The sequence below is a fragment of the Dasypus novemcinctus genome, chromosome 14 (genome assembly GCF_030445035.2).
Source record: "Dasypus novemcinctus isolate mDasNov1 chromosome 14, mDasNov1.1.hap2, whole genome shotgun sequence".
Taxonomy (NCBI): Eukaryota; Metazoa; Chordata; class Mammalia; order Cingulata; family Dasypodidae; genus Dasypus; species Dasypus novemcinctus.
The window spans coordinates 25,679,347-25,823,525 of NC_080686.1; the positions used below are offsets into that span (position 1 = coordinate 25,679,347).

The 144,179-nt window shown below is 38.2% G+C and overlaps 2 protein-coding genes, 3 long non-coding RNA genes, 1 other non-coding gene and 1 pseudogene across 14 annotated transcripts; 3 read left to right on the forward strand and 4 right to left on the reverse strand.

Moving 5' to 3' along the window:
• Positions 1–12,071: 12,071 nt before the first annotated feature.
• Positions 12,072–42,269, reverse strand: TTPA (alpha tocopherol transfer protein). Its single transcript, XM_058275572.2, has 5 exons — positions 42,008–42,269; positions 32,063–32,216; positions 18,984–19,177; positions 17,241–17,351; positions 12,072–14,300 (listed from the first exon to the last, which is right to left on the reverse strand). Exons 1-5 carry the CDS (start codon positions 42,209–42,211, stop codon positions 14,127–14,129), a joined length of 837 nt encoding a protein of 278 aa, XP_058131555.1. The 5' UTR covers positions 42,212–42,269; the 3' UTR covers positions 12,072–14,126.
• LOC105746635 (uncharacterized) lies at positions 40,365–41,947 on the reverse strand. The gene is made up of 2 exons (XR_011645628.1): positions 41,710–41,947; positions 40,365–40,562 (listed from the first exon to the last, which is right to left on the reverse strand). It is a non-coding gene; the product is annotated as an uncharacterized lncRNA (long non-coding RNA).
• Positions 42,270–47,176: 4,907 nt separating the features above from the next.
• Positions 47,177–65,964, reverse strand: LOC139436400 (uncharacterized). Of its 2 annotated transcripts, none has more exons than XR_011645630.1 (3): positions 65,454–65,958; positions 60,628–60,712; positions 47,177–50,857 (listed from the first exon to the last, which is right to left on the reverse strand). It is a non-coding gene; the product is annotated as an uncharacterized lncRNA (long non-coding RNA). The 2 variants fall into 2 exon arrangements; XR_011645629.1 differs by lacking the exon at positions 47,177–50,857 and adding an exon at positions 58,563–58,860 and having other exon boundaries at positions 65,454–65,964.
• On the forward strand, positions 61,589–62,320 carry LOC111765469 (large ribosomal subunit protein eL8 pseudogene; annotated as a pseudogene).
• On the forward strand, positions 65,700–67,838 carry LOC101446696 (uncharacterized). The gene is made up of 3 exons (XR_001118949.4): positions 65,700–65,964; positions 66,181–66,263; positions 67,533–67,838. It is a non-coding gene; the product is annotated as an uncharacterized lncRNA (long non-coding RNA).
• Positions 67,839–99,364: 31,526 nt separating this feature from the next.
• YTHDF3 (YTH N6-methyladenosine RNA binding protein F3) lies at positions 99,365–141,497 on the forward strand. Of its 8 annotated transcripts, none has more exons than XM_071207829.1 (7): positions 99,691–100,053; positions 100,549–100,573; positions 101,935–102,002; positions 103,824–103,969; positions 106,243–106,328; positions 113,657–115,255; positions 138,378–141,497. In XM_071207829.1, the coding sequence occupies exons 4-7, from the start codon at positions 103,912–103,914 to the stop codon at positions 138,399–138,401; spliced, it is 1,767 nt and encodes a 588-aa protein (XP_071063930.1). In that variant the 5' UTR covers positions 99,691–100,053; positions 100,549–100,573; positions 101,935–102,002; positions 103,824–103,911; the 3' UTR covers positions 138,402–141,497. The 8 variants fall into 8 exon arrangements, with proteins under 8 accessions (XP_004463970.1, XP_058131556.1, XP_004463971.1 ...); XM_071207831.1 differs by having other exon boundaries at positions 99,741–99,960; XM_058275573.2 differs by lacking the exon at positions 101,935–102,002 and having other exon boundaries at positions 99,659–100,053.
• On the reverse strand, positions 118,924–119,027 carry LOC111765472 (U6 spliceosomal RNA). The gene has a single exon (XR_002797800.1). It is a non-coding gene; the product is annotated as a U6 spliceosomal RNA (small nuclear RNA).
• Positions 141,498–144,179: the final 2,682 nt, after the last annotated feature.

A 144,179-nucleotide genomic window follows, 5' to 3' on the forward strand; every position in this document is an offset into this window, starting at 1 on the left:
TAATATATTTATAAAAGGGACAATCCACCAGGAAGATATAACTGTCATAAATATCTATGCACCTCACCAGGATGCCCCAAAATACAGAAGACAAACTCTGGAAAAATTGAGAGGAGAAAAAGACATGTCTAATAACTGTTGGAGACTTCAACACCCCACTCACATCATTAGATAGAACAACTAGATAGAAGATCAGCAAGGAAACAGAGAACTTGAACAATATGATAAATGAGTTAGACTTAACAGACATATACTGAACACTGCATCCAAACTCAGTGGCTCTCAAGTGCCCATGGATCTTTCAGCAGCATAGACCACATGTTAGGGCACAATGCAGCTCTCAATAAATATAAAATGATTGAAGTTATACAAAGCACCTTCTCAAATCATAATGGAATGAAACTGGAAGTCAGTAATAGACAGGAAAAAAGTAAATTTGCAAATGTGTGGAGGCTGAACATCAAAGAGGAAATTGCAAATGAAATCAGTAGATATATTGAGACAAATGAAAATGAGAACATAATGTATCAAAACTTATGGGATACAGTGATGGCAGTCTTGAGAGGAAAATTTATAGCCCTAAATGCCTATATTAAAAAAGAAGAAAGAACTAAACTCAAAGATTTAACTGAACAATGAAAGAAACTAGAAAAAGAACAGCAAACCAATCCCAAAGTAAGCAGAAGGAAAGAAATAATAAAGATTAGAGCTGAAATAAATGAAATTGAGGGGAAAAAAACAGTAGAGAAAATCAGCAAAACCAAAAGCTGGTTCTTTGAGAAAATAATAAAATTTGACAAACCCCTAGCTAGACTAACAAAGGAAAAAAGAGGAAGATGAAAAAAAAAAAAAAAAAAAAACAATCAGAAATGCAAGGGAAGAAGTTACAACTGACCCCACAGAAATAAAAAAATCAAAAGAGGGTATTATATGAAAATGTATGGCAACAAACTAGATGAAATGGATGAATGGATGAATGCCTAAAAATGCACAACCTACAGTGATGCTACAAGAAATGCAAGAACTTAACAAACCAGTCACATTTAAGGAGATTGAATCCATCATCAAAAATCTCCCAGCAAAGAAAAGTCCAGGACCAGGTGGCTTCACAGGTGAATGCTATGAAGCATTTCAAAAATAATTAACACCAATCCTGTTTAAACTCTTCGAAAACATTGAAGAGGAGAGAAAATTACCCAACACACTTTATTAAGTCAACATCACCCTAATACCAAAGCCCAATAAAGATACTATAAGAAAAGAAAATTACAAAAAAATACTTGCAAATCGAATCCAAAGGCATATCAAAAGACGTGTACATTACGACCAAATGGGATTTATTCCTGATATGCAAGGCTGGTTCAAAATAAGAAAATCAATCTGTGTAATACACCACATTAACAAATTGAAGGAAAAAAAGTACATAATCATCTCAATCAATTCAGAAAAGACATTCAACAAAATTCAGCATCCTTTTTGATGAAAACACTTCAAAATATAGGAATAGAAGGAAGATTCTTCAATATAATAAAAGGCTTTTATGAAAAACCCACAGTCAAGATCATACTCAACAGGGAAAGGTTGAAAGCTTTCTCTCTAAGATCAGGAACAAGACAAGACAAGAAAGCCCACTGTCATCATTGTTATTCAGTATTGTACTAGAAGTTCTACCTAGGGCAATTAGACAACTAGGAAAAGAGGAAGTAAAACTCTCACTGTTTAGAAAATCCTGAAGTATCCATGCCAAAGCTACTTGAGCTAATAAATGAGTTCAGCTATGTGGCAGGATACAAGATCAACACGCAAAAAACAGTAATGTTTTTGTACACTAGTACTGAACAATCTGAGAAGGAAATCAGGGGGAAAATACCATTTTCAATAGCAACACAAAGACTCAAATACCTAGAAATGAATTTAACCAAAGAAGTACAGGACCTATATGCAGAAAACTACAAAACAATGCTAAAAGAAATTTTAAGAGACCTAAATAATGGAAAGACATTCCATGTTCATGGATTGAAAGAATAGATATCATGAAGATGTCAGTCTTACCCAAACTGATTTATAGATTCAATGCAATACCAATCAAAATCTCAACAGCTTACTTTACAGAAATAGAAAAGGCAATTACCAAATTTATTTGAAAGAGAAATGCACCCAAATGCCAAAATCATTCTAAAAAACAAGAGTGACATTGGAGGAATTTCACTGCCTGACCTTGAAACATATTACAAAGCTACAGTATGCAAAAGAGCATGGTACTGACATAAAGATAGACACATCGATCAGTGGAATAGAATTAAGACCCAAGAAATGAACCCTCACCTATACAGTCAACTGGTTTTTGACAAACCTACCAAGCTAATGTTAATGGGACAAAACAGTCTCTTCAACAAATCGTGCTGAGACAACGGGATATCTATAATCAAAAGAATGAAAGAGGACCCCTATCTTGCTCCCTATATAAGAATCAACTCAAAATCAACTCAATCAAAGACCTAAATATAAAAGCCAGGACCATAAAACTACTAGAAGAAAATGTAGGGAAACATCTTCAAGACCTTATAGTAGGTGGTGGTTGCTTGGATCTCACACCCAAAGCACATGCAACAAGGAAAATATAAATAAACGGGACTTCCTTAAAATTAAACTCTTTTACGCCTCACAGGACTTTGTCAAAAGGGTAGTCAACTCAATGGGAGAAAATATTTGGAAATCACATATCCAGTAAAGGCTTAATATCCAGGATATATAAAGAGATGTTATAATTCAACAATAAAAAGAGAAACGACCCAATTAAAAAATGGGCAAAAGACTTGAATAAACATTTGTCCAAATAAGAAATACAAATGGCAAAAATACACATGAAGAAATGCTTAACATCACTAATGATTAGGTAAATGCAAATCAAAACTACAATGAGATATCATTTCACACCTATCAGAATGGCCACTATTAAAAAGACAGAGAACTCCAAGTGTTGGAGAGGATGTGGAGCAATAGGAATACTTATCCACTGTTGGTGGGAATGCAGAATGGTACAGTCACTGTGGAGGACTATTTGGCAGTTCCTAAAGAAGTTGATACAGATTCGCCACGTGACCCTGCAATATCACTACTGGGTATATACCCAGAAGAAGCAGTGAGACAAACAGACGTCTGCATGCCAATGTTCATAGCAGCATTATTCATGATTGCCAAAAGTTGGAAACAACACAGGTGCCCATCCACAGATGAATGAATAAGCAAACTGTGGTCTATTCACACAATGGAATGTTATGCAGCTATAAGAAGAAATGAAGTCATAAAGCATATAACAACATGGATGAACCTGGAGGACATTATGTTGAGTGAAGCAAGCCAAACACAAAAGGACAAACACTGTATGATTGCATTACTATGAACCAAATTTATTGTGCAACATACTGCATGATTTTTAAAAATTGTATGTATCCAGTATATTTAATTGAGAAATGTATGTTTTTATTCAACTGTGTTTTCTTTTTAGTTTTTAATTGTTTATATTTTCAATTATTAAATGTACAAAATAAAATTTAAAAAAAAAATCTCTCCCACAAATATATATATATATATTTTCTCTTCCAAATAATCAGAAGTGCAAGTCAACATCAAAGATGGGATTTCAAAAGATTAGAAACAATAGGGGAGCTAAAAATTATACCAAGCTTAAAACAATAATACATGAGCCTAACTGAGGACCAATTTGTGCTGTACTGAAAGAATGGAAACAGTGTTCAGCACTCTGTCAGTGCTAGAACAGGATTCCTAGCTCCTTCCTCCAAGCTTCTCTACCTTTTCATCTGAAGTTCTTTGAAGTAGGCCCATGGTTTTTGCTGTTATTGTTTGGTTGATTTTTTTTGAAGAGGCTTTGGATTGCATGAAAGTTATGTAGGGAATATGGGGGAATCTCCATATCCCCTACCCTCTCCCCTTCCCACACTTCCCACATTGGCTGCGTCCTTCTTTGATGTCCTACATTTGTTGCTGTTGATGAGCGCTTAATGGAGCATTACTACTGACTATGGACTGCAGTTTATGTTGTATTAATAGTCTGCACTCTGTCCTGCACAATTTTGTAGGTAATGGCAAAATATATAATGTAGGCCCATAGGTTTTAATCAAAAGAGAGCCTTGGGAACATATAATCAGAATTTCAGTTTGAGTTTTATAAGGAAAAGAGATGGGACTTTTTTTCAAATGCCTGGAAGTGGGAGAGCTGGCAAGCAAAGCAAAAGAAGCAAGAGGAAAGAAAACCCTCAAATGAAATTCCTGTTTAGAAACGTTGTCCATTTAGAGTTAGTCAGGTTGACTTAAACAGGATGATAGTTTTTATATAACATGTAGGGGTATATGGTATATAGAGTGACTATGAAATTTTTCCCTTGCAATTCTTTTTTTTTTAAGATTTATTTATTTATTTATCTCCGCCCCCCCCCCCAGTTGTCTGCTCTCTGTGTCCATTTGCTGTGTGCTCTTCTGTGACCACTTCTATCCTTATCAGTGCCACCGGGAATCTGTGTTTCTTTTTGTTACATCATCTTGTTGTGTCAGCTCTCTGTGTGTGCGGCACCATTCTTGGGCAGGCTGCACATTCTTTTGCGCTGGGCAGCTCTCCTTACGGGGTGCACTCCTTGCACGTGGGGCTCCCCTACATGGGGGACACCCCTGCGTGGCACGGCACTCCTTGCATGCATCAGCACTGCACATGGGCCAGCTCCACACGGGTCAAGGAGGCCGGGGGTTTGAACCACAGACCTCCCATATGGTAGGCGGACACCCTATCCATTGGGCCAAGTCCACTTCCCTGCAATTCTTGCTAATCCTGCTAACAGCAATTGTACTCCCTGTAAACCTCTCAAACTTATCATGTTTGTAGCATACTTTCAAAATTTAGGGTTGCTCTGGAGCACATTAAAAATATAAACACCTGCAAAAACAAAACAAAACAAAAAAACAAACAAAACCTCTCCCTAATGTACCTTAAGCACAATGCCTCATTGTTTCATATATAACTTCAATGCAAAACTTATACCACAGGAGGCTCCCATTTTACTAGTACCCCTGTTCCCAAGGCAGTAAATATTATATATTAGAAAACAAATAAAACAACTCAGTCAAAACTTTATTATGATTATTATGAAAAGCAAATATTAAAAATGGACAACCTAAAGTAAAACACATTAAATGTAAAAAAAAAAAATCAGAGAGAAAACAAAAACAAATGATTGGAATTTTAAAGAAAGAAACGAAGACAAACACTGCTAACCAAAAAAGCAAACAAAAAGCTGAGTATATTGACTCATCAATGAAGAAATTCACTGAGTAGTTTGCTGAGAAGGAGCTGTCTGGGATTTTAAGTACTGGGAAGAGGTTGGTCCTTATGGTTCTTTTATTTAAGAACTGGAAACTAGCACTAAGGAGAGGAAGAGTCTCATTGTTGGTTGTCTGGTCAGAGTTGTCAGTAGGCCCAGTAAAATTCCACTGAGAGCTTGAAATCAGTCTATTTCTCAGGATATGAGCATGGTGAATTAATTTGCAGAAGCTCTAAAGTCCACAAGTTTCTCCAAAGTTTACAAATCTCGTACAAATGCCAAATGTATAGTTGAGATCTCAAGCCACTTTTTGAATGATACCTAGTTCTTCACATATATAGATATTCAGTGATGGTAAACAACTTTTCCAGAAGGACATTTACCTATGGAGCTGTTTAAGAACCACTCAAAATTATGAAGTCCATTTTCAACAATTTGTTTTTCTTCAATAACCTAATGGTATTATCACCTCTGACTGAGTGTATGATATATTTTTTCCCATTCTCAAGAAGGACAACTCTTTATTTCTCTCTAAGTATAGATCTATTGGTTTCTTGGATGTCTGATCCTACTTTTGCACCAACTATTTACTTAAAATAATTCAAGGATGAGTCTCTTAGGCTTGTTTTACCTAAGAGATCAAGGAATTTTTTATCACTGGCCACTTTTATATTCTTGACTTCCTCTGGGACAAACCACCAGCAACAAGAGTTGACAGCCCATACTTACAGGCCATTTGTTGCTGTTAGAAACACTACCCCACTGTCAACCACACAGAATCTGGCTCTTCATCTAAATGCTAGGATATGTAGTCTCCAATCACATGTGGCTCATCAAGCAGAAGGGGGCTTGGCTGCACCCTGGAATTTGCCTAGCCCCCTCTGAACCTCCCTGTTTATATAATTCTTCCTCTCCCCCTGCTCCTGCTTCTGCTTCTTGTAAGCCTTGAGATCCAGAATAGTAATGGTTTTGTGAATAGGAATGTTCCAGCATTAATCCTCACGTAGGCCTGGGAAGTGGAAAAACAGCCTTCTCATTACAAGTGCTTTGGACTCACCCTCAAATCTGAGGAAGGTTGGGGAGAAATGGCACTGTCTGACTGCACCTATTAGGATCACATGCCCATCTCATTAAAGGGAGAGAGCTCCCCACTCAACAGGGCCCCAGTAAGGAACTAAGAGAACATTGGAGGAGGACAAGAAGAGGAGGAGGAGAAACCTGAATAAAGTTAGGAGCATTACCAATGAGACACATATCAGGGCTTCAAACGAGTCACTCTTTAGGTATTGGGATATCTTCAGTATACCATCAATTTCCATTTAGTGCAACCAGATATGTGTAGTGACAACAGGAAATAAATGGGACAAACCTTTCTGGGCAAGCCATGGCTCATTAATCACAAAATATAAGGAGCCTCTCTAGCATCATCCCAGCAAGGTTCTATTGCTACAAACAGGACTCAAAGGCTTAGGAGAACCACCGGCCAAAGGGACAACTGCCAGTCCCTTGAGCTAAACCGTGCCTTATTTTGTTCTCCTTGTTTCAGAGGAGGTTTGGAGAAAGCTGGTTGGCACAAATGCCAAAGATTTTCTCCTGCGGCCCTGCCAGGAGGATGAAATAAGCCATCATAGCATTTAGTAAGATGAGAGTAGCAGAAGTTCTCAGAACCTTGCTACAGAATCTCTACTGTCACCTCCCATAAGGGCCTAATGGAAAGATGAAACCAAGTGTTTTCTCCTTAAGTCAAGCCAGGAGCATTTCTTTGCAAGTCCTTCACCTATTATGATATCCTCTAGGTGACAGGAAATCAATGTAGTTTGCCCCAAATCCAGGGGAAATATATGGAAGGGAATCAAAGGCTCAAAAAGTGGAAAGGAAAACCCATCAAAACTAGAACTTGAAATTATATAATGTCTAATGTGGCTTGAAGGAACGAAAAAAAAAAATAGGATTGAAGTGAGCTACACACAAAAAAACAAATAAAAGCGCATAAGATTAGAATTAGTTATTGTCAATCCATCCTACCCTATTTCTATACTTTTTAAGGAGAGTGGATCCTGGAAGAGATCTTTTGTTTTGCTAAAGGGATGAGGGCTATTATGAGTGGAGACTAAAATTGGAGAAGTTTGAGGAGTAAATTATTGTGCATGAAAGAGGGGTAGAGAAACCCAAAGGAAAAACATAAGGTAGTAGGTAATAAGAGATGAGTGGAAGGAGAGAGAGACTTAGGCAAAAGAGAAAGCATGTTGAAGAGGTATATTGAGATTTTGCCAGGTGAGCAGCAACTTAGCCTTCTTTTCCATTTTTGCATGAAAGCTATACTAGAAGTCTACATTATTCATATTTTCATAGTTAGATGGTGTATCTGTGTATGCATGTGTGTGTTTGATGAAATTTTGTTTCAGTAGAGGGACTGGGTGAGAGCAGGGCCTACTCTCTGGTTATGTGGAGGCTATCTGTCTAAAACATGCACGTAGCAAGGTGCTGAGTAAAGATGGTGTATGATGGTAGGTCACTACCCTTCCCGAAATTCCTCTGCTGATCACAGACAGAGAAGCTGCCCAACTGCCAGAGAATATTTCGATGACTTTTTTCAAAGACAAAAGCTGGACAGTTCAAGAGATTGATGTTGTTCTGCCTATTGCACTAGGGAGAGGACACTAGATCTGAAGATCAGAATGTCTCAGCAGGGTGGCGATGCTTAGAAGGAAGGTAAACACAGTACAGGTTGGTGGTTTACAGTTGGGTTGGTTTTTACAAGCACAAGAAGTCTCAGTTATGTGAACAGGAAATGTTTGTATCTGTATTCAGGTAGTTTCAGATAGTAAAGAGTTTTCTAACCTTAGCCAATCGATCATAAGAAAAAAGGGAAATTTGGAGGATCTGTGTCTGGTCTTGTCACTTTTTAACTCCCATGGAATATTTAAACAAGAAAACTGATACTCAACCATTGTGTGTGTGTGTGTGTATATATACGTATATATATATATGAAATTGAATATCAATTAAAAATAAAAGCCAATTAGTGAAGGTATTTAAAACAGAAAAGGAGAGACATTTGAGGCAAAAATAAAGCCCAATAGGAATGAACTTAAAGCTGTAAGACACCCCTCTCAATCTGAAGCCAAGTAGGCATTACCATCCGAAAATCCTCAAAATTGAGGGGTGAATAAACGTAAGAGAGGAATGCAACCATGGACCAAAATAGACTTATTATTATTGTACTAATGGAAGAACTTGTAATATTGATATAAAGATAGTGGTTATCAAAGGTTCTGAAGGCACTAGGTGGGAAAACGGCATTTTTAGGGCCTATGTTCATTTTTGGAATGATTCTGCATGATACTGCAATGATGGATACAGGCCATTACACATTTTGTCAAAACCTATAAAACTGTACGGTACAAAGTGTAAACCGTGATGTAAGCTATAAACTATGGTTAGTAGCAAAACTTCAATATGTATTCATCAATTGTAACAAATGTGTCACACTAATGTAAAATGTTATTAATAGGGGAAAATGTGAGGGGGATGGGGTATATGGGAATCCCCTATATTTTCAATGTAACTTTTCTGAAATCTGAAACTTCTTTAGAAATGAAGTTTTTTTAATGAAAATTTTTATTGTCTTTTTTTAAGGTATATAGATCACACAAAATGTTATCTTAAAAAATATGAGGCTCCCCATTCCCCCCTCCCCTACAAATGAAGTTTTAAAAAAAAATTGTAAGACAGCTCACATTTAGAATTGGAGAGAAAGAGAGAGAAAGTGGAAGGAGGAGGCCAAGTCTGAGGCCTTGAAAGGAGGAGGCTGAAGTCAGCACGCAACTTCCCAAACAACAATATTCCATTTAGCAAGGGTTAGGGCTTCATCACACTACAGACATGGGCCCGATGTCCCTCTGATGGCTACTACCCAGTCTGGCAACAGGAAATACCCCTGGGTCAGGTCCTCACTCCATGATCACAGACCGTGTGGACACTGGGTTAGGTACCTGTTATACAAAGATGAAAAAGACATTGTCTGCCTTTAGGAAGTTCACTGTCCAGTTGGAGACAGGCAGGTGGGCAGCCATCAGTTCAGTGTCATCACGGCTGTGTACTGCCAGAAAAAAGCAGTGTAGCTGAAATGCTAAGGCATTGTACTGTACCTTATAATGTTAGAAAAATCCAGTGTAACTCTTTCTCATGTGTCGGGAGGCACGCCAGATATAGCTCCACCAAAAATGTGTAACTATGCACTTCCTTATGCACTGTCTTTACTCACATCCACGGATATCTGTACCTTCTGTAACGCCCCTCATCCTTATCACTCCAGGATTGCCCTGCGTCTCACCAGGTACCACATATATTTTAAGATTGGCTGAGAAAGAAAACAAAACCAAAACCTAATTTTTGGAGCCCTCCTTAAAAATGTCACCCCAATGATTAACTTTGTTTCAACCCTGATGATTAACTTTCTTTGTCTCAACAGGTTTAAAAGGTGTGAGAAAAACCCTTAATGGGAAGGCTGACTTGACACTTTTGGGTCCCACCAGTGAATAAAGCCACTTTTCCTTCCTAGCCTAGTTCTGTGTGTCCATCCATTCTGCCGCGCTGAGTGAAGACCCCCGCCCATCTTCAGCTGTATGAGTCAACACCTAAGGGGTGTATGAACACCCAAGGGGGAGAAAATAATTCTAAGAGGCGTTGGAGAAACCTTCCAAGAGGTGACACTTGAGCCACTCTGGAGACCAGCAGAGAGAATGTGGGGAAGGGCAGGTGGCAGAGGATACAAGAGCAAAGGTCTAGAGTAAACCCAGATGACGCTTCTCACTTCTGTCCCCACACCCCTCCACTCCCTGCTACAGATTCTTATCTTATGGGAAGGGGTGCAGTTTTTCAAAGTGGTGAGCAGTTTGGTGTGCCTGGAGTTTAGGTGGGGTCAGGAGTCCTGTAATGTGAGCATGGAAAAGCAGGTTGGGCCTGGGTGTGCAGAGCCTCGGATGCCAACTAGTAACTTACTCTGCTTGCAGTGCTGCCCTCTCCACAGTGCTGGAAGATCTTGCAGAAAGGGAGCTCCAGCAGCAGTGCGGGGGGCGGGGCAGGGAGAGGGGTTAAAGGGAGGAACAACAAAGGGAAGCTGGCAGTCCTAGGAGGAGGCTGCTGGAGCAGGCCAGGTGAGAGATGAATAGCTCAGAAATGGTTCAGGGCCAGACATTTCTAGGGAGGGAGGACTCATGGAATCTGGTGGTCATTGAGCCCCATGGCCTGTGCAATCAGGGCGAATAGGAGCATCGCCAGGTCATGAGGGTATAGACAATACAGCTGGACCAGCAGGTTCAATCTGATTCTGGCCTGGACTAGCTTGGTGACTCCAAGTTCAATTTCTCCTCACCTATAAAACTGGGCATAATGCCATTACCCCTTTCTCGGCAAAGATTTGATGAAGCCAGGTATGTAAATCTAATATGGTACCCTGCACATAATAACTAATGGATACACTCTTTGTACCCCTCAGCTGACATTCAAGGCCTCCCAAAATTGGATCCACATCACTTTCTAGGCAAATGGCCAACTCTCTGGTACTCATATGCTCTCTGCAAAGAAATAGGACTACTTACTGTTTCTCACACAAGCCCTCTTCTTTCTCATCTCTAAGTCTTTTTGCTCAGGCTATTTCTTTTCTCGGGATATCTTCCTTCTCCTCATTTCTTGTAACTATCTAGGGAAACCTAATTCACCTTGAAGGCTTGCCTTCACACAGTGCCTCCCCAAAGAAGTCATCCTCAGTAATCCCAGTTGGAAATTATCTTTCCTTCTGTTAAACTCCCAAAGCTCTTCATTCAAATCCATTCCCATGACCCTTACAATACACTGCCCTTTAACTATTTTGCATATATTTTATATTTTCTCTCTCCTAGGTGGCATCTGATTAAGTCACCTGCTCACTATAGTACTTAGTTCAATGTACGTGTTGTCAAGGGTAATAGTCAGCTTGATAAGACTGACAGAGGCAGAGAAGAAAGAACCGTCCGGTTGTGAGTTAACTATAGAGGAGAAGGAGAATGGCACATGTTCTTGTTAACCAGAAAACTAGTGGGAATGTACTGTTGCCAACCTAATTTTACTGCCATCATTTCCAGTCCTGTCTTTGTTATGGAAAGTTCCTCCACAGCACACAGGTATGGCAAAATGTAACAAATAAGGCCAGTGAACAATGCTTCAGAAACCCCATCTTACTAGTTTGCTGGGTTTTTTATTTATTTGTTTGACCTATTTTGTGATCTGCAGACTAAATTTAGGTGAGCGGCGGAGATGATACTTGCTCTAGACTTCAGCGCTATTTCTGTAACAATATTCTACAGTTTAAAAAATTAAGTCATGAATCTAGGCTAGTAGCAGATTGTTTCAAAATCAAATTATCTGGTTAAGTGGTGCACTATGGCTTTTTTTGTTTTTGTTTTTGGCTTAGAAGTTTTAAATTCTTATGTTTGCATTGCTTAGCTTTATGTAATTATTTGGGGTCTCTTTTTGCACAGTAAATGATATTGGGAGAAGATGGTGTTGAACTAAGCCGCAGGGAAAACCAGTCTGCTATTAAAACTTTAAAAAAAAACAAAACTGGAATTTGTATAATAATCAGATGCAGTAAAATCTTTTATTAGATTTTTCTGTAAGGGAATCCTTAGCAGATTTTTTAAAAGAATGCCTATTATTATTTATTACTAAAAATTAGAAAGAAACAGCATACCATTGTTTAGGTGAAAGACGTTTATTTTCTTTTGAACTATATTAAAACAAATACATTACTGGACAATTCAGTAACACAATGAGCACACAAAAGAGTTAACCTTTTAAAAGGCACTTCTGGATAAAAATGATCATGTAAACACTGGGAAAAGCTATGTAAATTTTTCTCTATTTGTAGATTTTTTTTCAGAAAGGCTATCACAGTAAAATAATATAGACAATTAGAGATTTTTCTTGCCACCTCATAAAATTTCCTGCCCTTTTCACATTGTTCTTCTAATATTCTTCAGTGAAATGTTGAATTTTATAAAAATTTCAAAGTCCCATTCATAAAAATTGATTAAAAATGATTTTAATTCTATTTACTATTAGTTAATCATACCTCTGAAGAGTTAGATTTAAGCAACATTTTAAAATGTTCTTCTTTATTCCTGTGGTAAACTAATCATCTGTATTTATTCACAGAGTTATAAGAAAGCGTTTTAAGTACCCAAAAGTAAAAGAAGTGGAATTTTGTGATATAATTTTTCTTCTGGGAATGAAAGCTGGATAAACCAAAAAGGTTTTTGTTATTGTTATTGTTCTTTTAAACTGATTCTGTTCTGTTATTTTAATTGTACAATTTTAAATTTCTTTTAAAAAGAAAACTTTACAAAATTTTTAAAAGGCGGGATCTTTTTTAAACAAAAATTGTAATAACTAAAGTCAGCTTTCCAATGCTAAGGCAAAATCAAACTCATTCTTTAAAGAACTTTCACAATTACTCTCAGTTTTATCATAGACATATGTACAGAAAATCAGAAGTATCAGCGTATCTGATTAGATTAATTTCTTATAAAGAAAATACCCTTCACATATCCTTTCACAAAGATATAATTGCATGAGTAAGAGTGAAACACTACTGAACAAACATTCAACCAATGTTGAACCCCTTGATCTTTCATTTTCACATTTAAAATAAAATTAAGAAATTGCAAAACACTATAAAATCAAGGCATAAATTGAAAGCTATATTGAATATAAGGGTTGAGATTATATTTTTCTCAATAAATTAAATATTTTAGACATAAACTCCAGTACAAACAACATATTTTACCTACTAATTTTCTTTTAAGTAAATATGAATTACAAGATTTGGCTAGACTGTTCTGAATATAATAATAAACCCCAAAATTATATAGTACATAATTTGAAAAATACCACATGTAATTGACAATGATTTTAAAAATGTAAACATTCATTTTCCCTTCTGTAGTTGTGTTATTTTTCAATTAATAGTACAGTTCACACCTAAGACTACTAAATTTCAGTTGTAAATCCCTCCCATAGTCATGATAAGAAAAACCAAAATAGAAACAAAATTACATCCTTGATTTGTCTGAAAATGTAAAAACAGTATTAAGAAGCCATCAACTGTACCTAAATATTTTCTAAATTATTTTTATTAATTGAGTCAACATGAGTAATTTCATAGAGACCTACAGTTACTTCATATAATTGTTTATGGGGTATTGACTCTACATTCAAAAGTTTCGATTATATAAATGTGCTAAAATAGAACTTTTCTGAGATGAACTATCTTGCTGGATCACTGGCATTCAGATTTTAATCAATTTTAATCCAATCTGACATCTACTCAAAATGAGTTTTAAGAGTTTTTTTTTATCATTAGTCAACTTTTATTTCTTTTCAATGGACTTATATTATAAATTTATTACTAAGCCAATGTAATCAGAGAACTTGTTTAAAATGAAACTTTCTAGAAACATATAAGACATACATGGATAGCTACTTTAGAAGTAACCTTGTACATAATCTCTCAGGTGCAAAAATCAGGAATCTTTTTGATGCTTTTAAGTACTCACATTTAATTCCTCCAAAGCTAAAAAAAGTGCATTGAAAAATAAAAAACTTCCCAAATACCCATGTTGCTCATGTCTGAAGATTCTGACATTTTTAAAGGTCATTCAGACAAGCATTATTTGCTTTCTTTCATGTAACCAGGCAAGGTTTCACTCACATATTTTTAATTAGGAAGCCATTCAATTAAATATCTTCTAGTTATTGCTTGGTCTGAGAAATGCTGAGGAGATAATCTTCAGACTTCATTATAAAATTTGTCCACTCCTGACAAATGTCCTCCATGGAGAATTCTTTGCCACCATATTCCAGAGGAAGAATGTCTGGAAAATGCTGAAGTAAGCTTTGTTTGAAATTGTTCCCATGCAAATGGATCTGAAAGAGCCAAAATATTTTAGAATGTATCCCTGTCCATCTCAATACATTAAATGCATTTCCAGTGGAAAATCAACATCACAAAACAGTTGCTCTAATAGCTTCCAAGATAGGAGGACATAGATACCATATCTTTTATTCCTCTGCTTATGAATCTAAGGATTTTACTTATGTTTAGATTGTGCTGCCTATTAATCTTACTGTTTTCTTAGATTTGTATTCTTATAACTGTACAAGATTTATAAAATGATACCCTTCTCCTCTTTCAAAAGTAGATTTTAAAACTCTAAATAAAATCATTTTATAAATTCTAATCTCTTACATAAAGGCACTTTTTGGAAAAATATCTAATATCCTGGAACTATTCTGTAGACGCTAAAAATGTATTGCCTGTTTTTAGTTCACACTAAATAGAGGCACATACCTGAGAAAACAATTAGGTATATGAGGAATAGTTTATGTGGTGTCATTGATGGATACTCTTGGTTAGTAAAAAAATTAAGAGGCCATTAAGGGCTCTCTCTGCCTAGAGGAGCCCATACCAAATCTTAGTGTGTATTTATATTTTTCTCGCCCATTTCTCAGCAAACTCTGTTCTTTCTCCCATTTCCCAATAAATTCTTTTTACTGGCTTAACTAAAAAAAAAAAAAAAAGACAATTATGATGGTTGGAAATCTCAAATTTTCAGATATTTTAGATTTATGAAAATTATCATTTAACATTTTGAAGTTAAGACGAAGATTTGGAACCTTGAATCAAAAGAACATCTTGCTAAAAAATAATAATCTTTCTCCATTGGCTAGGACAAAATTCTCATCTATGCATTCAACAATCATTTAATAAGTACCTACTATGTCCTAGGATGTAGGGACTGAAAGATGAATGAAACAAGTTTCCTGCACTCTGGAACCTTATAGTTTCTATTCTTGATTTGTTCTGAAATATTCAAAATATCATCAGATGATTGAGAAGAAATTCTATTATCTCTTCAAGAAAGGGGAAGTAAGAACAATCATAGACCAGATGGTTGAAAAGGAGAAAGCAGCTAGACAAGTTTGTTCTTCTTATTAGGGCAAGTCTGTTGCATGTCCATTAACTTTCACTGAATTGCTATATCTAATTTCTCATTTCTTTTTTCATGTTTGCCCATAGTCTCCTATTTATTAGATGCAATTTATTCTTGTTTTGTTTTTGTTTTCATTTAGAATATAACAAAAAACAGAAATATTTATTTTTAGATCTTTCAGAGATACACAGAGGGTGGCCAGCTGCTATCAAGCTACAGTAAAAAAGAGGGAAAAATAAACATGTATACAAAAAATGGACTTTAAAAAAAAACACCAGAAAGAAAAGTAACTGAATCATTTCAGTGAAGGAGATTATAGGGTGGTCTTCTTGAAGACAGACTGAAATACCATCTCAAAAGAAATTCTAGGATCATTCTTACCAGGTATACCATGTTGCATTTTCTTATTAGGAAACAATATACTTCCTAAAATTCTGAATCTGCTCTTATAATTCACATTATCACTATTTACATTCAAATAATTTCTAAATGTAAATTGCCAAAACCTTTCGGAAACTTTTTTGTGTTTGCCAATGTTTATCTGAATAAATGCTCTAAAATTCTCCTCCACAGAATAAAGAAGAATGGATACCATTCTTGGGAAATTAGGCACTATTTTCAACACTTGAAAAATCCTAAGAGATATTAAATTGTACAAAGCATGGTACTATATAACACAGTGAATCCTGAGGTGGAAAGTGGACTCTGGTCAACAGAACAAATATGAGAACATTCTCTCATGAACTATACCAAATATATAATACTAATCCAGGGTGTCATTAATTGGGCAGGTTAGGGGAAAAGTATACCAAATGTAATTTAGTAGTAATAATACTCTGGCAATGCTTTCACAGTTTGTAACAAATGTTTCACAACCATGCAAGGTATTGGTGGTGGGGTAGTATATGGGAGCCCTGAATGATGATATGCATGGTTGTTTTGTAAGTTCACAACTTTTACTATATCCTTACTGCTTACGTATATTCCTGTAAGAATGATATACTTCAATACATTTTTTTAAATGAAAAAAATCCTAAGAGATATTAAATAATCACCTGAGATAGTTCTCCACAGGTTAGGGAAAAACATCAAATTCCTTTGCTCTTAGCTAACACAGCATTAACTGACATACCTCAAGTTTTCAGATACACGTTTAATTGAAAAAAATATTTCTTTTTAATTCTTTTATTTGCATAGATAATATATAGACATGGTTAGAAATCAAAATAATGTAAAAGATACACATTGAAACATCTTGCTCCCATCCCCATTCTAGTCCATTCCAACCTACACCTCTACTCTGTTCTGTTGATAACCACTCACATTATTTTTGGTATACCCATGTAGTAATTTGTATATAAATAGAACAATATTTTTTACTTCTCCCCATTTTACACTAAAGGTAGCATATTGGAAATCCTATTTTACTTTTGCTTTTTTTGCTTTGCTATACAACCTGAGAATGTATTCCATTCTCTGGATGTACCATAGTTTATATACCATGCATACTTAGTAGTTTCCAGTCTCTTGCTGCAACGAACCACTTGTATACAGAATTTTGCTCATGTGCAGATATTTCTCTAAGATAAAGTCCCAGAAGTGCAAATGCTGCAATTTTGACAACAGTTGTCACACTACCCTCTATATGGAATGAACCATTTTATACTCGCTATTCCCCACAGTCTCACTAACCTACTATATGATTGATATTTAAAACATAGAAGTAAATTTTAATTTAAAGAAATAGTTAGCTTGTTAAGAAAATATACAAAATATTGGGCTAGTGGAGGGAAATAATAAGGCAATCCTTAAATGAAAAAGGACTGGAATCCTTGGTATAAAGGAAGAGTGATTTGAATATGTTTTTACTCACCCGTCCCTTAATTTTTTCTGTCAGGAATGGTTTAATCATGGAAAAGACAGCATGGAAAACAATCGGCTCATTTATAAAGTGGATGCCACGAACTTTTAAAGGGAAGGAATCCTTTCAAAACGAAGAAAAAAATTTTACTACTAATGAAGCATAAATAAATATTACCACTATATTCCTCATGACAAATCACTCTGAGCACTTGCTAAACTTGCAGGACTACCTAAAGTGTGATTTTATTTTCAAAACTATTTATTCCTTCAAAACAGCAGCCTACTTTACAATTCATTGACACTAGATTAAGAAAAGTTATCTTAAAAGATTTCTCCTTGTAGCTTAGACAAACCATTTTAAGACTTAAACCTTTCATAAGTAAGACCCAGAAAATCTGTTCCTCAATCACATTCAATGTTCTCTTAAGGAACCAATATGTAATTTGAACATTTATATTACATTTCCCCCCCAAATTTTTACTTTGGAAAAAAATTCAAACTTTCATTAAAGTTGAAAGAACAATACAATAAGCACAAACTGTTTTAAACTTTTGGTATGAATATTTAACGTCAAAATAATATAGGTTTGTTTAGAAGGTTTAAAACTTAAAGAGTTGAAAGACAAAAACCTCATCAATAGCTTCCCTAGCTAAAGATGTGACATTAATATAGAGGCTTTTCTTTCCAGATTCTTTTCAGGTGAAGCTTTTTACCTAAGCATTGCTTTTATTAATAGTTATTAATTTGCAGTTTTTCCTTCCTTTCTATACATAATTTTATTTTAAACATAATTGCTAATATGCTTTCTCTAGAATGTGCATCCTGTTTTGTCCTATTGATATAATACAGTTTTTGCAACCATCATGAGTTGCAATGTACAGTTGTAATTATCCACTAAATAACGTACCATAATGTAAAAACGATTTTCCTATTTCTGGGTACATAATCTGTTACCAATTTTATTCTATTAAAAGTGATGCCACAGTGACTATCTTTTTATATAAGAGGTAACGGTGGTTCTAAGCACAACTTTTACATTCAGAAGACCATAGCTGGGGTCCTTGCTTCACTGCTTCCTAACCACGCTTGAGCCATGCAATGTCACCTCTCTGACAGTTTATTATTCTGCACAATGGGAAAATACCAGGCATACCTCATTGGCTTGGTGTGAACAGTAAATGATACTGCCTTTGAAGTGCTTAGCAAAGTACTTGGCACATAGTAAGCTATTATTAATATACATAAAGCCTTTACCATATTTATCATTATTCCTTAGCCAGGTTTCCAGAAGCAGAATTCCTGGGTAAAAGATAATGACTGATTTTAGAACCTATGGATTTTTTAAAGAAAGGGATCAATCTGAACCTACCAAAACTTAGGTGACAGTTTTATTGCACTATTGCTATAAATATTATTTTGTGTCACGTTTTTAAATTAAGAAGAAATTTTTAATAACAGAAAGAAGAGGCCACCTCATGGTTGTTTAAATGTTTAAATTCTGTGGTTACAAATTTTGAACACATTTTCGTAGGGTTTGCCACCAAGATATTTTCTTTTATGAATTAATATTCTTTGACATTTTACTTCCTCTCAGTATTATTGAATTCTATGTGTCATTTAAAATATTTTTTTAAAATTTTCTAGTAAATGTACTATTTCCTCTCTTTGCTTAACTTAGAATGAAATTAAAACCTTTTATTTAGAAATACTATACCTAAGAGTTAAAATAAAAAGGTATTCATAGAACACTTACTGTAAGTACAGCAGCAATGTTCTTGGCTACAGAAGGGGTAATTTGCAAAGCATGAGAAAACTGCCAGCCTTCCAGATCAAAGACAGCCTTGATTCCGTTCCTTTGAGTTTCTACCTCCTGGACAATAAGTTCTGATGTGATTAGACTCACACGAAATACATCATAAGCCGTGAAAACTTTTGGGTCCCAGTGTGCTAAAAAAATTAAAAGATATCATCTCTCAGCATTATCTAAAGGATCAGAAATACTTGCAAATACAAACCAATTCTTTTTCAACTTAAGGGATCAGTAGACATAAAAACACGTCCAAAGCTCATGAATTGAATATTAGAACAGACAACAAGCAAGATGGCAGCAGAGTAAGGGGCTCTTAGAGTCAGCTCATGCTACAGGGCAATTAGTAATCACCCAGCGCTACCTAAAGCACCTGATAAGGGGCTCCAGGAGACCAGAAGAGCACCCTGCACCATCCTTGAAGGAATGGAAGGAAGAGACTGCCCATCTGCAGAGAAGACTCATAAGTAGAGTGCTCCACTCCTCGGAGGCCAGTGCCCGTCCTCCACTGGAGGCACAAGCAGCCTAAGGAGCTATTCTGCAGCTGAAATTGGATACACCACTTCCCAAAAATGGAAGGAGGAAGAAACAGTTGGCTTCAACTTCAGCTACTGATTAGTAAATTTGGCAGGCTAAAGTATAATCAAAGAACAACGGAAGTGTGACCCTGTCCAGGTCAGAAAGAGGCCAATAGCTCTCCATTTTAACTCCACCCCTAGCATGAGGGAAAGCTGGACAGACTGAAAATCACCATGCTGGTAGGGACCAGCCTCTTTCCATCCAGATCAGTTTGCAACTCTAGCCTAAGCCCTAGCCCCACATCCAGCAGGGAGGAAACTAGGGGTACCTGTGCCAGCCTCTCTGGGAAAATACAGGCTACCCCACAGAGGCTAGCAATCATTCTACTCTGGTGGTACGAGATGCCTCGGGAGCTATTCTGTGGCTGGAGTTGGAGGTTCTATTTCCCAAAAATGGGGGAAGAAGAGATGGTGGCCACTGATTTTAGCTACTGATTAGTAAATTTGGCTGGCTAAAGCATAACCCTAAGAATAGCTTAAGCTTGAACCTGTCCAAGTTGGAAAGAGGCCAGTAGCCACCATTTTTACTCTGCCCTGGCATGTGGGGAAGCCAGGCTGACTGAAAATCACAGGGACAGTAGGGACCGACTTCTTTCACCCAGATCAGCCTGCAGCCCTAGCCTAGGCTTCTGTTCCAACTCCAGCAGGAAGAAAGCTGGCGGAACCTGTGCCAGCCTCTCCAGGTAACCGCAGGTACATTCCCCCAATGTCGTCTTAATACCCTTAATCTTTTTAGCCATCTCACTGAATTTATTAAGGATATTTGATTGTGCATCTATGGTAGTTGTCTGAACTCCTTTATGTCATCTGGAGGCTTAGCTTCTTCCTTTAACTGGGCCATATCTTCCTGTTTCTTGGTGTGGATTGTAATTTTTTGTTGGTGTCTTGGCATCTGGCTTACTAGGTGTATTTATTCTGGGTGCAGTTTCTCTCTTTAGTTTAAAGCTTTCTTGCCCTTTCTCCCTTGCTGGTTGTGTAGTAGGAGCCAAGGATTTAGTTGGTGCTGTAAGCTATGGAGGCTCAAGCTGCCTGCATTGCCTGAGGGACAGATGAAACTTCTCCCAACTTTCTCCTTTGCCAAGGATAGAGACAGAACCATAGCCATGTGTAAAAATCCAAGTCATGCAGGCCTAGACAGTAGTTGCCCAGAGAGAATGATGAAGCTTCATACCCCTCCCTCCCCATATGGAAGGTCCAGGGTTCAACTCCTGAGGCCTCTTGTTGAAGGCAAGCTGGCCTGAGCAGGGAACAAACTGACCCCCTGGAGTGCTGGCTCATGCAGCAAGCTGGGCCTGAGCAGAATGTTGGCCTGCACAGGAGTGCTGGCCTGTGTGGCAAGCAGGTCCGAGTGGAGAGCTGGCATGGCAAGATGACACAACAAAAAGAGACAGAGAGGAGAGACAATAAGAGATGCAGCAGACCAGGAAGCTGAAGTGGCACAAGAGATTGAGCACCTCTCTCCCACTCTGGAAGGTCTCAGGATCAGATCCCAGTGCTGCCTAAAGAGAAGACAAGCAGACATAGAACAATGCATAGTACATGGACACAGAGAGCAGAGAAGGGGAGAGTGGTAAATAAATCTTTAGGGAAAAAAATAAAAGAAGACATTGGATGAGCACAAAGAAAAAATCTGAAAGCATACATAGAAAAATAGCAGATCTTATGGGAATGAAAGTTGCAATAAATGAAATTTAAAATATACTGGAATCATATAATAGCAGATTTGAAGAGGCAGAAGTGAGGTTTGGTGAGCTAGAAGAAATGGCCTCTGAAAGCAAACATACAAAAGAACTGATGAAGAAAAGAATGGAAAGACTGGAACAAGGTGTCAGGGAACTAAACAATGGCAAAAGATGTGCAAACATACATGTCATGGGTATCCCAGAAGGAGAAGAAAAGGGGCAGAATGAATATTTGAAGAAATAATGGTAGAAAATTTTCCAGTCCTATTGAAGGACATAGGTAGCCATGTCCAAGAAGCACAACATACTCCCATCCAAATAAATCTGAATAGACCAACTCTGAGACATTACTAATCAGAATGTCAAATGTCAAAGATAAAGAGAGAATTCTGAGAGCAGCAAGAGAAAAGCAATATAAACATACCAGGGATGCCCAATAAGATTAAGTGCTGGCAGTGGACTTGGCCCAGTGGTTAGGGCGTCCATCTACCACATGGGAGGTCCGCAGTTCAAACCCCAGGCCTCCTTGACCCATGTGGAGCTGGCCCATGCACAGTGCTGATGCGCACAAGGAGTGCCATGCCACGCAGGGGTGTCCCCTGCATAGGGGAGCCCCCCACACAAAGAGTGCACCCCGTAAGGAGAGCTGCCCAGCATGAAAGAAAGTGTAGCCTGCCCAGGAATGGTGCCGCACACACGGAGAGCTGACACAGCAAAATGACGCAACCAAAAGAAACACAGATTCCCATGCTGCTGACAACAGAAGCGGACAAAGAAGACACAGCAAATAGACAAAGAGAACAGACAATTGGGGTGGATGGGGGAGGGGAGAGAAATAAATAAATCTTAAAAAAAAAAAATTAAGTGCTGATTTCTCATCAAAAACCATGGAGACAAGAAGACAGTGGTATGATATATTTAAGATACTGCAAGAGAAAAACTTCCAGCCAAGAATCTTATATCCAACAAGACTGTCTTTCAAAAATGAGGGTGAGGTTAGAATATTCACAGATAAACAGAAACTAAGAGCGTTTATAACTAAAAGACTGGCTTTGCAAGAAATATTAAAGGATATGCTACACTCTGAAAAGACAGGAGAGAGTGGCTTGGAAGAGAGTCTAGAAATAAAAATTATATCAATAAAAGTAACTAAAAGACTCAAAAGTGTGCTGAAAATAAAATATGAGATAAAACCCAAAGGTCAAAATGGGTGAAATATGTCCCCAAATAAGACTGCCTTTACAGTAATAACACTGAATGTTAATGGGTTAAAGTCCCCAATCAAAAGACACAGACTGGGAGAATGTATAAGAAAATATGAGCCACCTATATGCTGTCTGCAAGAGACTCACCTTAGACCTAAGGATACCAATAGATCGAAAATGAAAGGCTGGAAAAAGATATTCCATGTATTCAGTAAAAAAAAGTCCATACCTATACTTATATTAGATGATATAGACTTTAAGCGATACTATTAATATGCAATCTGAGGAGGAAGTCAGGAAAAAATTCCATTTACAAGAGCAACTAAAAGAACCAAATATTTAGGAAGAAACAACCGACGATGTAAAGCAGTTGTGTTCAGAAAACTGTAATTCGTCATTAAAAGGAAAAAAAAAAGATCTAAATAATTGGAAGAACATCCCATGCTCATGGACTGGAAGACTAAATATCATTAAGATGTCAATTCTATGCAAATTGATATACACATTCAAAGCAATCCCAATAAAAATTCCACCAGCATTTTTAAATAAATGGAAAACATGATTATCAAATTTATTTGGAAGAGTAAGGAGTCCCGAATAACCAGAAACATCTTAAAAAGCAAAAATGAAGTTGGAGGACTCTCATTTTCAGACTTTAAATCGTATTACCTTGTTGCAATGGTAAAAACAGCATGGTACTGGAATAAAGACAGACACATAGACCAATGGAACCGAATTGATGGTTAAGAAACAGACCTTCACATCTATGATCAAGTGATATTTGACAAGCTTGTCAAATCCACCCAGCTAAGACCGAACAGTCCATTCAACAAATGGTGCAGAATTGATAGCCAAAAGAAGGAAAGAGGACCACTATTTCACACATTATACAAACATTAACTCAAAATGAATCAAAAACCTAAATAGAAAAGCAAGAACCATAAAGCTTCTAGAAGAAAATGTAGAAAAATATCTTCAAGCCCTGATGGTAGGTGGTGGATTCTTAAAGGAGATAAGAGGAAGACTGAGATGAACTACTGATGTTTAACGTATGTAGAACTTTTAATTAACTTTTTTGTAAAAGTGTGGAAATGTATAGAGTTGATGGTAAAACATTATAGTGAGTAACAACTGGTTTATAAATTGGAATGTGGCTGAAAAGAGTAGTCTAGGGATGTGAATGCCAATTGAAAGAAAGCTAGAGAATAATCTAGGGACTGAATACACAGTAAACCCAGAGGTGGATGAGAATTGTGGTTGTGGTACAGATGCAAGAGTGTCCTTTGTAAGCTAGAGCAGATGTAAATCCCTATTGCAGGGTGGTGGGAATGTGGAGAAGCATGAGAAAATACAACTGGAGTGACCTGTGGACTGTGGTTAACAATGATAATGTAATATTCATGTATCTATGCCAAATACGTACTCTGTTGATAATGGCAGAGTACGGAAAAAGTGTGCTAAATGTACTCTATGGACCTGGTAATAGTCTGATGATACTATGTCATAATTTGTAACAAATGTTCCACCATGATGTGACGTATTAATAGAGGGATGTTGTATGGGAATCCTTCATATGTGCATGATTGTTTTATAAGTTTACAATGTCTGTCATAAAAAAATATATTTAAAAAATAATAGGGTGGGTTGGGGGAAAATACACCAAATGTAAGATAAGGGCTATAGTTAGTAGTAAAATTTTGATGATATTCTTTCATCATTTGTAACAAATGTCTCACAACAATGCAAGGTATTGGTAGTGGGTTGATGTATGTGACCCCTGTCTGATGTTATGCATGTTAAGTTCACAACTTTTACTATACACTTGTTGTTTATGTATGTTCATATATAAATGATATAAAATAATAATAATAGAGTGGGTTGGGGGAAAAATATGTCAAATGTAAGATACTTTGGTTAGTTGTAATATTTTGAGGATGCTCTTTAATCATTAATTTAAAATGTTTTACAACAATACAAGGTATTGTTGGTAGGGTGAGGTATGATGTCCCTCTATGATGTTTTATGAGTTCTCAACTATTACTATACACTTACAGTTTATGTATGTTTATATATGTATGGTATACTTCAGTAAGTTAAAAAAAAAAAAAGAATATTAGATCAAACTGATGGTCCAAGAACATGTGACTATCTCCTCAAATCCCTAGAAAAGAACAGTCTTGAGAGTATGGGGAAATAGGAATGGGTATAGGCTAGATTTGATAGGCAGATGAAACCATGGCCCAAAATGGGCAGAGAGAGCTACAGCTGGAGATGGGAATGCCTCTGCGGGTGCTCCAAGGTTAGAGTTGGTAGAAATGGAAGAGAGGATGTCTGTATTACTAAGAGCAGTTAGGCCCTAGAGTAACCAAAGTGGTTGCTAAGGGAAATGCATGAAGAGCAGACAGGCAGGATGACCCCTCCAAAGTCCCTCAGTGACAGGTAATGAATGACAAGGTCATTTGCCTACAGGCTGTAATGGGAAGGGTGGGCTCTGAACAGAAAAGCCCGGGAAGCATCCAGGTGGCCACCCACACCCAGGAGACATAGGGAGACCCTATGCAAAGAAGAGGAGTTGCTAACATTCTCGTCCACACATCTTACTCTTCCCCACCCATGCCTGGGACAGGCCACGGCATATAGAAATGACAATAATGGAATGGTTAGTAAGTAATCCTAAAAAAAAAAAGCATTCATTAATAATCATAATATTGAGAAAAAAATGACAAAGACTCAGACTCAATAGCCAAAGTATAATTAATAAAGTATGAGACTTTAAAAGAAGTACAAAAATTTCCAAGAGAAAATATATATACTGCAGACAATTATTATAAGGACAAGTTCTTGCTAAAAAGAATCACTTGAGATCTAGAAGTCAAAATATGATAACTAAAGCTAAAAATTCAGTTGATGGGATAAATGACAGAAAATACACACCCAACAAGTGACTAGTGATTTGGAAGATCAAGCTGAGGAAGCTTCTCAGAACTCAGCCCAAGATATCCAAGAGCTGATATGCATGATAAAAAGTTAAAAGACAGGCAGCTAGCTCCATAGGTTACCGGGGGATGAAGTGGGCATAGGGCGTAGGGAATAAGCTTAAATGATATAGAGGTCCTATTTGGAATGATGGGAATGCTTTGGTAATGGATGGTGGTAATGGTAACTCAACACTGTTAATATAATTAGCAGCACTGAAATATATATCTGAATGTGGTTACAGGGGGAAATGTTAAGTTGTGTATATGGTAATAGAATAATAATTTAAAAATTAAAATTTCATGGAACTGCACTACACAGTGAACCCTAAGTTAAACCATGGACTATAGTTAATAGCACAATTATAAAAATGTGCTTTCATCACTTGTAACAAATGCACCACACCAATGCAAGGTGTTAATAATAGGTATATAGGAATCCTGTATTATATGCACAATTGTTCTGTAAAACCACAACTTCTCTAACTAAAAAAAAAAAAAAAAAATCAGAGAGAAGTAGCTAGATCCAGAAGTTTCAACATCTAACTAATAAGAGCTCCAAAAGATAATAAAACAGAGAACAGAAAAAAGAGGAGAGGGACAGTAATAGAAAGAAAAAGAAAACTTTTCAAAGCTGAAGAAAGACATGTCTTAGAATTAAAGGGTCCATAGAATAAGTCACATAATAGTAGATATATATACGTATCTTTAAATACTGATAAATTTTCAAAATACCAGTTTCTGGTACCATTTATTAAGAAAAGGGACACTAGCAGAGAAATGTTTTTGGAGGAAAAAGTCATCAAAAATTTTAGACGTGTTAAAATGGTGGCTGTAAGACATCCAGTTGGGTACAGATGGAATAAGGAGCTGGTCATGTAGGTAAGGATTCCCAAGGAAAAGATGGGAGTGAACTTATAAATCTGGAAGTTGTGCATATGTGATCAACTAAAACAGGGAATGTGTGGGATACAGGGTTGTCTTATGTTACAGTACGGAGATAAAGTAGCATAAAAAGAAGAGGCTAAGGCCGAATGTCTTAAGGAGCTTCAGAATTTAAGAATGAGTAGAATAGATGATGCCAGCAAAGGAGAACAAGAAGGAGCATCCAGGAGAATAAGGCACCAGAAAAGCCAAGGCAAGAGGGTATTTCAAGAATGATAGAGGTCAAGTAAGATAGGGATATATGTCTATTACATTTGGTGAAAAGAAAGTACTTATAATTTTTTAAGGTTATTTCAGTAGAGAGGGAGCATGAAACCAGACCAAGGTGGGATGAGGAGGAACTGTGAGAAAATGTAGATGGAGAATATAATGAATTTGAGGAATCTGGCTGAGAACAAGAAGAGAAGGGAGAGGTGGAGGCAGGAGGGTCTTATAGAATTGAGAAGGGGTTTTGTTTTCTTTGGATAGGAGATCACTGACAGATTTAAATGTTGGTGAGTAGTGCTAATAGCAAGGAATAAGATGAAGATAGAGAAAGATAAGTGATAATCCGAAATCCAATATCCCTAATAAAGCACAGTGGGATTTCTCTCACTTTTTAAAAGTCCCAGATAATGGCAAGAATTTGAAAAATCAATTCATGTATAACACTACTCATAAATAAGATATTACATCATGCATTAGCTGAATGTTACAATGATAAAAAATATGTATATGAACAGAACAACTGAAAGTCTGCAGACCAGAAAATAGTTAATGAAGTAAATTTCTGAGCCAGTTGACCTAGGGCTCTAGAACTGTGCTGTCCAATATAGTAGCCATTAGCCATATGCAGCTATTTAAATTTAAATAAATTAAAATTAAATAAAATTTAATATTCAGTTTCATAGACAGAGAAGCCACATTTCAAGTGATCAGTAGTCTCATCAAACAATTTCATCTTAACAGAAAGTTCTATTGGACAGTGCCAGAATAGACTTCAAGCTCCTTTAAGGCAAATTTTTTGCCTTAAAATTTTAATTTTTTTTTAATTAAAGTAGTAGGTTTACAGAAAAATCATGAAGAAAATACAGTTCCCATATAATCCTCTCACTCATGTAGTTTTCCCAATTAACACTTCGTATGAGTGTAGTAGCTTTGTTACAACTGATGAAACATTACTTTAATACTATAAACTAAATTCCGTAATTTACATTAGGGTTCACTTTTTGTGTTGTACATTCCTATGTTTTGGGTTTTAAAAAAAATTTTTATTCTAATAGCATATATACAGTAACCTAAAATGTCCCCTTTAAACCACATTCAAATCTTTAATTCTGTGGTATTAATTACATTCACAATGTTGTGCTGCCATCACCACCATCTATTAATATTACCAAAGTTTTTCTATCACCCCAAACAGAAACTGTACCAATTAAGCATTAACTCCATTCCCTATCTCCAGCCTAGCTCCTTATTCTAAATTCTGTGGTAGTTTCTACATGCCTGGATTCTAAATTCTGACTATTAAATTTGCTTGTACTAATTATTTCATATCACTGAGATCATATCACACATTTGTCCTTTGGTGACTGCCTTATTTCACTCAGCATGATGTCTTCAAGGTTAATCCATGACATTGCATGTATCAGAACTTCATTCCTTTATCTGGCTGAATAATAATCCATTATTACGGATATACCACCTTTTCTTTATCCACCCATCTGTTGAGTTGCTTTCATCTTTGGGCAATTGTGAATAACATGCTTTGATCATCAGTTACAATGATCTGTTTGAATCCCCACTTTCAGTTATTTTGGGTATATACCTAGAAGTGGGATTGCCAGGCCAATATGGTAATTCAATACTTAACTTTCTGAGGAACTGTCAAACTCTTTTTCACAGTGGCTGCACTATTTTACCTTCCCACCCAATATGAATGAGCATTCCTATTTCTCTGTATCCTCTCCAAAACCTGTAATTTTCTGTTTATTTTTAATAGTAACCATTCTAGGGGGTATGAAATGATATTGCACTGTTTTTTTGTTTGTGTTTTTTTAAGCATTCAGGTTTAAGAAAAGTATTTTATTTTTAGAAATTTTGGGTTTACAGACCAATCATGCATAAAATAGAGAATTCCTATATACCACACCACCACAAACACCTTGCATTAATGTGGAACACTTGTTGCAACTGATGATAGAATTTTTTTTGTAATTGTACTAAATTTTTAACAGTAATCACCTTTGTTAAAATTGATGAAAAATTATTAAAATAGTACTATTTCCCATAGTTTATATTTGCTATATTTTTTCCATATACTATGCTATTATTAACAACTTGTTTTAGTGTCATATTTGTTATAATTCATAAAAGAACATTCTTATACTTGTACTATTAACTATAGTCCATTAGCTACATGGGTTCATTATGTTTGTTATACAGTCCTATGTTTTACCTTTTAATTTTTATTCTAGTAATATATATGTTATTGTGGTTTGATTTGCATTTCCCTGATGGCTAATGATGTTGAGCATCTTTTCATGTGATTTTGGCCATATGTATATCTTCTCTAGAGAAATATTTGTTAAAATTTTTGGAATATTTATCTTTTTGTTGTTGAGTGTAGGATTTCTTCATATAGGCTGGATATTAAACCCTTATTGGATATGTGGTTTCCAAGTATTTCCCCCTATTCTGTAGATAGCCTTTTTACTTTTATAATGAAGTCCATTGATGCATAAAAGATTTAAATCTTGATGAGTCCTATTTATCTATTTTTCCTTTGGTTGTGCTTTCATCATAAAGTCTAATAATCTATTGCCCAACAGAATGTCCTAGAGATGCTTTCTTGTTTTCTTCTAGTTTTATAGTTTTTTAGGTCTTTGATCCATTTCGAGTTAAATTTCATATATGGTATGAGGTAGGAGTCACCTTCATTCTTTTGCATGTGGATATCAATTTTTCCCAGAACCACCTGTTGAAAAGACTGTTCTTTCCCCATTGAGTAGATTTGGCTTTCTTGTAAAAAACCAGGTGGCCATAAAACCAATACTTAATCTTATTAGGCATTTCTCCTGCAGCTCTCAGAACTCTTTCCTTATCCTGGGAACTCAACACTTTCACTACTATGGGTTTGGGTGTGGTTTTCTTTGAGTTTATACTGTTTGGGGTTCAATGGGCTTTAGACCATTATAGACTCCAGGAGAAAGCATGACCTGGCAGTACCTTAATGTCAAATTTCTAGCCTCCAAACTGTGAGACAACTTCCTATTGTTCAGGCAATCATTTTGTGGCCTAGCAAACTAAATCATCATTCTACATTTTGATAAAATATAGGTTTATTTGCTAAATAAAAGATAGGTGTTTTGCTAATCTGACAACCCTACCCCTAAGGAGCTCAAGGAACTTCAATGCTATTAGCTCATTCAACTTCCTATGACAATGAAAGAATAGAAAAGGCATTATGTGTGTTTTATAGATAATGACTTCAGGATTAGCCCAGTTTGACACATAAGCTGGAGCAAAAAAATTAGAATCATTATATGTCTATTTGCAAGATAGCAAATGGTTAAAGAGTTACATGCTGCAATCTTATCTATAAATTTGCAGGAAACACAAATATACAACTATTTTTAAAGTTCCACAGAATCCTTAAATAAGTAAACATTTCTGGAAGATTATCTTTCACAAAATTCTGCTTATGAAATATTGATTACCTTTGACCTTTCAACTAGACCATAAGAGTGTGCGGGAGGCAGGGTGAGCCCTTCCCATTTACATATCAGTTTTAATCACACACATGTCTAGGGAAGGGATAGAAGTTATAAGTCGCAACCTTCTAGAAATACCTAGTGGTGAAAAGGAAAGCCATGAGAAGAGGTGCAAATGGGGAAGCAGATTTGGCTCAACTGATAGAGCATCCATCTACCACATAGGAGGTCCAGGGTTCAAATCCAGGGCCTCCTGACCCATGTGGTGAGCTGGCCCACACACAGTGCTGATGCACACAAGGAGTGACGTGCCACGTCCCCCGCATAGGGGAGCCCCATGTGCAAGGAGTGTACCCTGCAAAGAGAGCTGCCCTGCATGGAAAAAAGCACAGCCTGCCTAGGAATGGAGCTACACACACGGAGAGCTGACATAGCAAGATGATGCAACAAAAAGAGACAGATTCCCAGAGCCCCTGACAAGAATGCAAGCAGACACAGTGAATGGACATAGAGAGCAGACAATGGGGGGGGGGGGGGGGGATAAATCTAGGAGAAAAAAAAAGAAGAGGTGCAAATGGAACACTGCTTCCTCAGTGCACACTGCTCCGTCCAGAAGAGTGAGCTGCTTCCTCCTCACCTGGGGCGTTATTCAACTAGTCATCCATTCATCCCACAATTATTAATGAGTAACTATGATGTACCAGGCCCTGTGTTAGGTACTTGGGGTACATCAGTGATGAGAACAAGCAAAAAGCCCAGCTCTCATGGAGCTTATATTATTATAGTTCAGAATTCTTACTTGCATTTCCTAACTAAGGATTTTTAAAATACATGCCCTTGAACGTTTTCATCTTTTCCCCACATTCTTCTTCTTTATTTTAATTTTCTCTTATTTTATGCAGTTGACTGTGTGGAAGAATGGAAGTAGGATTTTCATTGGTTTTTGTTAATTTTCTCACACTGGCAAAGTTTTATTATATGTGGGGGACATGGATTAAAACCTAATTCTTAAGGAGTTAATGCTTAAATTGTACAGAGTTTCTATTTAGGTTGATCATGAAGTTTTAGTAATGGATGGTGGTAATGGAAGCAAAACATTATGAATGTAATTAACAGCACTAAATTATATACTTGAATGTGGTTAAAAGGGGAAACTTTAAGTTATATATATGTTACTAGAATACAATTATTTTTTAAAAACCCATAGGACTGTACAGCATAATACAGTGAACACTATTGTAAATGATAAACTATAGTCAATAGTACAATTATAAAAATGTTCTTTTATGAATTATAACACATATGCCACCACACTAATGTAAGGTGTTAAAAATAGGGTGGTTATGGTGGTTTGGACTTGTATGTACCCCAGACAACCATGTTCCTAAAGCTAATCCATTCCTGTGGGTATAAATCTATTGTAAGACTTTTTGATGAGGCTACTTCAATTAAGGCATGGCTCAGAGTGGATCTTATTCCTCTTACTGGAATCCTTTACAAGGGAATGAAATTCACACAAAGAGAGAGAAAGCCATGGAAGCAAGAACCTGAAAGCAATGAATCCTGGAAGAGAAGGGAGAGACCAGCAGATGCTGCCATGTGCCTTACGATGTGGCAGAGGAGACAAGGATTGCCTGCAAGCAGTCTTAAGGTAAAAAACATCACCTAGATGATGCCTTGATTTGGTCATTTTCTAGCCTCAAAACAGCAAGCTAATAAATTCCCATAGTTAAGCCAACCTATTTCATGATATATGCTTTCAGCAGCCTAGCAAATTAGAACAGTAGTATATGAGAATTGTGTATTTTATGCATGATTTTTCCGTAAACCTACAACTTCTATAATTTAAAAACAGAGGGAAAAACAGAATTCTTAAAAGTGGGATCTTCAAGCTTTTTTTAGGACAGATGGAGAAGGAGAAGGAGAAGAAGAACCATGTATTACTTACCAATTCTGTAAATAAGAACTTTGCTGCCAGTGCGATCCCTGGATCTCAAGATTCCGAGGTAGCCAGCATTCAGAAGGCCAAGAATACTTCTAGGATGTAGATCTGCACTTATTTCTGGACATTCTGCTCTCCACTTATAATAGTTTTTTAACAACTGAAAAATAAAATAAGAATTATCTACAGATCGGTTTTAGCATGCATGGTAAACATTTTGTGAAAAGGAAAGTCTTGGCATCATGTATGAACCTTGACACCATTATGTCATGATTTTCCTCTGGGATATCTTTTTATCTATAAAAACCAAAAGTTCCCTTTATCAAGGATAGGAGTTAATCACAGAGTCAAGCTTGAGCAATTTTCATTTGCTACCTGTGGTAAAGAGTCTCCAAAGATGGCCACCAACAATTCCTCCCCTTCTAGTATGCGCATGCCATTCCTCCCACTGAGAGGTGGACTTAATGTCCCCTCCTCTTGACTCTGGGATAACCTTGTGCCATGCTTTGGCCAACAAAATGTGGCTGAAGTGACACTGTACCAGTTCCAGGATTAGACTTAAAGAAGCCTGGAACCTTCTGTTTTCATTCTTTTGGAGATGAGACATCACATAAGATTACTAAACAGTAAGAGCCCATGTGGAGAGAGCCCTGGAGGAGGGGAGGCCGGCTTAGACATTCGAACCTTAGCCAAGTTCTCGGCTGACACCATGTGGAACAGAGATGAATTATCCCTCCTGAACCCAGCCCAAATTGCTGAATGACAAGCAAATAAATGTGTCATAAGCCACTAGGTTTTGGGGTGATTTGTTATTCACCAACAGATATCTGAAGCACCAGTTTTAGTCTTCTCTTTATAGCAGTGCACAGAGAGAATCTCAGCTCTCATTGGTGCAACTGCATCACCCAAGCCATGCTGCGTACTATAAAGGCCCCAGACTTCAGAAAAACCTTGGCCCTGCCATTTTTATCTCTGTGATCTCAGGTAGTATTTAACTCCTCTGAGTTTTGTTTCCTCTAACATAAAATACTAATACCTGCCTGTAGGGAAGCAGATTTGGCCCAGTGGTTAGGGCGTCCGTCTACCACATGGGAGGCCCAAGGTTCAAACCCGGGCCTCCTTGACCCGTGTGGAGCTGGCCCATGCGCAGTTCTGATGCACGCAAGGAATGCCGTGCCACACAGGGGTGTCCCCCACGTAGGGGAGCCCCACGCACAAGGAGTGCACCCCGTAAGGAGAGCCCAGTGCATAAAAAGTGCAGCCTGCCCAGGAATGGCGCCGCACACACGGAGAGCTGACACAGCAAGATGACGCAACGAAGAGACACAGATTCTCGGTGCTGCTGACAAGAATACAGGCGGACACAGAAGAACACACAGCGAATGGATACAGAGAGCAGACAACTGGGGGGGGAGAAGGGGAAAGAAATAAATAAAAAATAAAAAATAAAAAATAAATCTAATACCTGCCTGTAGTGTTACAGTAAAGTACATGTGGGCATAATGAGTGATAGTTAGCATTGTTATTATTAGAATAAGAAAATTATGTGGATTAACTAATCATTTAAGTATTTAGTCCAGGTTTATATTAAAAATAAATGAAATCTTTTGATTTATAGTTTCATTCATACAAAAGGACCTAAATCAAAGATTAAAAGGCAAACCTCTATACTACTGACATACTTTCTACCAGTAACACACACACAAAACCTGACTTTAACTGTTTTAGTGTTATGCATTCGGAGACCTTGAGGAACATTACACCTGGATATTAGATCCTGACAAAATATAGCTTGAAGACTTCCCACTCACTTTTCTTCCAAAAGAACCAAAAGGAAATGGCTAATCAACATATGCAAACAATACAAACATTGCCAGTATATTGTGGAAAATGCTCAAAGAAAACTGTACATTTAAAACTTGTTATATTTTAATTTTCTTCTTTACAATTTTCAGCATTCCCAATTTTTCAAAAATGACAAAGTATTTGTTTTGAGTTTGAAGCACTCTGTGACATCAAATGCATCAAATGCATTCAGATGAAAGGAAAGGAAAATTTTATATTTGAGAGTAGCAGAGGCATAAACGTGATATCTTTAACCACACAAGTGGTAATGATCTCAAGGAGAAACTACAAATGGTAAAGGAAAGGAGGAGAGGGTGGAATATTCTGAGTCTTGGGAAATGTTTCTTGCTGGGGGAAGAGAGAAGCTGGCTGGGCCCAGAGCTTCCATGCAAGAGAAGTGAGGGCAAAGTCATGCACTGTTCTGCTCTCTTTCTCTCATTTTGTCTCCCTCTCTTTCTCTGGCTCTTAAGTTCTTTCATTTCTGCATTTAATAAACTTTTTGTAACAATTTTGAAAAAACTGAGTGTTGCTAAAGAGTTAATGCAACAGAGAAGAAAGAAAAAAAGGCAATACACTTGTCAGCAAAGAAGTAATCGGTGACCTAAATAGCAGTTTTCAAAAGCAGTTAAGAACAAAAGGCCCATTGTAGAATCTGATATATTCGTTTTCACTTTTATATGATGAATTTCTCCTCCTCCCCCTGGCACACTCTTCTTCCTTCAGGTGTACTCAGAAGGCATGCTACTAAAAAAACTTCACGTCAATATTTTTTTGTGTGGTTAGAAGAACGTTAAGTCGGCAGCATAGAGACTAGAGATGTTCTTTTGTATCTTTCCATCAGAATAAGGCTCACAGCATTTTTCAATGTTCATTCCATTTTTCATAGTTCCCTCAGATGTAAAAAGTCTTTTAAATTCTGATTCAAACAAAATGCTGGAAGTAGCATATTAGCCCCCATATAGAAATAGATGGTTTTATTTGCCCATAGAATGTTAGAAGTAGTGGCTTCCTTCAATGGGATCCTTTAGGTAATAGATGTCCAGCGAATTCATCTACAGAGCTCTGGGTACCAAAGTGGAGGTAATTATATAAAAGATGTAAATAAACTGCTTCTGAAAAACTCTCGAACAAACGATTGAATGTCCTCAACAACAATAAATAAATAGGCTACTAATGAATATTTGTGATTGTGCTTGTTTTCTACAATTAGGAGCATAGCTATTAAAATTTTTGAGTTTTCCTTTAAGTATTCTTTATAATAGCCTGGGTTTCTTCTTATATATTGTATGCTTTCAAACAAAATAACAACCACTATATTTGTGCCAATTTTAGGGTTTAATATCATCATTTCAATTCCTCCTCACATCTAGCCTGCGCAGTAACTATTGTTGCCCTATTTTACAGATAAAAACTAAAGCTTAGAGGAGTTACACATTTGTCCAAGGGCAATAACTATCAGCAGCAGAGTGAAAAGTGAAACTGACATGATAGGCTTAATTTTTATTTAAGAAGCTGCATTTCAAGAAATACAAGCAGGAACAGTGAATGGAATTTTGAAAGCTTAGAAGTCTTTGGGAAATCATGAAAATAATTAAAGGATAAAAAATTTATCACAGATCAAAAAATAGTAGGAACTGTTATTCATTTTTGAAAGACAGGAGTTCATAAAAATATGCTGAACAGAGAGAGGATAACTGTTGGTGGCTTTTTAAAAAGTTCATTGTTTTAAACAGAAGGGGCAAGTGTAGCACGATAGAGAACATGTGCTCTGGTACAACACAAGTTCAAATCCTGGCTTAGATTTAGGAGCTATGTGATTTTGGACAAGCTACTTACTCTTTACTTCTCAGTTTCTTCCAAAAGGAGAAATGATGTAATCCATAGATACGTTACTTACCAGAGTGCCCAGTATTCCATAAGCATATTGGCTAATTACAATTATACAGCCTCATTAATTCATTATAACTTCAGGTACCAAAATTAGAATACTAATAGTGTCCTCTATAAAATAGTATCCAGTGAGTAAATGAACAAGATATTCTGGAGTAAGTAAAGATCATTTCTATCAGGAGTTTTCAGGGAAAGTCTCATAAATGAAGCAAAATTTCAGCTGGTCTTGACAGATGAACAGGACACAAAGAATGAGGAAATACATTAAGTATGTTCCAGGCGTGACAATGGCATATAGACAACTGGAAAATGAGGAACACATAAGGCATATTTAGAGTGCATCCGAGGATAGTGAGTATATATGGCATACAATGATATATATATGCCAATGCCTTCTGTTTCTGTTCATGTCCTAGTTCCATTTTCTTGACTGTGACACTGTTTAACTACTTAACCTTGGATAAGTTACTTAAACTCTCATAGTCTGTTTCCTTAATAGTAATATGGAAATAATGATTGTACTACCTTATTGAATTTTTGTAACAGAAAAATGAAAGTAAACATTAATAGACTTGAAAAAAACTAGAATAACTCAAAATTGCATTATACCCAAAGTACTAATTAAGGTTTCTTCTTCACACACTGAAACTAGAGGGTTTGGTGGGTTGTTGTTTTTTTTTTTGTCTTCATTATGAAAAATGAGAGTTTGAGTTTAATTGCCTTTGTGGAGTTTTACCTTCTTACCCTTTCTTTTCCAGTTGGCAGAAAAGTCAGGCAAAGAGGTCACAGACAGAAACTTGATTTCTATCCAGTGGATTTAGACACTGTCCTGCTAGCCAATTCTTCAACAGCATGGTGCAGTGAAAGCAATTCAGTAAAATAAAGAATGCAGAAAGAAATATGTCACAGAGGCTAGAAGTAAATTTTATTTTTCTATTTAGATAATACTTTTAAAAAGCAGCCAAAAGGAAGTCAGCAAATCAGACAATTTTTATTATTAGTTATCTCTACACATATAAATGTTTAAGGCCTCTCTCTATGTACTTGCCATAGAACCTAAGATTGTCTACCTACTCAGTAACTGCTAATTACATATTAGTTTATTACTAACGATTTTAGGACACGTGGGCATCCATCTGATCAAGTCAAAATAAATAAAGCTGGATTCCTGTTTCACTTATTACATCAAAATAAATCCAGATACAGTGGGAAATGTTATGATGTATATATGTTACCACAATAAAAACTTTTAAATAATATTTCTTAAATAAACCTATGTCATATAACTAAGGCTTGCTCAGAGGAAAATTTATATCCTTAAACATTTATAATATTAAAGAACTAGTAAGTGAATATGTAAGTTAAACAAATAAACAAAAACAAATCTATGTAAATTGATTAAAAAAAGAAGCCAAAATTACCATAAAAGATTCTGGGATAGAGGAAGAACTTATAAAACCCAGAAGCAATCAAGAAGCAATCAAATCAATTGCATATGATTATATAAAAAGGCTTAAATTCTGAACAGAAAGAAAACTGTATAAATAATGTAAAAAACCAAACAACTATGACAAAAGGCTATTTTCCTTAATAAAGATATTTTATGAACCAATAAAAGATGATAATATCCCAACATAAAAATGAACAAATGGCCAAACAGGCACTTAACTGGAAAAGAATTATTTTTTTAATATAAAAAGATGATTAACCTCACTTGTAATTAAATAAATGCATATTATAATAACAGTGAGGAACTATTTCCAACCAAGCAGCTTGACAGAGCAAGTTTGATAACACTATGTAGGTGGTAATATAGAGAAAAATGGTACCATCACGTAATGTCAGAGTGAAAATTGGAGACAGCTCTTTGAATGACAGTGTGGTACAACTGTCAACCTTGAAAATGTGTGTCCCACTTTATCCAGCAATTGTGCAGACTGAACATATCTGATAAAGATATATTCCTATTTACCCACAAAAATAAAATGTACAAGGACACACTACCTTAATAAAATGCCCTAGTTCGGTGACAGTAGAAATCTCATTCATCCTGTTTACTGTATCTGGTCCTGTGCATTGCCAGACTAATTATAGGAGTTCAAAAATAATCACTGATTTAAAGTATTAAAAGCAAAACACTACAAACCAAGAATTTGTTGTCTTGGCAAAACTGTCTTTCAAAAATGATGACGATATTAAGACATTCTCAGATAAACAAAAGCTGAGGGAGTTCATCACCACTAAACCAGGCCAGCCAACGAGGCTAAAGGGAATTCTGCAGGTTGAAAGGAAAGGACAATAGACAATAAATTGAAGCCTCATGACGAAAATAAAGATCTCTGGCAAGGGTAATGACAGGCGTAATTATAAATGCCAATACACTTGTATTTTTTTTTTTTTTTGGTTTGTAACTACTTTTTACTTTCAACAGGATCTAAAAGATCATACACAAAATGTAATAATAAATCAGTGGGTTTAGACTCATAATGTATAAACAGGAAATTTATGACAAGAATTACATAAAGGCGGGGGGACAGAGGCATATAGGAACAGAGTTTGTGTACACTATTTAACTTAAGTTGGTATCAAAGTAAATACGATTTTTATAGTTAGATTGTTAAATTTAAGCTCCAACTACAAAGAAAATATCAGATAATATGTAAGCTCATAGACACAGAAATTAGAGTACAGGTTGCCAGGGCGAGGTGGCAGGGGAAATAAGGTGTTAATGCCAAATGGGTGTAGGGTTTCTTTTTGGCAAGATGGGAAAGTTTAGTAAAGGTGGTGAGGAGACCGCAGCATGATGTATGTGATTGATTTCACTGAATGGTATGCTTGGGAATGGTTTAGATGGAGAGTTCATGTTGTATATATGTTTCCATAATTGAAAAAGGAAAAAACAACTAGAGACAATGAAAAATAAAGGGAATACATGATCCTGGATGGGATTTAGCAAGAGAGGAGAGAAGACTCAAAAGGACATTATTAGGACATATGAAAAAAATTGAAATATAGACTAAAGCTTTATAGCAATGCTAAATTTCTTTAACCTGATAACTGCATTTAAGGTGGATACATAAGTTCATATCCTTGTTCCTAGGAAATATACATGCAGTATTAAGTGAACAAGGAATCGGATGTATTCAACCTACACTCAAGAGTTCAGAAAATGGATAGACGAATGTATGGATAGGTGGATATTAATAGATAGCTAGATAGATGAAATGATATGGCAAATGTGGCAAAATGTAAAAATGGATGGTTCTGGGTATCTTGGAGGATAGGAGTATGTAATTCTCTGTTTGGGGTGTGTATTATTTTTGTAACAGTCCAATAAGTTTGAATGTATTTCCAAATAAAAAGCTTAAAATTAAAAAAAATAATAATAATTGATTTTAGGCAAAGGGAACATGATGAAAATCTAGACATGGCAGCTATGCAGACCTCAGCTCCTGGAATCTTAAAAGAATGTGACAATGCCAACTCATAATCAGAAGAACTCAGCTCTGGTATTAACAGTCACTCCCTTCTTACAATAGCTAAGAGGCTCTTCTTCTTAAGTGGATTCTAAAATATATGCATACCTAGTTGCAATTTAAAAAGGAAATATTTTTCAATATTGTAGTGGTTTGAAACTGTACAGCCCCCAGAAAAACATGGTCTTAAGTCTAATCCATTCCACTGGATTAGACTTAATCCAGTATGAACCCCTAGGTTACTAGGGGTATGAACTCCTAGTAAGTAGGGCCTTTTGTGGAGGTTACTTCAGTTAGGGTATAACCCACTTCAATCAGGATAGGTCTTTTTTTTTTTTTTTTCAGGGTGGTCTTAATCCTTTTACTGAAGTCCTTTATAAACAGAATGGATTCAGACAGAGAGAGAAAAAAGCCAGGAAAACAAGAAATTGAAATAAAAACCCTGGAACAGAAGGGAGGGACTAGCAGATGCCACCATGTCCCTTGCCAAGTGACAGAGCCAAGTACTGCCTGCAGCCCATCTAAGCATTGCTTAGAAGATGCCTTGATTTGCATATTTTTCCCGACCTCATAACTGTAAGCTAATAAATTCCCACTATTTAAGCTGATGTAGTATTTTGGTATTTGCTTCATCAGGTTAGGTAACTAAAAGAAATATATTGGGAAGTGGACTTGGCCCAGTGGTTAGGGCATCTGCCTACCACATGGGGGGTCCGCAGTTCAAACCCCGGGACTCCTTGACCCGTGTGGAGCTGGCCCATGTGCAGTGCTGATGCGCTCAAGGAGTACCCTACACAGGGAGTACCCTGCGCAAGGAATACCCTGCGTAAGGGGTGTCCCCTGCGTAGGGGAGCCCCAAGCGCAAGGAGTATGCCCCATAAGGAGAGCCACCCAGCACAAAAGAAAGTGCAGCCTGCCCAAGAATGGCGCTGCACACAGGAGAGCTGACACAGCAAGATGACGCAACAAAAAGAAACACAGATTCCCAGTACCGCAGATAAGGATAGAAGCGGTCACGGAAGAACACACAGCAAATGGACACAAAGAGCAGAGAAGGGGGGAGGGGAGAGAAATAAATAAAAAATAAAACAAATATATTATCTCTGGCAATATTTGACATTTAATTATAATTTTGAGTATTTTCATAATATTTAATATTTATTAGAAGGCAGCCTGTGGTTGAACGCACAATCTTTCTGTACAGGAAAGTTTCCTTTTATTCCCTGTTCTGCCATTTCCCAGCAGGTCACTCTCCAAGCCTGGACAAGTTTTCCTCTGTGCTTTATTTTCCTCATCTGTTAATTAAGGAAGATATTTTCATCATAAAGTTTTTGAGAGCAACATACAAAGCAGTACATGTAAGATTTTAGAACAGTCTCTTGCATAAAGTAATACTTAATAAATGTTGCTATTATTAATAATAATAATAATTGAATGTAAGAATGAACAGCATCTACACCTTCACTACCATTGGTTGGTAACAACCCTGAGGTCCAATAACAAGGGGCTGGTCAGATAAATTTTAATACAACATACCCATACATGAAATTATACACACAGTCCACCAAAAGAATAAAATGTGTGCACACATGGCTAATGTAGGATGATCCCTAGGAAAAGGCAGGTTAAGAACGGCAAAGTATAAAACACACACATATGCTTGTGATTATATCTAGAAATGACAAGCCACAACTTCTAGCAAACCAAGAATTGGGGTGGGGAAAGTTCACTTTTTACCGTTTTGTATTATCTGGATTATTTCTACCACCTGTACTCAATACTGTTTCAATTTAAAATTAGTTAATAACAAAAAAAAATCTTATAGGAAGACACGTTGGAATTCTGAACTATAATGATTTTCCTGCCGCCCAGCTCACTGGGTGACAGAGACCAGTCGCTTGCAGAAACCTAGATCAGGTCTAGCTGTGAAGTGCTTACTTTGTGCCAGGCGTTGTGCAGCTGGCGCGTCTTGCTCCAATCTTAACTGGCACATGTTCAGTCCTCACAACCAGTTGGTTGAGGTAGGTTCTTCCCATTAAAAGCGACGAGGACTCTGAGCCCAAGTAACACAGCCAGTAAATCGGGAACTCGAGCTCTAATCCCTCTTTCCCTTCCCTGCCCATCCCGCCTCTCCCAAGCAGCTGTAACATTCCGGGAAACACAAAAAAGCAGCCCCATCCCCTCTCCCAGACTCAGAATAGACTGGGCAGCTTTACTGTGTTGACACTTAAGTATTAGGATCAACAATACTATTTTGCTAGGATAGGGCTTAAAAACGTCCGCTGTACCGGTAATTTCATTCCCCCTCAGCCCTTGAGCTATCCGCCCTAATATCTAATAAAATAACTTAGCAGATAACCGAGCAGGGTCTGAGCTTCCTACTTCTCAGCTGTTACTATGTTGTGTATCACAGGCTTTCTTCCAGGGAGAGAAAAACTTTACCATCTGGGGAGGCTCCTCAAGGGCGCGTCAGACAGTTCCCACGTTCGGAGAATTCCCGAGTTCGCGACCAAACCCGCCACCCCGCAGCGGGACCAGCACCGTCTAGGTGTCCAGTTCCCAGGACTAGGATGAACCGCACCGACCCGCGCCCGACTTCTCAGAAGCCCCGCAGCTACCGCGCGCTCCGCCGGGTGCGCCGGAGCGCGCTCCGCGGCAGGGTCCTCCCAGCACTTGGGCTTCACCCAGCTCCCGGGAAGCCTGAGGCGCCCCAGGGGGGCGCAGCTGGGTGGCCCCTTACCCGCCAGGCCAGGTCCAGGTCGAAGTCCCGCGCGCGCAGGAACCGCAGCAGGAAGGCGTCCGAGAGCGGCTGGGGAGTGGGCGGGACGCCCGCCGCGCGCGCGCGGCGCCGCAGCTCGGCCAGGCCCGGCTGCAGCAGCGGCGAGTGGTCGGGCAGCGCGTTGAGCTGCGGCCCCGCCGGCGGCCCGCGCGGCTCCTCGGCCATGCCCGCCGCGGCGCTGGGCCGCCGCCGCCCGCCGGCCGGGAAAAGCGCGGGCCCGCGCCGCCCTGCGGGCCCTCCTCCGCGGCCGCTGCCAAGCGCACACCCACCCCCGCCCCGCGGGGCCGTCACGCCAGCGCCTGGCCCGAGCGGCCGCCTAGGTGGAAACTTAGATGGAAACGGAGGCTTGCCCCAGGGAGGGAGGAAGAGGTGTTCCACGCCAAGGGGGCGATGTCAGAAAAAGTTAGCTGGGATAGTGGCATGTCTTAAAAATAATCTGCTAAAAAATTGTTTTTTCCCCTTCCTTCCCTTCCCTCCCCTCCCCTCTTCCATCCTTTTTTTCTTTCTTTCCCTCTTTCTATCTCTTTCTCTCCCTCCCTCTCTTCCTCACCGTCTTGGAGCTGGAAAGAGCCTTAAACAGCCATTGGGTGGCACTGGGGCAGGCGTGCTGCTGAGCCCTTCTGCTCCCTCCTCCCTCCACTGAGCCCCAAACTTTCTGAAATACAGGTAGTCCGTCGTCCGTGATGCATCTTCAGCAGCCTGACTACTCCCCGCCTTCAACCTAATTCAGGCAAACCTTTCTCAGTTCCTGGTACCTACGCCTGCCCACAAGTGTCAACCTTATTGTAAACACCCTGACCTCCGTTACACTCTGCCACCCCTGGAATTGAAGCACCCCTAGTCTCCCAGGAGACAGCCCCAAGCCCTTGGTGTAAGGCATCCAGGCGACTCTGGGCAAGGAAGATGAAAGCAGGGAAGTGATGTGGAAGTCAGAAAGGGGTTCAGTTGAGCTTTTCTGGATCTCTACTCACTGAAATTATGAACAGCATTGACCTGTCTTCCCAAGGGAGAACTACTGAAACTAATTTTCATTGCACGTGTGGGGTCCTGGGTTCGGTTCCCAGTGCCTCCTTAAAAGAACGAAGATGAACACACAATGAACAGACACAGAGAGCAGACAGCAAGGGCAAACAATAAGGGGGCAGGGGTGGAGAAATAAAAAAATAAACCTTTAAAAAATATATTGCAAATAAGAGGGAGACAGTCAAAGCTTTTGGCCTTTACTCAGAGTGACATGGAAAACTGTGGAGTAAAGATATACAATCCAACATGAAACTGCAATGAAAGAGATACAGAGAAAGTGCACAGAGAACAAAAATGAAGTCTACCTACCTTTGCCTTGATCTGGGAAGACCTCCCAAAGGGAAAACATGGGATTGGCTTTAGTGGATACACTTGGAAAGTTGGCTTGGTAAAGAAAATAGGGAAAGCTCAGGGAGAAGCTGATCTAGTCAAAAGAGGCACCTAAGGTAAGGCTTTACTTGATGAGCTGAATAATTAAAAATACCAGGGAAGTCAGTCTTTAGCTAAAAGTAAATTCATGAGGGGGGGAGAGGAGAATGTGGTGCAAGGATATGAGGGGGTTAACAGTGCTGGAGTGGGATTGGGAGGGGAGTTTGGTTGGGTAACCCATGGAACTCAGGCAAGGGCTGGGTGAAGGAACAGGTGAATGTGTGGCTTGGTGAACTCATGGGGAGGCTAAAGACTGGTGAGAATACAATGGTGGGAGTGCTCTTGCAGCATCTATGGCAGTGGAGTGTGACTGGTGCAGGGGGTAAGAGGATGTGTGGAGATGGGTATACCTGGGGCATGCCACTATGGAAGATGAATGTGTTTATGCTGTCATAGGGTGTTTTCTCAGTGAGTGGAGACCCACACAATAACCAACAAAATCTTGAGATACCACCCTAGGAAGTCCTGCTATGTTCTCAAATAGAGTGGCTAAAATCTCTGAATATATAGGCAGTTCTTCGTAAAAGAAAACTGACCAGTATGCCAGGCATTTGATATTAATGCTTGTACTTATGAACCTTATTCTTTGTAAAAGTGAAACTTATCCTAATAACAACTAATGCCCGAAAGCTACCTCATGAAACCCTCCTTGTTACTCAAATGTGGCCTCTCTCTAAGTCAAACTCAGCAAATAAACTCACTACCTTCACCCTGGCATGGGACATGACTTCCAGGGATGAGCCTCCACGGCACTGTGGGATTATGACCAAGTGCTAACCAGGGATGCATTTGGAAAAAATACCTGGACCAGAAAGGGGGGAAACATTAGCCACAAAAGAGTTTATGGCTAAGAGATTTCAAAATGAGTCAAGACATGCATAGGCTACGCTTATGCATGTCTTAGACAGATACCACTAACTGCCACAATAAACAAAACCTCATACCGGGGTGCTTCTGAGGGCTCTAGAAACATCTGGTTACTATAGGCAAGGCACACAGCCTCATGAAATTAGCACCCTGTTGGTGCTCCTTACCCTGGAATATATAATGTTTCCCCACTATAACAGAATTAGACATTTTCTAATTTCCCTACTCATGATTCTTCTACTCCTTTTATTTGAACCTATAATTAGCACTATACCCATTAAATATGTATCCCAGAGACTTAAATCTTCAGTCTGTTCATGTGCTGGTTGAGTCCTGAAACTCAGCAAATTTGCAACCAGTACCTGCTCTCATTGGACTCATCTAGGACAACTAATAACAGAATGATAACAGGCAACTCCCACCCCCCAAAAACAAAAAGTAGCTACAACTGCAAGCAACATGGTTCCTTCCATATGCTGTATAATATCTAGCCCCCTCCTAGTCTGAAGCACAGTGGGCAATATCATCCCAAAAGCCTCAAAATTAAGGAATGAACAAATATAAAAAAAGGGACTGCAATCATGGACCAAAGTAGACTTATTAGTTTTGTAGTAATGGAAGAACTTAATTAATACAAAGATATAAAGATATAAAGATAGTGGTTACCAGATGTTCTGCGGGGAGGGAGAGGGAAGAACAGGTGGAACACAGGACATTTTTAGGGCATTGGAATTGTTCCGTATTATATTGCAATGGCAAATACAGGCCATTATGCTTTTTGTCAAAACCTATAAAACTGTACCGTGTAAACCGTAATGTAAACTACAGACCTTGGCTAGTAACAATGCTTCAGTATTTGTTAATCAATTGTAAAAAGTGTACCACACTAATGTAAGATGTTATTAATAGGGGAAAATGTGAGTGGGGAGGGGGTGGCATATATGGGAATCCCCTATATATGTATATATTTTTAAGGACAAATGGGGAATTGAACCCAGGACCTTGTACGTGTGAAGCAAGCGCTCAACCACTAAGCTCTACCCATTCCTGTCTCCTATACTTTTTTCTTAAAGATTTATTTTATTTATTTCTCTCCCCTTTCTTCCCCCCGCCCATTGTCTGCTCTCTGTGTCCATTTGGTGTGTGTTCTTCTGTGCCTACTTGTACCCTCGGTGGCACCAGGAAACTGCATCTCTTTTTTTTTTGTTGCATCATCTTGCTGCATCAGCTCTCTCTGTGTGGCGCCACTTCTGGGCAGGCTGCACTTTTTTCACACGAGGCAGCTCTCCTTGCAGGGTGCACTCTTTGTGTGTGGGGCGCCCCCCCCCCCCACGTGGCAGGGCAGCTCTGCGCGTGGGCCAGCTCACCACACAGGGCAGGAGGGCCTGGGGATCAAACCCTGGACCCTCCCATATGGTAGGTGGACGCTCTATCAGCTGAGCCACATCCTCTTCCCTGTCTCCTATAATTTTGATGTAACTTCCCTATAATCTAAAGCTTATAAAAAAATAAGGTTTATAGTTAAAAAGTAAATTCACAAGAGAGATTATATATCATGTTTTCTTTCAAAAATTTTTTCCAACATACTCTTTGGCTCTTCTTTAGTTATTGGCATCTGCTTTTTTCAAATTTGGCAGTTTGGTGAGAGGCCATGGATGTTACCAAGCTAGAGCTACAGTAACCTTGCTAAAAATGAACTATGTGTGGGTGTGGAGTCCAAATTTATTATTTCAGCAACTGCTACAACTCTCATAAGACAAGTTCAAAACAACATAGATTGATTGCCATTGAACTTGGTGATAATGGAGCCAACTCAAAGCCTAGGTGGTTGTGAGAGATGGATCCTCAAATAACCAAGAAGTGGCAGTGGTAGTGGTAGATGCTTATAACTAGAATGTGAAGCAACTCCCAATTTCTACAGTTAGTCCAGTTGAAGTAAAGAGTGTGTCCTTAAATGAAAGAAAAAGAAGGAAAGTTGAAAAAGTAGTGGCATACACCTACAAGGTGAGAGTCATATACTAAAACTTGTCTACTTTTTTCTTTTGTGTGTGTGTGTCTTTCAACAAAGTATTTTGGATCTATATAAAGTTTTTAAAATTCTTGGAAGAAGTTTTCAATTTTTGTGTGAAGTGTTTCCAAATTTGCTATTCTCAAATTTTACTCTGGTGAGCTCTCATGCTTACTGAAAGTACATCTGGGACTCTAGAATAAAAATTTCAAAGGCGGGCGGCAGACTTGGCCCAGTGGTTAAGACATCCGTCTACCACATGGGAGGTCCATGGTTCAAACCCAGGGCTTCCTTGACCCGTGTGGGGCTGGCCCATGCGCAGTGCTGATGCGCGTGAGGAGTGCCCTGCCATGCAGGGGTGTCCTCCGCGTAAGGGAGCCCCACGAGCAAGGAATGTGCCCCATAAGGAGAGCCGCCCAGCCTGAAACAAAGTGCAGCCTGCCCAGGAATGGTGTCACACACACGGAGAGCTGACACAACAAGATGACACAATAAAAAGAAACACGGATTCCCATGCCACTGACAACAGAAGCAGACAAAGAAGAAGATGCAGCAAATAGACACAGAGAACAGACAACCGGGGTGGGTGGGGAAAGGGGAGAAAAATAAATAAATAAATCTTTTTAAAAAAAATTTCAAAGGGGTTCTGGAAGTATTGGTATGAGAAAATAAGAATAAAAATGGAAAGGGAAGTTAGTATTTGTATAACTAACTTATAATTTACTCTGAAATTACTTAACAGTGTGTCCTTTTCAAATTCAATTATTCATTAACACATACTAAGTCATAAGTATGCCAATTAATTTATTTGACTTACAGTTTCAAAGACAAGGCATAAATACTTTTTATTGCTGTTAAAACTAACTTTCAAAAAAGGTTAAAATTTTGCTTGCCATATGAATACAAAAATGAACGTGTTAAAGATTTTATTTTACTCATAATAAAGAAACTATGCAGATGTTAGAGCAGGTTTGAAGATGTTAGAACATGTTCAGATTTATCTGGCGTAAAACACTGTTGGGATGAATGTGCAAATGGAAGCTAGTTTCTTTTGCAGAGGGAACTTCATTGACCATCTTCCAGGCAGGACAGAATTTACGTGTTCTATAGACGAGAATCATTTGCCATTGCCGTCAGGCCTCTGCAACTGGCAGAGTTCTGAAATAGCATCTGTGAGAATCAGAACCAGATAATCCTGACAGGCGTCATGTACAGTGTAAATAATAGTTTTCCACTGAAGCACTAATTTTTCGCCCCCATCACTTAGGTGATCTTATTTAAAATTAAAAAAAATAATATTTATCTTGGGAAATTTCAAACACACATATGGGAATAATAATGAATACCAATGTACAGCCATATACAGCAATCAAGGATATTTTGCCAATCTTTGTTTACTTACCTTTCTCACTTTTTTACTTAGTTGCAATATTTAAAGCAATTCCAGATATCATGTCATTTTACTGTTAACTTAAATGTGCATTTTTAAAAATATTGCCACAATACCATATGCACACCTAACAAAATTAGCAACAATTCCCTAATATCATCTAATACCCAGTTTATCTTCAAATTTCCCGGATGGTCTCAAAGAATCTCTTTTAAGTTGATTTGTGGAAATTAGAGTCCACATAAAACCCATACATTACATTTGGTTGCTATGCCTGAAATATCAAAAATAGTAATCTTCCCTCCCTTCTTTTATTCCCCAAGGTAATAAATTGTTGGAATAACCAGTCAATATTTCTTAGGATTTACCACATTCTGGATTGGGCTTATTGCTTCTTCATGGTATCATTAAATTGTCCCTCATGCCCCTACATTTCTGATAAACTGGTTGTTAGATCTAGAGGTTTGATTAGCCTTAGGTTCAATTTTTTTTCATGGGGTGGCTTCATTTTGCCTCACAGCAGGAAGTACATGCTGTCCATCTTTTCCCCTGTTAGTATACTAATATTGATTAGTTGGCTTGGGTTACTGTCACCCAGATCCACCCACTTCGCAAAGTTTTCCATTTCTCTCTTACCTAACGGCTCTTGGGTACAGTTGATCTTTGCTTAGGTCGGTTAGTTATTAGGGATTGCAAAATGGTTATTATCGAACACTTTTTCCCTCCTCATGTATTAGAAGGGATTTCTCTAAAAATAGAAAGGTTTCTTTGAAATTCAGCTTGTATAGGTAAGTATAATAGGATAAAAGATTGTCTGTTTTCATGAACTGTTCAGCAATCTCTAAAGCCGAACACAGCAATGCTTTCTTTCTTTCTTTCTTCCTTTCTTTCTTTATTTATTTATTAGTTTTTATAAAGGATATTTATTTAGGGTAGGAGCTTACAGATACCAGGCCATAAAGCATAAGTTACTTCCCTCACCAAAGTCTCTTTTCAGGTGTTGGAGCAAGATGGCTGCCGACGTCTGCAGGGGTTCAGGCTTCCTGGGTTCCTCCCTTCCGGGATCTTGCTTCTCTCTCCTCTGTGAGCTTACTTCCTGGGACTCCAGCTTAAGTCTTCACCTTCAAACTCCAACATCAGAAACCCTCGACTCTCGAAGAATGTCAACCACCACACCATGGAGCCAAGAGTGCCTACAACTGAAAGCAGGAGGATTGCATCCAGTATCCATGTGGAATCTAAGCCCCCTCTTGACATAGATGTGGAATGGACACAACCAATCCAAGGTCCACAGGAAGGAGGAATACAGTAAGGATTAGAGTGGACTTACTGATATTCTGTTCATGAACTATTGTGGTTAGTAATCGAGAAAATGTGGCATTGGTGTGGAAAAAGTGGCCATGGTGGCTGCTGGGTGCAAGGAATGAGAGGAAAAGATGAGATGTGGAGGCATTTTCGGGACTTGGTGTTGTCCTGGGTGGTGCTGCAGGGACAATTACCGGACATTGTAGATCCTCCCATGGCCCACTGGGTGGAACATGGGAGAGTATGGGCTATGATGTGGACGGACCATTGACCATGAGGTGCAGTGATGCCCAGAGATGTACTCATCAAATGCAATGGATGTGTCATGATGATGGGGGAGAGTGTTGCTGTGGGGGGAGTGGTGGGGTGGGGGCAGTGGGGGTGAATGGGGACCTCATATTTTTTGAATGTAATATTTTTTAAAAATGAATTAAAAAAAAAAACCCCTCGACTCTGTCCTTGCCATGCCTTTTATTTATTTTTCTTTTTTTTTTATATTGAAATTAACAGATCACAAAGAACATTACATTAAAAAACATATAACCCACTCCCCATCCCCCCACTCCCATCATTATTGTAAATTGTATTTTTTGGAAGATATATACATCTCAAAAAATGTTACATTAAAAAACGTAATAGGTTCCTGTATATGCCCCAACTTCCCACCCCCCTTCTCCCACACCATCAACCTCTCCCATTACCGTGGCACCCTCATCACACTTGGTGGACACATTCTGGAGCACTGCAGCATCACATGGATAATAGTTTACATTATAGTTCACGCTCTCCCCCAGTACATTCAGTGGATTATGGCAGGATATATAAAGGCCAGCATCTGACCCATAGCAATGCTTTATGATCAGCAGTTTCAATGGTCCTACATATACACCCAACAGAAATGTAACATATATCCACCAAAAGATATACACATCTTCACAGGAGCTCTATCTGTTATATCCCAAACTGTAAACAACCAAAACGTCTACCTACAATTGTCTGGATAAATAAATGATGGTGGATGCTCGAGATGAGCAAGCTCAAACCTCACACAAGGTGGACACCTCTCACAAGAACAATCTTGACCTAAAGAAAACAGTAATATTTATACTGGATTTATAAATACAATTTATGAAAAGCCAAAATCAGGCAAACCGAACCCAAATCTAGATCATGGTAACCCTTGGAAGAGGTTAGTGATTGGCAGGAGATACGAGGCACCCCTGGAGCAGAAGAATGTTTCTTGGTCTGGATGCTGACTACACAGATTTTATGCTTGGTAAAAAGATATCAAACCGAACGCATATTTTGGACTTTTTTCTACATGTATATTATACCTTAATAAAAAGCTTACATTAAAAAAAAATCCCAGCCTCCTCCAAGGAAGGGCCTGGTGGCAGCGTGTAACAGTCAGCGGTTGCCACACCTCCCGGGACACCCCAGGCCACGGAGTCCCTGGTATCGCCCAACTTCTTGTAGGTCTCCCCCATGGCGCTCAGTGTTGGACATGGAGAAACGCGTGGTGGGCTTGGGGCTCATGGCTAGGCGGCTGGCCAGGACTTCCGGGGAATGCTGCCAAGTTCCACGAGCTCATCCTGGTGGTCAGCTGGTGCTGCTTGTGTGAGGCTTGGATATCCATCCCTTCTGGCTGCCCCATTGTTATGTCTCCACCAAGCAGCAGTTCTGCCAAGGATGCTCTATCTCAAGAGGTGGGCCCAAAGAAATGCATTTCTTCCCCAAAGCAACACAAAATAAGGCTAACCCACCTCATTCAAAATGCTTCCAAATGTTCCTGAAAGAGAGACGGGACTACAGTCAAAAAAAGGAAGATTTAAAAGCATATCAGGGAGGTGAGGATGGTCAACAACCACACCAGGAAACCCAGAAAGCCTACAACCACAAGCAGAAGACTTCTATCCATCAGGCAGGTGGGATCTAAGTCCCCTCTCAAATTAGAGGTGGAGTAGATATCACCATCCCAGGGTCCTCAGGATGGAGGAATAAAATATGGATTAGAGTGGACTTACTGGTATCCTACTATAGAACTACTGTGACTCTAGCAATGGAAGAAATTGTAGCATTGATGTGGAGACAGTGGCCAAGGTAGTTGCTGAGGCAGGGAGAGGAAAGAAGAGCTGTGATATGGGGGCATTTTTGGGACTTGGAGTTGTCCTGAATGATACTGCAGGGACAGCTGCAGGACATTATATATCCTGCCGTAACCCACTGAATGTACTGGGGGAGAGAGTAAACTACAATGTAAACTATAATCCATGCTCTGTAGCAGTGCTCCAAAATGTATTCATCAAATGCAATGATTGTGCCACGCTGATGAAATAGGTTGTTGATGTGGCAGGAGTGGGAGGGGGTGGGGAGTGGGATATATGGAAACTTCATATTTTTTAACCTAACATTGTGTGTGATCTATGTATCTTAAAAAAAAACAAACATATTTAAGAAGGAGGGTTGTGGGGAGATGGCGGTGTAGGAAGTCCCTCCAACAAAACAACTATTGAACTGGCAGGAACTGTCTGAAGCAACTATTTTGTAACTTCAGGGTCTACTCGAGCACTGTGCAGCATATGGGGCAATCAGAAGGAAGAGGCTGGTAACATGTAATTTATACAGTGAATTTCACCCTCCCTACAGTGGCTACCACCTCCCACCCCCTAGGCTGGCAGCTGGCAGCAGTGGAGCCTGGAGCTCAGACTCCTGTTGAAGCTTGCTGGTGCCAGGACGGGTTATAAAGACCTAGTCTTCCAAACGCCAGGGGTGTGTGCTATGGTCACAGATCACTACCTTTGGTCAACTACTTCAGCTCTCTGGAGTTAGGCTCTGAAGATGGCATTGTTCCAAGCCCCCTCCAGCAAAAGCAGCAGAGGAATCTCTGAAGACAGCAACCTTCCTCAAAACTACAGAAAACAGTTACCGCATTGCATTACCTGGGCAGTGCTGCATCAGGAAAATACAGCTTCAAAACCCATAGAGGAAGCTCCTTGCTGATCCCTCCCTCACTCTCTCCACAAGGCAGGTGGAGCCATCTTTCTCTCTCATTGTGGGTACCTGGCCCTGTTCCAGAGGAAGCTGGGTAGCCCCTGCATGCAAACTGCATGCATGTATGTCAGTGCCAATCTGTCGAAGGGAAGTCTCAGTGACTGAGCTGGAAAAATGTCTCTGGCTCCCCTGGTTGGAATCAACTATTTTGAAACTCTGGCATCCCGTAAAACAGTCACTGTACAGCATCCAGGGAAGAGTAGGAGGAAGAGGCTGGTAAATCATGATAAATACCAGTGAACTGCTCTCTCTGCACTCTCACAGCAGGGAGTAGTGGGGTCTGGACCCTGGCGCAGCTTGCCAGTACCAGAGAGGGACGTAAAGATCCAGTTCTCCAAGATCTAAGATGCCAGGGAAGGGTTCAAACCTGATCACTGCTTTTGATTAGCTACACAAGATTGCTGGGGAGGAGGTGGGGGGTGGACGACTTGGCCCAGTGGTTAGGGCATCTGTCTACCACATGGGAGGTCCATGGTTCAAACCCCGGGCCCCCTTGACCCGTGTGGAGCTGGCCCATGCGTAGTGCTGATGCGCACAAGGAGTGCCCTGCCATGCAGGGGTGTCCCCGCTTAGGGGACCCCCACGCACAAGGAGTGCGCCCTGTAAGGAGAGCCGCCCAGCGCCAAAGAAAGTGCAACCTGCCCAGGAATGGTGCTGCACACATGGAGACCTGACACAACAAGATGACACGACAAAAAAAAGAAACACAGATTCCCGTGCTGCTGACAAAAACAGAAGCAGACAAAGAAGACGCAGCAAATAAACACAGAGAACAGACAACAAGGGTGGGGGGGGGGAAGGGGAGAGAAATAAATAAATCTTTAAAAAAAAAGAGAGAAGACCAGCAGAAACAGAAGAATACACAGCGAATGAACAAAGAAAGTAGACAGTGAGCACAAAACAACAAGGGGTGGGGGAAGAAATAAATCTTTAAAAAAAAAAGACTGAAAGGAAAGGACACTAGACAGTCGTTCAAAGTGGCACAAAATAATAAAGACCTCTAATAAAAGTAACCATTTGGGTAATTATTTTTTTAAATCCCATCTTTAGGAGGTAGGAACCCCTTCAAATGGATTCCTTTGGATTGGACTTCTTTAGTTTTTGAGAACTTCCTTGATAATATCCTACATTTCCTGCTCCAAGTCTGAAATTAGTCATTTCTCCAAGGAGCCCTGGTTCCTTTCAGTGGGAAATAAAACTTTGAAAACACATTCTGGACCCAGGGGTGTGCTCAATTCTACTGGGTTGTCACCGTTTCTAGATGTTTTTAGTGGACAGAGCTACAAAAATACATGTAGAAAGTACACCATGAGTTCATAATATTTCCAAACCAAACTTGAGGTTGCAGTGTTATTAACTCTCTTTTATTTTGTATTTGTATTTGTTTTCATACCCTGAATATCTTACAGCCTAAAGATATTAGCATAATTACTTATCTGCTTCTGCTTCAATAATGTACATGTGATAGATTAAAAATAGCCATATTGATAGTAATACTAAAATAAAATTATTGGGAAGCGGACTTGGCCCAGTGGTTAGGGCGTCCGTCTACCACATGGGAGGTCCGTGGCCTCCTTGACCCGTATGGAGCTGGCCCATGCGCAGTGCTGATGCGCACAAGGAGTGCGGTGCCACACAGGGGTGTCCCTCGCGTAGGGGAGCCCCATGTGCAAGGAGTGTGCCCTGTAAGGAGAGCCGCCCAGCACGAAAGAAAGTGCAGCCTGCCTAAGAATGGTGCCGCACACACGGGGAGCTGACACAAGATGACGCGACAAAAAGAAACACAGATTCCTGTGCCGCTGAAAACAACAGAATAGACACTGGGAGGCGTAGGGGAGAGAAATAAATAAATAAATCTTTTTAAAAAATAAAAATAAAAAAAATAAAATAAAATAAAATTATTGAATGCTATTAAAGATTTCTTTGTGGTACTTTTGTCCTTAGGATATATGTCAGGAAATAAAACTTTTTGCAGTTTGTTCAGTGCTCCTGTAAAAGCCTTCTAGAAACATCTTCACATAGGTTGAGAATCAGACCTGTAGCCATGCTCTAATTAATTTCTCTGACCTGAGAGGATAGTAATGCTTCTCATAATTCCTAGAGAGGGCCAAGTGGTCTCAGCCCTATTCCTAGTTTAAGTCCTCAAGGTGCCAGAAGAATGGAGTGAAATATTTACATTTCAAGGAGGAAGGAGGCCACAGGAATTTGAAGACAAACTCTAGGTCTGAGCTGAGACAAGCTCTCTGGCTTCTGGAGAGATTTTATTTACATTCAAAAGGGCTGGAATAAATAAGAGACATCTCGAGGAGAGGAGGTAGACAGCTGCCTCCTTCCCCTTTACAAGCAAAGAAAAATCATTTTCCTCCACACCAGCCTATGAGGGGTTGGACCACTGGAGGAGGGAAAATTCTCCTCACACCGCCCTAGGGGTACGTACTACAACAAGGGTGTCAACACATTCATTCCCTGTGAGATATTTATTAAGAAATCTGTCTCTGACCCAGAACACCTCATATGTACATTCAGAGTAAAATTAATAAAGATGGATGTTAAAAATATCTTATTAAGAGTACACAGTCAAAATACTGTGTTTTAAATTCACTTGAAGAAATGCTTTTCTCTGTTGGGTTATGTAACCCACTGGATACATAGATTCATCTATGTCAGGGTTCTTTTGTGTTTTTTTAATTTTACTTTAAGGGTTTACTCCCACCTTTTTATAATCTGTTTTTCATTTCTAATTTTGTGAAACTGGTTTCAGAGTTAAAAACATATATAAATGAAGGTATACTTGGAGAAGTTGAAATTTCTTATCTGTCTTCTCTGTTCCTTCCTTTGCTATTTTCTTAGTATTGATTGATGCTTCTATTTTCTCTTTTTGAGAATAAAAACAAAAATATATAGCTAGTTATATTCTTCCCCTTTTACATAAAAGGTAAAATAATATAAATACTTTTTTTTACCTCACTTTCTTTACTTAATACTTGAGAGACTGTGTGAATCAGGGTCCCAGGAAGAAACAGATAGCAAACTCAAGGAGTGTCTGAATGGAATTTGAAGAAGGAGCCTAACTCATGTGGGTGGAAAAACCAGCAAGGAAAGGTGAGGCACAGCAGTGTCCACACAGCAGGAAACTTTATAGCCCCTGACCTGAAGGCACAATGGGAAGGAATAGTTATGAAAGCTTTAGGAGAGAAACACCTCCAATTACAATAGAGTCATCATCCCACTCTGTGCCCGTGCCTTTCACCCTATGACTGGCCAGTTTCTCTCACAAGAGAAGTGAAGTCCATGTTCTCATTCTTTGCATCCAAGCAGGTGAAGAGAAAGGAACTGTGTGATATCCCAGATCTAAGCAGAGATCTCAAACTCCTTTTGTGCTCCCATTTGCTCTCTTGGGTCTCTGCCCTCACCATGAGAATGTGTCCATGCCAGCCTGTTGGAGGATGAGCGGTACATGAAGCAGAGACAAGTCCCCCAAACAGTTTAGATCAGTCTGTTCCAGATGAGCCAAAAGTCAGCTAATTCTCAGACACCTGAGCTCAGTCAAGATCAGCACAGACAACTTGTCAATCTCAGCTAATTCCAGATGTGAGCAATCGCTATTGTTGAAGTTGTTTGCTTGGCAGCATCACTGGCAATAGATAATGAGGACACTGTTCACGTGGCCTAAATTGATAGTCCACCACCTTCAAACACCTCCCATTTGGTGGTCTTCTTAACTTTTATCAGCAGGACAGAATTCTTTACCCAATGGACTTGCCCAGACCTTCATTCCTATAAGCTCTAAGTCCATGGTGGTCCTCTTTGTTGGGTTTATGGAGTTTTTATTGATTGGTGACACTAAACAAAATCCCTGGTGAATTTCCTGGGCTGCAAACATAGTCCTCCTTGTTTCCTGTTGTGTAGCAGAAAACTTAGTAACTCAGATCCATCCCTCTGGCCAATACCATGACCCTTTTTCTGACTGTTGATTCAGAGGCCTGAGAAGCCACACGGCAGGGGACAGTTACAGCTTCCAACTGATTGAAACCATAACTGTGTCCCTTAATGAAAGGACTCCTCCCCTGGGCAATGGGATCTGTAAACCCTGTGAACCAGAGTTTTTGGATATGGTAAACAAAAAATTCCTTGAGTAGGTTATTTGATGTCATAGTAAGAGGAACTATATTCATTTCCACCTCTTGTTTTCTATACTCTTGCATTATGGCAGCGGTCCTTATGTACCATATAAGAGCCATAAGTGTACGTTATCCTACATCCTGTGGAAGAGTTCACACATCTTGTGGGATGCGGTGCACTAGCTGGTGCTGTAACTGAGTCTTAGGTTGGTTCTTTCAAGTCGGCTGCTTCTGGGTGACGAAGATGGTGGCAAGACTGATGGGTCCTGGAATGAGCCCTTTGCCACTCTTCTTATGCCGAAAATGAATTCTATTTTAGGGGTGATGACACAGTGATGGATACAGCATCTGTAAGTCCACTAATAGTGCTGCCAGGGCCGGCATGGTACAGACCCATTCTTAAACTAGGCCATGCTTTTCCCTTCTCTAATCAGGAGTCCTCCACAAAGCCATAGATGTGAGTTAGGGGAGAGGTGGAAAAGCTGTAGGATGAGCTACCAAGGGGACTGGGAATTTATGCTCATGAAATTTACCTGTGCTTCCTGTCCTGCTATGGCCTGGCCTCATTTATAGTCTTTCCATTTCACAACAGAATGCTTCTGCAGCACACATACAAGTTTACGATTTAATGGATCAGGTAACACCCAGTTGATGATAGACAATTCCAGTTGCATAATTAGTTGGCGTCCCATGGGCAGGCCAAAATCTCTAGCAGGGCAAGGTAGCAAGGTAGGAAGTGCCTTTCAACTGAAAAAGACTTGTGAGCAGAACAGGGTACAGCTTTATTGCAAAACCCTAGAGATCTATGCTATGATTTTCCTAATGGGGCAACTCTGTCTGCCACAGATCTTTCCAGCACTGTTGGGTGGGGCATAAGGCTCCAATGGCAGGAAAGTTGACACTGTAGCCTTTTCTTGCTTCACACCCCATATGACTCTGGCAGCCTCATAGGCGGATGCTAACTGCATTGGAGCAGCAAGCTCAATGTGGTAATATGTTGCTCCAAAGTCCAGAGAGCAAATCAGATAGTGAACCTCTTTCTTTGCAGAGGTAAATACAAGGTGCAGGAACTTGTCTCTTACTTTAGAGAAACTACCTCAACATATGCCAGGCTAGAAACCTCATCATTGTGGCAGTCTTGAATTGCTGTGGGGTTCACCTCCTATGTTTTGGTGTGCTAGGTCTTATTAAAATATCTCATTTATTGTCTGTATCCTCCTTGCCAGGCCCAATCACATATAATCATGAAACAGGCCAGTATGCTGAATATTTTCCATTTTCCCATGCAGGGGCACCTTTTACTCTTCTCCATCATTCTCTGTGTATCCAAGACTGACCTTTATCAATTTCATCAGTATCCTCCCTTGCCCTTTGGCTTCCATTTGTGTTTGGCCAAGGGAGGCACTGGCAAAGGACAGAGGAGTTTGACATCAGGGTAGGTTTGTCTGGACTTGCCTCTGGTTGGCTGTACCCTTTATCAAAGACCACACCTGCTGTCAGGCCACCAGCTCCGACAGCTACAGCTCTTCTCTCTGGGCTTCTATAACTTCCCCCACGCTTGTTCCTTCATATTTGTTTTAGTTTGCTAAAGGTTGCTGGGATCAATATATCAGAAATGGGTTGGTTTTTATAATGGAACTTTATTAGGTTAAAAGCTTGCAGTTCTGAGGTCGTGGAAGTGTCCAAATCAAGGCATCATCAAGAGATGCTGTCTCACCAAGTTGCAGCTCTGGGCGATCAGGCACATGGCAGGGTCATCTAAAAATCCTTTTTCTTGGAACTCAGCTGTGAGTTATCAAGGCATATGACAGGGCATAATGATGGCTCTGCCAGTCTCTGCCATATCCTCCAGGTGTACATTCTCCCCAAGCTCAGCTGTGGGTGATCAGGCATATGACTCCTGGCTCCCCTCTCAGGACCTTGTTCCTTTCAGCCTCTTTCTGTACCTCCGTGCTCCATTGATTCTGCCTCCTACAGGACCCGTCTCTCAGCCTCTTGGGGTTTCTCTGTTTCTGCAGCTTTTTTCTGTGTCTCACGCTTTTAATCCTCCATATATAAAGGACTCCAGTAAATGGATTAAGACCCACCCTTTTACCCGCCCTACTAAAGTGATCTAATTGAAAGGAAGGCACTTACCTGAATCTAGTCAAAAGGTCCCATCTTAATAGGTTCACACCCACGAGAATGGATGAGCTCTAAGGACATGATCTTCTGGGGTCCGTCCAAACTGCCACAACATTTAAGGGTGGTAATGACTTTGTACTTCACACCCCTTCTGCCTTGGTTTGACTGAGCTGCTATCACACACACCAAAAATTGGTTTTGACCTAACAAGAATTTATTGATTCATGGTTTTGAGACCCAGAGAAGTCCAAATCAAGGCATCAGCAGGGCGATGTTGTCTTGCCCGAAGTCTGTACGTTCTGGTGCTGGCTGCTGGAAGTCCTTGGGGTATCTCTACTTCCCATTGCTGCATGGCGATGTCCTCTGCTTCTCTTCCAGGTTCCTGCTGACTTCCAGCTTCCCACTTCTACCTGGGGCCTTCTCCTTATAAAGCCTCGAGTAATCTGGATGAAGACCCACCCTCGTTCAGTTGGTCCAGGTCTTAGCTAAAGAAAGCCTGTTCAAGAGATCTCTTTAAGATGGGCTCAGCCCCACAGGAATGCAGATTAAGAACATGCCTAATTTGAGGTGCATAATTCAACCCACTATACCTTCACTATTGTGAACAGTACCTTTACTAAACTATCCTAAATTATGCAACTTGAGTGTGTCATCTGTTTCTGGCCAGAACCCTGTCTGACCAACCAGTTTGGGACATTAATATGATCGGGTTGCCTCTGGACCATATTATGTCAGGAATGAGGAGAGTTTGTACCACCCTGTGGTGAGATCACAGTCTGCTGCCTGAGGGCAAACTGCCTCTGTTTATCTTTGCTGATGGGACTCAGAGAGCCTTTTCTGAGTCAATAGTGCAGCATTTACTTGCTCCACTTGGGAAACCACATCTAGAACCTTAGCTGCAGTTGGCATCACCACTTGAGGAAGTTCACAAAAACTCATGGTTCTCTTCTAAAATGCATCTGGCTTTTGGTAGCCAAAAGTGCAGATTATCCCCAATCTCTGCAGTTACCCAGAGATGGGGGACTGCTCTTGGCTCATGGCTGGGTAGGGGAAGGATAGAAAGGATGGGCAGTGTGGTCAGTTTCAAGTGCCTTTATTTGGCTTTTCCTACTAAAACAACACTTACTCTAAGGGTCAGGGATCCACTATAGTGACTCTTCCAGTTATTAAAGTTGTTTAGTCCCATCACATATTCTGTGACTGAGGAAATGGCCACAGGGTTTCATTTCACACCCCACACAACAGTGGCAAGAGTCCATGTATCACTTCTTATGTCCCTCTCTGACTGAGACCATGGTGGCATTTTAGCTCTGGGAATTAGCTTCATTTCAGAGCCAATATCTGATAACCTTCAGCAGCTCTGCGTATTTCTTTTTCCCCATTGCTCTGTCACCTTGATAAATGGTTGCAGATGCCTCTGGGATTAGTTTGGGGGAAGCTTCTTAGTACACACCTGTTGCAGGAAATGTCCTCCAATGACCTTGGCTTCCCCTTCCATCAAGAAACTCCACATCTGTGACCTGGCTATCTTCTGGGACTAGGTTCTTATTTGCCTATTTTTGAGCCATGCATACCATTGTTTAGCTTGCATTAAGAACCATGTAGGACCACTAAAAAATTCTTCTGCTTCTGAGAAATATTATTTAGCATATTGCTGTCCAAAGCATTCATTTGAAAGTGGCATGTGCTAAAATCTACATAAAATTTTGTTGAAGCAAATACTTGTATAAAACTATTACATATCAGTCAATAGTCTAAGCTTTTTAAAAATATTAACTCACTTAATTTTCACCACTATCCTATCAGGTAGATTCTACTATTTCCTTGTTATAATTGAGGAAGCTGAAGGAGAAGTTAAGTAACTTGTCCCAAATCACACAGCAGGTAATCATTTCAGTTAGGATTGGACTTCAAAGTCCATACACTTGTCCACCAAGCAATGTTGCCTCAAAGATTTTTCATGTGAATTTAAATTGTGGGAACCAAATCATTTTAATATATCATTGATTGATTAAGTAAATGGAACTGTCACTATTAGTACAAATAAATCCATTGAATAAAAATAACTATTAATCGCACACAGAGAGCTGACACAACAAGATGATGTAACCGAAAGAAACACAGATTCCCATGCCACTGACAACAGAAGTAGACAAAGAAGACACAGCAAATAGACACAGAGAACAGACAACCGGGGTTGGGGGGGAAGGGGAGAGAAATGAATAAATAAATTAAAAAAAAAACAACTATTATTAATACCTACCATTCTGACAGATCTTGTGCTAGACATTTTATACATATCTCTAGTCTTCACAGCAGTGCCACAAGGTGGGTAATATTATCCTTATCTAGAAATGAGGAAATTGGGTCATAAGAGATTATTGCTATGAAACCAAACACCACTTAGTTCATGAATGCTGGGTAAGATGATCAAACCCGGTCACTGGCATTAAGTACTGGTGGTACTCAGGGTATACCCTAGCAGCTGGCATGTTAGGAACATTGCAAGCTTTTAGATCACTCCCTCTGGAAGAACATGTTTGACTCTGATTGCCTTTAAAATCCAACTAAATCCATTAGCCAAGAATGAATCCCAAGGAATGCCTCTACTTAGGTGCAGGTGTATCCTTGGCTCATCTAGACTCACAAAACCAAATCACTGATGGGTTCTTCTGTTAGATAACTGATGAGTCCATCTTTCCTAAGTTGAGGTCAAAGGCTGTCAGATTTGGAGTCAGATTCTGTTTCCATCAGATAAGTGACCAAAGAAGTATCAATTTGAGGAGGCTCAGTTTCTTCCTCTCTGACTGTGGTTTTACTATTTACTGCATAGGGATGTTGTGAGAGTCAAATCAAATGTGATAATATATGTGAGAGGATGTTGTAGGTAAATGCTCTATAATTTTATGATAATAAACCAATCTTCTGTTTCCTCAAGATCTGTTCATGTTGGATAGATATATAATATATTTTTTGCTTCGACACACTGAAATGTTCACCCACGTTCTTTGTTCTGTGACTGATTTTGACCTCTAATTTAGCTGACTACTAGTTTAAGTTGGCTTACTTTGGGTCTACTGCTTTTGTCCCAATGTCCCCACATGAACTGATCTTGGTTACACATGGACTGTATTCTAATTCTGTCCTTATCTGACCTAAAAGAGTAACATCTTCCTCCCTCTGCTGTTCCTGAACCTTATTTCATTGCCTCTGAGGGGCATGTTTTTCCACACTTTAGGTCTCTGAAATTGGGACATATCTTAAGTTGGTGGCTTCTTAAATTGCAGTCAGTCAGCTCATCTGACCACCCAAGATGCCAAAGAGGAAGAAGTTGGCTGTGAAGAAGCAGGAGGCCAAAAATGTGGCAAAGCCCTGTGTGAGGAAAGAGCCAAGGATGTCGGCATTGGACAGCACATCCAACCCAAAGGGGGCCTCAATATCTGGCTGCAGCAGGAAAGGGCCATCCTCTAAGAAACTGCCCCCTGCCATCAGTCTTGGACTGCCTAACAGTTACTCAACTGCTTAAGCGGGCCCACAAATACAGGTCAGAGACAAAGCAAGAGACAAAACAGAGGCTGTGGGCCTGGATTGAGAAGAAAGCTGCTGGCAAAGGGGATGGCCCCACTAAGAGGCTAACCTGTCCTTCAACCAGGGGTGAAACCAACCTACTTTGTGTTGTACAGTGAGGATTCTCTACTGCATCATCAAGAGAAATGCCAGATGAAAGCATTCAATCCACAGAAAGACCCACACCAATGTGGCCATCACTCAGGTTAACTTGGAGGACAAAGGAGTTCCAGCCAAGCTGGTGGGGGCTCTTGGGAGCAATTCCAATGACAGATATGAGAAGATCAGCTGCCACTGGGGAGGCACTGACCTGCATCCAAAATCCCATGGCTTGTGTTGCCAACCTGTAAAAGGCTGAGGCTAAGGGACTTGCCACTAAACTGGGTTAAATGTACACAGTTGATTTTTCTGTACATGGAAATAAAGTTCTCCTTCAAAACAAACAAACAAAACAAGGAAAAAATGCTCTTGGTGAGGCCACAGTTGTGACATAGTTGACTTTGTTTGTGTACATTTTAAGTGGCAGCAGACTGGCAGAGGGAGTATGAGTGATATAGAAAAAAACCCAGAGATAAAATAGTGTTGCAATCTGTTCATTTCTGTTAACCAAAAGACCTGTGTGTATAAACCCAAAGGTCATGTAGAGGGGTGGCGGAGTTGGTAAATCAGATACAATCATCAACATTCCCAATGTCAAAATAAGATAAAGAGTCTGGACCCAATGAGGCTTGGTTTTTTTGAGGACTCGGTACAGCATTTTTTTTCCTTCAGTTTAAACCAACACACATTTATTATCTCTGTGCGTCAGGAGTCTAGAAATAGCTTAGCAGGGTTCTCTGCTCAGGGTCTCCCAGGCTATAGTTAAGAAGTCCACTGGGGCTACATTCTCATCTGGAGCTCAGAGTCCTCTTCCAGGCTCACCTGGTTGTTGGCAGCAGTTCTAGTCCAGCTTTCTTATTTAGCAATTAAAATCCAGACAGCCTTTCCCAAATTTGCCCAATCATTAGAATATTTTACATGGTTTTTTTTTAAGATTTATTTCATTTATTTATGCCCCCCACACACATACCTCACACTTAGTTGCCTATGCTCACGATCTGTTCTCTATGTCTGCTAGTCTTCTTTTTAGGAGGCACCATGAACCAAACTGGGGACAGAACCAGGGACCTCCTATGTGGGAGGGAGCTGCCCAACTGCTTGAGTCACATTCTCTTGCCTACATGGGGTTTTGTTAAAGACAGAGATTTATAGTCCCATTCCAGACCTCCAGGGAATCAGAATCTCCAGGGAAGAAATCTAGAAACCTGGCTTTTTAACAGGCACGCCAGGGGGTTTTCAGGAAAAAGCAAGTTTGGGAAACACTAACTGAAGATAATCTATTCTATCTCCCTTACCTACACATTTCATGATGATAAAATTGGTGTGATATCCACCCAACATCTTCACAAGTCTGTCATGTTGATAAAGGAAATAGCATGGGGCTGTCTGAAATCTTCAAGGAAGGTTTTTTTCAATCCATCTAATCATTTAAAAAATTAATTTTTTCTAAGTTCCACTTAGCTTCGATCCATGACTTCACATCCTTTATTTTGTATCCTTTAGTTTTTATTCTGGTCTTTTAAAATGCTTCTCCATTAAGGAAGTAGTGATTTGAACAATAACTTGTTACGTCTGCACTTAATAACATAATCTCTGGTAGCCTGAGTTTTGTCCATTCAGGCTCAGGAACCTGTTTTGCAAGTCCTTCAATAGATAATTGGAGCTTTCTGGTTGTTGGCGCTGGAGACACCCTAAACTTCATTTCCGCAGAGATTTATAAGGAATTACTTGCAAACCACAGTGGACTGAAGAGACCATAGGATCTCTTAAGAAATCTAGCTCACACCTTTGGTCCACGTGGCTCTATTTCTTAGTAAAGTCACTAATTTTAGGTGCAAATAATAATTCTGATAAATAGCAGAGACAGGATTGTTAACACTGTGCTCCTATACTTCCAAGAAATCATGTCTGTCATGGTCCAACACTATTGGAATGCAGGACAGATGGTTGTCAGGTAGCTTAACGCCCTATGCGTGTTGGCCTGAAGGACGGTATTTTATATTACATACATGCGTAACATTTACTATGTGCCAGGGATCATACTTTAGATAGCATGTCTCTTACAGATTGGCAGTATTTATTTTATTTTAATCTATTTTATTTTATTGTCTTTTCTCTTTTTTATTTTTGTCTCATCTTATTTATTTACATGTTTTTTGGCAGTCTATTTTGAGAGAAATCAATTAAACATTTGCCGGAAATGGTTGTAAAGTGTCTTCTGTGTGCTGGGCACTGTGCAGGACCACATGGAACTTCGTTTTAGAATCACTAAAGCTAAAACAATTTCAAAACTTACGCGGGAGAAAATCATTCACTCTCTCTCCTCTAAAAAGCAGAGGGATGGACTACTTTCTCAGGTATCAACTCCCATCTCTGAAAATTCTGAGTCCATGAGCCTAAAATTTGCTTTCTCTCCTGTAATATGTTAAATGGTGGCATTTAGATAGCTAACATTACATCTGCTAGGAAATCTAAAAATCTTTGTCCTGAAAGAGCTTCTATGTGGTAAAAAAAAAGTCAATGAACAGAAGTAGCTACATCCATGTAGCACGTGGCATATACAATGATCATGAAGAAAAGCCTCTCTGCAAGTCCACCAGAGGGAATGATCGTGACCAGGTGGAGATGGAGAAAGGAATTTTAACAAATATGAAGAAAATCATTTCCTGTGCTACAGTTAATACCGAACATCAGATTAGGAATATGAAGATTGCCAATTTGCATTGTTCCACAGAGAAATGTTAATCCATAATTTTCCTATTATGCGAAAATCATTTAGTGAGATTGTCTAATTCTGGAATTCTGAATAAATGTCAGTATGCCAAGTTTTTAAAAGGAACGAGACAATCAGGCATCTGAACTCTGTTTATTCAGTGCTGGCCTTGAGTACACCAAGGACTGACTTCGGCATGTGTTTACTTAGCCTTGCCCTTTGAGTTAGTTTTGGAGATCAGTTATGCAAATCAACTTTTGTCCCATTCGCCGAGTTCAAATAATACTTCAAAATAGTATTTGCTTAAGTTTATACTACATAAAATTGGTGTTGTCATGGTTTAAATATTTCCACAATGCCTTACTGTATATAGCTCTATATTCACATATCTTTAGAAAATTTGCATAACCCAGAATGAAGAAAACACTGCTAATTGCACCTGATTAAAAAGAAAGAACAAAATTATGGTTGACAAGGACCATGGGAAGCCAGCAGTCTCACAGCCAGGGTCGGTGGAGTGTAAATGAGTACTGCCCTTCCAGATTGTTGGGCAATCTGTATTCAAGAGCCCTGAAAACAAGTGCGTGCAGTTTGACCCAGAGATTTCTCCTGAGGAAATCGTCGGCCAAGAACGCAAAGGCCTACATACAAGAACGTTCACTGAAGGGTTGATGAGCTTAAAAGAACGTCACTAAACTCACAAAACGTACTGGCAGGAAGGTGGAGCGGTGGGATCCCGCTGCCTGAGCAGCTGAGAGGAGGCATCGCGTTGCTGCAGAGGAGCTGCCATGGTGCATCGTCCTTGAGACGCGCGGCCCTGGGGAACGGGCAGAGTGCCAGGCAGAGGACCTGAGGCCAGCAGTGCGGCCTGGATTGAAGCAGTAGAGACGGCCCCTAGGCGGCCTCCACCCATCTGTGAGGGCATGTCATCCGTACCTTTGTAAGGAAAGGGTTACGTTTAATCTTCACAGAAAGGTGAAGCCAGAGCCGGCTCTGTGGCTTTGCGGTTGGAAGAGGGAGGCAAAAGGGTTCTAGAGAGTTTGGTGCCAAGAATTGAAAAGCTGGGGCCAAAGGGAGGGGCCAAAGCGAGGGCAGGGCCAAGAGTGGGAGCTGCACAGAGTCTGAAAAGCAGAGCCAGGAGTGAAAGCAGCGCCCAGAGCCCAGCCGGCCGGAATGTAGGCGACAGGGGGAGCAGCAGGGACTCCGCGCGGAACTGCAGAAGTTAGTTGGCTCTCTTGGATAGGCTGTAACCCCTGAAGTAGTCAATCAAATGGGGTGAACAGGGAAGGGACCTGTGCATTAGGCTGAGGTTATAAATATTATTTCTTGCTGTTTTGCCCGCTAGCCATTTTATTCAGATTGCATGCCTGTTCTTGCAAGATCGTTAATAAAATTCTTTTCTCCTCCACCATTGGGTGAGCTTTTGTTCTCTTGCAGGTGCAACTTTCTTTCTAACACCTTGGGCCCCTAGGAAATAATTCAGGGATGATGAAGGGCTTTCAAAGAACTGGAAGTTTCAGGTAATACTAGAACATGACCTAATTTGTATCTATGAACAGAATATCCAGATATGAGAATAGCATATATAAGCTTTGTTAAAATTATGAGTTTTATGTAAACATTTGGCAATCACAGATTTACCATTTTTTTATTCAACTGTCCATTCAACAAACATATCGAGTACCTTCCATGTTGCAGAAACTATTCTATGTTCTAGAGTCATAGATATTGGGAACTACTATTCTATTTTTAGAATCAAATTCATAATAGTTTAGTAACTTGATTTTTGTTATATAAAGATCACATTACCCAGTTTTGGAATTTAAAATATTTTTAAGCTAAGAGAAATAGCAATGATGATTTGAAAATTCCAGATACTAATATTAACCAATATTATTCTTGAAAAAATATGTAAATATCTCATTTATTCAAGTTTTGAATAGAGAGTTTTTTCCTTATAGGCACTTGGAGTATGACATGTCTTGAACTTTAGGAAATAATTAATCTAAGAATGCAAATTTATTGTCCAAACAATTCATATTTTTCTAATGTGAGAATATTATGATCAGAACTGAGCAGGAGAGGCTTACGAAGATATGAAATTAGTTTCATATTACGATTTTTGTGTATTATTCTTGTATCTATTATATGGCAATCAACGTGATAAATGCTTTCTCTTTAATTCTTTTTAATTTCTTAAGCTTGCTTAAGCTCTCAAACACACTTTAAAGACTGCAAGCAGTATGTTTCTTTTCATGTCTCAATTTTCAGGAAACTTAGAACGACACTGTTGAGATTTGACTTATGTCTCTCATAAAAGACATGTTCAAATATTAAGCCACATTCTTGTGGGTATGAAACATTTGTAAATAGGACCTTTGAAGATGTTATGATCAGTTAAGGTGTGGACTTATTTGTGAATAGGACCTTTGAAGATCCTATTTAGGTCCAGCCAAATTGAATCAGGGTGGGTTTTTTAAAAATTTATTTCCACCCCTCTACCCAGGTTGTTTGTGCTCGCTGTCTGCTCTCTGTATCTATTCATTCTGTGCTTTCTGTGTCTGCCTGACTTCTTTTTTTTTGGAGGCATCAGGAACTGAACCCAGACCTCGATGTGGGAGGGAGATGCTCAATTGCTTGAGCCACATCAGCTCCCTGCTTGTTGTTGTGTCTCTCATTGTGTCTTCTTGTTCTGTCTCGTTGTTGCATCATCTTGTTGCATCTTCCTGTTGCATCAGGTCACCGTGCCAGGCCTTTGCATTAGTTCACTGTCTTGTTGTCTTCTTTAGGAGAATTGGGAACCAAACCCAGGACCTCCCACATGGCAGGCGGGCACCCAATTGCTTGAACCACATCCACTTCCCCAGGTGGGTTATAATCCATATGACAAGAGGCCTTAAAAAGAAAGGAAATTTGGACACTTTCAGAGAAAGCCAAAGGAAGAAGCCAGATAGGAGAGAGAGATTGCCATGTGAAAGAGGACAGCCATCCCCAGATCACTTCCAACTCCAGGAGAAAGCATGGCTTTGCCAACATCTCAATATTGGACTTCTGGCCTTCAAAACTGAGACAATAAATTCTTTTTATTAAGCCAACCAGGGTGTGGTGTTTGTCAAAGCAGACCTGGCAAAGTAAGACATATACCCAATGCTCAATTTAGATCTTTTGCTATATATCTTGTTGCAGGTCTTTGGTTATGCTACTTAGGTTTCGTTTAGACAAATGTACCATTTTATGTTCTTTTTTAGTATCTTGTCTAGTTTAGAATTACAATTCACTTGCTATGTGCCTTGTTGGCAGTGTGGCAAAGACTACAGGTACCACGTGTATCCGTGATTTCCTCTTTCTGGACATGTGACTGGACTACATTTCCCATCCACTCTCCTCTTGGCATCTGGATGGATCAAGTGACTGGATTCACGCTAATGGAATGCAAGCAGATGTGACACACGGACTCAGAGACCAGTCAGGAAAACAGACTCTCATCTAGGCATTTCAAACATAGGACATTTAATGCCAATTGTCCCTTGCACAGGTGTTGAAAGGGCTGAGAAAGCAAATAAAGAGTAGCAATGAACCTGGAGATTAGTAATGGCAGGAAGCAGCTACCACCCCAGGACTATGAGAACAAAGGGAGAAGGTAGTGTCACCAGTGCCCAGAACTGGGGTAGGTGCCACTAGAGCTGATGCTGGCACCAAAGAGGAAGGGCCCTGTAGTTGGTGCTGATACCACCAAAGGATCAAGGAGGCTCACCTGGCCCTGTCTAGCAGGAACTAGCACCATGGAGCGGCATCTGATGCTGGGACTGAGAAAGTGTCTGTCTGTACCTAATGGATGATGCTATGGCTAAAAGACACATGTCCAAAGCCAACTGCTGCTGCTGAAGGGATAGTGACTGAATCGAGTGCTGTTTCCTCACCTCCCATCTGACAATAGCCCACTAGTATCTCATTTGTAGAAGGGTACCACAAGCCAGCTGGCAAGGTGGTCTAAAACTGAAGATTGCAAGGTCCCCACCCCAGAACCAATATCCATTACCCCAACTTTTTTATTACCTCAAACGAACTCTGGACCCATTAAGACATAAAATTTTCCCCTCCTCCCCCCACTCCACCCCTGGGAACCTGTCATCTGCTATCTGTCTCTACGACGTTTGCTTCTTCTACGTATTTCATATAAGCACGATCATACAATATCTGTCTTTTTGTGTCAGGCTTATTTCACTCAACATGATGTCATCAAGGTTTATCCATGTTGTAGCATGCATCAGAATGCCATTCCTTTTAACAACTGAGTAATATTCTAAATATATACAAGATTTTTTTAATCCATTCATCTGTTGTTGGATGCTAACATTACACCATCTTTTGGCTCACGAAAATAATGCTGCTATAAATATTGGGTGTACAAATATCTGTGTAAGTCCTTGCTTTCAATCATTTTGGGTATATACCTAGGAGTGGAATTGCTGGGTCATAAGGTAAGTATATGTTTAACTTTTTAAAGAATGGCCCACACTGTTTTCCACAATGCTGCAGCAAATTACATTTACACCAACAATGTACAAGGTTTTCCATTTCTCCACATCTTTACCAGCACTTATATTCTATGGTCTTTTTCTTAATAGATACCATTATAGCGGGTGTGAGGTGGTATCTCATTATAGGTTTGATTTGCATTTTCCTAATGACTAAGATTGTTGAGCATCTTTTCATAATCTATTTGGCTATTTGTGTATCTTATTGACAGAAATAGCTATTCAGTTCTTCTGCCTGTTTTTTAATTGGGTTCTTTGTCTTTTTGTTATTTGCTTGTAGGAGTTCTTTGGATATTCTGAATATTGAACTCTTATCAGATATATGATTTCCAAGTAATTCCCCCCATTCTTTTTGTTGTTTTTTCACTTTTTTGATGTCCTTTTATGTACATAAGTTTTAATTTTGATGAAGTCCCATTTATCCATTTTTTATTTTGTTGCTTGTCTTTGGGTGTAAAACTCTAAGAATTCATTGCCTAAAGGTCCCAAAGATATTTCCCTATGTTTTCTTCTAAAAGTTCCATGGTTTTAGCTCTTATGTTTATATTATTGATCCATTTTTAGTTAATTTTATAAGGTGTGAGGTAGGGATCCACTTTGATTCTTTTGCATGTGGATATTCAGTTTTCCCAACATTATTTGTTGAAGAGACACTTCTTTTCCCATCGAACAGATTTGGCAACCTTGTCAAAAATCACTTGACCAAAGATGTGTGGGTGTATTTCTGAGCTCTTACTTCTATTCCAAATTTTCTAAAGTACTTTATTGTAAATTAGTATGATCCAGGTACCTCCAATTATCCAAGGACCTCAGGGTAATCTGGTGGATATATGTCTGTTTAATGCTTATAATAGTCAATGCTTAGAATATTATTTAACATAAATCAGTTAATTTTCTATAATATTTAATAGATGTCACCTCCTGAGTCTTGTATCAAATAAGCACTAGACTTGCAGTGACTTGATTGAAGAGATTGAATTGGGGTAAATGAGTGACACTTTGAACTCCAAATCAGGATCAGAAGTCTGGTATCCAGAGTATAAAAATAATTAATTTATTTATTTCATTGTAGCGCCACCTAGTGGATCTTTAGAATAAGTCAATTTTTTCCTATCAGTCCTGGAAATCAGGTAAACGTAAAAACACACTATTCATTTAAAAGGTAGCTCAATATAAATTTTACTTCCTAAGGTGACCAAGAAGACTAAAATGCTTCATATAAAGTGGTAGTAACTTGATATTTACAAAAATCTTAGTTTTTGTAATTATAAATTGAGATATACTCATTGTAGATATTTTACAAATATAAAAGGATTCTAGAATAAAAGTCATTCACAATTCCCCTACCCAAGAATGTATCATCTCATACTTTTTTCTATGTTATTGCATATATATTTCTATTTCAAATGGGGTTTATGTTTTGCATTCTTTTTTCAATTAACATTTCTTTGTTTATACCAAGATATTATTAATGTTTATTATAACGTTTCACAGTTATTTAAAGTGTAATCCACTTAAATGCAATCCATTTAAAATACATTAGAAAATGAACATTTATAACAAACTAAGAAAAGCAAGAACTTTGAAGAAGATAGACCTGAGTTTGAGTCTGAATATTCCATGTGTTAAATATGCAACCTTGGCTGGTATTTAAATTTGTTGAGTGTCAGTTTCCTCTCAACAAAATGGGAATAAAGCCAAATTCATAAGGTTGATAGGAACAAATGACACATAGTGCATATAAAATAATAACTACACAGAGAGATGATCAATAAATAGTAACTATACCTATAAATTTGTTAATGTAAACCAAATAGATAAAAATATCATTTAGTCATGCTGGAATTTCATTGGATGATTATTAGAATTAAGTTATCTATCACAGCTAAAACTTGAAACTCCTAAGAAATTTATTAGAATTTGCCTAAAAATTAGATTATATTACATCAATTCAATAAAATGTTCAATTTTTATGGTATACAACACAGTGAGCTATTTTGTAAATGATGGGCTATAGTTAATAGTACAATTATAAAAATGTTCTTTAATGAATTGTAACAAATGTGGTATACTAATGCAACGTGCTAAAATAATAGAGTGGTATATGGGCACACTATTTTATGCATCAATTTTTAGTACACCTACAATTTCTCAAAATACAAATTTAAAAAATTATGGTATATATATTTTATTAGAATATATCTGAAATTATATAAAAATGAGAGTCAAATATATACAATTTCATGGAGTTGTAAGCATGTGATGGCTCAATTTTCACCACTATGTAGACAATTACTGTATCTACATCTAGTATTATGACCAGTCAGGACATATTTCAGGTGTTTTTGTTTATGAACCTATTAAGGATATTTTTAAAATGAGATTAGCTATTGATATTGTTACACACCTTGTAAAAATTTAGCTAATTTTTATAGGGTGAATGTTTGTATAGTTTCCAATATTCCTTCATTAACACTATTAAAATCATTATTTTGATTCATCTTTATATATAAATCTCATTTTTTTCTGAGGATAGACTCCCTAGAAAATAAACTGTAGAAATAATGCCAATTTTTGAGTAGAAATAATGCCAAGTTTCACGGGAACTCTTCAGTGTAGCATCACTCCGTGAAGATAGAAGCAGGAGCACTCAAAGCAAATTTGATCCAAGCATTTCTGTGGTGGCCAATACTCAGCTACCAAGAAAACCACCTGTCTTGTCATCTAGCTGGGTCCAGGAATGGAGTTTAAAATACCTGAAAGAATATTTCATGTCTTAGGTCAGGTTCCCATAGCAGACTCTGAGATGGCGATGTACATGCAGGAGGCGTGTTAGGGAGTGCCTGCCCCTGTAAGAGAGCTGGGGCAGGGCGACGGGCAGAAGGAATGGTGACACAGCATCAGGAGAGGCCTCAATCAGTCACAGCGAGCTCTGGAGCTGGATCACCTTTCAGAGACGTGCAAGGGGGACTGTCTCTGGGGAGAGGGGATACCCTTGGGAAAGGCAGCTTCTTTCGGTTGAGGGCAACTCCTGGAGAGAGACTGAGCAGCAGCAGCAGCTGGAGGATAAGTGGCTCCATTCCAAAGTGGGGAGGGGAGAGTCTGGGCAGCACACCACAGCATCTACTACAGAGAAAAATTTCTCTAGTTAATCTTCTCAAAGCATTGCTTTTCTCAGCTAAGACTTCAATAAAATCTCAGCAACCAATAAGCTTGATTTTCTAGGTTTGACCATTACCTGAACTGCAGATTTTCTACATTATCAGTAAAATATAGACTCATGGGTATGCACAGAAAATTCAGAGGTCTGACATGCTCGGTAAAAACTTTGGAGCCTAACAAAAAATTGGGTCTGAATAAACACCACGACCTCTCCAAGGAGGTAGATGAAGCAATGAAGTAGACTGAAGGTCAGGTTGAGAGTCTCCTTACATAATGTATTTTACTTTTTTTCCCTACAGAACAGGTATATTGTCAGGGTTCTCTAGGGAAACAGACTCAACAGGAGATATCTGTAAGTAGTATTAGATTTTATAAAATTCTCTCATGAGACCATGGGGATGCACAAGTCCAGGTTCCACAGGCAGGCTGCAACCAGGGGCTCTGATGAAAGTCCAATGAAGGTCCTTGATGAGTTTCTGTGAGGGGTTGGCTATCTAAAGACCAGCTAGGAAATTCTCTCTGAATGCTAGTATCACTTCCCCTTTTAAGGCATTCAGCTGATTGGATACAATGTCACTCATTGTTGAGGGCAATCTCCCTGTTTGATTGTAGATATAATCAGTCATCTATGCAATAAACTCATTGCTGACTAAAGCCCATAAGGGAAACGGACTTTGGCCCAGTGGTTAGGGCATCCGTCTACCATATGGGAGGTCCGCGGTTCAAACCCCGGGCCTCCTTGACCCGTGTGGAGCTGGCCATGCGCAGCGCTGATGCGCGCAAGGAGTGCCCTGCCACGCAAGGGTGTCCCCCGCATGGGGAAGCCCCACGCGCAAGGAGTGTGCCCGTGAGGAAAGCCGCCCAGCGTGAAAAGAAAGTGCAGCCTGCCCAGGAATGGCGCCGCCCACACTTCCCGTGCCGCTGACAACAACAACAGAAGCGGACAAAGAAACAAGACGCAGCAAATAGACACCAAGAACAGACAACCAGGGGAGGGGGGGAAATTAAATAAATAAAAAAATCTTTTAAAAATAAAATAAAATAAATAAAGCCCATAAATGTCCTTACATTACAGTTAGCCCAGTGCTTGCTTGACCAAACAACTGGGCACAATTACCTGGCCAGGTTGACACATCAGCCCAACCATCACAACAGGTAAACAAGGGCTTGAAGGCCATGAAATTCCAGTCTCCACAGTGTGGCCTGAAAATTTTCAGCCTGCAAAATCAGGAGACATTCCTAGAGTTCTAAGCTTTACCCAGTTGGAATAGCAAGTAGTCACAAAAGACATATAAATAATCTGCAGTATATACTGGAGACCAGCAAATTAACAGCATCAGTATTTTTTGTTTTTTTAATGTTTTTTAATGTAACATTCCCTGTGATCTATTAACTTTAATTTTTAAAAAAATTTATTTTAAAAAGGTAAAAAAATTAAAAGGAATTCTAGATTAATAATAAATAAATAAATCATTGGATGATGAAAAAAAATATATAAGGGGGTCCCATATACCCCACACCCACTGCATTAAAGTTATATCTGCCTATTTTTTTTTAAGATTTATTTATTTATTTATTTCTCTCTCCACCTCCCCCCTCCTCCCCCCCCCCCCCCCCCCGTTTGTCTGTTCTCTGTGTCTATTTGCTGCATCTTCTTTGTCTGCTTCTGTTGTTGTCAGCGGCACGGGAATCTGTGTTTCTTTTTGTTGCATCATCTTGCTGTGTCAGCTCTCCGTGTGTGCGGCGCCATTCCTGGGCAGGCTGCACTTTCTTTCACGCTGGGCGGCTCTCCTTATGGGGCACACTCCTTGCGCATGGGGCTCCCCTACACGGGGACACCACTGCGTGGCACGGCACTCCTTGCTCGCATTGACACTGCGCATGGGCCAGCTGCACACGGGTCAAGGAGGCCCGGGGTTTGAACCGCGGACCTCCCATGTGGTAGACGGACGCCCTAACCAATGGGCCAAGTCCGCCGCCTGCCTATTATTCTATTTCAGGTAGTTCTTCCAAGAGATGTTCATTATAATTTCAATGCAATAAACCCCAAAATGCAGCACCACTTGTTTTCTCTTTTATGATTAGATTCATAATTTGTAATTTCAGATTTTCCACTGTAGTCACAAAAATTCATTTTCCAGCTGAAATTAACTCAGCCCAACTTTTGTTGTTTCTGAAATGGAGTAGTCACCTGATAAACTCTTATTTGGATTAGATTCTTTTTTTGCAATGTATGAAATTTTAGTGATTTGGACAATAGCTTAGCATATATCTATTCATATTTGAAATGTGAGAATTACCTGTGACACTGCAAAAGTCAAAAGGGACCAAGCTGAAATACAATTTTTATGTATTATTTTTAGGAATTCACAATACTTATAGCACCATGTAGAATTATATGCATATGCTTTCCCAAATTAAGAAAAATTCTTTAAATCTGTATACATAAAGATACTCAAATTTTATTTCCCCTTGAATGATTGAACTTCCTAAAATGCTTTTCTTTCATAATTTTTACAGTTCATTCTATGAAAGGTAATAAGATCTCATGAAGACTACTAGTTAATACCAGGCAATAACACATTGCCTGAAAATATTACTTACTATAGAATTCTTTTACTTGAATGATTTATACTTAATTATATTTATAACACCTTTGTCTTCTTTTATGATGTCAAATATTTCAGATATAAACTTTATAAACTTTAAATAAAATTGTAAAAATTTCACTTCAATACATGATAAAATCAACTTTTATCAACTTGTATTCTCTTGTGTAGGCCATAATATTTTATATTTTAGTGACACTCTGCAACTATTTACCTGAAACTGGGTTTCACTCAATTAAAAAATAAGTTGCGTCCCAAAACAAAACAAAACAAAACAAAACCAAAAAAAAAAGACCCACCATAAAATGCACCAAAACCAATCATGGACCTGGTCAATGAAGGTGTAGTGACCTTTTCATCACTGATGAAACTGAAAACATCACTGAAAACAGTGACTTTTCATCACTGTTCTGTTTCTTAACTTCTAGATTTCAAATGGAGTCAGAGAAATTTTGCTTTTTCTCCCACATTTTCTTTCCTAAGAGATCTGTTATTCTCTTCCGAATTCCTTGGGTAGCCTCTTGGATTTTCAAGCAAAACTTCTTCATTTCTTAGATATTGGAGTGCAATTGCCAACATTTAAAATTCTCTGTTGTTATACCTTTCATGCAACTTGCTTGGGGCATAAGGGAATCCCTTATATTTTGTTATGTAACATTTTAGGTATTTTAAGGATCTTTTAAAAACAAATTAAAAACATATTTTTAAAAAAGATTTTGTGTCTTTGTTACTTTTCAATACTTATCTGGTGCTTTCTCAGCTTCTCCAGATATGATGGATTACTATGTTGACGAATCCCTAGAGAGCTGGTTTAAGGTGATGTGATTTCACTTTTTTGTCATCTTCAGCAAGGAATTCTCTCTTTCCTATTTGCAAAAGATTGTCTTCATTCACATGATGTAGTCATCATTAATTCCTCCAATAGTCAGCTCTCCTCAGCACTTTCTTGGTCCATCCGGCATGCCACATCACCCTGCTAGCTGTATGCCTCCCCCCCCCTCTTTCATGTTCTCATTTCTGTCAGCCTGCATACATAAGTCACAGCTGCTAAGTATATTCTAAATGCACTCGAGTCTAATTCCATAAGAGAAAAGAACCATTTCTCCCAAAGAAGCAACATAACTCTGGATGCACCCTTTCGTGACAGTCTATATCACAAGTTATTATTTTGCATTTCTTAAATTATTTATGAGGTTTAGCATTTTTCTTAAGTTTATTGGTCAGTCGAGTTTCTCTTGTGAATCATTGGCCGTAGTCTTTGCCCATTTCTCTATTGGCAATGTTTTTCCTCCTATTGATTCGCACTTGATTTTTATCCATTAAGGATATTAACCCATTTTCCCCAAACTGTGATGAATTCTTTAGCATAAAAGTAGAGAAAAATAATAAGCACAATTACCTCAAATTTAACTTTTACAGCTGAGCTCAACATTCTGCTATCATGTACCACATCTCTTCAACAGGTTTATATTTCTGCCCATGATTTCACTCTTCGTCTCGTATCGAAAGCTGGAATCATGTAAGTTAACTTTTTTCTCTACAATATTCCTTATGTCCCCAACCTATCACCAGGTTCTGTCGTTGCTTTCTTCAAAATCAGCGCTCGTGGGAGGCGCAGCGCGCAGAGGCGCGCAGGGTCCACGCGAGCAAAGCGGCGCCCCCGGGAGCAGGGCCGCGAGGCAGCTCTGGGCCTTCCCAGCTCCTGCAATCCGAGGTAGGTCCAGAAGCTTCCTGAGGAGCCCGAGTCGCTGAGGAGCCTCAGTTCCCGAAGCCAACTCAGAGCCAGCGCATCCCCGAGTCTTCCCCACCTCGCTGTCTGTTGCTGTGGAGGCCACGAATGGGCCTGCGACCCGCGGTGAGAGCCTGGCCGCTGTGCGGAGGTCTCCCAGGGACACTCGACGCAGCCACTGCAGCCAGGGCGCGGTGGCCAGACCGTCCTGACAATGCCCGCATGTCCGTGCTCTTGGTCATCCTACTATTTGCTGCCACTGTGAGCAGCCTCAGCCTGGGACACACCCGCACCCGCAGGGTGCGCCCCTGTCACATGTCCATCAAGAACCGTGTGTATTTTGTGTGATCTATGTATCTTCTTAAAATAAATAGAAAACCTATTTTTTTAAAAAGAACCGTGTGTGTATGAGCTGATGTTAGGGAGCCGGGGACCAGATCAGATCACAGTGTCCCTACTTGTAGATCAAGAAGCAGCACTAAGGGAGATTGTCACGGGCTGGGAGGAGGGAGGCTGGCTGAGCTGGGCCTTGCCGATAAGGATTTTTTTTTTTAGGCAAAGATAAACTTGGTAGGCGGTGGGAGTCCCATGAACAAACATGCAGAAGTAGGCAAGAATAACAGCCAGTGGCTGCTCTAGCAGCTGGAGTGTCAGGGAGGGGATTGGAGGAAGGAGAGGAGGGAGGTGTGATAGATATGAACAGGACAACTAATCTGGGGCATCCTTTTTTTTTACAGGTTACCTTCAGCGACCATGAGATGCAGCAATGCTTATTCTGTATCACAGATAGAAAATCTGGGAAGCATTTCTTATTTATACTTGTTCACAATGTCTGTTTTTCAGCTCACTTAATATCTGTGATTTTTAGCCCCCTGGGAGGTGAGCAGGCCAGTACGATTCTGCCTGATTGGGGCAGAGTGGTGCTGTGGTTGGACCCTCTTCTGTCCAGCGCTTTTCAAAACTCTGTGCCACACAGGAAGGGATCCAGCTTTGTGGGGCCAAGGCTTATACAACTCTGGTGCCTTCTTTAAGAAAACGAATTCAAAACTGTCTTACTTTTGCAACTAAAAAAAAAAAAAAAGAAATGCCTCTCTCCTTCTCCCTCTTACTTTTTTTCCACTGCCTTAAGTCCCTCTTCTCATTCCTTAAATAATCACAGTGGTATCATCTAACTGCTCTCCTTGCCTCCAGTGTTCCTCAAAGAAGAAAAATTATATTTTTATTTGAAAGGACAGTGGTGTAATGTTGGCATTGACCTTGGACTTGGGAGAAGGAGCTCTATGTATTCCATAGATATTGTGGGCCTTAACGTTTTCAAGCATGTGAAAGAAGGCTGATGAGGGTATCATTTTAAAAATGTAGATGCACAGGCCAAAAAAGGATCTCTAGGAATAGAATTATACAATCCAAGAATTTTCAAGCAAGTTGAGCAAATTATGTAATTGAAACCATTCATTTTAAAGATGAGAATGTGGACACCCAGAGAAATTTTTTTAAAGAAATTTGTTCAAGAACACATTTAATTATTATATACTTATAAATTATATATATTGTAAAATAGATGAACATTTTACAGTGCAATATAATGAAGAAATAGACACTTTAAAATTATTTTATTAGTGATATAAAATACCTTTTTGCTCTTACAATTAATATTTTTGGTAAGCTCTAAGTGGATATGCATCACCATTATAAAAAAAAATTATGGGTCATCACTTTTCAATACAGCAATCCAAAAGTTGAATTATAAGCTCAGCTTATTTTGATATGCTTAATTGGTTATAACCAGCTTATTTGGCTATAAAAGCTTAGATTTTAAAAAAAAACACTTCATAAAGATATGTAGATCTAAAATTCATTTTTCAATGCCATCCATTTAGTCAAAAGTTTTTATTGAAAATCAGTTAGTAAATTATCAGTTAACTTCATTTAACTGTTCTTGACAAGTAATTGGAAGATGCTACACTGTCAACTTTTAAAACAGTGTTTGAATCTTGCTGTCGTGCTTCATTTTAAAGTGGACTATTTTAAAGTAAGTTAGAAAAATCTCCTTCCAGGTTTTCAAAGTGTGTGGAGGTATGTATTACCTATAAATGTATAGGTAATACATTTATATTTATTTCTTTTTTTTCTGTTTAATTTTTCATTCTTTATTCCCTTCATGAATAGGCTAAGGAGTAGAATTTCCCCAGGTACTGATTTATAGGTAATGTGATAAGCAGCACACAAAGCATTCAGTTTCACAGACAGTAACATTCAGCGATCCCTTTAACTGCAATTTCAATTCTTATTTTAAGCTAAGTGCAATAATAATTTAATACAAGATAGCTAAATACATACACAACCTGCATATCCTGAACTACAAGTGGTTTCCATGGCCACATATGCTTTTAGTCAAGTACACATTTCCATAATGAACAAGTACTAACAAATACGTCAATAAAGCACTACCCCAAATGCCTACCCTGCCATCAACTTTTTAAGCAATGCCATTCATGTTACTGAAAGCATTTATTTTTAGGAGCTTTAATCTGATCTGGGAAAATGAGTTCTCCTAAAACTTGACAAACAGAATGTATAAGCCCCCAAGATTTCACATCAAAAAAGCCTACCAACACTGTGGCATTCACATGAAACTCAGTTTCTCAAAAAAGTCACTCTTGCTTTCTGAAGAAAATTAAGACAAATTATCATTTAAGACACTTAAGCATTTTTAAAAAATACTGTATTTTCCTATATCATCATCTACTTAAGAGAAACATAAACCAGTTCACTTCATTAATAATTTCATAGACCAATTTTGTCTAGAAACTTGAGAAAACATAAAACACATGTCTCAGCTATCACAGGAAAAAAGGTGCCGTTTAGGTAACACATAGTAAACTGCTGCACTATAACAATAGCAAAAAGGACACCTAACACATAAATACTACTTCATCATCTAGATAGTCAAAAGTCAGAAGGAATTGCATGAATTGTAAGCTACTTAAACTTACATATGGTCACTAAAATCCAATAAGTAACTCAAGTATGGCAATATAAGAGCAGGCAATTAAAGACTCAAAAAACCTAAAATTAAAGACATGAAAATAAAGGCTGAAAACCATGTGTTTCTCCAACTTTCATTTTCATGGTTAGATATCAGGACCTTACTATAGGAAATATGCAGTTACTATATATAGTTGCCCCAGAAGATAAGGAAGCCTCAGGAAGTACAAAAAGTATCAAGATCTACGGTTTGCTTCATCAAATGCTTTTCTAGTTTGTTTAAATTATTTATTCACAGTAAGTCTTTAACCCTAGCAAACTCCCTTGGGTCCTTTCGAATCAAGAAGACGATATCTTCAACTTGTACTGGACCTTGTCTTCCAAATGATATTGCCTAGTTAACCATTTCAGCGATGAACTCTATAATGAGGTCTTCAAGAGTATGTTTTGGTATTATATTGACTCAGTATAAGGATTCTTGTCATCTCCAAATCCATAGATCATATATCGTAATTCTTCAGAAAAAAAGTCTCTTTCTTTTACTTCTGTACCTCCTCCAATTTCATTTTCTTCCCCAAATGTGGGGTCTTCTTTTGCTGTCCCACCAGCAAGTCAATTTATAGGTTTTTGCCTGTTTGCACCAAGCGGATTTTAGTCTATTTATATCTATTTCAAAAATAAAATTATATATGATTTCCTAATATTTGTTTTCAAAATATTTTTTCAAAAACAACTACTCTTGAATTTATTGTTTAAATGTCATGGGAACAGATTAAATGTGTGAGTGTTTTTAAGTATCCACTAGATGGAGTTTTACCAAAAGTCACATTGCAATATATTAAAGAATAATATATAAACAACATGTATGAATAACTAACTGAAAATAAATAATAGACCTTAATGCTAAAACTATAAAACTTCTACATAAAAAGCTTGAGAAAATATATGTGACCTTTATTTAGACAAAGATTCCTTAGCTAGGGCACAATAAGCATAAATAAACATATAAGACAAAGCTGATAAACTGAACTTAATCAAAACTTAAAACTGGCCTTTGAAAGATGCTACCATGAAAAGTAAAAAGAAAGCCACAGAATGGGAGTAAATGTTTCCAAAAGACATGATAAAGGACTTATACCTAGGCTATATAAAGAATCCTTACAAGTCAGTAAGAAGACAATCCACAAAAAAAGGGGCAGAATATTTGAAGAGGCAAATATGTTTCCATAAATACAAGTGCACTAATAAGTGCACATTTATGAAAGAAAGTTTGTGCTGAATAAATATGCTTAGCAACACAATTCTGTATCTAATGGTGATTTGTCTTCTTCTTCGTTCCTGAGAGCTCAAATTTTAGAAACCAAAATTTGTGTTATATAAGTAGGCTGAAATAATGGTGGAATAAGGCAGCCGGGCATCCATATCTCATGCCGGGATCCAATTGTTCATAACAACATCTGGAGGATTGGCATGGAAGGAATTTACCACCTTCCAGGACACCTGAAGGCAGGGGAAATCCTTCTCGAGGTAACAAGAACTGCAGTCCGAGAGACCATGCAGCAGATCTTCCAAAGTACATGCAGATATCTTGGAATGTGCCACTCAGAAGACCAGTGTTTCCCCCTCTCCTTTGGGCAGTTCTGCCCAAATTCTAAGGACATTTTAGAAGGATGGGCATCATGAGTCCATCAATTATGTCAAAGCAAGTATGTGTGTACTGTCCCAGGCTAAAGACCTAAAGATCCAGAAAAATTCCTAATTATCCACTCACCAAAGAGCAGAAAGTAGGGCATAATGCTTGGAAATAAGCTACTTTATATACGAAGGTACCTCGCAAATTCAGTGGCAAAGAAGTATTCTCTTATCCCCATCCATGATTCTCTGGTAGTTTTGTGGATTATAGGTTAGTAAAGACAAAAAGCATTTCTTTAAGTTTCAAGACTGCTCCTAAAGAATCAATGTAAGGGGGATGGATATGGCTCAACCAATTGGGCTCCCATCTACTATAGAGGAGGTCCAGGGCTCAATGCCCAGGGCCTCCTGTTGAGGGCAAGCTGGCCCACGCAGAGTGCCTGCCCCACACAGACGTGCAGTCACACAGGAACGTCGCCCAGCGTGGGAAAGCCGCCCTGCGCAGGAGTGGCGGCCAATGCAGAGCGCTAGCGAAGCAAGATGACGCAACAAGAGACACAGAGGAGAGAAAATAAGAGACATAAGAGAACAGGGAGATACGGTGGTGTAAGAGAGTAATCACCTCTCCCACTAGGGAAGGTCCCTGGTTTGGTTCCCGGAGCCACCTAATGAGAATACAAGCGGATACAGAAGAACACACAGTGAATGGACACAGAGAGCAGACAATGAGGGGGAACCGGGGAGGAGAGAAATAAATTAAAAAAATAAATCTTAAAAAAAAATCAATATAAGAGAAGGCAGAAGAGTGCTACTATGTGCTAGTCAACCAATATTTATTCAATAACAGCTCTGTGCTGGACATCATGTTAGGCAATGTAGACAAACAGTTGAATAAACTATAGTTCCTGCCTTGGAGGAACTTGCATTGTAGTTCTAGGGATAAGGCAACAGTAAGACCTTATATTTGTACAATGCTTTTCAGTTTACAAAGCACTGTCATGTATTCCAAGTTCACTGCTCTTTGCCTTTCCACACCACCAGAACATAGAGGCCATCAGCAAAATGCAAAGTACTGTCGTTCAAAGGAAAATGCCCTTGTAGTTGAGTGGGGTGGGATGGGAGGGGGAGTGAAGACTCAGAAGAAAGCATTTCAGGTGTGCCTTGAAAGTTGCCTATATTTCAAAAGGCAATGTTGGTGGTATTCATTCTAGGAAGTAACTAGTGCATAGGCATAAAGTCAAAGGGAATGTAAGAGGGAAGCAGATGTGGCTCAAGCAATTGGGCTCCCATCTACCATATGAGAGGTCCAGGGTTCAATTCCCAAGGCTCCTGACGGCAAGCTGGCCCGAGGAGAGAGCTGGCCCGTGTGGAGTGCTGGCCCATGCAGTGAGCTGGCCCAAGTGGAGTGCTCACCCGTGCAGGGTTGCTGGCCCATCCAGCCTGCTGGCCCAAGTGGAAAACTGGCACAGCAAGAGGACACAACAAAAAGAGACATGGAGGAGAGACAATAAGAGATGCAGCAGACCAGGGAGCTGAGGTGGCACAAGAGACTGAGTGCTTCTCTCCCACTCCAAACATTCCTAGGATCAGTTCCCTGTGCCGCCTAAAGAGAAGACAAGTAGACACAGAAGAATGCATAGTGAATGGACACAGAAGGCAGACAATTTGGGGTGGGAATAAATAAATAAATCTTAAAAAAAAAAAAAAAGGGAAACGGACTTTGGCCCAGTGGTTAGGGCGTCCATCTACCATATGGGAGGTCCGCGGTTCAAACCCCGGGCCTCCTTGACCCGTGTGGAGCTGGCCATGCGCAGCACTGATGCGCGCAAGGAGTGCCGTGCCACGCAAGGGTGTCCCCCCGCGTGGGGGAGCCCCACGCGCAAGGAGTGCGCCCGTGAGGAAAGCCGCCCAGCGTGAAAAGAAAGTGCAGCCTGCCCAGGAATGGCGCCGCCCACACTTCCCGTGCCGCTGACGACAACAGAAGCGGACAAAGAAACAAGACGCAGCAAATAGACACCAAGAACAGACAACCAAGGGAGGGGGGGGAATTAAATAAATAAATAAATCTTTTAAAAAAAAAAAAAGAATTTCCAGGCAGAGGGAAAAATTTGTGCAAAGATTTAGGGCCAGGAGTGGATGTGGTACTTTGAGACTATTCTAAATGATACATTGTGGCTAGAAGGTAGGAGCATATGCTAATGTGATTGGTGGGAGGTAGGCCAGCTCACGATGCATGAAAGTGTAGGAAAAAATATAATTTAATTTGTTTATTCTTTATTCATCTTTTACAAATTTCTTTGGATATAACTTTTACTAGACCTAGCCTTGGTACTGTAATACAAATACATAAATTAGAAAAAAAAAATTTAGCTATATTGGACAGGAATGCTACAAATTGCTTCTCTGGCAAGGGTATGGGTTCAACAAAGTTGGAGACAACTTCTCTAGGTGAAAGGGAACCAAGGGGGAAGTGTGGCAACAGGATCTGGAATTTTGACAGTGGGATGGAGGATGGATTGAAGGGAACAAGCCTTGAGACAGTCACAGGCATCAATGAAAGCAAGAATTGATGACAGCCAGAAGTAAAGAAGTAGCAGTGAGAATGGTGAGAAAGAGACCTACCGGAGAGATACTGAGAGAATAAAATTGGCAGACCTTGGTAAACCGACACTTTGTGGAATGCAGGTGAAGAAGAACAGAGTTTAGGGCACTGAAACTATTCTATGTGATACTATCATGCTAGATACGTGGCATTCTACATTTGTCAAAATCCATAGAACTATGCATATAAAAGTGAACTCTCCTGTAACCTACAGATTTTAGTTGCTAATAATATATGGGTTTATCAATTGTAACAAATGTATCATGCTAAGGCAAGATGCTAATAATAGGAGAAAGCGTGTGTGCGTGTGTATGTGCGTGTGTGTGTGCACACCTGTGGGAGTTAATATGAGAATTCTGTACTTTCTGTGCAATTTTTCTGAAAACCTAAAATTGCTCTAAAAATAAAGCTTATTGTTTTACAAGAGGAGAAGTAATGAAACCAAAAGAAGAGGATGGTTGCTGTGTGACAGTGGCAATGACAATAAATGGTCAAAATAAATTGTCAGATGAAGACTAAATTAGCTCAGCAATATTACAGGATAAATATATTTGCGTAGCCCCCATTTATAGTATTAGTTTTAGGAAAGAATGCCTTTTTTTTAGTGCATTTTTTAACTGTCTTTTTTTAAAAAAGATACATAGATCACAAAAAATGTTACATTAAAAAATATGAGGTTCCCATATACCCCCCTCACCCCCTCCCACTCCTCTCACATCAACAACCTCTTTCATCAGTGTGACACATTCATTGCATTTGGTGAATACATTTTGGAGCACTGTTACACAGCATGGATTATAGTTTACATTGTAGTTTAAACTCTCTCCCAGTCCATTCAGTGGGTTGTGGCAGGATATATAATGTCCTGCATCTGTCCCTGCAATATCATTCAGGACAACTCCAAGTCCCAAAAATGCCCCAATATCACATCTCTTCTTCCCTCTCCCTTCCCTCAGCAACTACCATGGCCACTGTCTCCACGTCTATGATACAATTTCTTCCATTGTTAAAGTCATAATAGTTCCTTAGAAGAATACCAGTAAGTCCACTCTAATCCATATTTTATTCCTCTAACCTGTGGACCCTGGGATGGTGATGTCCACTTCACATCTAAATAGAGAGAAGGCTTAGATCCCACATGACTGATGGATGCTATTCTGTTTGCAGTTGTAGGCACTCTTGGTTCCCTGGTGTGGTGGTTGACCATCCTCAAATCCCTGTTAACTGACCTGGGTAAGTCCAATGAACTGGAGAGTAGGAGTTGCAACTCTGCTGAGGCTCAGGGCCCAGCTGGCACATGACCAGTCCAGAGATTCAAGTCTCCTGAGTATATGCCAACACCTGTGCCAACCACAGTTTCAGTAAAAGTGACAGAAAGGCATGTGTAGAAAGGTCACATCTGAGTCCAAATCCATCGCACTCAGGAGCACAAATTCCAAAGTAGGGCCCACTGACAAGACACTGAACTCCAGAGCCATCAGCCATGACTGTAGAACCTGTGTGTCTCTATAGCCCTCAGGAGCAACAGTACCTGGGGTTGTATCTACTTTGCCTGTCTCTGGAACCCAAGAAAGAATGCCTTTTGATTTCTAAATTTCCAACTCCAATAAATCAAAGGCCATAAATTTATTGGAGATTGCCAACCCAAGTGTAATTCACATTATCCTGAACAAAAGAAATATTTGAGATGGAATGAGTTCCAATGTAAGTAGTTTAAAATTCTGAGTTCGTTTGTACTTGTAAACACCATAAAATGTTGTGAAAGAGTGACAAAATGACAAAAGCACATAGTCTCTGAAACCTTAAGAGAACCCCCATCTGGACACAATATAAAGCTACAGAAAATGTCTAGATAAAGACACAGGGTGTAGGAGTAAAAATATTTTTACTCTCAAACTATCAGTCATTGCAAACTAATTTGGGACACGTGATAGAATCCTACTTTAAATAACGGCTAGACTTTTCCCCCTTTTAATTTTAGATCTAAAAATTCTTCTTTACCTGATTTTTCAGCCAATTTACCTGGCAACAAATTTTATAAACATAGCTTTTTTGAGCCTAGCCACTAATATTCTTCCTTTCTCCTCTATGTACCAGCGATACCGGATTTTAATTCTGTAATATGCTCTTTCCTCTGCTTTTTCTCTACTTCTCTCCCCTTATATCTTGCTTGGGTATTTCTACTTAAACTTTTCCTGTATTAACTTAAACACAATTTCCACAAGGAGGCATTTACTGCATCACTAAATTAGTTTAAATACTTTTGCTATTGGTTCTCATGTACTTCCTTTTGTCACAACTCTGTGATGAAAATGAGTCACTGAGGAGTATAGTAGTTAGATATGGTTATGAATTCCAAAAACAGATATTGGCTTATGTTTGTAATCTGGTCTGTACCTGGGCATGATTGAATTATGATTAGGGCTTTGATTGGGCCATGTCGTTTGGGCAGTGAGTCCCTATCCCTTGGTGGGTGGGGACTCATAGATAAAAGGCATGGCAAAAGACAGAGTTGAGGGTTTTTGATGTTGGAGTTTTGATGTTGGAGTTTGATGCTGAAAGTCTTAAGCTGGAGTCCAGTGAGAGAGGCAGAGCGGTTCACCTGATAGTCTACAGCCAACCTTGTGGAGAAAACAGAGGAGCTGAGCCCAAAGGAACCCAGGAAGCCTGAACCCTTGCAGACGTCGGCAGCCATCTTGCTCCAACACGTGAAAACAGACTTTGGTGAGGGAAGTAACTTATGCTTTATGGCCTGGTATCTGTAAGCTCCTACCCCAAGTAAATATCCTTTATAAAAACCAACCAATTTCTGGCTGACTAATACACTGAGTGAACACTTTGAAAGAATTGTACAAAGCATGGGACTGTATAACCCAGAGAATCTAGTGGTGGAAGATGGACTGTGGTTATGGGGACAAATATGAGAATGTTTTGTCATGAACGACAACAAATATATATTATTAATATAGGGTGTTAATAATTGGGTGGCTTGGGGGAAATACTCCAAATGTAAGATATAAGCTATAGTTAGTAGCATAATATTTTGATGATGTTCTTTCATAGTTTGTAACAAATGTTTTGCAACAATGCAAGGTATTGGTGGTGGAGAGATGTGTGGGAACCTTGTATGATGAGATGCATGTTTGTTTTTTAGTTCACAACTTTCACTATACACTTATTGCTTATGTATGCTCATGTATGAGTGATATACTTCAATAATATTTTATTTTTAAAAATGATTGAATTGTCACAGATTAAACAGTACAGTCACTATTTACATAGTGTGAGCTACTACCTGGTCATTAACATCACATAGGGCAAGAAGGAAAAAATGGTCTTAGCAAATAACTCAAATTATTCATCATCAGCCATGCACTTTTTTAGATTTAGACATTTTTAAACCTAAATGTGTAAGCAGCATATAAAGTGTTTAAAGACTAGTTCATTCATAAAAAATAGTATTGATGGAAAGCAGATTTGCTCAACTGATAGAGCGTCTGCCTACTACATGGGAATTCCAGGGTTCAAACCCAGGGCCTCCTGACCTGTGTGGTAAACTGGCCTACGTGCAGTGCTGATGAGCGCAAGAAGTCCTGTGCCACGCAGGCGTGTTCCCCATGTAGGAGAGCCCCACACACAAGGAGTGCACCCCTGCAAGGAGAGCCACCCTGCACAAAAAAAGCACAGCCTGCCCAGGAGTGGCGCTGCACACATGGAGAGCTGACGTAGCAAGATGACACAACAAAAAAGAGACACAGATTCCTGGTGCCGCTGACAAGAATGCAAGTGGACACCGAAGAACACAGAGCAAATGGACACAGAGAGCAGACAATGGGGAGAAGGGGAGAGAAATAAATAAAATAAATCTTGAAAAAAATGCTTAGTCTACCAGTAATATTCTTAAAAAAATAAAAAATAAAAAATAGTATTGAGACAACATATTTTTAAAGCATTTAATAGTTTCACAGTATTTTTGAATGTGATTTTTTTACTTAACCCTCAAATAAACCATAATATATTTTTCTCCATTTTAATAATTAAGAAATTGGAATGGAGAGTGTTAAATACTTTTCTAAAACATTGACTTAATGAGGCAAGAGTTGGAATGGGAACCCATATTTTCTTAGTAAAATTCTGGCGTTATTGCTACACATCTTGACACATGTATCAGTCAGGGTTCTCTTGAGTAACAGAAACCACAGGAGATATCTATACATTTTATGAGATTGCTATAAGAATTGTCTCAAGAGACTGTAGGAATGGGCAAGTCCAAATTCCATAGGGCAATTCTGCAGGGCAGTCCACAAGCTGGGAGGTCCGATGAAGGTTGTCTGGCTGGCTGAATTAGAGATGGAAAGTCTCTCTTCTGACTGCTGAAATCATCACTTTTCCTTTTAAAGCCTTCAACTGATTGGATGCGACAACTCTCATTGTTGAAAGCAATCTCCTCAGTTGATTACAAATGTAATCAGCCACAGATGCAATCAACTTACTGATGCTTTAAGTCCATGAAATATCCTCATGCAACCATCAGGCCAGTGTTTGCTTGACCAAACAACTGACACCATAACCTGGCCAAGTTGCTACTTGTTTAGCCATCACAGCACATTTTAATAGTTAATGATGACGATGATGATGATGATGGCTGTTAACATTTATGTTACCATATGCCAACGCCAGTGCCAAGCACTGTACATACTTTATCTCATTTAATCTTTCCAGGAACCCTAAGATACAAAACCAAACACAGAGATGGTAAAGAATTAGCTCAAGGTCACATAACTATTAATAGTAAATGCTAAAGCCAGGATTCAAACTCATGTGGTCCTTATCCAGAGCCTGACCCCCTAACTACTTATATTCGGCCTCCTTAACCTGGTGAGGTCTTTCTGGTCAGTCTCTAGTTCCAGGTCCTCTTCAGTGTAGCACCCTGCTGTATGAGTTCTTGTTACATCATTACTAACCAATATGAGACTTTTTTCTACACATTGCAAACCAGTATGTCATGACTTTGAGCAAGTTACTTCATATCTCCAAAAACCAGGGTTTTCTACTGTAAAATGGAGAAACACAATTGCAATGAAGCTAGATGTAAATCACCTAGCATATATCCACCACATAATATGGCATTCTGTTAATGTTAGCTTTTTTTCCCCTGCTCAAGGGTGGAGCTGCAGGGCTATGGGCAATGAGGCAGATACCTATGGACCAGGATAGAGAATGGAATAGCAGTGACTCTGGGGCCAAATTTGCCTGGACCAGAGAAAGCTCTCTTTCCTATCTCTTTTCTTAAGCCACACCTTCTTTGTCCTTGCATTGCATCTTGACATTCTGTTTAGCAGTTTGACTCAGCCCTTTCCCTAGCATGTTGCAAAGACCTGAAAGGACCCCACAGGACATATGTAAATATGCTCTGCAATCACATTTACTCTGGACCAGTTTGTCACAGTTTTCCATGTGCATGTGGAACATCTTGCTAAAATGCAGATTCTCATTCAGCAGATCTTGGTGGGGCCTAAGATTCTTCATCTCTGAGCAGCCCCTGTCGATGTTAACACCACTGGGACCACACTAAGTGAAAGAGCTCAGACCATTGGTCAGTAGAACCTTCTGCGATGTCAAAAATGTTCTGTATCTGCACTGACCAATACGGTAGACATGAGCTACATATGGCCATCGAGAACTTGAAATGTAGTGGTGCAACTGAGAGACTGAGTTTTTAATTTTAGTTAATTCAAATTTAAATAGCTACATGCAGCTAGTCACCATTGTACAGGACAGTGCAACTCTAGATGTCACCTCAATATGTAATTTCTATTTTTATTCTCTCATTCACCTCTGCTATTTCATAAGTTTTCATTCTTTTAGTGGATGTTCTTCATCTCAAATCTTCCCAAATCCCAAAGGCATCTATCGTCTGAGACTCCAGCACTTTAAAATTCTGCCTTTCTATTATACCCTATATTGAGAAAACGTGTGCTTGACCTTGATGCTTTTGGTGATAGTTTTAGCTTTCTTTTCTGAAAATCTTCTAGAATTAATACTCTAGAACCCTTGTTAGTCATTCTCTTAACCCCTGCAAAAGAGATACCCTCACAATCACTCCACATGAATTTCTCTGTTGAAGGCTGGCAATACTGTCCTGACAGCAGAATCACAATTAGGCCTCCGAAGAAATTTTCTTTTAGCTATGTATGATGCTGTGACCATCCTCTTTAAACTTGCTCCACTTTGTCTTCTACAACACTAATTTTGATCCCCTCTTGCCCCACTTTGCTCCCTTGCAGGCTTGTCTTCTTCCTTCCAGGTCTTCACTATCAGCTTTTCTCCAGATTTTGCTCAGTCTTTGGTACTTTTCAGAGTCCTCTGGGAAAGTGCTTCCATTCTCTTGGTTTCAGCAATCTCCTCTATGCTAGTAACTGTCAAGCTTTCTATCTCCAATCCCTTTTTATCATTTGAAATTCAGTTTCATACTTTTAATTGTTGGTTTGTCATTATCACTTGGTTATCTGCTACATTTATCTTGCAAAAAAGGAAGAAGCACATCCAAGCTCCCCTTTCAACTTTTTCTGCCTCTATCCATAGGATTCCTATCTTCTCAGGCACTTGGGCTTGAAATCTGGGAGTCATGCCTGACTGCTTCTAGTACACAATTCCTTATATCCAATTAGTGGTATGATTTTTTCTCTAAAATGACTATTACAACTATTCATTCTTTTTCAAGTCCTCAGCCTTTTTTGTAGGCTCTCCTGGATTATGATACTTAACCACTCTGGCCTTTGGGACTCCAGTTTTTCGTTTTCTACAGATCCCTCTTTATCATGCAAATCAATTAATTAAGCAAAACACAAATACCATCCTATTTCCTGGTGCATCTAAATGCCTTGTGATTGTCCCTTAGCCCTGCACAGACACTAGCACTCTTTTCCTTTAGTTCTGAAAAGATGCAGTTCTCTAGCCAGTCTAGTTTTGAAATCAATTAAACCTATATTCATTGTGCCAGAACTCTGCTTGGTGCTGAGAAATACAAAAAGGAATAGTATAGTCTCAGTTTTCAGGAAGTTCACAATCAAATTGGGAGTGATATACTTGTATAGTTGACTGTAGGTATGAGTTAGGCTGTTAAATAGTTCATTATTTAAAAAGAACTCTGGGGATTTGAGGAGGGACTAATTAATTTTGGTTGGTAAGATCAGAGGAGCCTTTATAGAAGTGACAGTTAGAGCTTGAAGAATGGAAAAATGTTAACAGGTGAGGATGGGTATTCCAGGCAGAGGCCTGCGTAAATAAAAAGATGTTTCCCCAAACTGCCCCCCACCTGGAAGAACAGTAGGGATCACAGTATTGGGATTTCCCTGTGGAGTTATGGGAACTGTGGATTCCAAGCCTGTTTATCTGGTGTTGCTGAGTAATTTGAAAAATGCCCCTTATGTCGCTATCAACATTTGCTAATTCTCTATTCACTTGTAGACCATCTCCATTTACCCACTTATCACTTCTCGCTGCACTGTCACTCTTGTTAATGTAAGAATGTATGCGGAAACTTTCCTGTAAACTTAAGTCACTTTTCAACTGAGATATCAAGGTTGGCATGTTGTAACTTCACACACTGATGAAGTTCTTTTGAGGGTAAGGATCCTCTTATATCTCTTTTGTATTCTTCCCGAATTACCGCAAAACGTGCTAGAATCACAGAAGGTGTTCAGTTAAGTATTTGCTGATTAAAAAGAAACAATATTATTATTCCTAAGAGAGGTCTCTGGTTGAGTTTCAGGACTCCTCCACAATCAATCTTATTAAATAATGAAATTCAATATTTGTTATGCTTGATGTTTAAAAAAGTCAGTGATTTTTCTGATTTTTGAATGACGTTTACAGGCTTGTACTCTGTGAATTTTTATAATCTAAATCTAATTTCATTGTTTATGCTAGATTTATCAAAAAGTTCACTATTTTCCACTTCAAAGAAATCACTTCTATTTTCAAATAGAACTATGAAATTCTTCAGTAATTTTACCTTAAAATGAATAGTTTCCCTTTTGAAAATATTTTACTTCGTGCATCTGTGGAATTCAGGGAAGCACAAATCTTACTAAATAACAGGTCAGTCTTCAAGCGTATGGTGGGTTTAGTATTGACAAAAACTTGTGATTTCAAAACATCAGTGTTGAATTTGATTTTCTCATAGGTTAGGAGGATATTTCCTCCTTTTTATGACCTAACCACCATTTTTAAACAATAAATGACATACTTGTCTGACCTACATATTTATTGTTTTCTAATATATTTAACACACTCAGAGTCATAGTATTCATATAAAATTTTATTTAATGATTTAGTATTATAGTCTGTAACACAGGAAGGAGAGGAACACTTAATTATCATTTACATATGCCAATCACAGAGACTCTCACTTTAAGTACATTTGTTTAATGAGCTAATTCTTCTTTTAAAGCTTTTCATTACAGAAAAATTTCAAACATAATAATAAGTAGAGGGAAAATAGTATAATAAAAACCCGAATACCTATTACCCAGGCTCAACCTTTAGCAATTCAGTCTAGTCTTGATTTCTCTCTAACTCCCAAACCCTTCTGGATTATTTTGACCCAAATGCCAGAAATTACACCATTTCAACCAAAGGTATTGGTTAGTTCATGTTAATGCTAAAAAAAGTGCATATATACATATATATATAGTAGAATATATGGAAAATATAGAAAGCCACTAAAAAAAATACCAACTACATAAAATGGTACTGAATTAACATTTGGATTTCTTTTTATGCATAAATTTAAAAATTGAAACCACACTGATTGGAACTTCCCTATTCATTTAACATTAAAATATTTTTTCAAATTTTAAAATATTCTTCAAAAATGTCTAATAAGTTTTGAAATTTTTTAACTTTACTAACATGAGCTCATTAATAGCAAGTCACACATGTTATTTATTCATAATGTTTGCCATATCTTTTTTAGAGATGTGAATTTTTATTTACTATTAAATTTTTTATTTTATGATGATTGTAGGTTCACAAATACAGGAATGCCCAAGATACTGTGTATTTGATACCTTGTATCTCATTTCCCCCAATGGTAACAAATTGCAAACAATAGTACAATATCACAAGCAGGATATTGACAATGATATGGACAAGATATAGAATATTTCCATCACTAAAAGAACCCCTCCTCTTGTCCTTTTACAACCATACCCACTTCTCTCCCCCTCCCCCGATTCCCTCTTCAACTTCTTATAACCAGTAATCTGTTCTCCATTTCTATTATTTTGTCAGTTCAAGAATGTAATGTAAATGGAATCAAACAGTATACAAACTTTTGGGGTTGCCTTTTTTCACTCAAATTCCCTGGAGAGTCATCCAAGTTGTTGCAGATGTCCAATAGCCTCTCTCCTTTTATTGCAGAGTAGTATTCCATGGTATGAAGGTACCAGTTGCTTAACCATGTACCCATTGAAGGACTCATGTTTGTTTGTTTTTTGGCCATTATGAATAAAACTGCTATCAACATTCAAGTACATATTTTTGTGTGGTCATAAAAGCATGTTAGATCTCTGTTGTTGCTGTAACAAATTACCTACCACAATCCTAGTGGCTTAAAACAACACAAATCTACTGTTAGGGAGGTCAGAATAGGTCTTATGGGGTGAAAATCAAGGCAAGGTGTTGGCAGAGTTGCCTCCCTTCTGGAGGCTGTAGGGAAGAATCTATTGCCTGCCTTTTCCTTCTAGAGGTTGCTAGCATTGCCTTGGCTTATGGCCACATCCATCTGAGCTCTTTTCGATGTCACACCTTTCTCTCACCATGACTCTCCTGTCTCCCTCTCACAAGACCCTTGTGATTACAGTGGGCCTACTCAGATAATCCAGGGTAATCTCCCCTTCTCAAATCTTTAATCACATCTGCAAAGTACCTTTTACCATGTGAGGTAGGATATTCATAGGCTTGGGGATCAGGGCATGGACATCTGAGAAGCCATTAAGTTAACCTACCACAGTAAGTTTTCATTTCTCTGGAATAAACCCCCAAAAGGGCAATTTCTGGGTCACATGGTAGTTGGATATTTAGTTTTACAAGAAAGTGCCAAATGGTTTTCTACAGGGTCTGTATGATTTGAAATTCCTACTCAAAATGCATGAGTGATACAGTTTCTCTGCAACCTTGCCAGCATTTGGTATTGTCATTCCTTTTTATTTTAGCTATGCTGATAGGCATGTAATAATAACTCATTGTGGATTTAATGCGCATTTCTCTAATGGCTAAAGATGTTGAACAGCTTTCGTGTTCCTAAGGGATATACCAAAATCAAGGGATTCTTTGGATAGATTTTTGATCTGCATCTTTGAGAAAATTTAAGACAGTGGTTCTAAAACTTTGGTACGCATCAGAATCTTGTTAAGCAAGCTGCAGGCCTCCTTAAAACCGAGACTGTTGGGATCCAACCTGAGTTTCTGATTTTACAAGTATGCTTTGGGGCTCTGGAGTATGGGGCTCCATATTTCTAATAAGCTCCCAAGTGATGCTGATGCTCTTATTCCTGGGGCCAGGTTGATAACCACTGCTTTAGGGAGATCTTAGGGTTTTTGTTGTGTTTTTCTATCACTGTATTCCCCTCAAGTAAAAATGAGAAGGAAAAAGGTCTGCTCAAGTGCTGGGTGAGGGGAGGGGAAGAATGGGGGCCTGTTAAAAGGACATAAAATCAATCTGAGGTTCCAATGGCCAAATTGCTGGAACAATTTGAATAACAATATAAAAATGCGACAGTATTGCATTGTAACTCAAAGATAAATAACTGTCAGTTGATATTGATATAAATAAATTTATTATGCAGGAATTCTAAATATTACATGTAGGTATTCCCTGTCCCAGGAGTTCCCCTTTCATGTGGTCTGGATTTAAGGACTCATTTCACAAGAATAAAGTGTAGAAAGCAGAAAATAACTTTACCATGGAAAAATCTGATAAAGACACAAATTTAACTAGGTGATCTGATGTCATGTTGATATGTACCCTCTGATATGATGTGATGAGAAGGGCACCTCACCTGGTGGTATTCTCCCCCCAAAATCCAAAACCCCAGTCTAGACACAAGAGAGCATGAGACAAAACCAAATTTCTACAAAATATCTATCTATCTGTACTGTTTAGAAGAGTCATGGTCATGAAAGACAGGGAAAGACCAAGAAACAGATTAAAGGAGACTAAGGACATTGAGGCCTGCACAGGCCCCAACCTGTCTGTGGTCTGGGGTTGCTATCTGCCTTATAAACCAAAGTGGAAGATTTGTCTTCTGGGAAGACTAAGTCATCTTTTCCTTCGAAAAAGCCTCCTACATAGTTGGCTCCGGCATTTGCTAGGAAAAGAAAGGCAGGGTGTTCTAGGTGTTCAACTGAGGTGGAGAGAGAAGAGATTGATAATAACCAGAAAGTCCAGAGTGGGGTGTAGATATCTCCAGAGCATGTCACTGTTAACTCAGCCTGGGCTCATGACAGTTGTAAGTGGATTTCCTAATAATAAATTAATGACAGTTTCCAAAAGGTAGGTAGATAGGAAGGAAGGAAGGAAGGAAGGAGACTAAGGGGACATGATAACGAAGCATTTCTTGGATTGGCTCCTGGAACAGAAAAAAAAAAATCACTGGAAAATTGGAGAGATTTGAATAGTCTGTAGTTCAGTCAATGCAGCAGTATTGATGCTGAATTTTAGCTGAACCCTGTGATCCTGGAAAACAGTATAAGAAATCTACCCCCCTTTGTGTTACTGACCATGAAGACCTTAACTTCTTAGCTTGACTTAACTTTAGACAGGTTTCTCCTGACTCTAGGGCCCTGACCTCCCTCACTATGGCCCCTCAATATTGCCCATGTTCTACCTGGCTGACAGTGAACCTGGGAGATAATATCCTCTAACGGGCACACCCCATTGCTTGACCTCCTTCTTTTCCATTAACTTACCCCAGTCCTTAAAACTCTCCAGCCCTGGGAAGTGACTATGGCTCAAGAGATAGAGCTTCTGCCTACCATATGGGAGGACCTGGGTTTGATCCTTGGGGCCTCCTGGTGAAAAAGAAGAAGAGAAAGGGCGCCTGCGCAGCAAGCCAGTGCCCATGCGAGTGCCTGCCAAGTGCCTGTGTGGTAAGCCAGTGCACGGTGCAAGTGAGTCACACAGCACTGATATGATGAAATATCAGAAGAGAGACAAGGGGAGAGTCAAGGGGAAGCACAGCAGAAATCAGGAACTGAGGTGGCACAATCGACAGGGAACCTCTCTCCCCATCACAGGTCTCCAGGATTGAATCCCAGTGAATCCTAGAGGAGAGCGAATGAGAAGAGAAGACAACACAGACAACAAAAATAGCAGGGCGGGAGGAGGGGAAGGGGGGAAAATAAATAAAACAAAAACAAAAAAACCTCTCCAGCCCTCTACTTCAGGGGAATTGAAGCCCCTCTCTCTCTCCTACTGTCATAATCTTCTGGTCTCCCTCTCTATAATTAGGCTTCTGTTCTCTCCTCCCTATTAAATATAATTGAATAAAGTCATCCTTGCCTGATTAGCAGTCTCCTGCAATTTCTTCTATAACAGTACCAATGTCGATTTTTTAGTTTTGATAAATGCACCATGGCTATATAAAATGTTACCATTAGGTGAAGCTGGGTGAAGTATATATATAAGCATTCTCTGTACTATCTTTTCAACACTTTTGTAAACCTCAAAATTACTTCAAAATTAAAAAAAACAAAAAAAGCTTTTGATTCAAAGTTTTGGACTCAATCCTGGTTTTTTGTTCAGTAAATATGGGCTGGGGACTGATAATTTGCATTTGTAATAAGTTCCTGGAGATGCTTAAACTGTTAGTCTGGGGGCACATCTTCAGAAACACTATTTTAGGGAAATCCTAGGACTACTTGATGTTTTCTGTATCCTTTTTCTTTTCATTGTAAATTTCCTGCAATAAACACAAAGGAATAAAAAGTTGTTGGCTTTTCTGTTTCAAAGCAGTTTTTAACTTTTTTTAAAGGTTTTATTCAGTGTCCTTCACAGCTATTAGCAGTATACACTTGACAAAAGAAAAACTTTCAACATTAAATCTAGGATTGCACAGCTTTATTGACTGATTCATGAATAGGGCAGCATCTCATTCAGAAAAGTAGTAGGGAGCTCTACAGAGGGAGGGGAAAAGGGGAGCTTTTATATAGGGCAAACATGGAAGCAAGTTGGGAAATGTTCTGATTGGCTGACACTGTTTCCATTTCATGGTGGGGAGGGACCTTATAAATCATGGAACAGATAGACATTTGACTAGTATGGTATGCTTGTCCAATCTGAAAGCTAACCCTACTGGACAAGGTATTGTTTATTAGCAACCCCATAGGGTGTCTTCTATTTTCTTGGAAAACCATTTTAGGTTGTTTGTTTTTGTCTTTTGGACAAGCTCTTCTCAGAAAGGGGGTCCCTCCTGGCAAGCCTAATATAGGTGGTCATTTTATTTTACTCAATAACCTTAAGTATACTTAAAGATACCTTCTTTATAAAAATGCATCAATCCATCCTTGAGTTGAATTTTCCATCTTTGGTTCTTTTAATATGCTATTTCAATACAACAATATAGCCTTGCAAGTTTTGGCTTTAAATATTGACAAAACTCAAATATAAGACAAATGCTACTAGATGGCAAAGTGAATCTGGTAAAATACTATGTAGTTTATGACTAGTTATTTCTCACTATCCAAACCCCCATGCTTCTCTGCAGTAGTAAACTCCCTGATTTTTTGCTGAGCATAATGGTACCCAGTTTACGTTTTCCAGTTTACCTTCAACTAGGTATTTTCAGACTACTTTCTGGCTAATAGGAGGTAGGCGGAGGTGGGAAATACAGCTTCTACAAATGCCATTAGAGGAAAGAGAAATATGCCTTTGTATGCTTTGTATTCTGCTCTTGGGAATGTGAAGGAGGCCTGATGAGCACAGCAGCACAATAAGCTAGAAAGTATCTGGATACCTGACACTGCAGCGGTCCAAGCCCTGGAGTGACTCTCTCTAGAGTTCTTTCATGTCAGAGAAAAACTTCTGTTTTAAGTTTCTTTTATTTGGATGTGATGTCACTTGGAACTTGATCCTAATTCAAACTGACACAGGGAGTCGTGTAGAGGTGGAGGGCCATTGCTTAAAATGAGTGCAAATTCACTGCATAAAGGCACCCAGATGGCTGAGGGATACACAGAAACTGAAATCCAGACTGCAGCCTACTTTCCAAACCTTAGTGTTGAGGCTGAAATATTAATACGAGTTGAGAGCTACTTTACCTAGAATCTATACTCTAAGCAGCAGCTTCCCATAGTATCTCTGCATATGCCCAGTGGCACTGGAGATTTTAGATAGTTCCCAGATAAAAAAAAGTGAATGTATTTTACCTGTGAGGAAATTAAGGCTTAGAAAGGTTAAATAACTTTCTCAAGGTTCTACAACTAAGTCTAGACCAGATTGAGAGCGACAAACTGTAGGCTGGCGGGAGTCTTGGGAAATGGCAAGTGACCTTGGCAAGAAAGAACAGACCGGGTCCCTGGGACAGGAGAGCAAGGGAAGCTAGGCGACTAGACCAGAAAAATCCCTCTTGGGGATTTAAAGTAAGTGTCCTTTCGATAAAGTTTCGCCTCTATTATTCGGTTCGCCTAAAAATACTGTTGCCTCGTAAACCATAAAATTAATCCTATAATTCACCAACTTTATACTTTCTAAATTATTATTTGGTGCTTTCGCAGTATAGAAAGGATTTGGTTATGTTAGTTATCTTAAATGGGGTCCAAAACATCACACCTGTAAGGCAAGAATCTTTGCCTTTATTGCAAACGTTATACTCCAACAAAAATTGCAGTATGTTGCAAATTGGCTACTACCGATTTTACAGATTTGTCGCAAAGTAGCTTTACTAGTTCCTAGTGAAACTCTAACCTCCCACTCTTTAGGACCGAAAAATCGCTCTGTAGGTACGGTATGTACCTCTCTGTAGGTACGGTATGTACCTTTCCCAAGACATTTTTATCCAATCATAATCAACCGAACCAAAGGCATGAAGGAAGGTGAACAAAGTCAAAACACAAGTTCGACGAATTGGTTGGCACTTTGGCTACGTAGATGACGGCTGAATTGCGAGTTATTCCTATCAGGGCCCTCGGGGGTGGGGAGAGCGAAATCTTGGCCGGCGAATCTCCTATTTTAGTTTACAAGTGTCAGTGTAAAAAGCTCTCACTCAGCCACTTTCGCCGCTCGCGTTGACTCGTGGGGACTGCTGGTCAACCCTGTCCCGCGGGCAGGTGACTCACCACGGCTAACCGCGCGGCCTGGGATGCGCTCGGGAGGTTCTTGCCGAGGCTCCCGTTCCCCGGTGGCCGTCTTCTAATTTCCCCGGCAGCCCCTGTTTCACGCCTGGGCCTTCGCCCTGCCCCGAGCGCGATGGACTCCGGTTCTGGCTCGGCTGCCCGCTGTCGCTACCCCGCGCACGCCCTGCTGCCGCCGAACCGGAAAACCCTTCCCGGTGTGCACGGAAAGAACCCGCCGAAGCGTTCCTGGAACTTCGCGCACTCCTTTCCGCGCATGCGCCTGGGGGCCGGCCGAGCAATACCGTCTCCGGTGACGTGGCGAGGCGGAGGCGGGGCCAAGGTCGGCGGCGGGAGGGCGGGGGAGAAAGAGAGGTGAGCGCGGACGTCAGAGTGGAGAGCGGAAGGTCAGGGAGACTCGGAGCGGAAGTGAGACCAGGGAGTCTGTCCGCCATTGTGGACCCGAGAAGCGGAGAGCGAGGGGGAAGAGGATCGTGCAAGCGAATTACACGGGCCCTTTCCGCCGACTACCGAGTGCAAATCCCTCTCTTTGGCTTCTCAGCGAGCGGCGGCAGCGCGGCGGCTGGAACAATCACTCGGCTGAGGGCGGCAGCCAACTGCTGTGAGTGCACGGGGAGAGGCCCAGGAGGCGGCGGCGGCGGCGGCGGCAGCTCTCGGGTTGCGGTGAAGAATGTCAGCCACTAGCGTGGATCAGGTGAGGGAGCAGAGGCCCCCAGGCTCGGCGAAGGCCGGAGCCCCAGAGCTCCACCCTTGCGTGGGGCTTCGGCCCCTCCCCGCCGCCGCCGCCGGCCCGATAACGGTGCTAAGAGCGCAAGTTGCTGCGGTGCTGCCGCCCGGGCCGGGGCGTGCGCCCTGGCCCTGGGGCCTGCGGCGAGGCGGGCGGGCGCGGTGCAGCCGGGGATAGGGGAAGGATTGCCCGTCGGGGCCTTAGGACGCATCCTGAGGGCGGGAGACGTGGGACTGAGCCCCGGCGAGCTCTAAGAGACGGGCTCCGAGTGGTGGGTGGGAGCTTTAAAGGCTGAGGGGTGCTTGGGAAATTGGTGGCTGTGGAGGATGTGGTGGGTTTTACTCCTACGCGGATTGTTGAAAATAACTTGTCTTTGGTAACGTCTTTGATTAATACTTTCTCTCCCCCCCCCTTTTTTTTCCTTTTCTCTCTTTTTACCATACCTTTGGACTTGACATACAGAGACCTAAAGGGCAAGGAAATAAAGGTGAGTTTGGATGTTTTTCACTCCTTTCCCAATGTTGGCTTGGTATGTTTGAAATGTATTTTTTTTTTTGCTCCCTTTATTATTTTTCTAGTGTAGTGTTAAAGTAGGAAATATCATGGCAATGTTATCCCAACTTAAGTAGGCCCTTACTATGAAGCCACTTTTATAGAAATCAAGGGGTAGAATAGTTACGTTAGTTGAATTTCCATTAAAAAGGTATTATTATGAAGGTAGTGATTTCTTTAATTTTTCAATTTATTTCTATTATGTAACTTATACCGCAAAACCTACATATTTATGTAGAACAGTATATTCTTAAAGAGAACAGTTTGTTTGACATCTCTGGTTTAAACTGGAACATGAACCCACATAATCCTTGTCACATTAATGAAAATTGTGTATTGATTGAGTCTATTGAAGTCAATTGCAGTGAGGCCGCAACGTGTGAGAAATCAACACCCAGCAGGCTATATATATCATGCTATATAGTCCTAATTGCAAGCTTTGACTCAATCTGGAATTTTATAAAGGACTGGGAAAGAAATTATTTGTAAGTTTTTCACAAGGATTATGAGATTTACTCATTGGTTTAAGTACCACTGAAAGCAGTTCTTAAACAGTTTTTTTATTTATGAACATAGAACAATGCATTCAGCTGACTGAAACATTATGACATTAATCATGTGACATTAGTAAGTATAGAACAATAACTGCTTTCTTGGGACAGTGCCAATTAAATAACATCACAGTGAGTTATATATTTATAACATCTCGTAATAGGATTTGAAATCGCACTAAATAGAATTATGCTTCCTGTTTTTTATTTCAGTAGCAAAGTTTTACTTAGAAAGTAAGAAATACAGTAGTCTGAGATGTAAGTTAATTGACTTTACTGCTGCTCTTTAAATTCTTAGGGTTTTTATTTGTTATTGCAAATTGGGTTAATTTTGAACTTTATCTGAAAGTCTATGTTCCTTTTTTGAACTTAGCATCTGTATACATAGCTTAGTTAAAGTATTTGTGCTGTCCAACTTTTATAAGAATTTGTTTATAACCGGATATATGGTGGTGTATTCAGTAATTGCTGCTTCGTTTTGCTTAGAGATGTATTTTCTTGCACTATATAAACATTTAGAAATTGTAATCTTGAGAATTTAAATTTTATTTTAGAATTTTCTGTGTTGTAAGCATAAATGTAAGAATTTGATGTTGTGGATTTGTTTTTAAAAATAGTTTTGTATGTTTAAAAAGAATGATTCAGTGGCTTATTTTTTTCTAGTCTGTTCATTAAGAAGTATGTAGGGTTGGAGAGATGTGAAATCTATGGTCATTATTGCCTAGCATAAATTATTTTATCCTAGATCTGTGGGGAGGTGGCACTTTGCAAGGCTATTTGAAATGCTAAGTGTTTTGTGTTACCTGCTTTAAGGTAAGTAAGTTCTATGAAGTACTTAATAACTTCTTAGACTAAACAAATTAGTGTACCCACAACATTGTAAACTGCTATTGTGTTAGTGTAATTTTTGATATTATGAATTAGCTATAAATTACATTATATATAGCCTATTTCTAAATATTGTGACAATTTAAAAATTTCATAAGTAATACTCCTGTGTTAGGTGTATTTAGATATACATACTAAGTATTTATTTGTTTAGATCTCTATTCTGAGAAATTTTCTTTCATTCTCTCTTATTGTTTTCTGTTCATAATTTCATCCATGGGTAAAATGATGGACTTGGATTCCCAGGAGACTTGAGTTCTAATACAGCCTAGGGCTACTGAGTTGCTTACTGGGTTTGAACATATTTCACCTTTTTGGTCAGCATTTTTTTTCCATCTGTAAAATGAAAGTAGTAATTCTAACCATAATTAACCATAACCATCGCACGTTACAAGGATTATTGTAATTACTATAGGTATAGTTCTCGAGTAGTCCTTAAATATTTTCTGAATTTCTTTCTGAATCCCTCACTTTATATGTTTTTAAGGTGCAGTAATAGTCTGTTGTCTAAGTCATGATAGAAGGGGAGAAATGTTGGCCTCAAAGTATTGTTATTTAAGTTACTTTAAAGTTAAATGCTAAAACTGCACAGCTACACACATAAGTTACTTGTGTTTTTATACCTCTGCAGGGAAAATTACAGGGGAAGGCAGCATTTCCAATAAACTGATAACAAGAGCTTTATATTTGGGAAAAATTGTGATTTAGGGGACTTGGTTTTCAAGCTAGTAAAATTGTTTTACAATTATTCTGTTTACTTTTATGAAGCACAAAGTAAAATTATTTTTCTTGAACTATGCCTTAGTGTTCTAAGATTATGAGTAGTAAACTTGAATTCACAACTTTCCAAGCTTTATGAAAAATAGATGTTTTTGAGAAGGTGGTGTCTGTTAAGTTTTTAAAAACATAATCCTTTTCAGATGATTTAATTTTAGAGGTGTTCTGCTTTCTTTTCAGAATTATCTTCACTTTGTAGCGATAACTTAACACCTGGCTTTGTGTCTGATTTTTCTGCTAAGGAGTTTTCTGTATTTCCTTATTGACTTAAATGCAATAAAGGAGATGTAATTTAAAATGAAATTCTGTATCAGTCTCTTTGTAAAGCAGAAATACTTATATGAATAATAATATTCTAAGTGTGCTTGTCTATAAATTTGAATTCTTTTTAATTATGATTGTCCTCATGTTAAATACTTCAACTTTTTATTATCCTTCACAAGGTTGGTACTGAAGAATAGTAGAAATTTAAGGGTAATTATTTGAGTGTTAGTCCATATTTTTAATAAATTTTATTTATAACAAGTAGAAAATTTGTTTGCTGGAGTAAAGGTGCAGTATTCCTTTACCTCAGGGCATCAAGAATGGAAGTGTCAGATCCCATACCTTGTAGTTTCAGGACTTGCTGCCTGCTTTATCCTATCTTTTAACTTTATAAATAAGCAATTATATGGGAAATTTATCTTTTTCTTCCTCTTCTCCCTTCCCCTTTCAACTTAGGGACATGTGCATCATTTTATATAATTGCAGTCTAGAATAATTCACTTAAAATTGGCTATGAATGTTTTAGAAAAGTAGTGGAAAATGCCTTGTATTTTGATAATATTTTGTTGTATTCCCTCCCTGGCACCCCCTTCAGAAATGATTTCAAAGCACTTCACTGTCATTTTAGGCTTTATTTTATTTTTAATCTTCAAAACATTCCTATAAGGAGATAGAGGGTATATGGTATTGTCACTGTTTTTGTAGGTGGGAAAACATGATGCACAGATCTGTTGACTTTCCTAACTTGATGTAGTCAGGACCAGAGCAAAGAATCACCTGGCTCCTAAGGCCCATGTTCTATCTTGATTTCACTCTGCTTCATAGAGCAGAGGAAACAGGCGAAGGATCATGTAAGTCATCTGTTCTTTTTTCCCTGAAGAACTTATAAAGATTATGGAGTGGGCTTGGATTTCATTACTATTTAGTAGCTTTCAGTCTCCGAGATAATAGATTATCATTAAATGTTCAACAACTAAAGTCCTCAAGACAGTTGAATTTCTTAAAGAAAGGCTTGCTTCTGAAACTCAAGGGCTAGATTTTATTCTTATCCAATTTAATGAAGAAGCTTCCCAGTATATGTGAAATGCTTTTAATAAAATATTTCTTCCTTAGATTAACTTATTAACAATATTTTAGACATGTTTGTGTATCATTAAAAATTCATTTATTTAATATATGAGAATATTGAGTTCTCATTCTCAGCCTTTTAGAGTTAGAAGGAAAAGGATAATAGAACAGGAAGACAGGAGTAAGGATGGAAGCACAGTATATATTTGGATAAATTTTAAGTAGGTGCTTTTGACCACAATAGCAATATGTACTAGATTTCTGAGACTAACGGATACTAGAGATAGTTGTAATTTTGAAATGATTAGCTGTTTCAGATATTGACTAATAAGTTCTAGTGTTATGGTCTGATAGAGAAGAATTTTTTTTCTCAGATGTAATAGACCATGCATGAATGACTCCTTCTTAAAGGAGTGGTAAAAGCCCAGTGGTAAAGGAGAACAGGTATGTCTGAATCACTTGGACCCAAATGATTAGCATCAGTCTTATAATGGTACCAGAAATAACCTAAGGTGCCAGGCCTCTTTGTTTTTGTTTCTAGTGATTGTTACATTTTTAAACATGAGGGAGCATGTTAGTACAACATACAGTTTATCAAATACAATTAAATGACCCCATTGGATCTAGGATCAAGTTGACCTCCAGATTGTTCATGTGGTCTTTGAGGGACAGTATGAAATTTGAAGCCTTCACAGAATTGCTCCTCAGGGTGATAACTTCTTTGAGCAATGACTGCTACTCAGTGGTCGGCAGAGAACAAAGTATTTCAACATTGATTTGCTCTCATGCCATAGAATTCATAAAATTAAATCTTAGGTGATCTAAACACATTGGGAAAATTAGGGATAATAAAAATATATAATAGTACATACAATTTAAACTCATCACCCCCAACCCAGTTTATAATACATTGTGATAGTGTATTTTTAAGCAGTAAATCTCCAGGTATTGATTTCTTTTTGTTTCTAAAAGATTAATTGACATCCACCAGGAACACTTTTTTTGTGTTTCAAAAGTAGTTTAGAATAGTACCTGGACATTAAGTTTTTGCCTAGTAAAACTTCGATTATATTGTCTTAAAATCACTTTTCATTCTATTTGGATCTTGTAATTTTGTGTAATAATCATATCCAAGATTATTGAGCACTGTCATTTAATCCTCATGTGGGATGAGGTAGGTACTATTAATAAGCTCCTTGAACAACTCAGTAGAGGGTTAGAGAGGTTAAGTTACTTACTGGACATCATCCAACTCCTGAGTGGTGGACTTGGGATTCAAACCCAGAACTTTTCTGGAGTCTGTGCTAAAGGCACCCTGAGATAACAGCATCCAGGAATAACTTTTTAGAGCATTTATGGAAATGGCCTCTGAATATATGTGGCATTATAAATTATGCTCTGTCTGATTTTCCCATGTGTTAGAAGAATAATCATGGTTATTTTTGGTCTTGATTTTATTTGTACTTTAATGTGAAAGTGTTTATATTTTTTGGTTTAAAACTAGGCCCATTTTATTTAGATTTTTCATAATTATATTCATTGTGATACTGTTTAAGATAAATTTCAGCTACTTGAACTGTAGACATTTCTTTTACTTTTTGCAACTTTAGTTACCAAAAAAAAAAATCTTTTCATTCTTTACCTTGATTGGCCTAGGTAATAAACTGTAGAGGCTTAAATAATGATAGAGAATATCCAGAAATCTCTATTTTTATAGCACTACTTGAGTATAGAGTCAAATGTAGCATTAGAGAACCCTTTTGAAATGTTTTCATATAAGTGTTTACATACCACAGTGTTAGGAAGTTGGGATATTTGTTTTATTTGGAAATGGTAAGTGTGTATATAGTTTTTATGTATAATCTTTGACTTATATGTATCAAGATTTATAAGTTTTTGTGACACATAAATTTGTATCCAAAATATCTCAAATGAAAATATGAAAATAACTCAGGATAACTTCTGAGTTCCTTTGAAGAATATTGAAAACTTTAGGCTGTAGTGTTGGTTTCATAAGGATTAATTACAGCACATCTAATTCAAGCATGTTTTTTAGTTTCAGTACAAAACGGTTCGATTCATCAAAAAGATGCTGTAAATGATGATGATTTTGAGCCATACTTAAGTAGCCAGACAAATCAGGTAAGTCTTCCGACAGTGCCATATTTTAGGAGATGAAACTAAATCAGCATTAACTGATTTTTCAAACATATTTTTAATTGAATGAGACTAGCCTATAATCTTTAATGTCACTACCATAGCTTCATAGCTAAGACAGATTAGTTTTAATTTCCCAGAAATTTATGGGGAGAAAAAAACAGTTTGTGCTTGAAATTTTTGGTTCAATTTTATAAGACATTCCAATTTGAATTTCAGTGAGAATTATTGAAAGTTTTACCATAACTTGGAAACTTTAGGAAATAGAATTAAAGACTTTATGTGCATACTTGTTTCTATATTGTGGATGTGGAAATTTTTTATTAAACTGAAGACCTGGCTTTTTAAAGCTCTCGTGTTTTGGTTAAAGTATTACTGTACACAAGTACATAATCTTGTGTACAGTAATACTTTAGATTTAAATCATTGAAAAACAATGCTATTCTTTAATATCTAAGTAGTCTTTTTCTGTTAGTAAAAATGTTTCTTTAGAGAGAACTTTCTGAAAAATGCTTTTGTTGTTTTGCTAAACAAATGACATAAGAAAAATGTACCTTGAAATGTTAGCCTCTAGATATTTTAAAACAATAAAAGAACATAGAACACCAAATATTTTTACATTATTATGGAATGTAACAGTATAATTGTAGAGAATATCTGAAGAAAAAGTAGTTCCCAGTTTGTAAAATGTTGGAATAGTTTTAGGATTGTGGAGAGCCATGGTTATGTACAACCTGATCTACCTCTTGGTCATTTCTCTTTAATCACTGCCTCCTATCTGCTAAATTACATGCCTGTGATACACTGGGAAGTAATGAATAAATGAGAAAAATGAAAATGCTGATCTAATCTGTAAAGGTCTGGTTACTCTTACAATGAGAAGATTCATTTGATACTTATACGATCTAACTTTATGATCTTGATAACTAATTTACTTTTCTATGTAAAGGTTGTGAGAAAATATATCCCTTGAAAGTATGGGAAATTCATTTGTTGTAAAACCTAAAGCAAGTTTTAAAAGAAACATACTTTAATTTAGGCTGACCCATGGGTTAATCTCAGTTAACATCCCTTATGGCAATGTTTCTTAACTTTTTTGAGAAATTCTGATAGTGAGGAGTAGATGTTTCTTCTCAGAAGGATTCCATGATCAGATAAGTTTGGGAAATTTGTTTGGGCTAAACAATTTCTTTACTACTTGGTTTTAGAGTTTGTGTATATATATATATTTATATATATATAAAGTATAAAGTGAATTTTTTTAAGAGGGGTATATAGCATGAATCTCCTCTAATTTGTTTAAACTCTGGTTTCAAGGAATTTTAGTGGACTATAAAATGTAATTTGGAGATTGGCTACCTGAAAGAATCCTCTTAATTTTATTTGGTCACAGATATTTTAATAGTTACTCTTACTTGCCACAAGGGCTTAGAAGATTGGATTTTGGTGTTTTTCAGATTTCAGGGGTTGCCTAGGGGAGGCCAGGAGAGGATGCCCAGACACTCTCCTATGCTGGAGCCAGAGCCATGCTCTGTGTTTTATCTTCTTTTATATTTTGGAATTCAGCATAAGATTTTTTCATAAAAAACTTAAGTTTTGGGAAGCTATTGTTTTTTAAAGAATATAATGACATTTACTTTAGTGAGCCCAAATGATATTTTAAATTGCATCCTTAAAAGATGCCTTGTGTTGGAGCAGAAACACCTATAAAATTTTTGTTTTACTGTGAGGTTCAGATACTTGAATCAGCATATTTATGTGATATATTTAGAGAGAAGTTTTAAAGTTTGATTTCAGGTAGTCTGAGTCTATCTTTCTCTTCTTGCCATTGCTGAAGTAGACCGGTGGGTTTTTTTGGTGAAATAGCTCAAGTACTTATCTGCAGATTTAAAGTTATGCAAGTATTTAAGTTCCTTTTTAATTAAAAATTTCACCTACATATACAGTATGTCTTTAAAATGAAATCTCTTCTATGATTTTAAAACTATAAGAAAAATGAGTCTTTTAAAGGGAAAGGTGATTAATGTTTTTGCTAATGATGTAAATTGTCTTGTATGCTTCAGATGTAATTCACATCAAATGCAAGGATACTTTAAGCATTTCTTGGCCTTTCTGCTTCTGTGGCAGCATATTTCTTCTATTGTATGGGGCTCAATTCCTTAGGGAATAATTTTTACAGTAATTAACAAAGTAAATATAGGGGAGTTATAGCTCAGTGGTTGAGTGCCTGCTTCTCATGTACGATGGCCTGGGTTCAATCTCCAGTACCTCCTGAAGAAAAAAAAATTGTCGTCCTTCAGATCTTAAAATTAGGTGTCCTCTATAGTTCTCCAGGATAGTATGAAGTTGATTGTAAAATTCAGATTTTAATTGGTGCTGTTTTAGTTGTGTAATTTGTGCATATAAATTTGAAGAAAAAATGGGAGAACTGAAGCTCAAGCTTTTCTTGTATATATGGAGAAATAAATTTCTAGTCACATTTATCAGAAAACAGGTTTAAAGAAACCTCTTTTGAATTTTGAATTTTTTGAATTTTCAAATTTTGTTACTTTTCTGTCTGCTCTTATTGCCTTTAGTTTTCATTATCTGCCTGTTGCAAAGATTTCCTATCTGTTTTGCCACTCAAGTGTCTTCTTAAAACTCTGGTTGTGTCATTGTTATGTTAAATAATTAACCACAGCTTCCTGTTGTGGATGCATTTAAAAAGAATTGGGAAATGGGGGAAAAGAACAGCCCTTTGCTGAGAAATGGGAGAGGACCTATTTGGTGTGGGCTCCTCTAGGCAGAGAGAGCGGGCATTGGCTTGTGTGGTCATCTTTTAAACTATTAATTATTCCTCCCTTGCTAATGATAAATGGTGGGGCTTCAGTTATTATTGGTTACCTCACCAGTGGTGAGACCTTTTTGGAATATCTGGGGCCTCCCCTCAGATATTCCCAAGTGGGAGCACAGGTGGTACCTCAAGCAAGGTCGTGGTCTTGGCTGGTCTCACAGCCATGTTTCTGTCAGCCATGTTGGGGCTCTTCTTCCTCATTTCCTTGTACTAGCTTGCCTCAACTTCCCCCTGTAGAGAGTCTGCACCCTTCTTCTTAAGGGGGTGCTGAGGGGCAACTTCTGTAGTTACTTCCTGCTGGCTAGGGCAGTAGTCCCTGCCTGACAGAGCCTTAACCTCTCTGGCTGTCGTGGAGATCAAGGAGATACCTGGATGAAATTTCCACATGACTAAGAAGGTGTTGATTCTGTAAGATTAAGGTCTTGAAATGGCTCTGTCCTCTCTGTCTCATCTAACTTATTCTGAGATACAGAAATTATAATTACTTTCTGAAAAAAATATTTTCTTTCATGATTTAACACTTACATGTTTTCTGCATGACACTCAGGTATGTTATGTGACCATGTTCTTCATATTTTTGTCCTGAAACTGTCTCAATATCTGGCAGATAGTAGGCAGTCATTATGTTGAAAGAATGAATGGATTTGTTTATTTTATAGAATTAGGAAGATTTAAGGTCAATGAAATATTCAGGTTACCTAGGTATTACTACATTATAACACCTTTTTTTTTCTTATGACCTCCTTATGATTAGACATGTACAGGTGATACTTTTACAGAGTACCATGAAATTTTTAAATGATTAGAAGAAAATACATATGAACATTAAAACTAATGACCATCACTTAACTTTTTATTAATTCAGAAGTAAGTTCAGCATTTGTAGTATGTTAGTTTCTTAATGAAAAAGTTTTCATTTTTTTCTATTCTGAAGTGCTGTTATTTGTGAATAATGCCTTAAATATTTTTATTGACTTTTTAAACCATTATGCAGTGCTCTTGGAAATTTGATGGCTATTTATGAAGTAACAATGTATATTAGTTATAAATGAAAGAATATCAATTATAATTGAGTTGTATTAAGACAACTCAGATTAGAACAGGAATAACTTTCAACCCATTTTATATTTTAGTGTTCAAATGAATAAAATAAAGGTGAAAAGTACAGAATTGAGTCTACATTCTTAAGACTACTCCCACATCACACCTTGACTTTATACTCTTTAAAATCTGGACTAGGTTTGAAATTAAACGATGTATGTGTTAGAGGGCCTCTCAGGTAGTGTTTCTGATTTTGTGCTGTAGATAAAGGGTCTGTGGATTTACTCTACAAATATGTTTAATTATATCCTTTGATGATTGTATTGGTGTACATATTTGCATATTACTACTATTTTTTTAACCTTCCAATTGTTTCTTGAGTACAGGGAAAATATCAAACATTTCACATCACTTTGTTTAAAGGTAATAGCATCTATTTAAAGAAAATAGTAAAAATTTCACTTAGTAATATTTGAATTATGAATAGACATTTTAAAGAGACTATTCGGAAGTAAACTGTTTATTGGTTAAATTTATCATTATGGCCAGGTTTGCAGAAAAAGGTGAAAGTAAGTTTCGAGTTATTATTTTCCATCATTAGTAAATAGAAATTAGTTACTATGAGTACTTTAGATTAGGAGTTTTATCTAGTGATCAGATTACACACACAGGTACAGAGGCATGTGTATATCATCTTTATGGTTACTTAAGTTCAATCTTTTTTAAATTATTTTATTTATTTCTCTCCCTTTCCCCCCTATTGTCTGCTGTGTCCATTTGCTGTGTGTTCTTCTGTGTCTCCTTGCATTCTCAGGCAGCATTGGGAAACTGTGTCTCTTTTGTTGTGTCATCTTGCTGTGTCAGCTCTCCTTGTGTGTGGCGCCATTCCTGGGCAGGCTGTGCTTTTATCACGTGGGGCGGCTCTCCTTGCGGGGCACACTCCTTGTGTGTGGGGCACCCCTAAGTGGGGCGCCCCTGTGTGGCAAGGCACTCCTTGCGTGTGGCAGCCCTGCATGTGGGCCAGTTCACAGCACAGGTCAGGAGGCCCTGGATATTGAACCCTGGACCCTCCGTGTGGTAGGTGGACATTCTTACCAGTTGAGCCACATCTGCCTCCCCAAAGTTCGCTCTTATTATTAACTTCTCTGAGAATTTTTTTCTTTGAAAACCACTGTGAATGATTTTCCCTTGGGTTTCTCTTTTTAGTTGTATTTAAATATATCAGTCATTATTTCTAATGTTGGTCTCCCTGAAATTGGTGCCACTATTGTGGTTGGTCCAAAGATACTCCTAGTTCCCTTCATTCTAATATTGTGAACTTTTAAAAAATATTTTTCAAGTATAGTATGTGTTCAACTAAATAGTAGCTGAATATAGCAATTTTCAGTTTGGAATACAATAAAATTAATATCAAGCGTATTTGAAAATGCATTTTAGACTTTTTTTTATTTAAACGGTAGTCACAGAATTATTTTCTTTTAAGTCCAAGCTTTACTGGAAGTACCCAGTAAAACAGTGCCAACTTTCTAGATTTTTTACTCAGAGTGGTTAATTCAAAAAGCAACCTTTGTTTAATTCTCAAGTTATTTTTAGTTTAGTTATATTAGAGAACCATGGTAAAACTAACTTTCTCATAAACTGGACAATTGTAACAGGTGTGGGGTGTGTCACAGGTGGTTTAATAGTAATAAAACATGTCAGTTTTCAATGATAAGCTTTTAAAAAAATAATTTAGAATGAAATCCAGGTAGTATTAATGATGTTATTGTTCATTTGCACTGATATACTTTCTGGAGTGGGAAAGCACCTGCAAGGTAGTCCCAAGAGTGTTAATATGTAGAAAAACGAATTGAGACTTTAGCTTCAGGGGAACTTAAGATAAGAATGTCCATATAAATTAGGTGAATAATAAGTATAAGCCTGCAAAATGATACTAGCCTTTGCAAGGGAATACTAGTTGTCCTGACTGGACGTTAGCTACAATTTTCACCTTGCTTAATTACAATTTTATTTAATTTTTTTAAAGATTTATTTTTATTTATTTCTCTCCCCTTCCCCCGCCCCATCCCGGTTGTCTGTTCTCTGTGTCTATTTTGCTGCATTTTCTTTGTCCACTTCTGTTGTTGTCAGCAGCACAGGAATCTGTGTTTCTTTTTGTTGCATCATCTTGTTGTGTCAGTTCTCTGTGTGTGCGGCACCATTCCTGAGCAGGCTGCACTTTCTTTCGCGCCGGGCGGCTCTCCTTACGGGACGCACTCCTTGCACGTGGGACCCCCCTACGTGGGTGACACCCCTGCATGGCACGGCACTCCTTGTGTGCATCAGCACTGCACATGGGCCAGCTCCACACAGGTCAGGGAGGCCCGGGGTTTGAACCGTGGACCTCCCATATGGTAGACGGATGCTCTAACCAGACTGCCAAGTCCGCCTCCATAATTACAATTTTAAAGTTCTTTCTAAGACTTTAAGATCATGCCTAAATTGAAAATTGGAAATCTATTAACGGATGCTTACTTGGCATAAGAAACCCACTTGCAAAAGAAATCCTTAAAAATTTTTTTACTTGATTAACAGCAAATCTGAGTTGTTTTTTTTAAAAATAGAATTTGTTGCCTTAATTTGTGGCAGATTATTAAATGCATGACCATTTAATATTACTCAGGGTGAAAGTTGGTCTTGTCTCACTTATTCTGGGAAAAATAGATACATGAGCTTAAAAAGATTATGGGCAGGAAGATAGATACATTTACTGTATAAAATTTGGAAAATAGAGATAAATGCAGAGAAGAAAAAGGTACCTGATATTCCACCATTAGGAAACCATAGTATGAATTTTCTTTTCATTTTTTTCCCTGAAATGAACACAGCAAAACAAAATAAGAAATAAATTGGGATCATGCTGTAGTCATTATCTTGAGTCTCTTTTTCTTCTCAGAGTGTAAACATTACCACCATTTTTGTTTTATGAAAGCATAATATTTAAATGCTTAACTGGATTCTGTCATAAATTGTAATTTAATAATTCCTCTATTATATGATGTCCCCAGGTTTTTAAAAATTCTTACCTGTAAATTTTTTACTGCATCAGTTGCTTTACGATACAGCTGAGTAAATTTGTGCCTCTGAAGTTTATAAATCAGCTTTTTGTGGAAATTGCATTATTTTTAGGTTGTACAGAGAAGCTGGCACTTAAACATTATCCTCATCCCACTTTCCCCCCAAATCCCTGCAAGTAAATTGTAACAAATGTTATCAAATATAACTACTCATCAGCTTATTTTTATTTTGATAAGTTTGAATTTAAAATTTTACTTCATTTTATCTAGAACAGTTTGTCTAGAACATGTATTTAAAACTGTTTGCTTTTACTCTTTTAGGTATTTATTTTCCTCCTCTTAAGAGGACATTTTGCTACTGATTGCCTTCTTTTGTTTTCCAGAGTAATAGCTATCCACCAATGTCAGATCCATACATGCCTAGCTACTATGCTCCATCCATTGGATTTCCATATTCTCTTGGGGAAGCAGCCTGGTCCACGGCTGGAGACCAACCTATGCCATATCTGACAACTTATGGACAAATGAGTAATGGAGAACATCATTATATACCAGATGGTGTGTTTAGTCAACCTGGGGCATTAGGAAACACCCCTCCATTTCTTGGTCAACATGGATTTAACTTTTTTCCTGGTAATGCTGATTTCTCTACATGGGGGACAAGTGGATCTCAGGGACAATCAACACAAAGTTCTGCTTACAGTAGCAGTTATGGCTATCCACCTAGTTCTCTTGGGAGAGCTATTACTGATGGACAGGCTGGATTTGGCAATGATACTTTGAGTAAGGTGCCTGGCATTAGCAGTATTGAACAAGGCATGACTGGACTGAAAATTGGTGGTGACTTGACTGCGGCAGTGACGAAAACTGTAGGTACAGCTTTGAGCAGCACCGGTATGACTAGCATTGCAACCAATAGTGTGCCCCCAGTTAGCAGTGCAGCCCCTAAACCAACCTCCTGGGCTGCCATTGCCAGAAAGCCTGCCAAACCTCAGCCGAAACTGAAACCCAAGGGCAATGTGGGCATTGGGGGTTCTGCTGTGCCACCACCACCTATAAAACACAATATGAATATTGGAACTTGGGATGAAAAGGGATCAGTGGTAAAGGCTCCACCAACCCAACCTGTTCTGCCTCCTCAAACTATAATCCAGCAGCCTCAGCCATTAATTCAACCACCACCATTGGTGCAAAGCCAACTGCCTCAACAGCAGCCTCAGCCACCACAACCACAGCAGCAACAAGGACCTCAGCCCCAGGCCCAGCCTCACCAAGTGCAGCCCCAACAGCAGCAGCTGCAGAATCGCTGGGTAGCTCCTCGAAACAGGGGAGCAGGCTTCAACCAGAACAATGGAGTGGGCAATGAAAACTTTGGTTTAGGTGTTGTTCCTGTCAGCGCTTCACCTTCTAGTGTAGAAGTGCATCCAGTACTGGAAAAGCTAAAGGCCATAAACAACTATAATCCCAAAGACTTTGATTGGAACCTGAAGAATGGGCGTGTGTTTATAATCAAAAGCTATTCTGAAGATGACATACATCGTTCCATTAAGTACTCTATCTGGTGTAGTACTGAGCATGGTAATAAGCGTTTGGATGCAGCTTACCGTTCCCTGAATGGGAAAGGCCCACTCTATTTACTCTTCAGTGTGAATGGTAGTGGACACTTTTGTGGAGTAGCTGAGATGAAGTCTGTTGTGGACTATAATGCATATGCTGGTGTCTGGTCTCAGGATAAGTGGAAGGGCAAATTTGAAGTTAAATGGATCTTTGTCAAAGATGTTCCCAATAACCAATTACGGCATATTCGTTTAGAAAATAATGACAACAAACCAGTTACCAATTCAAGGGACACTCAAGAGGTACCCCTAGAAAAAGCTAAGCAAGTGCTTAAAATAATTGCCACTTTCAAGCATACCACCTCAATCTTTGATGACTTTGCACATTATGAAAAGCGTCAAGAAGAGGAGGAAGCCATGCGTAGGGTAAGAGTACAGTAATTTTTGCTTGTAGGGTCTTTACTGGGGATGGGCACGTGGACTAGTAGTCTTTAATCCTTTTAATATTGCACTCTTGAGTTGAGAACTCTGTCGGAAGCCATCCAATTAGCTTATCCTCAGAAGTCTTTGTGTGCCCCTTTGGAATCCTATCCCCCTTCCTTCCCAAAGGTAAACCTTACTATAAATTGGCTTCCTGCCTGTTCTTCATTGAGTCTCATTGAGTTTCCATGTTGATCAAACCTGAATGAATTCTGCATTTTTGCATTACGTAGACTTTTATGAACTGGCCAGGGTCTCTAATCATTAATCTTAATATTATGAGAAAATATGTTCAAAGTTAGAAAGAGTTGGCTTTGAAGTAAATGTTGGAATATTATTCATTCTCTATGAGAAATAAATTAGATTTTTTTTTAAAGCTAAAACTCCTGAAGCATTTTTATAATTTGTACTCTTGAAATAACTTGTACAAAATATAGTGAGGGTTTGATTATTTTAGGAAGACACCTCAGAGTTGGGAAGAGCATGGGTTTAGAATTAGACAGAGTTTGATTTCTGATTCTATTATTTACCCTCTGTTAGACCCTTGGAGAGACTTGCCTCACGTTACACCATTTACACTTGTATCGAGTTGGTCAGAATTTTGTCATAGAGCCACACAGGGCAAAGCAGGCTGGGAATGTTTTCCTTCTGAACTATAAAATTGGAGTCCTGTTGTTAGTGAGGAGGAATGGGAAAAATGGCTCTGCCAACTAGCAAATTTTTCTTTTTAAATGAAGCTGTGGGATAGTTAGAACCTCTTCTAGAACCTTTGTTTGTGGCAAGCTCCTGTATAGAAAATAAGATAAAACAGGAACTTAATTCTCTATCTGAATGTAAAATGCCAGTGATGCTCCTGATTCCTTTCTGCCTGTGAGCTAATATATCTTGTGTCTTTTAGTTGTGTACAGTAGGGGGAACTGCTTCAAACAGCATTGCTCAGTGGTGAGTCAAGCTGAAATTATGATCCTAGAGCAGTAGTTTTCAAATCTTCAGGGTAAACATAAAAATATCTTGGAGTGCTTCTTGAAAATGTGAATTGAGACCCACCCCAAGATAATCTGATTGATTTTATTAGATATCTGGTAGTGTATATTTTTAACAAGCATTCCAAGTGATTCTGATGCTAGTGATTGCTATATTGAATTGTTAGAAACTTTGCCTTGGAATAGCAAAAATGACTAAGGCCATGATGAACCTTTTAGATGGATTGCTGGGTATAAATTTAGTTTTTTTAATAGAAAGCTTTCAAAGGAGCTGTGTCTAGGAATAATGCACCTAAATATATAATTTTGTGTTTGTGTGTGGGTCGGAGGGTACTGCCTTCTATCACTGTAAGATTTTTAGTTCCCTTCCTTAGTCCATGTGCATCATGAATGTTTTTTAAGCAGTTTTATTGAGATATATTCACATACCATACAGTCTGTCCAAAGTGTGTTCAATCAGTGGCTTTTAATATAATCATAGTGTTATGTATTCATCACGATAAAAAATTTTAGAACAGTCGTTATTCCAAAAAGAAAAACTTTTCTCAGTCCCTCTTTCTCCAGCTCTCCATGACAGCTAATCTATTTCCATCTTAATAAATTGATTTATATTTACATTTTATATAAATGGAATCATAAAATATGTAGTACTTGTGTCTGTTTTTTTTTCATTTAGCATAATGCTGTTTTTTTCCCTGGTGTTAACATCTTGAAACATTAACATACATTTGTTTGGTTTCAAAGATAAACAGTCTTATATATGTAGTATTACCCATATTCATATTTCCCGTGAGGTTTTACTGTGCTATATAGTCCTGTGTTCCATTGTTTAGCTTTCTTTTTAGTAATATACATGACCATGTACCTGGCCTTAGACTTTGCCTTTCAAGCACTATGATACCCATATAATAGCACTGCTAATTACAAACACTAGGTTGTGCTTTACCTTTTCTGTTCATTTCCAAAGATTAACGAACAACCTTTACCAGTTCTGCACAGGTGAACCCTCAGCTTTCCATTGCCTAACCTCAATCTATTTTCTGGTGACCCATATTCTAGTAGTGAGCTCCATGAGTTTATACAATATATTTAGTTTATAGTAGTGCAGTCCTGCAGGATTTGTCCTATTGTGTCTGGCTTACACTCAACATGATGTCCTCTAGGTTCATTTCTTCTTATATCTAGAGTAATATTCCATAGTGTGTATACATCACAGTTTGTTCATTTATCAGTTGATGGACACTTGGGTTTCTGTATTGGCAGTCGTGAACAACACCTTTGTGAACATTGGTATGCAAATGTCTGTCTGTGTCACTGCCCTCAGGTTTTCTGGATATATACCCAGTAGTGAGTGGTATTGCTGGGTCACATGGTAGATCTGTATTTAACTTCCTTAGGAACTGCCAAACAGTCCTCCACAGTGGCTGTAGTATTCTACATTCCCACCAACAGTGAATAAGTGTTCCTATCTTTCCACATCCTCTTCAACACTCAGAATTTTTGGTCTTTTTGGTCGTGGCCATTCTAATAGGTGTGAAATGGTATCTTGTAGCTTTGATTTGCTTTTCCCTAACATTTTCCTAACATATTTTCATGTGTGGTTTTTTTCATAATTTGTATTTCCTCTGTTCAAGACTTTTGTCCATATTTTAAAACATTTTTTATTGAAGTATATCATTCATACATGAACATGCATAAACAATGAGTGTTTAGTAAAAGTTGTGTGCTTACATAATCAACATGCATAACCTTATACAGGGGTCCCATACATCACCCCTCCACCAACACCTTGCATTGTTGTGAAACATTTGTTACAAACAGCAAGAGCATTGTCAAAATATTACTACTAACTATAGTCCATATCTTAAATTGGTATACTTTTCCCCCAACCCACTGTATTTTTTAAAATATATTTTTATTACAGAGGTTGTGAACTTACAGAACAATCACGCACAGTGTAGAATTCCTATACAATGCCCTTTCACCAACACACCACACTGTGGTGGAATATTTGTTACAGATTATGAGAGAATATCATCGGACTTTTACCACCAACCATGGCTGATAGTATACATTTGACACCCTTTTTCCGTATCCCCTCATTATCAATACAGTACATCTTTGGCATTGATGCAGGAATATTACAGTATTGCTGTTAACCTCAGTCCATAGGTCACACCAGTTGTATTTTTCCCATGCTTCTCTACATTCCCACCGACCTGCAATAGTGATGTTCATTTGCTCTAGATCACAGAAGGACACTCTTGCATCTTTACCTCCACTTCTGGGTTCACTGTGTTTTTCAGTCCTTAGACTATTAGATTATTCTTTAGCTTTCTTTCAGTTGACATTTACATGCCCGGACTACCTTTTTCAGTCACAATCCCATTTATAAACCAGCTGCTGCTCACTATAATGTAGTACTGTCAACTCTATCCATTGCCCCACTTTTATAATCAGGTTAATTAAAACTTCAGCATATATTAAGCATCAATAGTTCTTCTCAACCCTCCTCTTAGCTCCTAATTAATCTCTTCTCTAGGTTTTAACTCCATGCATTTATTCTTCGTATTTAGTTCATATTGATGAGATGATATAATATTTGTCCTTTTGTGTCTGACTTAGCATAATAAAAATATGGAACATGTCATGAATTTGCGTGTCATCCTTGCACAGGGGCCATGCTTATTTTTGTATCATTCCAATTTTAGTATATTTGCTGCAGAAGTGAGCACCCTTGCCCAGTTTTTCATTGGATTGTTTATCTTTTTATTGTTGAGTTGTAGCATCTCTTTATATCATGGATATTAAGCTCTTATTGGATATGTGATTTCCAGTTATTTTCTCCCATTGGGTCCCATTGGGTCAGCTGTGTTTTTACCCTTTTGACAAGTCCTTTGAGGTACAGAAGTGTTTAATTTTGAGGAGGTCCCATTTATTTATTTTTCCTTTTGTTTCTCATGCTTTGGGTATAAGAGCCAAGAAACCATCACCTACCACAAGATCTTGAAGATGTTTCCCTACATTTTTTTCTAGTAGTTTTATGATCCTGGCGTTTATATTTAGGTCTTTGATCCATTTTGAGTGGATTCTTATATAGGAAGTGAGATAGGAGTCCTTTTTCATTCTTTTGATTATGGGTATCCAATTCTCCCAGTACCATGTGTTGAAGAGACTTTTACTTTTGTCCTATTAATATGGACTTAGTAAGGTTTTAAAAAATCAGTGGCTGTAAGGGTATGGGTTTATTTCTGGACTTTCAGTTCTTTTCCACTGATACTATGCTCTTTTGCCCACTGTAGCTTTGTAATATGTTTCAAGGTCAGACCGTGAAAGTCCTCCCACAAGGCTCTTCTTTTTTGAGTGCTTTGGGCTACTCAGGACCCCTTTCCCTTCCAAATAAATTTGGTAATTGCCTTGTCTATTTCTGTAAAGTAGGCTGTTAGAATCTTGATCGATATTGTATTGAATGTGTAAATCAGTTTGGGTAGAATTGACATCTTTGTAATATTTAGTCTTCTAATCTGAACATGGAATGTCTTTCCATTTGTTAGGTCTTCTTCCATTTCTTTTACGATTGTTTAGTAGTTTTCTGAATATAGATCCTGTACTCCTTTTGGTTAAATTGATTCTAGTTATTTGAGTCTTTTTTGTTACTATTGTAAATGGAATTTTTCCCTGATTTTCTCCTGAGATTGTTCAGTACTAGTGTACAGAAAATTACTGATTTTTGCATGTTGATGTATCCTGCAACTTTGCTGAACTCGTTTGTTACCCCAAGTAGCTTTGTTGTAGACCTTCAGGATTTTCTAAGTATAGGATCATATCATCTGCAAATAGTGAGTTTCACTTCCTCTTTTCCTGTTTGAATGACTTTTTAATTTTTGTTTATTTTTTAGGGACTACTAGGGATTCAGTCCAGGACCTTGTACATGGGAAGCAGGCACTCAACCACTTGACTAAACCTGCTCCCTTTTTTTCTTGTCTAATTGCTCTAGCTAGAACTTAGAGCACTATATTGAATTATAGTGGTGACAGTGGGCATCCTTGCCTTTAATCTTTCCCCCATTGAATACGATGTTGACTGTGGGTTTTTCATATATGCACTCTATTATACTGAGGAATTTTCCTTCCATTCTACCATTCAAAATGTTTTTATCAAGAAAAGATACTGGATTTTGTCAAATGCCTTTTCTGTATCAATCAAGATGATCATCTGTTTTTTTCCTTTGATTTGTTAATATTGTGTATTACGTTATTTGATTTTCTTATGTTGAACCACCCTTGCATAGCAGGAGAGATCCCACTTGTTTATACTGTATAATTCTTATGCTGTTGGATTCTATTTGTAACTATTTTGTTGAGAATTTTTGCCTGTATGTTCATCACAACCCGTTTGTGTCCTTATGTCTGTGATGAGTGTCTTCTAGACAGCATATAGATGGCCCATGTTTTTTTTCCCATACTGTCAGCCTAGATCTTTTTTTTTCAAGCTAATCAATTTTGATATATATTAATAAAGCTTACAATTTATCCAAAGTGTACAATCAGTGGTATTTGGTATAGTCACATAGTTGTGCATTCATCACTTCAGTCATTATTAAAGCATTTTCATTATTTCAGTCATAATAAACAAAAAACAGACATAGAAAGTTCCTCACATCTCAATCTCTCTGTTTCCCCTGGTATACATAGCTGCTATTTCTGGCCATTCTTGCACAATTATATATCTGCCTGTTAAGTATTTTTATTGAGCTATATTTACATACCATATGATCTATTCAAAGTGTATAATCAATGGTTTTTTTTTTTAGCTGTTAAAAACTCCTTTATTGTAAAATTATAAAATAAATAGAAAAATAGATTGAAAGAAATTACAAATTTTAAGAGAGCACAATGCCAGATTAAATTTAATAGTCAGTTATAAAAAATAGCATAGCAACAAACATAAATGTAAATAATAATTCAAATATAATAGATATTAATTATAACATAATTATAATTTTTATATTATGCTCTCTTGAACATACTAATCTCTAAGAATGAAATAATTATTGGTTGTTTAATTTCCATTTAGACCATAATTCTTTACAGAAAATCAAATTCCTATATGAGAATTCTTCACATCTTATTGAAGTGAATTATAGCAGATAACAATTTGCCAACTCATGATTTTATGAGGCAGAAAAACTCAAAATCTTGTTCAGCTGTAATCATGCTAAGTCATTATTGATCCAGTTAATTTTAATTAAAGAGTATGAATAAGAAAGGATTAAAGAAAAATGAAGTATCCAAAAATATATCTTTTCCAGTTCTTAATTAAAAGCAAATGTTTATTTTATATGGAAAAAAAATTGCAGAATACTGATCACAGGAACAGTTTTCCAGTTGCACTGAGTAATTATTGTTCATATACTATAATTTTTTTTTTACCTCTATCTGGTCTACTCCAATTCTTTTTTCATTACTATTTGCATGGAATACCTTTTTCCAACTTTTTTAAACCTGATTGTGCCCTTAAGTCTGAAGTGTGTCTCTTGTACACAACATATAGATGCCTCATATTTTTTTATCCATTTTATCAGTATGGTTTTCCCAGTTCAGATGTTCTGTCTTCAGAGTCACTAATTCTGTCTTGGAGCAATTCAAATATGCTCTTGTGTGCCTCTAATGTATTTTTAATCTCATCCATTGTGTCTTACATTCCCATAAGGCCTGGTACTTTCCTTCCTCCCTCCTTTCCCTTTCCCTTTCCCTTCCTTTCCTTCTTTCTTCCTCCCCCCTCTCCCCCATTGTCTGCTTTCTGTTTGCTGTGTGTTTGTCTGTGTCTGCTTGTCTTCTCTTTAGGCAGCACTGGGAACCAATCCCGGGACCTTCTGGAGTGGGAGAGAGGCGCCTAATCTCTTGTGCCACATCAGCTCCCCAGTCTGCTGTGTCTCTTATTGTCTTTCCTCTGCATCTTTTTTTGTTGTGTCATCTTGCTGTGTCAGCTATCCGCTCAGGCCAGCTGTCATTGCAGGCCAGCACGCCTGCGTGGAGCAGCTCTCCATATGGGCCAGCTTGCCTTCACCAGGGGGACCCAAAAATCGAACTCTGGACCACGCATATGGTAGATGGGAGCCCAGTCTCCCGAGCCACGTCTTCTTCGCCCCAGTGTCTTCTTAATATCCTCTATTTCTTTAGTCATATTTTCTTTAAGTTCTTTGAAGTGATTTGGAAAAGTTGTGTGACTATCACTGATTATCTTAAATCCTGTATCTCTTCAGGATATTTGGTTAGTTCCTTTGGCTGGGCCATCTCTGCATGTGTGGCTCCAGGAATTCTTCCATTTATATGGATATGAATCATACGAATATGAATCACCCCATCTTTCCTAGGAAACAATTTTCTCATAGTCTTAGATACTGCACTACTGTATGTGCTACAACCAAGAGTCCCTTCCCAAGTAGCCACTTAACTTTTCTCCCACCGCTTTCTGTGGAACAGCTCTGTGAGCTGCCTTCTACATGCAGGGCAAGTGGGATGGTGTGTCCCTAAAGCCACCACCAGACAGATTGGGCAGATGTACATGCTCCCAGTGTGTGCATCAGAAAGTTCCTTCTGGAACTGCACCAGTGGCCCATACTAGGGGCATGAACTGGCTGTGCATCAGGCTGGTAAGGGGCGAGGAAGGGACCAGCTACGGTGGTAGGATATCCTACTGCTTTTAAGTAGTCTTTTTTCCTGATTTGGTGCTTACCCCATTACTGCGATCCTTTTAACTGTTTTCTGGTTAACTTTGCTTTCCAAAAGCAGAGATGTTACTACCAGTTTTTACTTGCAGTTTAGAGCTTTTATGGGGAGAAGGAGCCGTGAAGTTTCTCATTTTGCCATTTTGTTCTTTAGGTTCTCTTTCTGTGGCTTTGTATAAAAGTTTTGTAGTTTAAAATTTTTTATTCAGGGCTGTGATTACTGTAGCTTTCTCCCATTTCTCTTTTTACTGTGTTCATATTTTAATTTCTTGAGCATACTTACAATAGCAAGTAAGAATTTACACTTATTACATCCTTTCTGTCATTGCTGATTGTTTCTTTTATTAAAGTATATTTAAAATTTTTGTTTTAAAGGTACTTAGAGTACCTAAATGTTACATAAAAAAATAAAGGGATTCCCATATACCTCACTCCCTACTCCTCCCACATTTTCCCACATTACAACATCCTTCATTAGTGTGGTACATTCGTTAACAATTGATGAACACATTTTGGAGCATTGCTACTAAACACGTATTTTACGCTCTCTCCCACACAATTTTGTAGGTTATGGCAAGATATATAACGGCCTGTATCTGTTGTTGCAGTGTCATTCGGGACTATTACCAGGTCCCAGAAATGTCCCCATATTACACCTGTTTTTCCCTTTCCCTGCCCTCAGAACCTCAGTGGCCACAGCTTCTACATCAATGATATAAATTCTTGTGTTACTAGAATCCACAGTGTATCTATAGTAGGATACCAGTAATTTTACTTTGGTCCATAGTTCATTCCCCAGTCCTGAGGGTTCTGGAATGGTGATGCCTACCCCATCTGTAATTGAGAGGGGTCTTCAATCACATAGGACAGATGGATGGGACTCTCTTGCTTGCAGTTGTAGACTCCTGGTTCTCCATTGTCGTTGTCCATTGTCATCTCCTTGTTAAGTTGTCCTGGAGACAACTAGTTGAACTCGAGAGTAGGTGTTGCAACTCCATTGAGATTCAGGGCCCAGCTGGTACATGGACAGCCCAAAGATTTAAAAGTCTCTTGGACGTAAACCTGTCAACTCTAGTACTAATTATAGGTTCAAATAGAAGGATCAGAAGAGCCGTGTGTAGGGAAACCACAACCACAACTGAGTCTAACTGTCACACTGGGGAGCATAAATTTCACACCAGCACCCAGTGGCAAGGCACCAAACTCTTGAGCTGTCTGCCCTGACTATTGTGTCTGGATGTCTCCAGAGCCCTCAGGAGTCCTGCTGTTTGAGGTAGTATTTACTTTGGCAGCCAGTGAAATCCTGCAGAGACATACATAAGCATAACCTCTGGAATGACCTCCTGACTTACTTTGAAGTCTCTTAGCCATATTAACTCATTTGTCTTTACCTTTTCCTCCTTTTGGTCAAGGTCTTTCTCCAGTTAATTGCTACTTGGTGCTTGGTAGTAATCCCTTGGTGCCAGGGAGGTTCATCCCCGGGAGTCATGTCCCACTTGGGGTGGGGGGTGGGGGTGGGGAACTTTATGCTGAGTTTGGCTTAGAGAGAGGCCACTTTTGAGCAACAAGGAGGCTCTCAGGAAGTAACTCTTAGGCATCCTATAATATTAGACTAAGTTTCAACTTCAGAAGTTAAGGGTTCATAAATATAGTCATCAATATCAAGGCCCCATCTGTTGAACATCCTCCTTTACTAGTCGTTGCCCCTGTACTTGGGGGATTCTTGCTGTCCCATTAGAGAATGTGGCAGAACTTCCCACGATGGGAATTTGATATTTTTCTGGTTCTGTTTCTATTGACTAGTTTTTCTCTCCTGGTGATTTTGACAGTGGAAGAGCTCCCCAGATTGTCTTGCCAGTTGCTTACCAAGGGAACTGCATGATACATGTCCTGTCGACCTACATAAAATTATCTTAGAAAGTCAGCCCCTCTGTTTTAAGGTGATGGGTTTGGTAGTAAGTCAAAAACGACATTCAGAGCATAGGATAGTATATTTTCAAGTAGTCTAGAATGGCTGAAACTTGGGAGGAGTAAAGAAGGTAAGAGTAAGTTGGCAAGATAAATGAAATTTTACTCGCGTTTATTGAACAAGCCACTCTGTGTTAGACACTAAGGGATAGATTTCATTAAGATAATGCCTGTCTTCAGGAGGTAAAGTCTAGTTAGTAGTAGTGAGTCATTTTTAAATGGTAAAGTTACATATTTATATCTGTAAGTTAACTGTAATTTGATTTGTCACTTGAGAAATAAGCCAGTGCATGTATTATGTAGAGGTCAGCATTGTTTTTATTTTCATTTGAAATAATATGAATGCTTATAAAATCTTTTAGTAATTTTTTCCATTTTGTTAGTATAAGTAACAAATTATCTGCCCAAAATTCAGCTTATATGGTCTGTAGCAAGTTTGTAGATACCATTTACCAGATGTTGAATTAATCCCTTCATTACAGAAAATCCCAATCAGACTCTAACCATATTGCACTTTAATTTCTAAGTGAAGCTAAATTTACTGTTTCTTGGCCAAAAAAACTTTGAGTTTATTGAAAAAATGTTTTAACTTTAGTATCTTATATATTTGACAGATTCAGTGTATTAATGTGCTCTCTGTTGCATTCAAAATAACATTTTATGAGGGGGTGGAAAATGTTACAGAATTTCTAATAAAGGAACGAGAGTATTCATAACTGTTAGTGGACAGTTCTACATGTGAAAGACAATATGGAATATAATAATTTTATTTTCATTTTATTATGAGGGTTCACAACTGACACCCAAGATATAAGTGAGTCTGGATTCTTTGACTTTAACAGCCGCTGTTATCACATCCCTGATTAGTCCTTTTTTCTAAGTATTATATTAGCATATATCTTGTCTTCCAGTCAGGCCTATGTCACCATATATTAAGATTCTGCATATTCTTTTCTTAACTGTGTTCTCTCATTCATTCAGTAGATACATGTTAAAGATTACTAGTGAACCATCCAAAGATAAATAACTCTTTGTAGTGCTAAGTCATTCTTGGGAGAGACAAACATAGTTTCTCACAGCAGTGTTTTATAGTTTTCAGTGCTTGAGGACTTGCATGTCTGTTGTTAAATCTATTCCTAAGTATTTTATATTTTTTGGTGCCATTATAAATGGAATTGTATTTTCAGTTTTTATTTTCTAATTGATTGCTGCTAAATTATAGAAATAGAATTGATTTTTTACATATGTCCTTGTATCCTATGACTTGCTAACTTCACTTATTTCTAATAGATATTACTTAGAACTCTAACAATCACGTCATTTGCAAATAGAGAATGTCTTATTTCTTTTTTATCTTTCTGTTCTTTCCTTGAGATTTTTCCTGTTAATATAGTGATACTTAAACATAAAATTAAGTGAAAATAAAAAAACCAAAGTACAACTATACATAAAAAAATTAACGTGAGTAATGATGTTATTTTGCTGGAATTAAATTACAGCTCAAAACATGAATATAGACGTAACTCTTAGTGCCATGTTTTAATTCTCTTTTGAACCACCTAAACTTCTATTTGTGATATCTATTCTCCACCACTTTCTCTATTTGAATTTCTTCCTAACTCTTCCTTTGCATGGTTCCCTTCCCTTTGACATTATTTGATTTTTGGTTGGCACAAATAATTTTTATATTAAGACTACATCTGTTCCTTTCTCAAACCTTAAGTATTATACTATTTTATAAATACAAACTTGGGCACTGGAATTTTTGGGAGTATTTATTTATTACAGTGTGATCATGTAGAGGATTAAGAATTTTAGAGCCTCATTTAAAAGGAAAGAAAATTTGAAAGATTGAAAGAGTTGATTGCAAAGAATAGAACCTCTCTTCCCAAAGCATAATCATTGTCCCTTTCTCTGGTGATTACTTGGTTTTGATTTTGTTTAGCAGTGGAGAATTGGTCTGCTTTTATATTCTCTGGCTGTTGCTTTCTTAATGCAAAGGGATCTACCTTATTGCTGGGAGAGTGCATATCAGAAGCTCAACTCAATATTATTGCACTTCAACAGCTCTGGGCAAATGCTCAGACTGTTGAACAGCTGGTTTAACACACAAACACACCCCCGCCCCCATTGGGGTTTTTATCCATCTGTTACTCCCCTTGTTCTACTCTTTAGCAAGGGTTTTTCTAGTCCTTTAGGCTATCCTATGCAGATTTCATTCCTGGCAATTATTAATTTTCGTGGAGAATTGAATGTATTAGAGGTTTTAACTTCACTTAGTCCATTCTGGCATTGTTCATCTACAAACTGTCATTTCTTAAAGCATGTACACTTTCCTTTTTTAAAATTTAAAAAATACAGTCTGATATATTTCATTTTGGAATGGGATTTATGTAACACTTTATCCTCAATGTGAGAGAAGCGGGGCAGTGATTAAAATAAACTTTATTTGGAAATAATTTTAGTCTTACTGGAACTGTTGCAAAAATAATTCAGGGTTCCTGTGACCCCTTTACTCAGTTTCCCGTAATGCTTGTGAATTATATAACCATGCTACATTTATCTAAACTAAGAAATTAACATTGGTAAAAACCATTAACTAAACTACAGACTTTATTTAGATTTCCCCAGTTTTTCCAGTCATGTCGTTTTTCTGTTCTAAGATCCAGTCCAGGATACCAACATTACATTTAGTTGCTAGTCTCCCTTAGTCCCTTCAAAGCTTTGATACTTTCTCCATCTTTGTCTCTCATGACTTTGACATTTTTGATGAGTACTGGTCAGATATTTTATAAGATGTCCGTCAATTTTGATTTGACTAATGTCTTTCCATGGTTAGATTGAAGTTACAGGTTTTGGGGAAGAATACCACAGAGGTGATACGTCCTTTTCATTGCATCATATGGTGGGATCTATCAATATATCCTAGTATTGGTGATGGTAACTTAATCTGGTTAAGATGGTGTCTGCTAGATTTCCCCACTGTAAATGTCCTGTTTTTTTTCCTTTATATATTCTGCTCTTTCTAGTCAGTCCAGACCATGCCCAAGGGAAGGTAATTCAAGCTCTACCTCCTGTAGTTCCAGAAGAGTATGAAAAAATTATTGAAATTTGTTTATATTTAATTTTAGCTGTTCATGTTCTTTTTCCATCTCTGAGATAATCCTTTATGATAGGTATCTTGGATCTAGCATCTAGTTCTCTTGTCCCTCATCCACTCCCACCCCCAAGGTGGCTCCCTCGTCTAGCTGCTTGTTGCCTCTACTCATCTTTAGGAGGCACTGGGAACCAAATCCAGGACCTCCCATGTGGGAGGTGGGTGCCCATCTGCTTGAGCCATTTTATAATTTTCAACTCTCATTTTTTTTTCTGTTTTATGACTTGAGATTTTTCTTGGATTTGATATTCCATTGCACAGATGAGGATACCTACCATGACCATTTCACTCTTTAGTTAATCTACTAGTTATTCATTTTAAAAATCAGGTTTTAAGCAACTAAGAGTAGACTTTTTGTGTATTTTGCTTGTTTACTGTTTTCCTCCTTTCTTTCTTTCTTTCTTTCTTTCTAGGTGTTCATTGTCTCCTTCAGCTGAGTGGTTATACTCATTCTTTGCTGTTTGCTTAGGCTCTTTGGTTAGGTAGTTAATTTTTCCCTCAAGGCTTGTTTGGGCTCAGGTCTGTTACTGAAACATCACTAATAGAAAAGTATAAGTAAAAAAGAAGATGAGTTATTTGCCTTTATTGTTAAGGGCAAGCTCTTGGGCTAACTGAGGGATTATTTGTTTTCTGACTCTTTCCTAGTCTAAAGGGTAGGGAAGTCTTAGCTCATCAAAAAAACATTGGTTAACCAGTTGTGGGTCTTGGCCTTAGAGTTCCATATTTATGTCCAGTGCATTTGCTCTGGGTGGGGAAGAAACCTTACACCACCCAGTGAGACTGAGTAGCCCTCAAATCTCAGACTCTTCCTGGCTAAGGCTTAGTGCTGTTAATGGAAGAGGCAGTGGGGAGTGAATAATCACTTTGGAAAGTTCGTATCCTAAAGTCTTCATGTATTTAAAATGACACTTTCTGAACCATCACTACTAGCTTAGTCCTTCTCCACATATGCTATCATATGATCCCTTTTGTATAATTCAGGTTTCCTTTTTCTCTCCATATTACCATGCTAGTATATACAATTCTGATGTCAGTTACGTAGTATGTATCTCATTTTGTAATTTCACTGGAAGTTAGCAGCAACACTGCCAGCTCAACATTTCTTATTCTCTTATTCCTAGTGTTCTGTAGCTGATAGCATGTATATAGATATCTCATTATATTCAAATATTTATTTAGTAATAAGTGCCAAGCAAGGTCCTAGGTCTTGGTAATAAAGATATGATTATTGGGGGGGCGGGTGTTTATTAAAGCAGAGTTCTTAAAATACGGCCTTAGACTTCTGGGGAACTTGTTAAAATACAAATTAACAGGTATCATCTCAGATCATTTGGGCCCAAACAGTGATTTGACAGGCTGTCCACATGATCCTGATATTTGCTTAAGTTTGAGAACCAGTGAGTTAACATTTAAAACAAGTTGGTAAAAACTACTTGCTGCATTCATTTGATAGGTATTCACAATATAATGCTAGTCATCTTTTTTTTCTTTTTTTAAAGACAAAAGTATTAAGAGACATTGTGAAAACATTAGTTTGATCTGTTTAGGATGGTTTATGCTTATCTGGTGTTTTTTTTAAAAAACAAATTTTATTGACACATATTAATAAAGCATAAATCCATCCAAAGTATACAAACAATGGTATTCAATGTAACCACATATTTGTGCATTTGTCACTTCATTCATTCTTAGAGCACTTTCATTATTCCAATAATGATAATAAAACAAAAAACAAAACCCGTCATCTCTCAATTTCTCGATGTTCCCCTGCTGTACATAGCTGCTATTCTTTTTCCTCTTCTCTAGTATATTTTTATTTATATTTTTAAAAAATCTTATATATGCGATATCACCCATATTTATGTTTTACATGAGGTTTTACTATCTTAATACACTCCCATGTTTTTAGCTTTCCTTCTAGTAAGATACATGACCTTAGATTTGCACTTTCAACCACTGTCATACCCATACAATAGCATTGCTAGTTACAAATATCCCGATACGCTTTAACCATTTCTATTTCCAAAGATTTACAAACAACCTTTTTACCAGTTCTGTATAGATTAACCCCCAGCTTTCTATTCTCTACCCTCCTTTTATTTTCTGGTGACCTTTATTCTAATTATTAATTCCATAATTCTAATTAATAATTAATAATGAGTTTACACAATATATTTGCCCTTTTGTGTTTGACTTGCTTCACTCAACATAATGTCCTCCAGGTTCAACCATGTTATCATGTGCTTCATGACTTCATTTCTTCTTACTGCTGTATAATATTCCATTGTTGGTATATACCACAATTTGTTTATCCATTCATCCATTGACAGGCACCTGGGTTGTTGCCAACTTTTAGCACTCATGAATAATTCCACTATGAACATTGCTGTGCAGAAGTCTGTTTGTGTCACTGCTCTCAGTTCTTAGGGTATATACCTACTAATGGTATTGCTTGGTCATGTGCAAGTCTATTTTCAATTTCCTTAGGAACTGCCAAACAGTTCTCCAAAGGGGCTATACCATACATGTTCCCACCAATAGTGAATAAACATTACTCTCTCTCCACATCCTCTCTAACATTTGCAGTTTTCTGACTATTTTGATAGCCACCGGTCTAATAGATGTGAAATGATATCTCATTGTAGTTTTGATTTTCATTTCCCCAATTGCTAGTGATGTTGAACATTTTTTCATGTGTTTCTTCACCATTTGTATTTCTTCTTTGGACAGTTGTCTTTTCAAGTCTTTTGCTTTTTGTCTTTTTATTGTTGAGTTGTCTGATCTCTTTTTATATCATGGATATTAAACCCTTATCAGGTATGTGATTGCCAAATATTTTCTCCCATGGAGTAGGCTGCTTCACCCTTTTGACAAAGTCCTTTGAGGTGCAGGAGTGTTTAATTTTGAGGAGATCCCATTTATCTATTTTTTTCTTTTGTTGTTTGTACTGTGGGTTTAAGGTTTAAGAAACCACTGCCTATCACAAGATCTTGAAAATATTTTCCTACATGTTCAACTAAGACTTTTATGGTTGTCGCTTTTATATTTAGGGCTTTGATCTATTTTGAGTTTATTTTTGTATAAAGTGTGAGATAGGGGTCTTCTTTCTTTCTTTTAGATATCCATTTCTCTCAGCACCATTTGTTGAATAGGTTGTTCTGACCCAGTTGGGATGGCTTGATTGGGCTGTCAAAAATCACTTGACTGTGGATGTGAGGGACTATATCTGAGTTCTTGATTTGGTTCCATTGATCAGTCTGTCTTTATGCCAGTACCATGCTGTTGATAAGTAATGTGCTTTAAAGTCCATGAGAGTCCTCCAGTTTTGTTCTTCTTTTTGGCTATTTGGTGCCCCTCATCCTTCCAAATAAATTTGATAATGGTTTTTCTACTTCTTCAAAAAAGGCTGTTGGGATTTTTGGGGGGTTGTGTTGACTCTGTAAATCAGTTTTGATAGAGTTGATATCTTAATGATAATTAAGTCTTTCAAACCATGAGCTCAAAATGTTCTTCCAGTTATTTAAGTCTTCTTCAGTTTCTTTTAGCAATACTTTATAGTTTTTTGCATATAAGTCCTTTATGTCCTTGGTTAAATTTATTCTTAAGTATTTGATTGTTTTGGTTGCTATTATGGAGTTTTTTTTCTGATTTCTTCCTTAGTTTACACATTGGTAGTATATAGAAATGATATTAATTTTTGCATGTTAATCTTGTATCCCACCACTTGCTCAATTTATCTATTAGTTCTAGTAGCTTTGCTGTGGATTTTTCGGAGATTCTAGGTATAGGATCATCAACAAATAGTGAAAGTTTTACTTCTTCCTTTCCTTTGTGACACCTTTTATTTCTTTATATAGCCTAATTGCTGTAGCTAGAATCTCTAGCACATCATTGAATAACAGTGGTGACAGTAGCATCCTTGTCTTTTCCCTGACTTCATCAGGAAAGCTTTTGGTCTTTCACCATTGAATACAATGCTAGCTGTAGGTTTTTCATATATACACTTTACCATATTAAGAGAGCTTCCTCTTATTCCTGTCTTTTGGAATGTTTTTTATCAAGAAAGGGTGCTATATTTTGTAAAATGCTTTTTCTGTATCAATTAAGAGGATCATGTAATTTCTCATTCTTCAATTTATCAATGTGGTTTATTATACTAATTGATTTTCTTGTGTTGAACTACCCTTGCGTACCTGGAATTAAACCCACTTGATTGTGGTATATAATTCTTTTAATGTGCTTTTGGATTCTGGTTACAAGTATTTTCTTGAGGATTTTTGCATCTGTTATATATTCATTAGAAATACTGGTCTGTAATTTTTTTTTTTTTTTTTTGGTAGTTTCTTTATCTGGTTTTGGCATTAGGATGATGTTGGCTTCATAGGGTAAGTTTGGTAGCATTCTTTCCTGTTCACTTTTTTGTAAGAGCTTGAGCAAGATTGGTATTATATTGTCTTTGAATGATTGGTAAAATTCACCTGTGAAGTCATCTGGGTCCTGGGCTTTCATCATTGGAAGGTGTTTGTTTGCTTTTGTTTTTTTTTTGGGGGGGGGCGGGGTGGGCGGCGGGGATTGATGAATGTTTCAGTCTATTCCCCCGCGATTGGTTTGTTGAGGTCTCCTGTTTCTTTTAGGGTCAGTGTAGGTGGTTTGCATGTTTCTAGGAAATGTCCATCTCTACATGGTCTAGTGTTTTGGAATGCAGTTGTTCATAGTATCCTTTTGTGATCTTATTTCTGCGTGGTCAGTAGTAATGTCCTGCCTCTTATTTCTCATTTTATTTATTTGCACTTTCTCTCTTTTTTTCTTTGTCAGTCTAGCTAGGGGTTTATTGATTTTGTTGGTAAAGAACCAACTTTTTGTTTTGTTGATTCTATTTTCTTGTTTTTAATTTCATTTCTTTCTGCTCTGATCTTTACTATTTCTTTCCTTTGGCTTGGTTTGGGATTAGTTTGCTGTTTTTCTAGTTCCTCCAGGTGTGCAGTTAGATCTTTAATTTAGCTCTTCTTTTTAAATTTAAGTGTTGAAGGCTATAAATTTATCTCAGCACTGCCTTTGTTCTGTTTGTAGGTTTTGATATGTTGTGTTCTCATTTTCATTCATCTCAAGATATTTACTGAATTCTCTTGCAGTTTCTTTTTGACCCACCGATGATTTAAGAATGTATTGTTTAATGTCCATATATTTATGAATTTTCCCTTTTTTTGTCCATTATTAATTTCCAGCTTCATTCTGTTATGATCAGAGAAAGTGTTTTGTATAATTTCAATCTTTTTAAATTTATTGAGACTTGTCTTGTGACCCAACATATTGTCTATCTTGGAGAAGGATCCATGAGCAACTGAAAAGAAATTATGTCCTTCTGTTTTGGGTTGCACTTCTCTTTAGATGACTTTTAAGTCTACTTCATTTATCATATTATTCAAGTTCTTTGTTGTTTTTATCGTCTGTGCAGGTGTTCAGTCATACTGAGAGTGATATATTGAAGTTCCCAAATTTTATTGTAGAGGCATCTATTTCTCCCTTCAGTGTGTGCCTCATGTATCTTGGGGCACTCAGGTTGGGTGCATAAATATTGAGTATGGCTATTTCTTCTAGGTGAATTGACCCTTTTATTAACATAAATTAATTTTATTATTACATAATGACCTTCTTCATCCATTATAACAGTGTTGCATTTGAAATCTATTTTGTCCAATATTAGTATTGCTACTTTAGCTCTTTTTTGGTTACTTATTTGCACGAAATATCTTTTTCCAACCTTTCACTTTTAACTTGGTTGTCTCCTTATAACTGAGGTGAGTCTCTTATAGACAACATATAGACAGCTCATTTTTTTATCTATGCTATCAGTCTATGTCTTTGATTGGGGAGGTCAGTCCATTAGTATTTAATGTTATTACTCTAAAGGCAATTATAGTCATCCATTTTGTCCTTCGACTCTGTTGTCATATCGTTCTTTTGTCTGTCTTCCTACCCTTTTGTTTACCCTTCCTAATAATCTTCATTTCTAAATGCTTCTCCCAAATCTCTCACCTTGGTTTTCTCCTTTCAGGCTGCAGCACTCTCTTTAGTAACTCTTGTAATTCAGTCTTTTGGTAATAGATTTGATCAGTTTTTGTCTATGGATGTCAGCACTTAATGAGTTTCCCTTGTCTATGATGCTTTGATTTTCTCTTGCTGCTTTTAGAATCCTCTCTTTATCTCAGATATTTGTCGTTCTGAGTAGATGTCTTGGGATAGTTCTATTTGAATTTATTGTTTGGGATGCATTGTCCTTCTTGGATATTGATCTCATGTCTTTCATAAGGGTTGGGAAGTTTTCAGTTATTATTTCCTCAAATATTCTTTCTACCCGTTTTCCATTCTCTTCTCCTTCTGGGAGACTGATAATGCGAATGTTTGTGTGTTTCACATTGTCGTTGAATTCTCCGAAACTGTTCCATTTTTTCCATTCTGTTCTCCTGTCTTTTCCAGTTCAGATGTTCTGTCTTTGAGTAATTTAAATCGGCTCTTATGTGCCTCTCATGTATTTTTATTTTTATTTATTTATTTTTTTTAATTTTTTAATTTTTTATTGACTTTGTAATAATATTACATTAAAAATATATATGTGAGGGGTCCCATTCAACCCCCCCCACCCCCCCTCTCCCCCCCCCCCAACAACACTCGTTCCCATCATCATGACACATCCATTGGATTTGGTAAGTACATCTTTGGGCACCTCTGCACCTCATATACATTGGTTCACATCATGGCCCATACTCTCCTCTATTCCATCATGTAGGCCCTGTGAGGATTTACAATGTCCGGTGATTACCTCTGAAGCACCATCCAGGGCAGCTCCATGTCCCGAAGACGCCTCCACCTCTCATCTCTTCCTGCCTTTCCCCATACCCTTTGTCCATTATGTCCACTTTTCCCAATCCAATGCCACCTCTTCTATGTGGACACTGGATTGGTTGTGTCCATTGCACCTTTATGTCAAGAGGAGGCTCAGATTCCACCTGGATGCTGGATGCAATCCTCCCATTTTCAGTTGTAATCACTCTAGGCTCCATGGTGTGGTGGTTGTCCTTCTTCACCTCCATCTTAGCTGAGTGTGGTAAGTCCAATAAATCAGATTGTAGGTGCTGGAGTCTGTTGAGGCTCAGGATCTGGCTATCACATTGTCAGTCCAGAGATTCAAATCCCCTAAATATATCTTAAACCCCAACATTAACTGCACCTCCAGCACATTAGCATGAAAGTCTTTCTCATGTATTTTTAATCTCATCAATTTTGTCTTTCATTCCCATAAGGTCTGTTGCTTTTCTTTGCACACTTTTAAATTGTTGTTTATGCTCACCCAGTGTCATCTTAATATCCTTTATTTCTTCAGTCATATTTTCTTTAAATTCTTTGTGATTTAGGAGAGTTGTGTGATTATCACTGATTATCTTAAATCCTGTGTCTCTTCAGGATATTTGGTTAGTTCCTTTGGCTGGGCCACCTCTTCTGTTTTCTAGTATGGCTTGTAGTTTTTTGCTGATGTCTAAGCATCTGATTGGAGAATTTACTCTGATGGCCAATTTCTCTCTCCCTCTCTCTCTGTCTCTGTCTCTCTCTCCCTGCTTGTCCCCCCTCCCTCCTCATACACGGCTTTTCTTTGCTGTTTGGTTCAACTTATTCAAATCTTTATAATTGCTTGGCTTGAGTTATCAAAATTGCGCCAGGGACTCACTAGTGGGGCAGATTTTCTCCCAGGGGTAAGGATTCAGAGAGTACTAAGGACAGTTTTTGTCCATGCAATTTCCAGATGAGCCACCATATGGCGCTCGTCAGTGCCCTTTTCCTTGGAGGTGTTTTAGTCTCGGCTTTCCTGTGTTCCTGTGTTGAATCTCCGGAGAAAAGATTCAAAGCAGGTTCTGCTCTCAGAATGTACTGTAGAAAAGCCCTCTGACTCCCCCTCCCTTTTCCCTTGAAACACCTGAGAAGGAGGAAGGTTATTTGTTCTCCTCTTAATTGGCTGCAGTGAGCCAGGGATTTTACCCCAGTTAAATATCTTGGGAGTGGGGGAGAGGAGCCCTTCCCAGCTGCCGTGGGGGCTTGATAACTCACTCTTTTGTTTCACCTTCTTTGCCCCTCACCCTCCTGGGAGTTGTGTAGCACTGCCCTAGTCTGCTAACCCCCAAAGCAGGTCCTTCAATCACCTTTTGGTTCTTTTTCCATTGTTTTTGTGAGAGCATTGAGCTCTACCGATTAGTCTGATGCCATCTTCTCACAATCCTCCAGTGTTTTCGTTTTCCTTGCCTGCTCAAGCAAATGCCATGTGATGGGTTGGCTTAAACAATGGGAATTTATTAGTTCGTGGTTTGAGGCTAGGAAAAAGTCCAAGTCAGGGTATCATCAAGGCAATGCTTTCTTCCCAAAGACTAGTGTTCTACAGCTGGCTGTCTATGATCTGTGGTCCTGGGCTACTCTTTTACATAGCAGTGCACATGGTGGCCTCTCCTTTTCTGGTTTCCCTTGATCTTCTTGCTTCCGCTGGCTTCCTGTTTTTTGTGTCTGAATTTTATTCTGCTTATAAAGGACTCTGATAATAGAAGTAACACTCATTTTATTGGGTTGGGCCACACCTTAACTGAAGTAACTTCATCAGAAGGTCCTACTTACAATGGGTTCACACCTACAGGAATTAAGTTCAAGAACATCCCTCCTCTCTTCCCCCCGCTCCCGGTACATATAGCTCCAAACCACCACACTTAGAATTAATGTATTTTTCTCAATTTATTATGTTGCAGACCAGCAGCCAAATGAAACCTGCCTAACTGTCACCATACTTTTTTTTCTTTATTTTTAAAGAAACTTTAGATTACATAAATGTTACATAAAAAATACTGGGGTTTCCCACATACCCCACCCACACTCCCTCCCACACTTTTCCCCATTAACAACATCTTTCATTAGTGTGCTTCATTTGTTATAATTGATGGACACATATTAAAGCATTGCTACTAACCATGGTCTATAGTTTACGTTATGGTTTACACTTTGCAACACACAATTTTACAGATTTTGACAAAATGTATAATGGCCTGTGTCCATAACTGCAGTATCATGCAGAACAATTCCAGTGTCCTAAAAATGCCCCGTGTTATACCTCTTCTCCCTCTCCCACGCCTTAGAACCTGTGGTGATTGCTGTCATTATATCATTGTTACAAGTACTTTCGTTTCTAGAATAATAATAAGTGTACTTTAGCCCATAGTTCTGTTCTCCGCTTATGTTTGTTCATTCCTCAATCCTGAGGATTTTGGAATGGTGATGCCCACCTGTTTTTGATTGAGAGGAGGCTTAGATCCCATGGGGCAGCTGGATGGAACTGTCTTGCTTGTAGTTGTAGATACTCTGTTTGTGGGGATTCTACATACTTCTTTTTTTTTAAAGATTTATTTATTTAATCTCCCCCCCCCAGTTGTCTGTTCTCTGTGTCTATTTGCTGCGTCTTGTTTCTTTGTCCGCTTCTGTTGTCGTCAGCGGCATGGGAAGTGTGGGCGGCTCCATTCCTGGGCAGGCTGCACTTTCTTTCGCTCTGGGCGGCTCTCCTTACGGGCGGCACTCCTTGCGCGTGGGGCTCCCCTACGCGGGGGACACCCCTGTGTGGCAGGGCACTCCCTGTGCACATCAGCACTGCTCATGGGCCAGCTCCACACGGGTCAAGGAGGCCCGGGGTTTGAACTGCGGACCTCCCATGTGGTAGACGGACGCCCTAACCACTGGGCCAAGTCTGTTTCCCTCCACATACTTCTTGATATGAAAAGTTGTAAAATGCTGAGTGAAAGAACAAGACATGGAGGAAATTTGTTATTAAAAACAGCTTTTTAATTAATACTGATTTTAATTAATTTAATTAATTTAAAATTAATACTAATTTTAATGCAATTTTTTACCATTTCTCCTTCCCCCCACCCCAGCCAGTAGTTTTCATATTGCTCTAAAGGTAGTATTTATTTGCTACTTCACCAACAAAAACTAATTGAAAGGGCAAGAAAGGCATTATTATAATATTCCTATCATAAACAAAATCCTGTGGGAAAATAGGTCTGTGGAGAGGCGATCTCTATTCTCCTGAAATAGTTCTTTGTGTTTGGAGTTCTTCTTATGGAGGTGATTTGCATTATATGTATATATGATTTAAATATTTAATAATACTATTTTGTTATAATTCTGTATATTTTTTTTTCCAGGAGAGAAATAGAAACAAACAATAACCATATGGAGTCGTCCTTCTAGAATTGCAACACTAATGATGTAGACTCTGGAAATGCCTAATACGTCAGGAAGACGTTATTAAAGCTTTTTTTCTGCTTAAGGTGACATCTTTGAACACTTTAACACAGAATTGACTCTTGTAATGGTTTTCATCAGCGCATCTGCCCTTATACTCTCACCAAACACTTGAGAACTGTAACTTCATCAAGCACTTTCTGTCCTGAAGCTTTTACCAGTATCTGCTGTCTTTTGTAATTATGCATCCTAGCTAAGGCACAGAAGACTGAATGAATGCAAGGATTCATTAACTCTTTGAATTTGTTAAATACTAACAGTTAACCATTAGAAGTGGTTCAATGATGTAAGAGTCACACTGCTTCAACTTTTTCTTTGTTGTAGGTTTTAAATTGTCAGTTTTTAGCTATTTGACAGATTAAAAGCAAAATAATCATGCCATATTTAGTCCTGGAGTTCAAGTCTAAATGTTTATGTGAAAAATTATTGTAGTAAACTTTTAATATGGCAAAGCAACCTTAAGCTCTATTTTAGCCAAATGAAACATAATCTGAAATTATATTAGAACATTTCCCTTGTCTTCAAACTGTTTGGTGTAACAGGATATTGATATGCAGCTTGGTGAATTTCACCAGTTAATGCACATTCTTCTCCCCTCCTTCCCCCAATGAGATGTATACTGAAAAATGTGCATTTGTCTGAGGAATTATTTTGTTTGCTACCACTTAATGAATCTCAAAATTTTGAGTAAATGTACCTCAGTCTAATCAGACTTTTTATGACCTTTATAACTACATTCAAAACCCTTAATTCCTATTTCTGGGTGTTTGCGAGCCTGATTGCTATCATGAAGTAAAAATTTATTACTCTAGGTATTCACTAGCTAAATAAACATAGTTCTTGTTTAGCAAGCATATACTGTTCCTCAACTTTTTTCTCCAGCTTTTGCAGTGTCCTAGCATCCTTAAAATTTTTGAAAATATGGCCTTGATCCATGGTTTAAATCAGTATCTAAGTGAATGTGTTGATGTTTATTGATCAGAGCTATATAAATGGGAATACAGCATATATCTGGGTATTCTTATAGTTATCTTTTTAACATCTTATTTTTTCTCATTAATTACATATCAACATTAATTTTGTATCTTGAAACAAATTGATTTTATATAATTAAATATGTCAAACATCTGTATTAACTGATTTGATGGTATACGGTTATAAAGATAATGTACTGCCCCTTATATTACTGTTCTAAACAATGAAAGCTACGTAGAAAGATATGATATGTTAAGGGTGAAAATAGCAATACAGTAGATTTGAATACCTTGATATTTGGCATTACTCCATTTATGTTTACATTATATTTAGAAATGTTTTCATTTACTACGGTCTTTGGTCACTTCAATTCAAAAACTTAGTGACATATTTCTTTGAGGCTTTCGTTTATAGAATTTTTTGTACAATGTTTTCTTAAAATGTACAAATACTGTATGAAGTGAAAAAATTACAGTATTTGTAGATCACCATAGCTATTTCACAGTTCTTTATTAGTCCCAGTGTAGTTATATCAGTGTTTACTGAAGGGAACATCAAAATATTAGTAGTATATTAAAAAATAAAGATTTTCTTAAAGGAAAATTGCACCTATTTTACCTTTTTAAGAGTTTAAGAAATAAGCCATGAATCTTGCATGTGTATTTCTTTAACTATTTATAATGAAACTTGGCATTTGGGTATAGTCACCACAGCAATGTTCTACATCCCTTATAGATAGGACATGTCAAAGGTGACTTTTGTCATTCTGGAGGTCCTATTAAGGAAAAACTGTAAGGGGTTGATGATCTTGTAGAAAGGATCTGAGTCCTCTGAGGTTCTCTTTTTCTTGGTGCTTTATTAGCAACTCTGAATATTTTTATAAAAATAGTTCCATTATAAATGGTTTCAAACTAGTTTAATTTACATTAGGTTTCTATGTGAGAAGTGTCATGGAAGCACTCAAAAAGCAAGCTGATTGCAGTAGAAGCTCAGAAAATGTCAAGTGTAATTGGGTAGTCTCTTCATGGTGAAGAGTACATCCCAGTGCCTTTAACTTGGATTTCTAATCTTAAATGAAATGGGTGCAGCATTCCTTTGGGAAAAAAAACTTTTTTTTTTTCTTCTTTTCAATGGGTAATTTTGTTTTTTTCTCATTTACGCTTTCTCCAGAGCACCCGCCTTCTCTTCCTCCTTGGTCTATCAGTGTATTGCAAGATGTTTTTCCCCTGAGTGAAATGAAGGCTGTCTCATCAGCACAACTAACTGAATCTTTCTTAACTGTAGGGACCTTCAGGGAGAGAACCTGGACTCTACAATAGGAGACACATAATCAAATGTTTGAGTAATCCCAAATTAAGAAATTATTGGCCCAGTAAATTTCTTGCTTAATGTTTTTTCCAAGATTCTGGTTTTAATGTTTCCTATTAAAATTATCTTATGTGGGTATTTTATTTTGAAAGGTATTATAGTTTGTATATTTAACAGTACGGGGAAAATGTAACCAAAATTAGTATTCTTTCTCTATACATATTGGTACTTGAAGATTCCTTTCAAAAGAAACCCCAGCCTTTTCCTAATTTCAGTACTTAATTCCTCATTTTAACTTAAGTGATCTTTCTAATTCAAAAGCTGTGTTCTTTTTTAATACCATGCATGGGGATAAAGCTGATGTTAAAACAGTTTGCAATAAAGAAAGAATCAGCTTTAGTCATTTAATCATTTCAAGTGCATTTTTCATTCTGTAGAAATAAGTTTGGGAAATTTAAGAAAATTGTGTTTTCATTAAGTTTTGCATATCTTTTGTTATGCCATGTAAATTCCCTTCTTATTGATTCTTGATTAAAGGAAAACTATGATAAAATGACTAGTTCATTTACATTCACTTGTAGCAATTACATGGGAATTTGAATTTTGTCGTGTTTGGGTTTGTTCATTTCTGTGAATGATGGTACAGTTAGGTGAGATTTTCTGTTATGGTACCCAAACTCACCATTTGGTCCTCTTTAATCTAATCTTTGAGGGTTTCAATAAAAATTGTTCACTCATATCTGTGTTCTTTCTATTTTATCTTTATAAATATGTCTTGTCTGTCAGAGGTTATTACACATCTTTGCCTACAGTATTGTGAATTTCCTGATTGACATATCTTTCAGATACAAATAGATTATATCACTTGTTGACCGTTTAGATTAAGTAGGGGAATAAAAGAGAGGATAGCAGTATATCCTAATCATCTTTATCCACACTCATGAGTTTGTTGAATTACATGCTCTTAGTACTAAATAAACGTCGAAAGAGAAGACCTATTTCTTTTCATGTATATGCGGAAGTAGTGGCACTAATCATCTGATAAACCTCACCCCCCACTCCTGGTACCAAGGAATGATTTCCTAACAGTCTGGATATTAACCTTTGGAAAGATAAAGCTGATGTGTGGACAGGATGATAGTGACTCTAGATGGTGCATTGGTCACTGCCAGGCTTTGAACCCAAGGTTCAGAAGAGGGGCACTGAAGAGTTGAGTTTTGTGCTGTAAAGTCAGCAAGCTGCATGCAGCACTGCTGGCCTAGGTCCAGGGCACACTTTATGGGATCACCCGAGGAGCTCTGCACTCACACCACATCATCAAAGCCTGCTTTTTACTAGTCATCTCCCTAAAGGAAGGGTTTATGTCATACTTGCACTTTTAAAGCTCCTCCTTGTAGCTGGGACCATAATTTTCATTGGCTCAATGGCTTTATCTTGCATAGTATATTGGCAAGTCATGATCTGCTTTCTAGTCATAGTACTTGCCATTGGATACGCTTGATGGTATTCTTTCCTCATGTCAGTGCAGTATTGAGAAGCAGGACTCTCCTGTATATCACCCACACAAAGTAGTGTCAATTAAAATAGCTTATAAACAGTGCATTAAATTCAGAATTTGTCAACTCTATAATTGGAGTTACCTGTACAACATGGGGATTAAATGTAAATGAAAATTTCTTTTTGTAAAAATATACTGAGTTACAACACTGGTGGGTTCCCCATCCCTTTTTTAAAACCAAACATTCCCCTTTCCTTGTTACCCTACTTGCCCCACAAAAGAATATCCCTTATATAGAGCACACCCCTAGAAATTTATATATTAGAATATTTTTTAAAACTATGGGGTATTTCTAAACGACCTGACCAAATTGTGATTTGAAGCGCTGACTTCCAGCTGTTGCCTGTCACTAGAAGGTAGCTTCACAATGGGCAATTCCTTCCTTCCTTCCTTGTTAGTGATATCAGTAAAATCAGGAGGAAGTAGAATGTATCTAAAGTACCTTCCAGTTCTTAGATTTTATAATTTATAATTTAAATAGTTTATAGGCTATGACTTATTGTAACAATGGTGAATATTCTTTTTTTATAGGCTATGACTTATTGTAACAATGGTGAATATTCTTTTCAAAGTAAGTTTGAAAACCAGAATAGTTTTTTAAGTCACCTTTACCTCAGAATATTGGTAATGCGTACTCCAAATCATATTTTATTGGTTAAATCTGATAAAAATGTGACTACTACTTTTCAGGGAATTTTGAAATCTAATGGTACAAAATCCCTGTTTTTTGCACAGTTGTTGATAAAAGCAAGAAAATGTGCCCCAAAGAAATCTGAACTTTTTCTTCTGCCATCTCATGTTTTCCTTACATTCTTTTAAAATATTTTTAGAAGTTTTCCAGAAAAATTGAGAAACTCAACATCTTAGATTAATATGGTAATTTGTTAAAATTAATGAACCAATATTGATACATTATCATTAAAGTATGTAATTTTGTCATTTTTCCTTTGTTTTGTCCAATATATTTTCCTATTCCAGGATCCCATCTGGGATACCACATTGCATTTAGCTCTTTTGTTTGCTCGGGGTACTCTTGGTTGTCAGTTTTTCAGACTTTCCTTGTTCTCCATGACTGACAATTTTGAAGGGTACTGGTCAGGTATTTTGTAGGTATTTTGCCCTTCTATTGGAATTTGTTAATCTTCCTCTCCCCCGTTTCCATACTGTGTTCTTTACCAAAGAAGTTACTATATGCAGCCCACGCTTGAGTGGGGGAATTATGCTCCCTCCCCCTTACACTTGGGTCTTTAAAGAACAAGGAAACTCGTTTTACTGTTACTTAGCCTTACTCCAGCAAGCTTGTGTGCCAATATATTTTACTTTTTCCTTATGTTTTTGAGCCTTCCCCTTTCTCCTTTTTCCAGCAGAACAGTTGAATATTGGAGGAATTCTAACATAGACTCATACCTTTTCCTTGAATTCTAATTGTGTGTATGTAGAAGCTGCAATTTTAATAAAGGGATTGAAGATGTAGTGGGGATAAGTTTTAGATGATGGCAAAAAAATATTATGTCTACCTATAGTTAGGAACAGACTGGATGGAGAGAAAAGCCTGAGGTAGGAGATGCTTAAGCAATATTTTAAAGGCTAGAATGACATCTTTATTTCCTTTCAATTCATATTCAGATCCTGAGAACCCTCACTACCTGAATAGAACTTAGTTAAATTAACATGTATCTTTGTTTCTGCTCCTTTGGTTTCCAGCATTTTCAGTGACTGTCAGCCATGCCTTTTCTTAGTAAAATAAAACAATATAGGTAGAGTTTATCCTGCTAGAGCAGATGGCAGAACCAAAGGAAAATTAGACTAAAAGTAAATGTGGGAGAATACTGGTAAGAAAAACTATAAACCATAGAAGAAA

Excerpts from the sequence above, each read along its gene's own strand:
- TTPA (XM_058275572.2), bottom strand. The coding sequence starts at position 42,211 with ATGGCCGAGGAGCCGCGCGGGCCGCCGGCGGGGCCGCAGCTCAACGCG. Across the intron at positions 32,217-42,007 it reads ACCTGGACCTGGCCTGGCGG|TTGTTAAAAAACTATTATAA; the intron begins GTAAGGGGCCAC and ends TTTATTTTTCAG. Across the intron at positions 19,178-32,062 it reads AGTTCTTATTTACAGAATTG|CACACTGGGACCCAAAAGTT; the intron begins GTAAGTAATACA and ends TAATTTTTTTAG.
- YTHDF3 (XM_058275573.2), top strand. The coding sequence starts at position 103,912 with ATGTTCTATCTTGATTTCACTCTGCTTCATAGAGCAGAGGAAACAGGC. Across the intron at positions 103,970-106,242 it reads GGAAACAGGCGAAGGATCAT|TTTCAGTACAAAACGGTTCG; the intron begins GTAAGTCATCTG and ends CATGTTTTTTAG. Across the intron at positions 106,329-113,656 it reads TAAGTAGCCAGACAAATCAG|AGTAATAGCTATCCACCAAT; the intron begins GTAAGTCTTCCG and ends TTTGTTTTCCAG.